At 41.0% G+C, this 119087-nt stretch overlaps 6 protein-coding genes and 1 pseudogene across 6 annotated transcripts; 2 read left to right on the top strand and 5 right to left on the bottom strand.

The window, feature by feature from the left end:
• Positions 1-8663: 8663 nt before the first annotated feature.
• LOC124281349 (solute carrier family 49 member 4 homolog) lies at positions 8664-13944 on the top strand. The gene is made up of 5 exons (XM_046717383.1): positions 8664-8887; positions 11388-11551; positions 12705-12768; positions 13324-13418; positions 13811-13944. Exons 1-5 carry the CDS (start codon positions 8664-8666, stop codon positions 13942-13944), a joined length of 681 nt encoding a protein of 226 aa, XP_046573339.1.
• A 685-nt stretch (positions 13945-14629) lies between these two features.
• On the top strand, positions 14630-18827 carry LOC124281391 (solute carrier family 49 member 4-like). The gene is made up of 5 exons (XM_046717426.1): positions 14630-14731; positions 14861-14928; positions 15498-15616; positions 17304-17486; positions 17890-18827. Exons 1-5 carry the CDS (start codon positions 14678-14680, stop codon positions 18060-18062), a joined length of 597 nt encoding a protein of 198 aa, XP_046573382.1. The 5' UTR covers positions 14630-14677; the 3' UTR covers positions 18063-18827.
• Positions 18828-21654: 2827 nt separating this feature from the next.
• LOC124281361 (solute carrier family 49 member 4 homolog) lies at positions 21655-30264 on the bottom strand. The gene is made up of 11 exons (XM_046717397.1): positions 29593-30264; positions 27059-27149; positions 26346-26509; positions 25601-25664; positions 25409-25500; positions 24696-24825; positions 24050-24158; positions 23549-23616; positions 23066-23184; positions 22561-22743; positions 21655-22273 (listed from the first exon to the last, which is right to left on the bottom strand). The coding sequence occupies exons 1-11, from the start codon at positions 29993-29995 to the stop codon at positions 22101-22103; spliced, it is 1596 nt and encodes a 531-aa protein (XP_046573353.1). The 5' UTR covers positions 29996-30264; the 3' UTR covers positions 21655-22100.
• Positions 30265-37082: 6818 nt separating this feature from the next.
• Positions 37083-52743, bottom strand: LOC124281348 (annotated as a pseudogene).
• A 2166-nt stretch (positions 52744-54909) lies between these two features.
• LOC124281347 (solute carrier family 49 member 4 homolog) lies at positions 54910-70150 on the bottom strand. Its single transcript, XM_046717382.1, has 11 exons — positions 69477-70150; positions 67013-67103; positions 66083-66246; positions 64878-64941; positions 64687-64778; positions 63943-64072; positions 63437-63545; positions 62495-62562; positions 58787-58905; positions 56023-56205; positions 54910-55733 (listed from the first exon to the last, which is right to left on the bottom strand). Exons 1-11 carry the CDS (start codon positions 69874-69876, stop codon positions 55558-55560), a joined length of 1596 nt encoding a protein of 531 aa, XP_046573338.1. The 5' UTR covers positions 69877-70150; the 3' UTR covers positions 54910-55557.
• Positions 70151-71563: 1413 nt separating this feature from the next.
• Positions 71564-81952, bottom strand: LOC124281390 (solute carrier family 49 member 4 homolog). The gene is made up of 11 exons (XM_046717425.1): positions 81583-81952; positions 78500-78590; positions 77393-77556; positions 76678-76741; positions 76481-76575; positions 75534-75663; positions 74466-74574; positions 74249-74316; positions 73845-73963; positions 73338-73520; positions 71564-72664 (listed from the first exon to the last, which is right to left on the bottom strand). The coding sequence occupies exons 1-11, from the start codon at positions 81929-81931 to the stop codon at positions 72501-72503; spliced, it is 1536 nt and encodes a 511-aa protein (XP_046573381.1). The 5' UTR covers positions 81932-81952; the 3' UTR covers positions 71564-72500.
• Positions 81953-84895: 2943 nt separating this feature from the next.
• LOC124281389 (solute carrier family 49 member 4-like) lies at positions 84896-94053 on the bottom strand. The gene is made up of 7 exons (XM_046717424.1): positions 93983-94053; positions 93234-93363; positions 92211-92319; positions 87875-87942; positions 87607-87725; positions 86945-87127; positions 84896-86299 (listed from the first exon to the last, which is right to left on the bottom strand). Exons 1-7 carry the CDS (start codon positions 93999-94001, stop codon positions 86127-86129), a joined length of 801 nt encoding a protein of 266 aa, XP_046573380.1. The 5' UTR covers positions 94002-94053; the 3' UTR covers positions 84896-86126.
• Positions 94054-119087: the final 25034 nt, after the last annotated feature.

Genomic DNA, 119087 nt, shown 5'->3' with positions numbered 1-119087 from the left:
GAGAAGAGACATATTATTGAATTTCTAGTACGTCATTAAGTTTGCATCTCTTATCTTAGTCTTATCTTATTAGATACGAAACAAAATTATTCCATGATTTTTCAAATACTTGAACATGGGGTGTGAGATTTCCAGGTTTTCCAGATCTTGTGGTAACCCTGAATGAGACATACATACACACACAGAGAGAGAGAGAGAGAGAGAGAGAGAGAGAGAGAGACAGCACGCACGCACGCATACACATACATACATACATACATACATACAGGACAGGAAACCCACTAACAGAAGGGTCGGGGTCACAGGCTATAGGTGCAATAATGTACTGAATCCATTGACCTTCCTCTAATGTTTGTCGTATGTTTGCTAAATCCTCATGTTTGACGTTCATGTCATGACTCTCGTCGAAACAAAATGCAAAGCAATAAATATTTTAATGTATAATATCTATTTTGTCATGACTCCCCCAATATTATGTCTGTTATCTTGGTGACACTGACAGCACCCCACCCCTAACCCCTACCACCACCATTTAAGCGTTCGAAAGACATATCTATAGGTGTATAGACCCAACCCTACTACTTCATTTAAGGAAAGTCTTTATATATCAAAGGAAAGTCCTTTTATATAGTAATAGGGTTGGGTTTAGACACCTATGTCTTTCTAACGCTGTTTCTAAGCGACACACGCCCCTAAGTATGTCATCTTATATAGCGTGCAGTGTACGACACTGACTCGCGTGGTATGATTACAGTGTAGCCGTCTGGGAACTGAAGATAGATAGATCAGTAAAATGTTTGCTACATACGTGACAATCCAGCAAATGAACACAAATACAGTCCCCGCATAACTCCTGTTTGGCCCAGAGTAACGTAAAACGCATTCCATTCAAACGCTTTCCTAGAAACACATTTATCAGTTTTACCAGGAACTGATCCATGTTTATTCTTAGAAAATACATTATTCCGAGAACTGCACCCCATATATGTCGACCAAGTCGCCATATTTAAACATGACGTAGTGCTGACAGTACCATCTCTTTGATATTAATGACTATTGTCACAACGTAGTCGGTAGCTAGTCAATAACATGATTATGGATTAAATACAATCACACGATCCTCTACCGATCAAAGTATCCACATAGTACGTGTTAGGTTATTTATAGACAAGCGTTTCGCTCCTTGCGCAACTCTTGGGGCTGGTCCGGGTTGTCTTCGTGGCGTTGGGTCTGGGCGTCTCTCCTTGGGCGCTTGGGTCGGAGCGAGGCCTTACTTCCTTTCAAGCGCAATCACATTTTCCTAGTACCAGGTGTGTTCGATTAGATGAACTAATCGTGTTCAGTCTGGCCTGTGATAAACTGGTCGATGATACGGAGTGCCATGTAAAATCTCGTCCTTTGCTGACGAGAGCTAGGACTAGTAGTGTTTCGCTTCCAAACGAGGGCGCACTGGTATCATGCGATTTTGCGTGTTTTCTTATCGTAGTGCTTGTAACATTCCACCTATATAACAGGAATATGTAGATAGTTTAGTTTAGTTTAGTTTTTTTAGTTTCGATCTATGCATCTGGGACATGCAGCAATCAAGTCTTGACTTGTCTGACCACCAGATCCCGAATTTGATAATGAAGCATAAAAACGTCATGTTTAGAGCGACCTTAGGGAGCAGATTTTCAGTCCGTTACCTAACTAAATCCACTTGTCGCTACGGGACCGTTCATAATTTAGGGCTGGGTTCAGGTGGGTGATGAATACCACCGGTGGCTGAATGGTCTAGGAGGCTGATTTTGTGTGCTGGCGATTAGGTGCCTGACTCTCAGGGTGTGGGTTTGAATCCCGGATGGGACTCAACCCAACCCTTGTACTAGAATTTGTACTTTACTAAAAGTGTAATCCCAACTATTACATATATCCCCCTAGTACGTGTGTACAAAATTGATGACCCAGAACAAAATGGGTGTTTGTCTCTCTTTTTAGTAAGTCCGTGGTGTCATATTCCTGAAATATTTCGATTAATACTTTTCCTTCCCTTTATCAACAATTGATGTGTTCACAATTGGACATAATTACCTGTTAAAGAATGTTGTTTGGGGATATGATTCATTTAACTTTAAGAAAAACAACAACAATTGCACCCGGTTTTTTTTTTCAAACAGAGATAGGTAATGTTATGTTTGCTCTGATATCTTGAGACATTGAGGACGCGACGATTGTTTATGTTAACCACTCGAACACACACTTAACGGCGTATGTTTAATCCACTCGAACACACACTGAACGGCCTATCCGATTAAACACACTGCGCAAGTCTGGGTAATTCAAATAGTCTGGCAACTTTAAACGTTGTTGAGTGGCAGTAACGGCAAGATGCCTCAAAGAAGAATTCTATTAGCACATATTTGGTATGATGACGGATAAAAGATTTAGGGACCGTTCATAATTTATGGCTTGGAGGGGGGTGATGATGATTTTCATGGAGAAGCAGGAACAATGTGAATGAACACACACACCCCTCCTCCCCCCTAAAATTATGTACAAAGTAAGTCACCCCGCCATGCATGTCTTGTACAAAATCAAATACCCCCCCTTCCCATAATTTTTTAAGCGTATTTATTTATTATTTCTATGTACAAAATTGATGACCCCCATGCCTCCCCAGAACAAAATGGGTGACTCCCCCACCTCCCTTAAAATCATCATCATCACCCCCCTAGCCATAAATTACGAACGGTCCCTAAGTCGCTTTTCTGATTTCGCCAGGGTTGTTGGAAGGGTCGATTACATGCACATACAGGTGAGCCGAGGTGAAATAGAGCTTCACGTCACGTTAAAGATTAAAGATCGTATCTAGTGACGTGTAGGTATGTGTGTATAAATGAGTGTATTTTTGTCTGTGTGTCTCTCTGATGCACATGCATGCGTGCGTGCGTGCGTGCGTGCGTGCGTGCGTGCGTGTGTGTGCTCATTGTATTTATCCATGTCACAGTTTGCCATGGATCCAGATCCTGATTTCTTCCTTTTCTGCTAAGCGGTTGCTGGGATGGTAGGGATACATCTCATAATGTGTTTTGGGGTCCAACAACGGTCCTTCCACTCTATGGGTCCTCCCCACACCACGGAGGTTGTCGCTCGTTTTCTCCCCATCCAATATATATGAATCTTGATTTTATTTTACTGTACAGATGAACTCCATACGGCGCAAACGTGTGCATTAGCTGCCGAAAACATATTCGACGTGCATCACGAAACAGTGGCTCAGAAAGTATAATGACAATAACATTTAGTTCTGCTCTATAATAATATTCTTACAGTAATATCTTCTATAAAAAATGGGATACCGTTTCTTTTCGCTAAAGTTATAATTTTCCTCGAGTCACGCTTAGTCGTGAAAGATGAAATAGGAAACGGAATCATTACATTGTCAATATTCTACATCCGTCCATGTGATTTGTTTCTACTAATTTCATTGTTTCGGTTTAAATTTCCTGGTGAACTGTGTAAGTACAGTTACGTGATTGCACCAACGTTGGGTTACGCCCCCGTCAACGACATTACAGCTGTACATGTATTAGGGTCGCCTGTAATTGATGATCTAGGCAGTGGTTCACAGCATGAGCATGTACACACATTGTCAGGGTACGAGAATTCACTGCAAACTGTGCCATCACATCGACTGGTCCTCATTTTCGTTGCCTCTTTATGTCAAAGGGGGCGAGGGGTAACCCCTCAATTTCTTTTTATACATTTCAGATCACTATTTAAACTAACTGGTTCCAGATCAATATTTTTCCAAATAAGAATCAGATCACTATACATTAAAACGAATTCAGATCACTATTTATACCAATCGGATTCAGATCACTATTATAAAAATTGAATTCAGATTATTATTAGTACTAAATGGATTCTGACCCCTGTTTATACAAATCGGGTTCAGATTACTATTTATCCAAATATGATGCATGTATCTATTCATATTAATAATAAACGAATCGGGCCGAGATCGATATTTATCCAATCAGTTTTCAGGTCAATACTCATATAAATCGGATTCTGATCCCTATTTGTACAAATGGGATTCTGATCACTATTCATACAATTCGGATTCAGATCACTATTTGTACAAATCGGATTCTCTGCACTGTATATTCATGTTGGATTCAGGTCACTATTTATACAAATCTGATTCAGGTCACTAATATAAAATGGATTCAGATCAGTATTCATACGAATCTGATTCAGATTAGTACTGATACAAATCAAATTCAGATAACCATTTAGACGAATCGGATTCCAATCAATTATTCATACGAATCGGATTCAGACAAATTATACAATATATACACAAATCGGATTTAGATCACTATTCATACAAATAGGATTCAGATCACTATTTGTGCAAATCGGATTCTGATCTCTATTTATACAAGTCAAGATTCACATCACTATTTGTACAAATCGGATTCAATGAGTTTTCCTTAAGTCGTGATCTCCATAACGTATATGTGATTCGTTTGCTTGGGTCAAGACTGAGAACGTGTTTTGCCAATGCTGCAGATTAAATTGATCTTTTACAAGCGCTTCACGAAGACACCGATCACTGTCATCAAATCGTTCGGTAAAGACGCGCAAAGCTGTTTGTTAAACACGCACCATCAGTTGACGCTAAATCGAGGTATTATTTGAAATAATGATGAACTGTATATTTAATTATTGTTCATCATTGCTCTAATGGTGAAAGTTGGCGAATAATAGGCATGGTCAATGCAAGAATGTCTAACAAAGCTCTTGCATTGGTCGCATTTCCGCTAAGAAGACATTGGCACAGGTACATCTGCAAACTAACACGGTCAAGGACCATCTGAACGGCATCGTGTGACTGCAGTACGTAAAAGACCATGGAGCAGTATTTCCCAAAGTTGCTTACCTTAGCAAATGAACGTTTTATCCGGCGGCCATATGAACAACGTTTGGCGTTTTCACGTTTCATACCGAGGGGTGACAAACGGCTGCGGGAACAGCGCCGGCCGTATCCTGGCTTGTAGGGGGCTGTGCTGAGTTGCACCTGAAGTGCGTGCCGGCGCTGTTCCACAAGCCGTTTGTCACCCCTCGGTATGAATCGAGAAAATAAAACAATGTTACATGATAGTTTCTTAAACAAATTTTTCTGTGATTGATCATAAAACGTCAGATTTCAGATCCTGTTGGGTAGGGAGGTTTCAGGGCCATGTGTCTTATTTATGTTCTGTGCACTTATCCCTATTTCGAGTCCCTATTTTAATCATTCATCGTTCTCATTTGTACCTAAACGGACTGCACGTATCATCTTGCTGTCAGATTTACACAGGTTCAAAGGGGTGCAAAAATAATATACATTCATCTCTGCATTTACATGTGTTTCACAGGTCTGTGAATCTAACCATTGTTTTCATGTGTTTTCTAGCACGCGTAACAAACATAAAAGCTGTGAATGAAGGACATGGATTTCAATCGATACCCTTGAAATCTCGTATGACTAGGGTTAGTTTGATATATATTGCATACTCGCGTAAATATGTGGTAATGGGTAGCTAATGGCACACTAGTTTAACACGTATTTCAATGGTTCGATAATATAGCTGTCACATCGGGTTCGTCAGCGTGTCCGACCACGGCATAATGTACTGAGATAATTAGAACACATGTCGAAGTGATACCCACGACTGAGCACCTACTATTTAAAGCCGTGCTATTAACGTGTTTGCATCCTGGCGTTTCGGCGGTTCTTTGTTTAGTTTCTATACGTCAACAACGGTAGACTGCTCTGTGTCAAGTTTTCTTGTGACTTTACTTCGGCATCTTCTCATCCCGTGAAGATAGAAATAGAACTACCACATGCCATTGCCTTGTCAGAGGAGACTTGACACCGCTTGAAGTAGCATGTCGGAGTGACAGATTTAAAGCATGGCATTCTCATCATGGCGATGGGCGCGTGACAACGGCATAATGATGTACACCGTAACAACGCTTTAATGAAAGAAGTTGTTACCATACGTTATGTCCAATTTGTTATCCTTCAACTTCCAGGCGCTTTCGGCATCACTGCTGTGAAGGAAATATTGCAACACCTTATATACTTCTTGTCAGGTCCATTTTTCTCATCAAAATGTGAATCAACAAGTGTTTGCCACTGATATGGCAATGTCCCCCGCCACTAAAGAATGGAATATCTATATTTACTACTTTTAATTTTTTGGTCACATACAAGATGCCTGAAATGACTGGTGTCTGCATAATCACCAAATGTAGGCTGTCAACATAATTGAAAACATTGGGTGCAATGTTTTATGAGATATCGCGTTTAAATAAGTTTGAAAAGCAGTCAAAGTGTCATGGTGACCTTGAAGATAAGGTCAAGGTCACCCAAATACAGGTGTCTGCGTAATCCTCCAATGTAGGCTGTCACCAAATTTGAAGACATTGGGTACAACAGTCCTTTAGATGTCGCGTTAACAAGAGTTCGAAAAGAGTTCTAAGGGTCATGGTGACCTTGAAGATAAGGTCAAGGTCACCCCAATCGACTGGTGTCTGCGTAAACCCCCAATGTAGGCTGTCACCAAATTTGAAGACATTAGGTACAACAATGCATGAGCTATCGCATGCAAGAATCGGGACGTACGGACGGACGGACGGACGTACGGACGGACGTACGGACGGACGCCGCTGAATACATAGACAATAAGAATGTCTCTTTCAATAAAATGTATAACAGCACACATTTTCTTTTTTGGACGTGTCTTGAGCTTAAGAAGGATGGCTAACGTCATAACAACAGACAGGTTCATATAAACGTTTTGCATTGTTCTAAATTAAATAAGAACCGACAATGAGACGAAATGGAATAGAAACCACTGCTAGAGGGTGTGTAACAGATGGAGTCATCTCACCTCTTACAAGTCGTGGTGTTAGCCAGATCATATTTCAAACGTATAGTGCTGGTAAATACTTTGGCTGCCTAGACTCATCATATTGACACAGTAATGTTGGGCATGTGACTTCGCTATTGTTGACAATAACAAACCTCGTCAGTTAATCAAATACCTGGGTTTGATTTTCCACATGGGTGCTATGCATGACGTCTTTTTCTGGTGCCCCCCGCCGTGATATGGCTGGAATACTGCACTCACTCACTCACTCATATTCAAATGCAGACACATATATCAAGTGCAGCCTCCTACCACTTTGGGTTACAACTTCCATTTCATCATGAATATTGTCCCAGCATATACTAAAAGTGATCCAAGTGAGGAAAAGAACCCGCTGAATGTCCTTTGCATTGTGTTGGGTCAGTGCACGATGTTGTTACTGGGCGAATGCATGGAACGAGATGGAGGAAACAATTGGAGTAAATCAGTTTTGTCTTAGCCAGCTATCGTCCGAAGTCTCTCTGCCCCACATGAAGATATACAGTTTGTAGCTGTTCCCACAGTCAGCCTCCAATAACATCGATATGATATGTCAGCACATTACATTACATCTTGCATCAAGAGGGAGTGAGTTTAGTTTTACGCCGCTTTTAGCAATATTCCAGCAATATCACGGCGGTTGCATCAGGAAACTGTAATATAAGTAAAATATGATGCTATAATAACGTCGTTTTAGATATCTGAGAAAGAAATCTAGCAAAACCAAGCATTAGTACCAGCGACGAATCGTATACATATTTCTTGATCCATGGGGCATATATTATAAGTTGTTCACTGGTCTCGAGGGGGACGTGGACTGATGTACCCTCGATGTTTGTTTATGTTCCCTGAGCCCTCGAAACATCGAGGTTACATCAACCCATGGGCCCCGAGGGACCATTGAACAACGTATTTATCTTACCGGACACTTCAATGGTAAGTCTGAACTGTTTGAAGCACTCGCATCGGATCATAGTGTGGAGTACCAGACGACAAAACCACAAGAAAAACAGATTTAGAGTTATCTCCCTTCCATCGATTTGCATTCGCAAAACATTCCGTACATCATACGTGATGCAATGTTATTCGAGATAAAGACTTACTACCACGAGTACCAAATGAGTTCGGCATTCTCAGCGGGGTTCATGGAAAATGTTACTCGCTTGTAAGCGTGGTACATTGAAAATAATAGAAGAGCGCTCAGCCAATCAGAAAACGACATTTATGTGTGAGGCAAGATAATACAACATGTAGTGGCCATGGCCTAGAGACAATTCTTCGAAAATGAAAGCAAAATTAATGCAATCTGAAACACTTTGTAAAATGTTGAATTTCCTTATTTATCTACGTAAAATAAGAGAGTAAGACATTCAGGGAGGATGTTTGGATTGATGCATAATATATATATATTATAGATATATGGGTGTTTGTGCCTACACATTCGGCACACTGCAGTGTTACAAGGCACCATGAGGAGTAAGACGTATAGATAGGTGTTCATCAGCTGCCTGTCTGGAAAGATGAGTATGAATTTCAACGCCATGCGTCACTGCTTCTTGAAGTTTAATTAATATATAGGAGGCAGCTGGTACGTTACCCTGTATGGCGTTAACGTTTGCATAAGTATATGTTGTTTGTGTACACTGATTCACTTCTCCAGCATAGCGTAATGGCAGGATGGAAAACGTTAGTAAATCAGAACCTGTTCTGAATTACAAGATGGACGAGGCTGAAGAACATTTACCTCCATCAGAGGGAAACGGAGTGCTTAATTGGCCTAAACACTCCACTGCATCTTCTAAGGTATCACATGAAAACTCACCCTTGCTGGACTCCCTAGGAAACATCCAGTGCTACAAGCGACGGTGGTATGTCTTGGTGGTGTTCTCCTACGCTGCGCTTCTTCAGACAGCCACGTGGAACACATTCGGACCTATTGCTCAGTCAGTTAAGGCCGTGTTCGGGTGGTCGGATGCCAATATAGGCATGTTGAACAACTGGGGAATATTGTGTACGTTGTGTCTATGTTTCCAGTCGCCTGGTTGATGGATGTCAAAGGTAGGGTATTTTCTTTGTCCGCCTTCATGAAATTAAAAGTTTCAGTAGGAGTGAGTGAGTGAGTGAGTTTGGTTTTACGCCGCTTTTAGCACAATTCCAGCAATATCACGGCGGGGACACCAGAAATGGGCTTCACACATTGTACCCATGTGCGGAATCGAACCTACCGCCCAATTTCAGTAGGAACGCAGTACTTTAGTACTTTCAGTGGTTCATACTGACACTTTTAATTTCATGTGTCTCATATCTGTGTCGACTGGTATGCAGAGCCTATGCCAATGGTTCATATTCAATATGACACACACAGTCTCACTCACACACACACACACACACACACACACACACACATTCACTCAACGACACAGACACAGGCAGACAGACATATACACACTCTCACACACAAAGACACCTCGTCTGGAGGATGACAGCTCTTTATTGAATGCAGTAATTGCTATTTGTTGCTCTTGTATTGGCCATTAAACTACTTGATCCAAATGTCGTTTTGGATTTGGATTTGGGAAAATGTAAGACGATGTACATCTATATATTTAAGGCCTATTTATCGTACTCTAGGACTGAGGACATCCATGTTGTTGTGCGCTGTGACGATGGTGTTGATGACGGCCATACGATGCATCACGAGTGAACCCGTATCAGCGACATGGTCAGTACCAGATGGGGTGACAATAACTGTAGCACAAACATCGTTGTGCCGAATGTTGGTTTGTTGACCACACGGATGTCTCGAAGTAAACGAATGGTCCATGCATAGTCACGGGCCTCCTTTCACAAATCACTAAGATGATCGTAAGTCACTAAGGTAACCTTAGTGCAATGTTTAAGAATGGGAGCTAAGGTTACCCCTAGTAAAGGTTGCTGCGTGAAAGGAGCCCCTGATTTATGTGGTTTGGTTTGTTTAGTTGTTATTTAACGCCGCACTCAGCAATATTCCAGCTATAGGGCAGCGGTTTGTAAGTATTCGAGTCTGGACCAGACAATCCTGTGATCAACAGCATGAGCATCTATCTACGCAAATGGTATACGATGACATGTGCCAACCGTGTCAGCGAGCCTGACCACCCGATCCCGTTAGTGGCCTCTTACAAGCATGGGTTGCTAAAGACGAATTCTAACCAGGATTTTCACGGGTTTCCTAACTTAGTAGCCAGTATTAAGGTTGTAGAGAACCTCGTGTTTATTTACGTAGGTCCACACAACTATATTTGACTGTAATATGACGTGATAATCCAGTCTATAGTATATGCGGCGCCCAGTGTACCTCATACAAACCCTTTTTATGAGACACTTTTTGACAGTGCAATGTGCATGTTATATGACGTTCTAGTGGATCATACAGGAAACGGCCTTATGTTTATTCATGGTGATGCCCGAATAAGTAGTACATGTATTCTCCAGTGTGCTGAGTTAACAAATACTTAAACCAGATTCGTTTTACTTTAGCTGAAACAGGGATATGTAAAATGTTTAAAATGTCATATATATATATATGCTGAAATACAGGAACAGTATATGTAAAATGTTTAAAATGTCATATATATATATATATATATATATATATGATGAGAATACCGAGCGAACAGTAGTACATATATAAGAAGAAGTTTATCACTTTTATCTTCAGGGAGAAGTGATTACAGTTAAACGGATTATGTTATGACCTTATATATATATATATATATTTATTTATGTTGGCGTTAATTAATGTTTGCCTTATACACACTCGGTAATCAAGAGTAACGAACCAACATTTTGATATGGAATTGCAAATAAACCAATTGAGAAGGTACATCACGATGTATTGTGTTTATAAATACTATGAAATGAGGAAATTTGGTCTTCCATAATCATTTTCGTTGCACAGTTTGCAGAAACCAATGTCTATTTCAATGGTAAAACAACTCACCTACGCTACGCTTTATGGTAGGATCAATATCAAGACTTCGAAACAAATGGCCCTATCACCAGATTTCACTCTAATGATCTCAGAAGAAGTCTAGTATTTCACGCATACATTTTTCAGTTAACTTGAGATAACATTTGTTTTCATGTTTTATAATTTGTCCTGAACCTTAGAACTTATCTATGTTCAGTCTGTGCCTGTTTAATCCGAAAGCGATACTCACTAGAACCAGCAACGTATCTATCCATGGATGTTAGACTGGGCTTTAAAACTCAGTACAATGATGGACTGGACGTTTCCGGTTTTAGAGTCAATCCAAAAGTTAATAGTAGTGATAGTTTCGGTAGATTTGTTTGATTCATTAGTTCGGTAACATAGTTTTTTATTAAATCATCACAAACTCGTCGTTTCTGAAATTCTACGAGGTTTGTCTTGTGATCATATCGTGTGGATGTTACTGTCAGGCTGATGAACATCGCAGCGATAATGAATGGTTTGGCTAGCACGGTACCATTCGCCGGTCCTGCCCTCGTCTCAGCCACGTGGTTTCCCCCCAAACAGAGGGCCACTGCAACAGCCATGTCGGCTATCTTCAGCTTCATCGGCATATCAGTGGGCTTCATCATTGGTAAGGTTACGTAAGACAAAGTGCAAAAAAAAGAAGAAGAAATATACATGTGTCTACAGCTTGTTCAGCTTGACCTGATACTAATGTATTGCGTGACCGTGTCACAGCTGGTTGGGTCTATTATTGTGAAGGGGTGTACCTATGTCAGTTGATTGTCAACATGTCCGAACAGCGGAGACCAGGTCGCCGTTTGACAACTCAGTGTCGAGAAATCGTCAGCAATGTCCTAACTACTGGGACAGAAATATTGCAGTTGAACATGAAATAGAAAAAGTGATAATTTAAATGGGTGTAGAGAGTGATAAGAGTGAATCGGATTGTGAAAGTAATTGACGTCTGTACTTTGTAAAGTAAGCAAACCAAAATAGATAGCATATATCTGTATAAACAATTCAATTAAAACATGAAATGATTGTTTTTTCGGAAGTGTTGTTTTCTGGGACAGGTTCTGTAACGAATCCATTCGCACGAATGCAACATTAATAACATTCTCTGCTCACCTATTTAATGAAGTTAACTCGTCCTGCCGTTTGTGCCATTTGACCTCCCGGGTCATGCATATGTAGAGTGCCTCGGGTCAAGCTGAACAAGCTGTAGTCACTTACCATACGGTTATGTATATTGTGATAAAATGTCTAATGGTTGAATGTGGCAGCAAATTCATCGATTTGCTCGTATGATCCGAGATGTGTTGGTTACCTTTGTTTGATTTAGAGTGTCCTCCCTTGCTTTTGTATGGTTCAGACTCAAATCTGCCTCATTGAAGGAGACACCGTTAACCTCGCGGTTTAGAGGTGGAAGGATTTGTCGAACGACTTGTTCACAGACTTGGTTGACACATGTCATCGTATCCCATTTGCGCAGATCGATGCTCAAGCTGATGATCACTGGATTGTCTGGTTCAGACTCGATTATTTACAGACCGCCGCCATATAGCTGGAATATTGCTGAGTGCGGCGTAAAACTAAACTCACTCACTCCCGTGTTTGTAGATGAATAGTGGCACTATAAGTTCACCGTATAACGAATACTTAGTGTCATTACTAATCATTATTCATAGACACATGCGGATGGTTTAAATCGGAATAGATGAAAGACACCCTGCTTTCATTTTTATGGTTGTGCAAATTGTTTAGTCGCCTTGTGTCTACAGGGCCGCTGTTTGTGCCGCAACCTGACAAACCATCCCTGAACATGACCGACGTCCTATCTATAAGGTAAGAAGGAGAACACTGTCTGCCTGTCCATATAGATTAGTCATTTGTTGAATGTAAGCAGGTCCCCACCCACTATACCCACACTTCTATTGAGCCCTCATCTCTAATAATGGCGGTGGGGTAGCCTAGTGGTTAAAGCGTTCGCTCGTCACGCCGAAGGCCCGGGTTCCATTCCCCACATGGGTACAACTTGTGAAGCCCATTTCTGGTGTCCCCCGCGTGATATTGCTGGAATATTGCTAAAAACGGCGTACAACCATACTCAGCCAGTCTAATAAGTACTCTTCACTGCTCTATGGGGATGGGGTGGAAGAAGTTACGGACAACATCCATTCAGAAATTCCGATTTCTGTTTCCATATCTCAGATCTCTGCCCCCTAATACTTTTATCAACATTCATTTCTGTTTATGAAATGTGCTTTCACGTCTGCACCCCAACTCGTCCTTTTCAAAATGTCCTCCGATCCTCATCCCCCCTTTCCACATGCTCTGTTACCACGTTCACCTCCTCTGTCATTATCATATTGGTGCAATGGTCGATGTCCCTTGTTGCAGTTCGCCACGTCGAATCAACTCCACTGGTTTTACTCCGACACCTGCCGGTAACATAGCCGAGGTGAGAAGCGGCATCATGAGACTCATGTATACAGGTGATCAACGTTTCCTCTGAATCAAACTGTTTACATGTATATATATACAACAGTGACAGCATGCTTGATTGGCCACATTCATTCACCTTCCCTTGTCAGTATCCTTTCCGGTGATACATAAGTGTCTCCTCATTCCTTCGCTGTGGTAGCCGCGTGGTTAAAGTATTCTCTCATGGTATCATTGACTTCGATTTCCGCAGAGATCAAATTTGTAAAGCCCATTCCACGTGTCTGTCTCACGTATTGTTTAGATGTTGCTGTCACATGTCCTTACATCAGCGAAATCAGGCCTATTCGTAGGATATTTTAATCTACTCATGACAATGTTATCAGTAATAGTACTACTGTATTATTAAAAATTTATTATTATCTTTTTACTGTGTTGTATACAGAATGTGCGGCGTGTGTGCTGCTGCTGCTCCTGGTGGTGGTGTACTTCCCCGCCAAGCCCCCGTCTCCCCCAAGTCTCACAGCGTCCATAGAGAGGATAAGCCACCTGCAAGGGATCAAAGGGCTATTCACGTAAGACGTGATAGAGAATCGATCTTGGCAAATACACTTACGACCCCAGTGACGCCGCTTCTATTTTTGACACATTTCATTGTATCCCAGCTGCGTAGATCGATGCTCATGCTGTTGATCACTGGATTGTCGGGTCCAGGCTGGAGTATTTACAGACCGCCACCATATAGCTGGAATATTGCTGAGTGTGGTTTTAGACAACAAACCAGCCAACCAAACATTTCTGTAGTTGATTGAATCTGTACTCAAAGAGAAGTCTTGATGCAGATTAACATAAATCTGTTTGCTCCGTGGGTCATCAGAAAGGTAGAAGTGCGCTGTAAACCATCCCTGAGAATCTGTAGAAGTGACCTGTAGGTGTTGTGATGAAGATTAGTTGTTTGGGTAGGTTCGTTGTGACCCTCCCCTCTGGTTCCTAACTTTGCGAAGTTAAAAACAACTTATATCTTCACTGTAATAGATCATCCCGATAATAATCAATTCTATCACGGGGAAAACAAGTGTATTCATTTTGCTTAATACTAGATATATGTTATCAACCTTTCGTGATATTCATTGTAGCTATGACAGCAAGGTAACAAATCTGGACTGGTGAGCAAATAGTAGACAACAGTGAACGCAGCTCGATCAGCTTCAGACTGTATCATTCAATTGTCTGTACTATAGTTTAAATTTTGTGCAGCCATAAAGGCTTCTGGTTGATAACACTGGCCTTTAGTGTACCAACAGGAGTCTACATGGCGTTTGGGTCAGTACTGGACGTGGTTCTGAACGGTGTCGATGTAACACAGGTAAAAAACGATAACTACATTTCATGTGTCTTCATTAACATTATTGGATTATTACTAAAAGCACCTTAACTCTCTATCCACAATCAATAAGTAGCACTTGTGGAATCTTCAACATGTATTGTCTTTCAGGACCATGCTGGTTGGATTGGCTTTTATGCCACGATGGGCGGTTGTGTAGCGGCCCTGCTCTTGTCCAGGTAGGTACAAGTGTGTCAGGATGGACTGTGAGACAGAACATGCGACAGAAGATCAATGTATTTACAATGTGTTTAATATCTGACACATTGGTTGTTACAATTCGGTATAACATCGGGACCATGTCTCATGCCATGGTTACCATAGGCCCCCACTGCGAGTCAGAACATCGATAAACTAGGCCCCGCTTTAGTTTCCACACCCTACTATATAATATGTAAAGGTTCATGACAGAAATACGGTGACATACTTCCGGCACAGCAACTCGGTCTTTTGCGATTTAATAAAAACCATCAAATGCATCCCCAGGGAAAGCGCATGCATATGCCTCCTACACACATCAGAGATATGGACAAAAGCTTTTGATACTTGTGAGACCTTTAAAATACGATATATTCATTGTCCGGTTTTCGATCATGTCACCGTATTTCTGTTATAAACCTTTACATATTACATATAGTAGGAGGTGTGGATACTAAACCGGGGCCTAGTTTATCGATATTCTGACCCGCAGTGGGGGCCTATGATGTTTACCGCTGTTGTTGCTGAATGCTGTGTTCTTTACTTCAAGGGTCGCTGACATATTTCTGCGTCACATGAAGACGATGTTGTTGGTCCTATTTGTCTTAGCAACAGCTGCTACACTCTGGTTTGTCCTGATCCGTCTGTCCGTCATCCCCTTTAGTATGGGTGAGTGCATCTGTGAATATTGTATGTAAGTAGACAAATAAGTGGAGATCTGGAATGACATCTGGAAATGCACGTCAGAGATGCTTTGGAAGATTGACATGTTTTCGTTTTCTTTATACAAGCACCGCTGCTTATCACATATCCAAAACTCACATAGTGACCAGCTGTCCGGGGAGAAATATCTTGTATTTCTAGAGGTTCTAGTTCATGGTTCAAACGAAACAAGATCACATCACAACATCCTTGCATGCGATGAAGAGGGAAGCCTAAATCTAACGTCCTTCTATCTGAAATTGCGTGAAGCCATTTATCATGTTTTTATCGTTCCTATTAATTACTCGCATTTTATTGCATAGTCTGCAAAAAGAAGGTTCATGTTGACTTTAGAGGCAGAGTAAATATTGTCAATAAATACATCAGAAAGTCGTGACTTGACTTGTTTACATTGCACAACATGTGCATGTGTGGCAGCTGGTGCAAATAGAGCGTGTTCAGAAACGACAAGATGTACGAAGTAGTCAAATCGCAGTATCGGCTATGTCCTCCACGACCTTTCTTAACAATGCGTTCAATGGAAACCTGTTGTGTGTATTGAACTGTCGTCGATCGGGCGCATCCAAATTCACGAATAAGTTTGGTGGTCGAGATGGCCATGGCAGCTTCCACTATGAAACGTCCACCACCGACGTTCATGTATGATACTACTCGATGCCGTACCCACTGACTGCTCTACAACATGGACCAATGCGGAGCCAAAGAGCTGGTGCGCACTTTCTTGAAGGCGGGGCGGCGGGGTAACCTAATGGTTAAAGCGTTCGCTCGTCACGACGAAGATCCAAGTTCGATTCTCCACATGGGCACAATGGTGTCATCCACACCCATATTAATGGAATATTGCTAAAAGCGGTGTAAAGCCAAACTTAGTCAACCACTCAATTACTCCTGCAAAAGTATGGACCCATTAAACACACTTCGGGGCATTGGTACGAGTATGTCCGATAGGCCATCCGTATTTCTGAGTGTTTTTCAAGTCCAACCGCTTCAAGCAAGTGAGGGGTCGCTCGGAAAATGACTTTATTGGTTATCTTTTGAATGAATATTTGGATTGGAACCAGAGAAAGAGTGTGTTAAAATGGTTTGAAAACGCAGGCAATCAGTTGTTCTTCGAATTGCACGAAGAGTGACATATTCGAAGAAAATGGCCAACAATGTTAACTTTTAAAGGCCAGACAATCAGACGCTTATCATTTCAACTTAGTGCAGTCTTAAGAAGTGCAAAAGTAAAAACACCTTTTTCATCGTTCTTGAAGGATTTTGATATTCCACGCCTCGGGGAAAATAACAGAGGGGGAGCTATAGTTATGCTTCATTCAGGTACCTCTTAGTATGATGTTCTTTAAATCACCGTCCTTAGAAACATCATGTGTTACTTAGTGCGACAGTTTCAGCAAAACATTAAATTTAAAGACCATCCTCGTGGTGGCCTCAGTAACGACCTCTCGTTTAGACCGATGATGGATTCGAAACACTCATCTTTGATACAGGCTCGTATACTTGTCACGTAATATATATAATACCGAAAGATTCGAGACAGAATGTCCACTGACTGATTCTAACTGGATCATTCATTCATATTAGTGTGTGCCAGTTTCTATATAGCTTGATCGATTTGATTCCCCTCCACCAGTGTCGCTGTACCTATCCACCATCTTGATGGGAGTTTTCATCAATGCTTCTATACCTCTGTTCTACGAGCTTGGGTGTGAGGCGTCATATCCAATTGCTGAGGGAGTGACGGTCGGTGTTCTCACCATGGCCAACAACCTGACTGGTGTCGTCTTTCTATCTGTGATGCAGATCCCGAGAATAGGTATACCTCCATCATTTCAACCCAGGCATTATAAGTTCAGGCGTTCACAAATGTTATGAAACGCACGCTGATGAAACGCTAAGAGACCAAGGCTCATAAACCAGGATCAAGTTTTGATTCCTTGAATACTTGCATGGCTACTTGTATCGTAAAACTGCTTACTGGACATACACTGACATACTCAGTTTATATATGATTAAATCCACCTTTTTATTAACCATTACAATGGGGAGGAAATATGAAGCGTTATTAAGACAGCGGGGAGACACATGAAGAACATTACAAAAGACACATGTTTTGACGTTTCGATTAACATATCTAAATTGTTGTCTGCCTCTGAACACCACTGTGGATACAGGTGGAAGAAGCCAGCTTCAAATATTGACATCTGAATCTCTTGCAGGTGTTGGGTGGATGAACTGGGCCACCCTGGGCTCTGTAGCGGTTGCAGTACCCCTACTTCTGTTGTTCACAGAGAACTACACCCGGACCGACATCGACACACAGGAGAGCATTGTTCCAGAGCCTCATAAATGTGCTGCAGCGTCGATTAATGCCAACACTAAAGTTGATTGATAGGAAACGTAACTCGTTCTGGGAGTGAATTTTAATACACTTTGAGCTGCTAGTGATTGGTGAATCGATGGCTTACAATTTCACAATGTACACCTATTGTGCTGGTATTACTGTGGATGTGGTTAAAGAGGATTATCAGTACCTAGTAATAGAGAAATATTCTGACACTAAAAATGATTTCAAATTTCTTCTGCGCGAACTGGACTGAAGAGTCCCTTCAACCTCATTTCATCGCACACCAGAGCACCATATCTAGTTTATTCATCACATTATTAACCGCCAGAGGGAGTTGGTTCAAAGGCGCAACACCACCCACAGCTCTTGTCACTGTTGACTTCAAATCAGTGTCTTGCCATGGCCTTCAGTATTTCCGGATTTCCAGAGCACCTGTAGGATGGGCTAGATGGAAGTACATTTCACTTTCAAAATACGCCACAGACACTTTCTAGACAAATGGAGAATTCAACAGGACAAAATCCGTAGACCTATTCGGCAAGTGCCAAGAAGGTGTAACGCAGTGATACCAGCCAGTGGTGTTTACTCTTGGCAGTGACGGGACGACCCCTCGTGGACGAACGTGTGATGGGACAATCAGTATTGCCATTATATTTCCAGAGCATGTGACTGTCACCATGCTAGGTTTTATCCTCAAATTAAATTAAATATGCACATTTTATTTTATCTTATCTCACGCATAAATGTCGCTTTCTAATTGGCTGAGCGCTCTTCTATTATTTCCAATGTACCCCGCTTACAAGCGAGTAACATTTCAATGTGCCCCGCTGTCAAATGGCAACTCATTTGGTACTTCGTGCTAGTAATTCTTTATCTCGAATAACATTGAATCACGTATGATGTACGGAAATTAACGATGTTTTGCGAAGGCAAATTGGTTGAAGGGAGATAACTCTAAATCTGTTTTTCTCTCAGCAAAATCGTGTACCCGTGCTTCAAACAATTCAAAATTAACATTAAGGTGTTCGGTAAGATAAAAACGTTGTTCACTGGTCCCTCGGGGCCCATGGGTTGATGTACCCTCGATGTTTGCACTTCGGGCTCAGGGAACATAAACAAACATCGAGGGTACATCAACCCATGCCCCACTGGTGACTAGTGAACAACTTATAATGTAACACAAATAAAATTCTAAATTGGTTTGTATGTTTCTCTTTTTCGAGTGTATCTGCTAACTGAGATACATTTACCTGTTGGTTTTGGTTGTTCGATAGCCTATTTGTTAATGACAAAGCATCTGCTCATTGCATGTCGTGGTGCTTTGATCAGAACAATTACCACACATCGGGTCTTGGCGCTGACATAGATATCTGCCTTGTCTTTTGTCGTGGATACATGCGCATTATGTATCTATGTCTGTCACCAGACGTATTTCCTACATCAATATCAGTAAGCTCAACACACACATGACAGGATGCTCGTAACATTTGACCTGAGTGTTCATCAAATGACATACTAGTGTAGTGGGTACAACAACCTGTCAAAATTGTATATGGATTTAAGGATTATTTCACCTGGTGTGAGTGAGATTAGTTTTACACCGCCTTTAGCAATATTCCAGCAGTATGACGGTATTTGATAGCAGAAATGGGCTTAAAACACTGTACCCATGTGGAGAATCGAACACGGGCCTTCGGCGTGATGTGCGAACGCTTTAACCACTAGGCTACGACACTGCCCATTTCACCTCCACGATCATTGCTGAAAAGAAAAGACCTGACCGTGTTTTTCGAGTATTGCAATGTAGCGTTAGGCAACATACAAACATCTTAATTTCGTTTACATTGTGTGAGCGTCGGGTGCTATAGGTAAGACATGCTTACTCTTTCGCGAACACCTGATGGCATCATTGAAGAGTTTCAATGATCTATTCACTTTTATTACTGTTCTTTAGCCTTTTATGCCCAATGGATTCTGCTTCTTTGGATCTTCGACACTTGAAGTTTTATGTTTACTAACATTCACAACTGTTTAATATATCGTATCTGGGTGTGAACTTTACAGAGTTGTATATGTTAAGCATGTTTTACATATAATTCCTTGGTATGGTCGATGGCAAACTGGCGTTGTTCATGATGAAATGTGTGTTGCTGGTATTTCAATTATTGTTTGGCCATGCTGACTAGTAATGAAATAATATTATGAATCTGATTTCACAACCAAGGTATACAAACTGAGCACTTTGTTGAGGACATTAGGTATTTATATGTAACTTTGTTGTGTTGCTTTCAGAACATAGTAACGGATTTCCATACAGTAAAGAAATGAATAATGTATATTCAAATAATGGTCGAAACAAACTGAATCCAAACCTGGGCATTAGAAAATAAAGTAAGTTGTTATTGCATAGGTACTGTATTCCTGTATTGGAATATGCACCATTTTCAGCCAGTTCTGAACATTAAGCGTGTGTCACCAACAGCGATAAAACTAAGTGACAGAAACTGGCAATTATCAATCAACAAATTTCCTTAACCGACATCACGGGTCACTTCGTGACATGATTGTGCCAGCGTGGGTTCATTACACTGAGCTGTGAATAGTGGCCTGGAAGTCATGGCGATGTATAATGTCACCACTCTCAAGAGTGTTGATGCCATTTAATCGTCACTCGGCACAGATAGGGGAACAGTTTCACTGATATATTTGACTGTTGATATTGAATCAAAACCTTCGTTTATACATTAAATCATTCTTGAACATTTCGTGCTGACATAACAATCTTTGATGTGCCAGCATTGAGGTCTGCAAGGATACCAATATCACCCTGAGCACAGAGCAAGTCATACATGCCACTCAACAAATCTAAGTCCTTGTGCGTACATATCAAGATGTTTGTTGAAAGAATGCGACAACATGTACCATACATATCATTTGCATGAGGATGGTATTTGGTGACACCAAGACGAGCTAGGTAGACACTGTGCCTTCAACCTGGAGAAGGACAGCACAAAACAGAGCCAAATGCCACGTGCAGACTGTGAAAATCATTCTATCTGTAAGCAGTACTGTTGGTCAGCCAGTGCTTCTGTTTACCTGTAACTGGTATTGTAGAGTTGATCTTCCCATTTCGATGCAGAACACCACCCACTGTGCTCGTGAACACGTCCAACAATATCATCAGCTTCATAAGCGCCCATATAAATGGCAATATATTCATTGTTCGTTTAGTACTCATTAGTGCCATTATTAACAATGCATACATCATCTCTAATAGACACGTTATCACATGTTTCAAAATATTTGTTTGATTCGTTACAACTGTATCTGACCTTGAACTCACGTGTGTTGCAATTGAAAAAATTACCGGACATCACTGATCGGTGACTCAACTGTCTCATGGATTGTTTAAATGTAAGATTAATCTGCTCTGCCCTTTCCTTGTAACTCGTGACATTCTGTCTCCATTGCTTTCCCAGCTTTAAAGCACCCGTGAAAATAACTGTAAATCTAAACAAGGAATCTCATGTAATTTTCTAATGGTTTAGGGATGCATTTCTACCTTAATATAGAGTTAATAGTATACATTTCAAAGGAACATACTTCACACACCAATTGAACAACAACAACAACAACAAAAAGACAATATAGTTTTATAACAACGTTGTAAATAGTTATGAACAATTGCCCCTTGGTCTTTTTCCCAGACATGTTATTTTTCATCTCTTTTTAAGATAGATAATGTGCAGGAGCAAGTGTTTGCACCCAACCAACATGTAACTGTCTTAACAATCTTGGTAACACACACACGTTCATAAATAGTGAAACAGTCATATATAACGTGGATTACATTTTGCTTGAAAGTCTATATGCGTGACTGTGAGTATCAGAGTTTTCCTTCATGAAAACAATATCGATATATCTCCTTAAGAGAACGGACAAAACCTGTCCACATCCATGAGAAACACATGTACAATCATATCAGTCCAATCGGGCCACAGTATGAAACTTAAACCCACACATTCATCAATAAGGAGGAAAGGAGTATTTGATTACACTGTTTGGATGTTTGATGTTTTCCTATCATCTAACTTTAATGTCGGTATTGATCGATACAGCACCACCCTCATCAGGTTCTGGAACAATGATCACCTGTGTGTCGATGTCAGTCCTGGTGTAATTCTCTGTGAACAACAGAAGTAGAGGAACGGCAACTCCTACGGAGCCCAGCATGGCCCAGTTCATCCACACAGTACCTGCAAAATGTACAGCAGTATATGTAACTATTTGATATTGATTATTACGTCATTACTGACTTGTTTTGTGTTTAGATGTAGAAACCAACTTTACATAATCAAAACGGACCAAAATGTGCCTTCCCAATTACATTCCTTATGAGCGTTGAAGTTGGGTGCATACAATTAAAGTATATCGACGTTTGTGTTCATATGTCATGAAGCTCAGTGCTCTATTCCTGCAATGCTCAAACATCTATTCAAGGAATGCACAACTGGTTATGATCTTTAGGAAAACAGAGGTTTACCTATTTTCGGGATCTGCAGCACAGAAAGGAAGATGACACCAGTCAGGTTGTTGGCGATGGTGAGGACACCGACCGTCACTCCCTCAGCAATAGGATAAGACGCCTCACACCCAAGCTCGTAGAACAGAGGTATAGAAGCATTGATGAAGACTCCCATCAAGATGGTGGACAGGTACAGCGACACTGACAGAGGAGAGTCAATTCGATCAAGCTTAACCAAGTCCGCATGTCACACTCAGTTTCTACTTTTTCCTGTATGAATCTACCATCTATATGAATCTCAGCAAAAAGGTGCATATATGGACTTTTACGTCAAACAGATGCACAGAATCTTTAGGTAGAATGTCTGCCATTCCACAAGGCATTTCATGTACCTTTTAGGTATATGGACACACATGTTACTACATTTTACAAAAGCCATGATTACCGTAGCGATATCTCTGTTACATCGTCACATATATGCATCCACATATTGCCTATAAGCATACAATATTAACTTCCTCACCTAAACTGAAGGGGATGTAGGACAGGCGAAGTAAAACAAACCAGGCTGTGGCGCCTGTTGCTAAGACGAACAGCAGTAAGAGCATCATCTTCATGTGGCGTAGAAACAGATCTGCAATCCTTGAAATGAAGAACACAATATTAATCGATAATCTTAGAACTTGAAATCATTGAATTGAACATCGTTGTTAACGGTCGATGAGTCAAGTGTTGAGTTTGTTTGTTCTTTAACGATACCAGCTATATGGAGGCGCCCTGTAAATAATAGTGTCTTGGTCAGACAATCCATTGATCCAACATCGACAATTGGGATACGATGACATGTGTCAACCAGGTCAACGAGCCTGACCACCCGATTTCGTTAGCCGCCTCTTACGACAAGCATGGGGTGCTGAAGACCAATTCTAACCCGGACCTACACGGACCAAGTGCTAATTAAAGTTTATATCACATGAATGTTCGATCTTGGTCAGAATGGTCATACCTGGACATCAGTAGTGCTGCTACACAACCACCTGTCGTTCCATAAAATCCCATCCAACCTGCATGGTACTGAAAAGCAACAGTAGAATGTTTTCTAGTTTTTCTTGAAGAGTTGTTTTCGTTCTCAGTTTAAGTATTCTTTCAGGATTGAGGTGAATGAGTCATAAACATTGTCCAGTAACATGGAGACTGATCACATACGAATAAGGCTCCATTGTATAGAATATCGTGTCATTAATCATGTTTTAACTGTTGGGAGTAGTTTCTGCACATTAATTTTAACTTGAAGAAATGCCAAAGGATACATGGTCTTGTTATATCATTGATGCACACACGAAACAGGAAATAACATACTACCCATCCAGCTTTCAACAAACCAGTCTGCCTGACAATGTGGAGCTTGAAACAACCGATCTGGATTGTCCATATATGTTCAATTTATGTCTGCCATGTAATAATCTTTTGAAATATCACAGAACAACATAAAAGAAATACTTATTACCTGTGATATACCGACACCATGCAGGACGACATCCAACACAGCTCCAAACGCGCTGTAAACTCCCGATGGTATACTGATGGCCGTCATTATCATCCAGAAGCGTCTGTGCCTGCAAAAATAGACACATGGATGACACAAGATAGTCGCGCCGACCCGAAGACCATCATGCGTTGATTGGTGGGGGCAAGTGTTTATGTGTATTCGCGTATGTGCGTGTGCGTGTGTACCTGCGTCTTTTCTCCCGAGGGTATTAGCTCATAAGTCTCACCTAATTGTTGACAGGTTTTCATATCCACTAAAAATACGTGTGCAGTTTTAAAATACATAAAATACTTGTCTTTCTAGAGCTGGAACATTTTACTGATTATGGCTGTAAGAGCTATCTCATATAAATTGTCATAGTTTTAAAAACACCCACAAAGGTGATTATCACAGAGACCTTCCGAAACCATAAATGAAACTATAGCTTCCAACAACATTTTCACTATGTCAGTAGGTGCTACAGATTGACCTGAAGGAGTGAGGGATTGAGTGTGTGAGTGAGTTTAGTTTTACTTCGCAATCAGCAATATTCAAGCTATATGGTGGCGGTCTGGAAATAATCTAGTCTGGGCCAGACTAGGGGTTAGACAGCTCACAATCTTACGTGAATAATCTTTTGATCCCCTGTAGGTAGCTTATCCTCTCTATGGACGCTGTGAGACTTGGGGGAGACGGAGGCTTGGCAGGGAAGTACACCACCACCAGGAGCAGCAGCAACACACACGCCGCACATTCTGTTACCACAACAACTAAGTTACAACAACTTAGTGGTGCTATTACCGAGATATCATCCTCAGGAGAAGCATTAACAGAACACACGAAGATACCTACTATACTAGTTCTAGACTGACTGACCTGAGTTTGATTTTACGCCGCTTTTAGCAATATTCCAGCAACATCACGGTGGGGGGACACCAGAAATGGGCTTCACACAATGTACCCATGTGGGGATTCGAACCCGGGTCTTCGGCGTGACGAGCCAACGCTTTAACCACTGGGCTACCCCACCGACCCTACTAGTTCTAGAAGTAATTGTCGCCAGAGTATACATGTTATTCCCAAGAGAAGGATATGCAATGTTAATTCAATACGCAATACATGTGAGACACATCTGGACTCGACTTCACAAATTGCATCCATGGAAAAACCGAACAGAGCTATGTGATAAAGAAACACGTCATCCTCCTGGACCAACCAAACGGGCTCGTGAGGAGGAGTGTGAAAACGGGAAAAAAAAAGATTATGAGTAAAATGGTATCCTATCGTTATGATATTTACAAACAGTTTGATTTAGTGCGTTGAGGAAACGTTGATCACCTGTATACATGAGTCTCATGATACCGCTTCTCACCTCGGATATGTTAGCGGCTGGCGTCAGACTGAACCCACTGGAGTTGATGCGACTTGAACTGCAACAAGGAACGACCAATGCAGATACTGACATAGGTGGGTTCATGTAGAAACACAGAAGATAAGGGTTGGGGTGAGTGAATTTGTGGTTCTTCTTACTTTAAAAGTAGTATGTGCGTCATGTTCAAGGATGGTTCATCTGGCTGTGGCACCAAGAGCGGCCCTGAAAATTGTGTGACACAGCTTTGAATTTGAATGTTTAATTGGTCGTCAGAAGAGAAAGAATTCGTTAGAGGAGATCCAGCGTCATTTTGATTTCATCACTTGACGAATCTCGACTGATTGGGAATACAATTTGATGAGGGGCTATTGACGAGTAACTGATTGCCCTGAAATTCGTACAATCATCTTTTTACTAATCGTGGGCCATGACCCATTATTAATCTTAGTCATCGCAAAAGTTCACATGTTGACCACACAGCCCTGTCGTCTTCGCAGTTCTTTACCCCCTTATGATACAGCGTGTCCTGTTATTTGTTGCATCCTACCCGTCGGTTTTCTTAGCTATCAATTACCATCCCTCTTCGTATCTATTTAATCATCACTTGAGTCTAATTTTCAAGTTCAGTTAACCAGTCCTATATTGTATGAAGGTATTTGATCCTTTTGAGGCAAAATAGTGTCATTTTGTAATCCCCACTGATACCTATATGTGCATCTGAAAAGTGCTTTGAAATATTGTACAATACCTATATATGATTATTTCTATTTTAAAGTTTCAGATCTTACGTCAAGATTTCGAAGGAAAGTTTGAAACAACTGATTCAAAAGATTTCGAACTAGATGCCTGTATATTTTATCCTTGTAGTATTTTAAGTCCTGCTCTTTGTTTTACTTTACTCACCTATGATGAAGCTCACGGATATGCCGACGTAGGTAAAGATAGTTGACACGGCTGTTGCTGTGGCCCTCTGATTGGGGGGAAACCATGTGGCGGAGAGGAGGGCGGGGCCGGCGAATGGCACAGTTGCAGCCAAACCAAGTGTTATAGCTGCGGTGTTCATCAACCTGAAGGCAGGAGATCTGTCATAATATCCCAAGATATACCTCACAGATGGTAGGCAATATATTCACGTATCTGTGTATCTGTTTATGAATGCCTTGATCTAAATGCTGCATTACGAAAGGACGTAAGTTAACTGTTCAATACTCGATAATGCTAGCACACACTGTTGACATTCTGTGGTTTCAAAGGGAACCATTTACGTAAATGCTCCAGTGGTGCCAACAGTGCATATAAACAAGTTTTTTCACTGAAACAGTTCGTCTGATCAAAATGTGTCAAGTGAAACATACCACAAGATTAGAACATACTGCATAGGTTAGAAAACACGTCACATATGATAATACACCTCATGGCCACATATAATATACACTGCAATAATAATTAGGCTGTTCACTTGAGTTTCTTAAACAAATGCAGTCTGGAGTCAAATAGAATTCACTGAAGCGTCACATTTAATATACACTGGATTATGTTTCATTTTTAATACCAAATCATATTTGCCAGGGTGTCACAAGTATTATGGATCATGGATTCACTACAGCGATACTGACCATGTGGCTGGTACTGGGTCACTGGTGATGCATCGTATGGCAGTCGTAAACACCAGCACCACAGAGCACAACAGCATTGATACCCGTAGTCCTGAAGGGAGAGGGTGGGGCAATACGCCTTAAAGCTCAGTTAGTTAAACATTTCTAGCTGATCATCATAATCTTTAACATGCATGATTATGAAAGGATGATTTAGATCCTAACCGAAACTGCTACTTCTTTGTTACAATGGGTTTCTATGTACAATCTTGAGTTGACAGTTTTGCACATGTATTTTAAACGCTAGACTTTCGGAATTTCTAGAAATGAACAATTTAATTACCCTTGCGCAAGCGGGTTTCAAAAAGAATTTTAAAACCATAGATAACATCTTTGTTTTACATAACCTTGCTAATATAATGTCGACTCAAAAAGAAAAACTCTTCTGCGCGTTTATTGATTTCACGAAAGCATTTGTTTGAAGAATCGGTCTCTGGACGAAGATACGGAAGATTGAAATTGACGGTAAATTCTTTACGCTCATCACAAACATATGTGATAACATTAAATCAATTGTAAAAGTCAACAATGACACCTGGTGTTATGTTCCTTGTTGAAATGGTGTTCGTCAGAGAGAAAATTTGTCCCCGCTCTTATTCTCAGTCTTTTTAAACGATCCAGAAAACCACCGACTCGCTTGACTCATTTTATGATTATTGCGGAAATTGGAAATAAAACGTCAATTTATCAAAAATAAAAGTCATAGTTTCGGTGCTGGGCCGGCTAAAACATCAAGATTAGAATTTAAATATGGAAACAAAAGTTAGATATCTTTGATAGCTATGTTTATCTAGGAATAGAATTTCATAGAAATAAAAGAATGGTTACCAGTATTGAAAGAGTAGTAGGAAATGCCACAAAGGCGATGTACTGTCGATTAAAGAAAGCACGAAATCTAAATCTACCACTTGATGGTCTCATGTCAACTTTTGATGTTATGATATGATAAATCCTTACAAACCGATCCGAAACTTCGGGGTATGAGAAAGTAGAACTTATTGAATGTGTTCATTTAAAGTTTCTAAAAATGGCCGCCGGTCTCAGAAAATCCACCCCAAACTTTATGGTTTATGGCGAATTTGGTAGAGCCCCATTAAATATCAGAATCTATGTTCGTATGTTGTCATAAACTCGCATCTACTGAGACGACCAAACTGTCTCATGTTATATACCAATATATAAGTCATGATTATGAACAACACCCTACGGCATACCCTTGGTTATATTCCATAAAACAATTATTAGACAGAATCGGTTTATCTGAAATATTTGAAAATCCATCGGCATATTCTACAAAGTCTCTAGTTTCAAAAGCAAAGCAAATTCTAACAGATCAGTTTAATCAAAAATAATCAAGAACATAAACGTTCCAGTTCTAAGGGACTTTATTATCAAAAGTTTAAAAAAACACTGGCTTTTGAAAAATATCCTTTATTTCAATATATATATATATCCCAATTTTGAAATTTTGAACTTCAAATCTAACTCTTCCGATTGAAACGGGCAGATTGCAGAACAACAACCGAGAGAAGAAAGACTATGTAAACTATGTAACTGTTATTTAGTTGGTAACGAATTCCATTATCTTTTTGAATGTTCATCACTTAATTCTTTGAGAAAATCATTCATCCCCCCAAAATGTCACAATAGGTCAGGAGCTTCTCGATGAATTTGTTATGTGAAATATTGATCAGACGAATGACCAAATATTGTGTCATCAATAAACAACTTCGATCACTGACTACAGGCAATTTGAACTTAACACCTATCAGGCTATAATCCATAAACAAAACGCATTGATGTATGGCCCGAGTTCGGTCTCTGTCACATTATGTAATTACACAGACAGGCAGGTGTGATACTTGTACACATGACATGTTATGATGTCTGTTGATTGCAAAATGTTATACAAAAAATGAGCATGTATTTACAAAACCCAACATCTCTATATTCAGTGAAAAACTAACAAACAATATTGAAATGTTGTACGATTGACATTATATCAAATTAACAAGTTATTACATAACACAGCAATGTTCGTCCAACGACAGTATGGATTAAAGTGGAAGTATAACATTCATTGGCAGAATACAATAGCAGTGAAGATAGCAATAATGTCAGTAAATTCGTTCAGCTTCGAAAGTAGGCCATCGTTGGATATCAAAGGTGAAAAGATTATCATACACTTTGCTGGTTTTTGTTGTCAGGTGATATGACAGAGACATGTGCGTGCCCTTGACATAGTGTTAAACACATTCAATACTGTGTCGATTTAATCTTAACGGTTCTGTCATCTTCCATTATTGTTGACTTCCAGGCTAATGTAACTAACATAGCACTGCTATCTACAGGAAGAATACCAGTAACAAATTTATACATGATGCTTATAAAATGAATTCTTATAATGAACATCATAAAGGTACATTCTTATAATGTACATGACAATGAACCGTAACTGTAATCTTTTGAAAGACACATCGAGTACAGACCATTACCTTTAACATCCATCAACCAGGCCACTGGAAACATGAACACGATGTACACAATATTTCCCCAGTTGTTCAACATGCCTATATTGGCATCCGACCACCCGAACACAGCCTTAGCTGACTGAGCAATAGGTCCGAAAGTGTTCCACACGGCTGCCTGAAGAAGAGCAGCAAACGAGAACACCATCAGAACATACCACCTTCGCTTGTAAGACTGAATGTTTCCCGTTGAGTCTAACAGGGCCGAGTCTTCACCTGATACCCTCGGAGATGCCATGGCGACTTTACGTTCGCTGGGTACCTTGTTATCTTTATCTGAGTTGGATAACGAAGGTAGCTGCTCATCAACATGCTCCCCATCCTCCATTTCGTTGTTCTGAGTTGGATCTGTTGTAGTGGCGGTTTCCATCTTGTCATGAGGCTTGAATCAGCTGTTGAATGACCGAGTTACTGACTGCATACTTAAGGTATCTCTAACGTTATCACATCCAAGGTGACATATCTCTAAGTGCCCAGCAGATAATTCACCTTGACATGAGGACGCCATTTACACCACGGCCTACCTTCAACAGCTTTTAATTCTCCATTAACGGAGTCGCGTTAATGATGCAGCATCCATCTTGTTTTGTGCACAGGTTTTCTTGATTTGAAGAGCGGCTTTAATAAAACCAACAGAACTGTCGGACAACGGTGTACATGCATACATGAACTGCACGTACTTTTCGAACCCGTGAAGCATTCTTGTTTTGGTCTGATACCAGTATTAATTGGGCGTTTTGAAACGCGTGATAATTAGATTACCACAACTATACTTGATACTGTCACGTGCTGGAGACAATTAGGACACATGTTAAATGTATGACGCAGCTAACAAGGATATGCCCCCATCTTCTCAAGGTGGGGTGAATCAGCTAGAGCCTGTTTCACCGCAAACATATGTTAAAACCAAACAATGATAAGAAAAGCAAGATTTATGGATGTCAACACTTCTTTATTGTGAATAACACGACGTTTCGGAGTGTATGCTTGCTCCTTCATCAGGTGAATGGTAGGGAGTATAAGGGAGAATATATACATACGTGAGGCACTTACAAAGTGAGTGAGTTAGAATTTAACGTCATCTCGGCAATATTTCAGCCATATAGTGACGAGAAATGTTTTACATAAACAATAAATTAAAATTGCTAAATAATCAGTCATCGAAGGACTGTAAAATAACTAGAGTATAACAGATGGAGTCTAAAACTAGCATGAACATGTAAAACTATTTTATTTACGAAGACAATATAATATAAAAACGGGCTATAGATCGCGCACTTACAAAGAAAACATGTTTAACAAGTTAACAATGATGAGGAAAGAATATGTAATAAAAATATGAGGGCAGTGATACACTAAAACAATGATTAAAAACAACGATAAACAAAATACAAATACGATTGCGTTCCTTGAGAGCACTAATTTATAGGACAGATGTTTAAACCCCAAATCGAATGAAGAAACTGTTAACTTGTTTTAAAAGCATGCACTTGAAAGGAAAACTGATCTCGATGAACTGATCTGGTAATGAACAGAATACTGATGACACAAGGCTAATCCCAAGATCAGTCCACCTCCATCAGGATTCACATACGAGATAGAAATACCTTATGGGCGATCGGAAAAGAGTGAACACATTTCAAATTGTTTCCAACATTGGTTAAACCAAACAGAATCAATACCTATGCATTGCATGTTGAATTTGATGCAAAAGAAAATACGTCATTTGTAATTTCAAATATTGGTCGAACAAACCTGAATTACAAATTTAGCATGTTTGTGGTTATCCAGTCATGTATAACTTTGTAAAAAATCTCGTTGGTGATGACATTGGATTTTTCAATTAAATGTCCATGTGTTACTTACAAAACATGGTAATCGATTTCAGTACTGTGCAGAAAACATAATAAAAAATATCAGGCATTAATCTTATTTCTTATTAATGGTTGTTTTCAAATATGATATTTATATGAATTATGTGGTGGATTGGTATTTTCACGCCACAAGATCAGTCCACCTCCATCAGGAGTCATATAAGAGCAAATAGTTCCAACTTTACAGACGAACAGAAAAGAGTGAAGACATTTCAAATCATTTCAAATATTGGGCGAACCAAACTGAATCCATACCATGGCATTGCATGCTGAAATAGTATTGATTTGTGTAAATGCAGCAATTTGCTAGCGCATATGTACACCTCTTTGGAATTGGAACAAGCGCTATTTTTAGCCACATCTTAACATTCAGCGTGTGTCACCAATAGCGAATAAACTAAGACAAGTGACAGAAACTGTTTCTGTATCAGCAAACTGGCAATCATCAATCGACAAATTTCCTAAACCGACATCAAGGGATCTCTTCGCGACATGATCGTGCCAGTATCGCCCTCAAGCCTGTTGATGTCATTTTATCGTCACTCAGCAGAGACTGGGGTGCAGTTTCCCTGATAAATTTGACTATTTGATATTAAATCAAACTTTGATTTATGCAATAAATCCTTCTTGAACATTTTGTAATGACATAACAACCTTGATATGTCACCGTAGAGCTCTACAAGGATAACAATATGACCTTGAGGTTAGAGTGAGTCATACATACCACATAACTAATCTAAGTCCTTGTGTGTACATATCAAGATATTTGTTGAAAGAATGAGGCCACATGTACCATATATAAGGATGATGTACTCTTACACCTATAACACAGTTAAACAATGTGCATTGAACTGGAGGTGTTATTTTGTGGCAAGACAATACCTGACCAACATATAATGGACAACACCTAAACCACGTGTTATTATCTCGCTCATGGGCGAAATATTTATGTTACTGTAATCAAATGAAAGTATGTCTGTGAGTAACATGACACAAAGAGTAACTTACTTGACTAATTTAGTGTTTTATTTAAATATCTGGCCCATGGTCAGAATATTTCCATTTGCTCAAAGCTGACGTTTCACCTCAAGTGAAGCTGATGATTCGCGGTCATATTAATAAAGAAACAGGTCGGGTAGTACATGTGTACTGTCCATATACTGCTTGAACGAACTACAAGACCATAGATTCTTTGATAGTGGGGAACATTCCTGGAGTTGTGCCCCCTTGCCCGCTTGGAGCGCTGCGGTAGTTACGGTCCAACAGCAGCTGTCACTGATACTGGCATATAGGCCTGCCTATCGGCCAAGCCTAAACATAAATCGACATTAAACCTACTTTTAACTCTGTGGTTCTTATATTACGAATATTACGGAATCTGGAAGTTGTCCCGACTGACGACTGTTGTCAAAGCACGAAGAACTAGCGTGTCTGGGCGAAAAATAATGCTAATAGAACGGCACTGCAGTTATTGTAATATTGCCGTTTCTCGGGGAATTTTTTATTGAGTAGTTGCTTTGTAAATTCGTCAAACCATTTACTCCCCATTATGTCACATTACACAGAGCATTAATGGCGTCGTAATAGTTGTTAGAACATAGGATTAGTGTACACTGAAATTAGCGTTACACAAATAACGTTAGCACTGACCTGATTACGTGCACAACATAAGTGCTTCAGTTTTCGTTCACGTGTACAACCTATTTTCATAGCCTATAACGCTTTGGGATGCAATGGAAAGAGGAAATGCTATGGCAACGGATCGTTTTCGAAAGGATTTGAAACATAAATCATTTTCATCGAATTAACGACTCGCTGACAGTGTGTTCAACAAAATATATTACACCCATTCATACGATAAATAAGCTCATAACTTCCGGTTTATAGTTTCTACATACATATTTAAGGACCGTTCATAATTAATGGGGTGGGTTTTGGTGATGATTTTTATGGAGAAGCATGTACAATGTGAATGACCTCCCTACAATTCATGCACAAAGTAAGTGACACCCCATTTGCATATGTCATATTCGAAATCAATTTCCCCCCCCCCCTAATTTTAAGCATAATCTTTTTATGTACAAATTTGCTCCCCCCTTCATTACATGTGTACAAAATTGATGACCTCTATCTTTCCAGAACAAAATAGGTGATCCCCCTTAAATTCATCATCACCTCACATCCCCAAAATATATTTAGGCCATTATTCAATCCCCAAAATGTACAGTAAATTGGCATATTGCTTGCACAATATATTTCTAAGTATCATTTGGGACCCCATCCCAATCTGTACCATTTTAAAGGCTTCCTCTTCAACACAAATAACCAGTATCTAAATGATAGATCACATTTTGAAAACACAAAAATATTATTTGAAATTGTGTTTTAGGTGTTGTCAAATAATGTAACTAAGCATGAGTGAATTACTGAAATATTATAAACACATTGAACCATTACTAGAGGTCTGAACTATCTGATGCTAGAAGCAAGGGGGTATCGGGTTCATTGTCTTTTAAGGTGGGAGCCTTTTAAATTTGATTACAAATATTTCACATTTATTATTCCAGCATGTGTGGAGGGTTTGCAAATTACATCAAGGCTCATCACAATTATAATGGACTCACAGTGTCAGTGAACACAGTGTGTATTTGGAATACTGAGCAAGGAATAATTTAGCTTTTGAATGGTAGTCTAACTGGTACAATTGAGATTCTACAATACTTACGATTATTCTCATGTGTCAATTATCATCGAACAAAAATCAAGTCTGGGTTGTCATTTCAGTTTTTATTGTTCTACATATTATATTCTGCATGTATGGACATTCATAAATATAGACATACATACAGTAAAAATGATGGTCTCCTTTGAAAAACCTTGATTAACACTTACATCAGATGCATGTAGATGTTTACCACACTGATAATCATACTGTCAATATTGCTGTACAGATAATTTAGGTGACATGCATAAACACCAAAATTGGAAGTACAACAGTGATGTCTGAATATTTTTACAGTCCTGTGTAAATGAAAATTGCTGCAGCACTCATCATAATAGTTAGTACTGGAAGCACTGCATGTTTGTCTCTGTGTTGATATACAGGTACTTTCATATTTGGCCTGTGCCCAGTCTGGAGAGAAAATGTTTGGCTCAATATTCTTGCCATCAGCGACCTCACTGGTGTTACATTCAACATCACAAGTATCCACCAGCATTAAGTGGGTCAGCTGATACAGTCCAGGGAAAGAATTGGTCATACAACATCTGTTTCTCTCTGTTGCCTCAGACGTGTTCATCCTGGAAAACATCAGTGGAGTATTACTATCCAAACTGATACAGGGTAATATTATCTCATGACTGCCAGTTATGAGAAAATGTATCATTATCAGATTTAAGTTACTATTGTAGAGAAAGACATGTCACATAATGAACATATTCATTCCGATAGGCCAAAGGTGGAAAACGTTATTCTTAACAAATGTTTCAACTATGGAGAAGCATAATTTAAATATGCTGACATTTTTTCCTTTTCTGTGTGGCATTTAGAAGTTGGTGTGATGAACAACAAGGAGAGTTGTATGGATATACAACCTCTTTAATATAATATGAGCGACATTGTGGTGTAGCTACTAACACCATTATCAATCAAGTAACTCTCCTCGTAAAAAACATTTCAGATACAAAGAAGTGTGTTCAACAAGTACACCAGACATTATTCAGACAAATTCATACCAGAGGTAAACAAGCACTAACCTGTAGCATGTGTATTCTGGAATCACCTGGGCCTCATCTTTGTGGACAACAGGAACCTGTAGGGAGATGTAATATGATGCATTAAAGGGAAAAAGTCAATTGTGTATTTGCATTCTTGGTAAACTTTAATTCAACAATGAAGGGAGCAAAGGTGTTATTGTCAAACATAAGCAACTTTGCAAACATGTATATAATGATGTTAACTTGCTTTTTGAAAAGCAAGAAGCAAATGAAAGTTAACCCACGGGTTCAAATGAAAATTTACTTGTGAAATGCCAATTACCTTAATACATTGAAAATAATAAATTGGGGTCTGATCCAATTTACCTGCCTACTCTACCTGTCATCAGGAGATATAAGCATATGTGAAAATATCACATACATTAGAATTTTAAGTAAATTACTCAATGTAACTCAGTGTCAAACTGACAACTGTATTTAAGATGCATGACCAGGTGTTGTATAAGAGAAGACAAGCAGGTAAAATCAACAGGCCATATCAAGTGATGAATGCTTTGCTAAGATATAATTGAATATACATGTAGTTGAAAATAAATTCAATAGATTAACCTGAAATTAGAATGCAATAGCTGTATTCAAGTACGGTGGAACATTTTGAAACAATGTTCACAATTAATAAAGCCTAACTACTACAGAAACTGTTTTATCAATCTTCACTGGGGTGCCGATTTCAGACGATAACATCAGTGGCATTCTACAGATGATGACTCCTTGGGCTGAACCCTTTGTAAAGCGAAAAGATTGTGTACTGTACGTTTAGATGATTACTACAGTGAGAGGCCCCTAATGTTTCGCGTGAAAAGTTTCGTACAGCATGTGTCCCTCTTAAGCAACACATTTTTTTCCCTGAATCGATTCAAAACCCCTGCTCGTAATTTCGGTTGGCATGCATGTTAACTAAATTTGGCAAGGAGAATAACAATAACAACGTTTTCTTCAAACTGTAAAAGATACAAAATACGTTGTACTTACCATAATTAGTTACAGTAACGAAATCGCTCTGTAAGAAGTGGAAACGGCACACAACACTGAGAGTGAGACCAGCGAGAGCTGACGGCTACCTCGTCGTGCTTTTGTTTCATTCGTCGCTACTTCGAATGATAGTCAACCACCACTTCAGCAAGTTTTGACCTCTCGGACACGTCGAACCTCTATTGCATCATCCCGAGGCACGGCAGCACGTTTCAGGCATCGTAATATTTCTGCGCATTTGAAATCGACCATGCAACAAACTTTGAACGCCATCATTATGCCGGAAGTATACTTAGGACCGTAGTGATTGGCGCCATCTACTGGCGAAGCTGTAAAGGGAGATAACTGAGGAATGTTCCCGTTGCACAAGGTGTGAGTATTTCCCTTGGGTCAGAGCATGGTGAAGATAGCAATAAATCGTTTGAATCAAACGACAAAAAATACAACAAAAATACAATATAGTCTCATAAAAACGTTGTACATAGTCATCAACAATTGCCATTTGGTTTTCTCCCCGACATGTTATTCTAGGTGTACATGTGCCCATTTTTAAGAAAGAGGAGCAAGAAGCAAGTGTTTGCACCTAGCCAACAGGTACATGTCTTCTCAGTCTTGTTAACACACAGTTTTCGTAAATAGTCAATATTACGTGGATTACATTTTGCTCGTGATTACTAGTATATCCCTGGATTTTCAAAGTACATGTGAGTGTCATAGCTTTCCTTCATGGCAACATGTTTGTAAATCTCCATGACGGAAGCGTCAAAACCTTTCCATATCCATGAGTAACACATGTACAATCACACCAGTGCCACAGATTCACCAATCAGCTGCGAGTTTGATATGTGTTTATTTCGTAAAGGGGCCGCAGGCCCATGATACAGATATTGTGGTACAGATATTTGTTGTATAGAGAGCTTGAAATGATGGCTAAATCTATTGATACATTGGCTTTTACAAAATAAATGGATTTGAAATGTCTATCTAAGAGGGACATCTGAGAACATTTGTCTTTTCTTGGCTACTAAAAAAAGAAATTTACAGAGATTTACACCTTTTGAGAAAAATAATACTGGCCTCTTGTCCGAAGTTGGATATTCCCAGTAATATTTTGGAAGAAGAATATATCTTAAGTTATGATAAAATGGACATTTTAAACAAAAACGGTACTCCGATTCAATGTTTGGGACAATACAGAATGGATATAATCTTTCTGATCTTGGAATATTCCACCTCCTGTCCAATTCAATTAATAACTCATGATTTGAACTACAAAATCCGATGCAATTGTAACATAAACTTTACCTGTTACAGTTTCGAGTATATTTTAGCAACTAAACTGATTATTAAGAGTTCTGTAGAAATCCAACTTCGTGAAAGCCTCTAAATCTGCACTCCAGCATTGATGCTTAATATCATTACAACTTTCCTTAAAAATGGGAGATAAATAAAACATTATTTCCTATACCTTGTTGGAGCCAAACTTCACCAAAACCATAACTGAATAATAATGATTTACCGTTTAAAGCCCAACAAGACTTGCCATGTTCAGCTATCAGCTCCGAGTCAAAGGAGTATTTGATTACACTATCAGAATGTTTGATGCTTTCTTGTCAACTAGCTTTAATGTCGGTATTGATCGACACAGCACCACCCTCATCAGGTTCTCCAACGATGATCTCTTGTGTGTCGATGTCAGTCCGGGTGTAATTCTCTTTGAACAACAGAAGTAGAGGAACGGCAACTGCTATGGAGCCCAGCATGGTCCAGTTCATCCACTCAACACCTGCAAAGGGTCAGCAATATAATTAACTTTTTGCTCATTATTTTTGAGTCATTTTCTACCTCAGTGAACTTTCATATTTTGTGTAGTTTGGCGTAATCAAAATGTGTCTCAACATTATTAGCGTTGAAGGTGATTGTATAAAATGTTGGTATATCATTGCTTGTGTTTGAGGTTTACCTATTTTCGGGATCTGCAGCACAGAAAGGAAGATGACACCAGTCAGGTTGTTGGCGATGGTGAGGACACCGACCGTCACTCCCTCAGCAATTGGATATGACGCCTCACACCCAAGCTCGAAGAACAGAGGTATAGAAGCATTGATGAAAACTCCCATCAAGATGGTGGACAGGTACAGCGACACTGACAAAAGAGAGATTCAACCAAGCTTTAACTAGTTGGTATGTCACGCTCAATTTCTACTTGTTCATCAATAAGAATGCCAGGAAAAGGTTATACAGATGGACTGGCGACACTGGCGACCCCCACCAAGATGAAGGTGCAGCGACACTGGTAGAGGAGGATGGACTCAACGTTCAGGTCAACATCAAACAGAGGCACGGAATCTTTAGGAAGAATGGTCTGCCATTTCACAAGGCGTTTCAGGTACCTTTTGGGTATAGGACACACATGTTCCTAGATTTAAATAATATCATGATTACCATAGCGATATCTCTGTTACACAGTTAAGTATATACATCAATATTTTGCCTATTGACATACAATATTCAAAGATTTCCTTACCTAAACTGAAGGGAATGTAGGACAGGCAAAGTAAGACAAACCAGGCTGTGGCGCCTGTAGCTAAGACGAATAGCAGCAAGAGCATCATCTTCATGTGACGTAGAAACAGATCAGAAATCCTTGAAATAAAGTACAATGCATTAAGCGAATATCTTGATGGTTGCAATCATTGAATTAAACATCGTTGTTAACGGCCAAAGAGTCAAGTGTTGAGTTTGTTTGTTCTTTAACGCCGCAATCAGCAATATTCCAGCTACATGGCGGCGCTCGTTAGATACTCGTGTCTTGGTAAAAAAATCAAGTGATCAACAGCATGAGAATGACCTGAGTCAACCAAGTCAGCGAACCTGACCACCTGATTATGTCAGTCGCCTCTTACGACCAGCATCGGTTAAGACCCGGATCTTCACAGGTCAAGTGTTAATTAAGGTTCATATCACATGAATGTTCGATCATTGTCACCAAAGCCTTTCTGCCAGACTGGTCATACCTGGACATCAGTAGTGCTGCTACACAGCCGCCGATCGTGCCATAAAACCCCATCCAACCGGCATGGTACTGCAAGGTAAAAAATTAACAGTTTAAATGATAATTTCATAACAGACTAGGATCCTCAGAAGTACTGTCCGCCTATCTCGACTTGCCTCTTTAAAGGATAGAATTACTATACATCCATGTGCCCAACATTCAGTACAGTCTTGGAACAAGGCTAGGGTGAGATGAGGTCATAAACATAGTCTAGTAACGTAGGGACGGAGCACATGTGAAATAGGCTCCATTATGTAAAATGTCATTAGTCATGTTTTAACTGTTGAGAGTAGTTAATGCATGTTAATTTTAACTTAAAGATATGCCAAAGGATTCATTGTCTTGTGATATTTTGATGTAAACACGGTGAGGAAAAAGCATACTACCCTACCCATCCTGCTTACAACAAGTCAGTCTCTGACAATGTGTAGTTTGAGACAACAGATCAAGATTGTGTGCCAGTCTCTCTTGCAATTCACTGTATGTTCTATAGACGTTCAATTTATGTACAAGTCTGCCATGTAATACTCTTTTGAAATATCATAGAACGACATAAATAGGAATACTTATTACCTGTGATATACCAACACTATTCAGGACGACATCCAATATAGCTCCAAACGCGAGGTAAACTCCCGTTGGTATACTGAAGGCCGCCATTATCACCCAGAAGCGTCTGTGCCTGCAAAAATAGACACATGAATGACACAAGTTAGTCGCGCCGACCCGAAGATCATCGGAGGGGGCTACAGTGTGTTTGTGTTTGTTTGTTTTTTTGTTTTTTTTTTTTTTTGGTTTGTTTTGTTGTTGTTTTGGGGAGGGGTTTGGGGATTTCGATTTTCTTTATTTTCTTTTTTCTTTTTTTTAATTGTTGACAAGCTTTGTTTTAAAATCTATTTTTGGGGGGTAAACGGATTATTATATAAAAATGATATTATATGAAAAAACAAGCACAAATTTTGATGGATGGGTCGACATAGAAGATAATAAGCTTGGATTGTGAACAGAGGGAATCCTCCCAACCGTCCTGGAGGGCGAAAATGGATTGGATAGAATGACAAGCTGGTCATATGGGTTGCTGGTGCACATGCGCGGGCAGAGGCCCATTTGGGGTGAGCTATTTTTAATTGTTCTTGGGAACATAGGACAGAGGTTTCCACCAGGACTGCATGGTATTACCGGTGTACGGCTATATCGCAATACGCCTTTCAAACGATACGCATTGCAATGTATTTTCTCAGAACCGGAACATTGGGAAATAAAATATATGTGATGTTTTGTGATTATCCCTTTGGTTTAAGTTTGAATCTACACAGACTTTCATTCACATTGACGTTTTCAATTGTAATTAATTGACAAAGCAGCATACTTTATATATAAAAAAAGAAAAATACAATGCCTCAAAGTCAAATCTAACTTCGTCATTTCTGTAATCACAACCATTAAGTTTATTTTTAGGGCTTTAGTATGTAGAAAATAGGCTCTGCATATACAATCAATGTCATTCACTGTCAAACACTACAAAAATAGTGTAATGGAGATAAGCAATTAGAATGAGTCATAATAAAGAAAAATCATATTTTTATAATTTTGTACTTTACTAAGGGTTTAGGCACAAGTGCTCCACTTTTGGTCACCTTCTCCCTAACAAGCTTTAATATCCACATAAAATTATTAACTGTCATGAAAATTATACTCTGAGTGAAAGCCATTGCCGTGCTTACGTAAATAATCCTTTGATCCCCTGTAGGTAGCGTGTCCTCTCTATGGACGCTGTGAGACTTGGGGGAGACGGAGGCTTGGCAGGGAAGTACACCACCACCAGGAGCAGCAGCAGTACACACGCCGCACATTCTGTATACAACACAGTTAGTAAATTATAACAATTTAGTCATGCTATTACTGAGATATCTTCCTATGGGGAAGCCTTAAATGAACACACAAACATGTCTATACTAGTTTTAGAAGCAATTGTCATAAGAGTATAACTGAGTCCAAATAGCATGATTTGCGATATTAATGCAATATCTACGCAATATATGAGAGACATCTGGAATGGGCTTCACAAATTGCATCCATGCGGAAAGCGAACAGAGCGATGTGATAGGGGAACACTTCAACCCGCTGGACCAACCAAACAAGCTGGTGAGGAGACGTGTGAAAACAGGCATATTGACAGATTATGAGTAAAATGGCATCCTATCGTTATGATATTTATAAAGAGTTTACTTCAGTGAATGGAGGAAACGTTGATCACCTGTATACATGAGTCTCATGATACCGCTTCTCACTTCGGACAAATTAGCGGTTGGCGTCAGACTGAACTCACTGGAGTTGAATCGACTTGAACTGCAACAAGGAACGACCAATGCAGATAATGACATAGGTGGTTCATGAAAAAACACAGAAGATAACAGGAAGTGTGATAGAGTGTGTTCCGTTTCTTACTTTAAAGGTCGTATGTCTGTCAAGTTAAAGGATGGTTCATCTGGCTGTGGCACCAAGAGCGGACCTGTAAACACAGTGAAAGTGGGAATGGATATGACACAACTTTCGATTAGTTGGATTAAATAACAGCGACAAAACATCGCGGGTGACGTTTGCTCTCATTTTGGACAAAATAGCGATTTTGAGCTTCACTGATCAAACAGTGAAGTTCAGTTCAGTTTGATGTATGAATATAGGTGCCCGTGGGTGGCAGACGTTTACCTCCTGGGTAACACATTAAAGAGATATTGCGAATTCGAACCTGAGATCAGCTGGTCCTGATGGATAAGGTAGGCAACTCTATATACAGAGTACTGTCTCCTTGCACTGCTTAGTCAACTCTCTACATCCTCATCCGAAATATACAACCCTGGGAGTATGTACTCTTCACAAACATGTAGTGTTGAGGTTGGGACGGAGGGAAGGGGGTCTTGAAATTAAATGATTAATTGGTCGTCAGAAGAAAGAATTCTCTGGAGGAGATCCAGCGAAAGAGCCGTTTCAGAATCATATCAAAGCCCGCCGTCATTTTGAATTCGACTGTGCTCTTTATGATCAAATTGGGAATAATGTGTCGTCAACAACGTGATGAAGAGCTATTGGCTTGAGGTAGCCTCTCTTTTCAATCTGTCTTGGTGTGTAATTTGAAGACTTTGGAACAGCTTCAAATGTTTATGCAAGGGTCTGCGTTAACCCACTCAGAACATTCTTAATAGACGTTGTAGGAAGACTCTTGACGAGCGTCATGCGAACGTCAACATAAAGCAACATGCCAGTCTAAAATTCTTCAAAACAATTTTACCAATCGTGGAAGCACAACTGATTATGATCGCAAAAGTTTACATTTTGACTGCACAATCCTGTCGTTTTTTCTGGTGTCCCAGCTGTGATATTGCTGGAATATTGCTAAAAGCGGCGTAAAACCCAACTCACTCACTCCTGTCGTCTTTCCTTTTTTACACCTTATAGTTCAGTGCCAGAGTGTTCGGTTATTTGTCAAGTAACATCTTACCCTTCCGTTTTCATTTCGATCACTTACCATCACTAGATACTTTTTCAACTTTATTTAATTATCTCGTATTTTCAAAGCCTTTGAGGAATCCAAGAGTCGAAAGAGTTTTGTAATTTTGTTATTCTCCTCTATCCTATATGTTTATTGTACAATACCTGTATACAATTACAGCAATTTTTCATTCAGACTTATGCAGCGATTTTGAAACTGCTGGTTTCTACTCACCAATGATAAAGCCCACTGATATGCCAATGTAGCTAAAGATAGTTGACACGGCTGTTGCAGTGGCCCTCTGATTTGGGGGAAACCACGTGGCGGAGAAAAGGGCGGGGCCGGCATTAGGTACAGTACCAGCCACGCCTGCTACTAATGCTGCCGTGTTCATCAACCTGGGACCAGAAGAACTATCATAATATCACAAGATATACCTCACAGATTTTAGCAAATACACACTAATCCGTATGAAATATTAATTGTCTTTTTCAGGATGCAGCATTACGAACAAACAGAAGTAAATGTTCAGAGGTCTTGTTTATTCTTGTACACGTGTTTACTTTTTTCTTTATTTCTTGTTGTTATAATCATGATCATACACCGCAGTGTTGCTTCTTATGCTTGGTGTTGTCTTCGTCGTTGTGAGCCGTGAAGATCCGGGGTAGAATAGGTCTTCAGCAACCCATGCCTGCCACAAAAGGCGACTATGCTTGTTGTAAGAGGCGACTAACAAAATCGGGTGGTCAGGCTCGCTGACTTGGTTGACACATTTCATCGGTTCCCATTTGCGCAGATCGATGCTCATGTTGTTGATCACTGGATTGTCTGGTCCAGACTCGATTATTAACATATTGCTGGCCATATAGCTGGAATATTGCTGAGTGCGGCGTAAAACCAAACTCACTCACTCAGAAAGGTTTTCTACTAATTTCACAGTATTAACCACCAAGAAATATTCCCCAGGTTACTGAATGAATGTTACCCAGAAAAATAAAGTATCCTCGGATTACGTTTTTGGATGAAATACATTTACTTTTGCTTTAGTTGTCGCAAACAAACATTACAAATACTTGTGTAATATCACAGTTTAAGTTGGACAAAATTGATTAATAAGTTCATGACAGGTTCTTAATTGTTTCTGCAAGAATAGCAAAAGAAAAGAACAAAAATTCCTACTCATCGTCCTACTCGAACATAAGGATACTGTTCACAAATAACAGTCAAACAAAACAATGTGTTCAGGCTAAACCACGTGAGTACTTTATGTAACTGCACATTAAGGCTTAATTTAACAGGTTTAAGTATATTCTGTAACTGTAAAATATTAATATGTTTCTCACTACATGTATTTATAGTTTCAAAAAATGTCTACTACCTTCCATGCCATTTCACATTCACGGCAGTGAAGCACATAGAAACCGCTGCTCACACCTTTGGGGTTACCTCCCTTCCCCACTGGGAGTAAAAAATGTGGATCGGAATCCGAAACAAAGACTCTGTCAGTTACACTGTTGACATTCTGTTGTATCAAAGGGAATTGATGTAATTGAACAGGTTAAGGACACCCCTTTAAACAAAGTTAATGGGTCATTCCCTTGATTTCGATTAAAATGCAGTAAATTCCCGGTTTCTTTGTAAAATTTGATATTAAAGTTCACGCACATGGTGCCAGTTTAAGAGCGAACCGCGAGCGAGCAAAACGCACGTTGTTATACCCAAAATGGGAGAGTTCACTTCCTATTAGTAGGGATAATCAGAATGGAATGACCCATTATCTTTGTTTATAGGGGTGCCCTGAACCTTTTGAATGTTCCAGTAGAGCAGCCAGTGTATATCAGTAAGTAGTTAAATAGAAACGTATATTCAATTACTGTTACATACCACAGAATATCAAAAGTATTGACTAGATAACATGAATCATCTTTGGCGTCATACATTGTGGTGTCACCTATAACACATTATATTCACACATATTCATGTATATATAGCATGGCCGATATATACACTGGATTATAATATTCTTCATGGTCACGATATTTTCATATTCTCATGAAACTGAGCAACCATTACCATTAATGTGGAACGTTGAACGATCAACGTTGAATTTTGGTTGTTTGGTTGATCAACCTTTCATCCAAACGTTGATCAACGTTGAATCAACGTTTATCATGCGACCAAATGAAAGTTAGTCGAGATTCGTTTAGTTGTCAACGTTGTTTCAACGTAAGGAACCAACAAAAATGTCAACTAATTGTTTCCTTGGCAAATTTGATACATAATTCATATTGGTAATAGGTATCCAACTTAGCAACTATCATTTCGGAACATTATTTTCATAAAAGATCAAGATCGAGCTAGTGACAGATATAATCCTATATTTTATTTGATTGTGCATCGATCAACGGACGGAAAAAATTACGTAAATCGCAGTTTTAGGTATAAAGTCATCAGTTATCCAAATTGCATTACATTTGATATTTTCCCACAAAACTGTGAAAATTGTATAATTCCCGACAATTTGCTTTCAAACACAAGCCAGATGTTGACCTTTCGATCGCCTCGTTTGGCCATATCCGGACATGCGCACAATTATCGCGCGCGCAAAGGCAGCTGATCGTTGTCAGTTCACTTTGGCGAAGTTCAACGCAATATCGTTTTATTTTCACCATCTTCACGGCATGCTGGTGTTTATTTGGTAAGTATGTCCTTCATGTATAATGAAAACGTAGGAATGCCGTTTAAATCTAGCAGTAGCAAGAAACTCCGAATTAGGGCTCATGTTTTATCTCACAAGGTTACCGGTATGTCACAGTACATGTTTCTCAAAATTTAGTGGAAGCCCGTGTTTTCCATGAACTTGTTTTGTTATTTTTCAATATATTTGCATGCATATATTTGGCATTTTACTATATAATCGAATAAGATTTCCTTTCGTACCCATCAACTCATTTGAATTTTGCAAATATACATTTTCAAATAATCAATGAAGTACATCAATATAAGGAACCGTTCATAATTAAATATATGGCTGCGGGTGGGGGTGTTGATTGTAAGGGTTGGAGTGGGGTGTCACCCATTTTGTTCAGGGGAGCTAAGGGGTCAGCATTTTTGTACACACGCACTATGTTTAGAAATTATGGGAAGGGGAGAGGGCGTCATAGATAATGTACATGACATGCAGGGTGGGCCGTCTCTTATTCTGTACATACTCATACACTTTAGGGTGTGTGTGTGTGTGTGTAATTCACATTGTACATAAAAATCAACATCACCCCCAAGCCATACATTATGAACGGTCCCTAAGGGCAGCTATACAAAATCGGATAGGATTAATAAACATTTTATATTGCATCCCATTATTGTGAACATTTGTTCGTTTGATTAGATCTATCAGTTAATGATGCATTGAGCACGCCCTGAACCCTGTCAACATATGTATATTATTGGGGGGAGGGGGTGGTGGAGAATGGCGTAAGGAAATGCAACGAAAATTTTCACTTTAAAATGTCTTGTGAAAGTCTTTGTTAAGGATGAAATTGTATATAATTTATTTGAACTTTTATTTATTTACAAAAAGTGTAACTTCACTAATGATTCTTTGATGGGACAATTAACAAAACTGCACCCACAGACTTTCATTCTTACACTTGTTTGGGAGGGATATGATAATTCATGTCTCTTAAAGGTTAAAATCTTACATGCAACAGAAGTAATTTTAATGTAAGGAACATTTAATTATGAAATAAGATTATTTTAATGGAATTTGCAGAAATCTCATCTTCGAAGACTGGGTGGCAGCAATTTTGTGGATCACATAAAAGGAGCAAGGCTAAGGTAACACGTTTTTAACATTTCACTTGTTTCCAGTATATCCACCACAAAGTTTAAGAGAAAGATGATAATGCTCTTTCATTACCACCTGTTTTGAATATTTGTGATAATGTTTGTTCTTTTTTGGTTATAATAGTTGGTCTTTATTTTCATTTATATATTAATGATTTCTCCCGGAGATGTTTAGTTTAATGAGCACTCCCTTGCTTGGCGCCATATTGTTTTTCGCCGTAAACAGCTGGATGCAAGATAGCACGCGAGAGGACAGAAGTCATACATTTATACATATATAGAGATGTTTATTGCTGGGAAACACACTCTTCAGGTATTTGGTCAGCTGTAGAATTTGAATATGATGTTTTTTATTATTGTCAAAGGGTAGGTTTTTCATTATTTGCAATCTAATATGTGTGCAGTGAAACATACTGAGATTTTGAAGAGTCCATTATTTAAAGTACAGGTGTTGTTAGATAACAGCATTTTATGTACATGTTCCCTTGTTAAGATCATCTATCGAGTATATTAGAGAGAAGGTGTATATTTGTAGTGTTTTAAATCAGAGTTATTTTCAGTGTATGACCTACATTTCAATATGCTTTGGCCACCTGTCACCCCTTTGGTCAAATAGAGTAGGACTTCCATTTCTTGGAATTGAGAGTCAGAGATGCACTGTTTCCAAGAATTTGCGTGTGCCAGCGATGTTTGTTTACGAGTACATTTAAGTCTTTTTTGAGTGTAGATTGGAGTTGTAAGAGATGTTATTCAATGTCTTATTATTCATGGTATGATAGATTATTTCTGGCAATGTAGAGTTTAATCTCATTATTTTATTGTTCATGATTCAGAGAAGCATAGTTATGACGTCGCAGATAATACGCACACATAATTCATTATATGAGAGATTTTCTAAGCGTTCCTATAAGAGATTAAGTGTAAACATTTATGAATTATAAAAAAGTTATTTATCTGAGTTTTATGAGTGTACAATGACAAAGAGAGAGAGAGTAGATAATAGAGAATATATTGTATACTTATGAGAGCTCATTATTGTTTTCAGAACTCCATGATCCATACTTCCTTGTGTTTGGGAACAAATAGTGTTGGGAGACCTCCCACAATAGACTTGTTCTTTGACCTGTGAACCACCACCCATTTTGTTTTCTTATCATTTAATGTAAAATGGCTTTTGTTACAATTTATGACTCCTGGTAGCAAAATTGCTACATCAGTTCAACTCCTATTAATTTGAAATAATCATTTCCGAGAATCTCTAAAGAAAACTAAATCTGACAGAATAACAACAATCTTCCATTGTTTTGCAGGACAATGTCAAACAATTTGATGTCAAGAATGAATGTTGAATACAAGGTTGTATTCAATCATCTCTGGTAAGTTAATTACCAAGTGCAGCATTTTCATCATGACCATAGCAAATAATATATGACAGTAAACCATCGTCTAATTCATCCTACCGGTATTTCATAGTCTAATTAAATAATCAACTTGCAATTGAGGATTTTCTTTGAAAATGTTTAAGAAAACTTCCATTCCTTCGGTTGAAAATATAAATTGTTTACACTCTTCGTCATATTTTGTATTGATGCTGTTCATATGTTCACATGCCAAGTTACAGCAGTGTAATGAACCTTTCAAGTGATTGATTAAACAAATACTTGAATCATTTAAGACAATATATCTTCCATATAACTTACTCATGTATTTGAATATAAAATTTCAGAATGTGTCCTATCTCAAGGGAATGAGATGGGAATGCATCCGAAGCAAATTTCAAGAAAGAGTTAGGAACGTTTCTGAAGTATCCACATGACCGCCAGGCAGGGAGTGGCAGAAAGAAGAGGAGCTGATAATTGTGTTTTTGGAGTTGTAATTGTGTTGAAAAATCTGAACTGTGGTATTGAAATTGGTGGCGTAAATGTCACTTTGATGCTATATGCAGATGATATTGTGTTATTAGCACAACAGAGATCACCTACAGACTATGTCATGTTTGATGTTTTACATTATGCATTAAACCATGTTTTCTGTGTGCGTGTGTGTTCATAAAGATTTCATGAAAAGTGACTTGTTTTAAGTGCTGTCTTCAGGTATAGTTCCTGGTCATCTTGGATCCCTTTCATGGTGAAAGTAATTGCATTGTGTTTATTCAGGGGTCTGTCTAAGAGCTGAAATTCAGACAAAATGTCTTCTCGGGACAATTTTCACCTTTTCAAGGTAACAATACAACAGTAAATAGTTTTTCTTAATTTGGAATACTCTTTTCTTCTTACTGGAATTATACGTCCAACTGACATAAAACTTAAATGAACATTATATTGAATGTGGAATTTTGACCAAGTATTTTATCAGGTAAATATTTTTACTGCAATTTTATGTTTGAACACTGTTTATTGCAGGTAGCTTTTTGGGTATTTTAGCTGGATGCAGGAATTTGGTGCTACTTTATTGTAGTTTAAATATGAAGTGCGAGTCTATTTACAGGAAAGCGTAATACCTCCCAGACACAACCACGGAACAACCCATTTTCAACGTTAATAAATATGTCAGACTTCAACATTGATTCCACGTCGGATATCTACGTAAAAAAAACTTTCATATACAACCTATTTTCAACGTTGAGGATCAACCTATTCTCAACGTTGAGGATCGGTCAAACTTCAACGTTGATTCCACGTCGGATATCTACGTCAAAAAAACTTTCATATACAACCTATTTTCAATCTATTTTCAACGTTGAGGATCAACCTTTTTTCAACGTTGATAATCGGTCAAACTTCAACGTTGATTCCACGTCGGATATCTACGTCAAAAAAACTTTCATATACAACCTATTTTCAATCTATTTTCAACGTTGAGGTTCAACCTATTCTCAACGTTGAAACAACGTTGATGTGCCTGCTGGGGAGTGTCTCTCAGTCTAAAAATGTTCTTTGTCATTTTCAGACAACAAATCACATGAAACATGTTAATAGCGTGCATATCCACCTTGTGCACGGATGAATGCTTGACCCTCCTCATGCTTATCGTGAGTCTCCGTATTCGCTCCAGAGGCAGCTGCTGACACTCCAGGCGCAAAGCTGCTTCAAAACATGCCAGATCTTGTACAGGTGGATCAAGAGCTTGCACTCGGCATCCAAGAATCCACAGACAGGCTCCAATGGGTTCAGAACCGGGCTCATAGCAGGCCATGGAGGTTTGGTTACAGCGTTGTTGGAGAAAAGCTGTCCGGAACGATGTGGTGGGGGCGTTGTCATCCATCAATACGGGGCGAGTGGCTAATGGGTGGTTATTAAAATGTGGCACAAGAACAGGATCCAGAATGTCCCGGATGTCGTCATCGCCATTGTGATTTCCACGAACAGTTACCAAGTCCAGTTTACAGTCATGGGAGAGACAACCCCAGACCATGACAAATCCACGATCGTAAGGAACTGATTCTCTGATGTTCTTGGGCTCTTAGTCCTCCAGACTCGCTGGCGCCCCTCTGTGACGTGCAATAAAAAGTGATTCTCATCCGACCAAAGCACCTTCCTCCTTGACGTCAAATGCCGATGAAGTTGGGGTAAACACCACTCCAAATGAGATCTCTTGTAAAGATTAGTCAAGGCTGGACGCTTGATCACCCTTCTTGTCCTCATCCCATGTGCCTTTATGCGGTTTCTTATAGTCCTATTGCAAAGACGTCATTTGCAGTGAAAGGCTGACGTCTCATTAGGCTTGCTAAATCCCGATCTTCAACTTGAGACGTCTTTCGGGGTTGACCTAGCCTAGTCAGTCCTAGTCAAAGAAGTTAGTCAGTCCTTGTTGGTTTGGCGGTGTTTTTGAACAAGTCGACTAATGGCCTTGTGGTGAATGTCAAGCTGTCACTCAAAAGCCCGGCATGATATCCCGGTGTCGTGCATTCCAATAATTTGCCATCTTCTTGCTTCTGGTAATCTCCTTCGTGCCATTGTAACAGATACTGGTAAAATCATTAAAACATTTTGGCGTTTTATACAGTTAGCCGCATTGAGTTAATAGTGCTTTTTTAGACAATCGTGGGTAGTGTGCTTCAACTGTATATTGTGATGTGTTTTGACGATTGATTTAGCAAGACCCTTAAACAATATTGAAAGGGAATACAGTTCAAATAAAAGTCATCGTTACAATTCAAGATTTATCATTAGGTAAGTCAGTAATTTAAAATATGTTATGGGGTGCTTAATATAGTTCCATGTGTATATTTTCAAACATGTACATACATGTATACTATGACCGGTAATATACATTGGATTTGTTTATCTAAACATGTTATAAACACTGTCCCGCCACCTACGATAATATATATATACACTGGATTTTGTTTATGTTTTTTTATATCTCAAATCATAGTTGCCAGGGTGTCACATGTATTATGGATTCTGGATTCACTACAGCGGTACTGACCATGTGGCTGGTACTGGGTCACTGGTGATGCATCGTATGGCGGTCGTAAACACCAGCAGCACTGAGCACAACAGCATTGATACCCGTAGTCCTGGAGCGAGAGGGTGGGGAAATACGCCTTAAAGCTGATCACTATAACCTTTAACATGCATGATCATGAAAGGATGATTTCGAGTATAACAAACTGCTTGTAAAAGCTGAGCAACATCGCAACTGCTGCAACCAACAGAGCATCGCATGCTATTTCGTACAAGTTACTTTAACTTTAATAGTGTGCATGTGTGTGTGTGCGTGCGTGCGAGTATTTTCGAGCCCCATACAGTAAGGCACCAAATCCCTATCACAAAGTCATCGGTTTAGACCACTCAGACAGCGAGTCTTCCGGGAAAGAGTCATTTTTAGAAAGTGGTCAGAACCGCTGAGAGTGTGGGTTTGTATTTGTATTTTACTAAGAAAGTCTCATACAAGATATAACACTTGTTTGACTACTTTTTAAAATGCATTGTGTATTACTAAGTAACAAGTTACAGAAGAGTACACGAAGTCAGTTATCTGGACTACCAGTTCTCCAACTTCCTATTTTAGGAAACCGCGGTTGATGAGTGGGTGCTGGTGATTTCAGATTGTTTTCCCAACACCAGATGGGACTCAAGCCCAAAAGTATCCTAAATTTTTCTTTACTAACAAAGCGTAACCCCAAATAAATGTATGCATCAATTGTTAGATACCAGTCTAACCTATGTTAGCATTTAAAAGTTTGTATGATTAAAGAGAGGCGTAATTCTATGGATATGGATATATGGATATTTCTTTGTTACAATGGAATTCTATGGACAGACAAACGTTTGCGGTGTTATTATCAAAACACTAACTTCGCGCTCGTTGTAAGAAATAGGTTGTACATCCATAGATTATCTCCCTTGAATATCAATTATCTTATCTGTATGGCTATGAATCAGATGCAAGCCATCCTAATCAAATCCGACAGATAAAGTTCAGAGTGACAACCGAATCCAATAGTTCCCGTCCTAAAAGCAGTTCGTGTATTGTTAAGCGAAGATTTCCAAATCGAAACAACAACAACGACCTGGAAATCTCAGGAATTCATTGTGAAACAAACAAACATAACGTTAAGAGTTCAAAGAAACATGTCATACTATGTTGAACCGTAACTGCAATCTTTTGAAAGATTCATCGAGAACAGATCCTTACCTTTGACATCCATCAACCAGGCGACTGGAAACATGAACACAACGTACACAATATTCCCCCCAGTTGTTCAACATGCCTATATTGGCATCCGACCACCCGAACACAGCCTTAGCTGACTGAGCAATAGGTCCGAAAGTGTTCCACACGGCTGTCTGAAGTAGAGCAGCATAGGCGAACACCACCAAAACATACCACCTTCGTTTGTAACACGTAATGTTCCTTGAGGGGTCTAACAGTTGAGAATTTTCATCTGATACCCTGGCTGCCATGGAGACTTTACGTTCGCTGGGTACCTTGTTTTCTTTATCTGAGTTGGATAACGTAGGTAGCTGCTCATCAACATGCTCCCCATCCCCCATTTCGTCGTTCAGAGTTGGATTTGTTGTAGTGGCGGTTTCCATCTTGTCATAAGTCTTGACTGACCTAGTTATTCACTGTGCCCATACACATCTAAGGTATCTCTAACGTTATCACCATCCGAGGTAACTGAGATATCTCAGTGGTCAACAGATAGTTCAACTTTGAATGATGACGCCGTTAAACCACTGCCTACCTTCAACAACTTTCGCCGTTATACTAGTGATGCAGCACCGACCTATTTTGTACACAAGTTGACGGTTGAAGAGTGGCTTTCATGATTGTCATGCTACAGTAAAAACAACCGAATAGTCGGACAACGGTGGACATGTGTGCATGAACTGCTCGTGCTTTTCGACCTCCTAAGTCTTAAGCATGCATGTTTAGGGCTGATACTAGTTTCGATTGGGCCATCTTCAATGCACGATAATTAGATCACCAAAACTAAAGGGGTATTGTTACATACTGGTCATGACTGAGGGCACATGTCAAAGGATTCACGCAGCTAACAAGCATATGCCGCAAACTTGTCAAGGTAGGATGAATCAGCTAATCTCATATGTTAAACAATGATAAAGAAATTTCATTTACGCTCGAGTACCTTGAAAGAACTTATTTATAGGACTGATTGACTCGTATGCGATTTTAAACCCAAATTCGAATGAAGAAACTGTTAAATTGTGTTGAAAGCATGTACTTGAAAGGAAAACTGATCTCGATGAACTGATCTGGTAATGAACAGAATACTGATGACACAAGATGAATAACAAGATCAGTCCACCTCCATCAGGATTCTATATATATCTTATAGACAAACGAAAAACAGTGAGGACATTTTAAATGATTTCAACACGGGGTTGGACCAAACTTAAACCATTGCTATGTGTTGCATGGTGAATTTGATGTTTAAGAAAAAAGGCATTTGTTATTTAAAGTATAGTTCGAACAAAACTGAATTACAAATTTAGCATGTTTGTTGTTATCCAGTCATGCATAACTTTAAAGAAATCTCGTGGTTGATGACATTGGATTTTCCAATTAAAGTCGATGTATTACTTACAGAACATGGTAATGGATTTCAATACCGTACAGAAAAAGTAACGATAGAAAGTAAAATGTTAGTGTTTAAAAACAACAACACATATTGTTCATATACATGAAAGAATGTCAGCAACACCTGTTAGTATACACGCATGCATCCATATCAGAATGCCACACTGATTGATAGTAGCATGGAGTATGGTGTTTGTAACCAATATCTGTTGTTACAAGGCAAACAATCCAAAAAATGTCAGTCATTAAAATCATTGCTAATTAATAGTTCTTTTTAAGTATATATCATCGAATGGCGTGGACTGATATTTTCACGCGACAAGATCAGTCCACCTCATATAAGAGAACATAGTTCTAACTTTACAGACGAACAGAAAGGAATGAAGACATTTCAACATTTCAAACTGAATCCATATCCACGCTGAAATAGTATTGATTATTTGTAAATGCAGTAATTTGCTAGCGCATATGTACACCTCTATTGAAATTGAAGCGCCACCTCTCAACATTCAGCGTGCGTCACAAGACAAGTGACACAAAATGTTTCTGTACCAGAAAGGTGGTCATTATCAATCGACAAATTTCCTTAACCGACATCAAGGGCTTTCTTTGCGACATGATTGTTCTAGTATCGCTTCATTACATTGAGCCGTGAATAGTGGACTGGAACGATGCATGATACACCAGTATCGAGCCTGTTAATGTCATTTGATCGTTACTCTGCAGAGACTGAGGACCGGTTTCACTAATATATTTGACCATTTGGTATTACATCAAACTTTCATTTATGCATTAAATCCTTCTTGAGCATTTCATGATGAACATAACAACCTTTGATCATATCAGCATTGAGGTTTGCAAGGAGAACAATATCGCCCTGAGCACAGAGTGTCAAGCATACCACACAACTAATCTAAGGCCTTGTCGTACGTACATATCAAGAGGTTAGTTGAAAGAATGCGATAGCACGTACCATACATATCACTTGAATGATTGTGATGTATTCTTATACCGATAGCACACGAAGACACTTAGTTAAACACTGTGCATTGAACCTGGAGGTGTTATTCTGTGGCAAGACAATACCTAACCAACGTATAATTGACAACACCTGACCCACGTGTTAATATCTCGCCCATGGGCGAAAATATTTACATTGTTGTAAACAAATGAAAGTATAGCTGTGAGTATCATGACACAAAAGGTAACTTAATTCGGCTAATTTAGTGCTTTATTCAAAGATCTAATCCCAGAGTTAGAATATTTTAATTTGCTCAAAGCTGAAGTTTCACCTCAGGCGAAGGAACAGATCAGGTAGTACACGTGTACTATCCATGTACTGCTTGTACTACTACAAAACCAAAGATTCATTAATGGTTTTACAAAGTGCGAGTATTTCCCTTGGATCAGAGCGTAGTCAACATCGTTTGCAAACGACAAACGACGACAACAACAACAACAACGAAAATAGAATATTATCTCATACAAACGTTGTAATTAGTCATCAACAATTGACATTTTGTCTTCTCCCCAGGCATGTTATTCTTGGTGTACATGTGTCTTTTTTATGAAAAAGGAGCAAAAAGCAAATGTTTGCACCCAACAGGTGGATTACATTTTGCTGGTGATTATATCCCTGGATTGAAAGTCTTCACGTGATTGTGAGTGTCATAGCTTTCCTCCATGGAAACATGTTTGTAAATCTCCATGACGGAAGCGCCAAACTTTTCCACATCCATGGGAATCACATGTTCAATCACACCAGTGCAATAGAGCCACAGTATGAAACTGCAAGCCACAGGTTCACCAATCAGCTCCGAGTCAAAGGAGTGTTTGATTACACTGTCAAAATGTTTGATGTTTTCCTATGAGCCAACGTTTATGCTGCTATTGATCGACGCAGCACCACCCTCATCAGGCTCTGGAACAATGATCTCTTGTGTGTCGATGTCAGTCCGGGTGTAATTCTCTTTGAACAACAGAAGTAGAGGAACGGCAACTGCTATGGAGCCCAGCATGGTCCAGTTCATCCACTCAACACCTGCGAAAGGTACAGCAGCAAAATTAACTATTTGCTTTTTATTTTTAAGACATTTTCCACTTTAGGAAACTTTAATATGCGTATTTTTGCATAATCAAAATGTATCAAAATGTGTCTCTCCCATTATAATCATTATTACCGTTAATTGTAAGTTACAAATTAAAAGTTAATTGTATAGAGTTTGGTATATCATTGTTTGTGCACCCAAACAGTTTTATGTTGCTCCAAGGTATATTCGGGGAATCCATAACTGACCGAAGTTTTGATCTTTTGGGAACACAAAGGTTACCTATTTTCGGGATCTGCAGCACAGAAAGGAAGATGACACCAGTCAGGTTGTTGGCGATGGTGAGGACACCGACCGTCACTCCCTCAGCAATAGGATAAGACGCCTCACACCCAAGCTCGTAGAACAGAGGTATAGAAGCATTGATGAAGACTCCCATCAAGATGCAGGACAGGTACAGCGACACTGACAGAAGAGAGTCAATTCAACCATGACACACTTCCTACTTGTTCATCAATAAGAATGTCAGCAAAATGTTATACAGATGGTCTTGACGAGTGAGACATAGACGACCCCCATCAAGAGGAAGGTGCAGCGACACTGGTAGAGGAGGATGGACTTGACGTTCAGGTCAACATCTAACAGAGGCACAGAATCTTTAGAAGGATGGTTAACCACACCTCAAGGCGTATCAGGTGCCTTTAGGTATATGGACACACATGTTACTAGATTTTACGAATGCCATGATTATCATAGCGATATCTCTGTGCAGTGTTACACAGTCACATTTATCACCTAATACAGTAATAATTTCCCCGTATATGCAATTTTTTGCTACCTAGATATTGGTGAAATCGTAGATAACACATATATTCCCTGCTCCGAGCGGGGAAGATAACCGATATCTGACCCCTCTATTTTGCGAGCGACGTCATGGAACGTAACACAATACAATGACGTCATGTGTTATCCATGACGTCATGAATGACGTCAGATTTAGTTGCGGCAACCTTAAGCTGGTTCTCGGTTCCCTTTGCGCGCGCTAACTTGATCTTGCGAGACGGGGCCCAGTTTACGGCAACCTTTGATGAAATAGGAAGGTGATCGGATGCCAGCGTCGCTTTCCAATAGATTGATGGAACTACATGAATACTAAGTGGAGCGGGATTAAATTCCTTCTGATGAATCTATTGAGACACGGAAGTATACTCAGCAGCAAAAAACCCGTCAGTACGAATTCAAAATTAGATAGGCACTATAATCAAGTCATTACAGAAATGGACATAATAAGCGGATCAAAAACATTTTTTGTGTACAATATCTTGACACATCAATGAATAACTTAGCACAATTCCAAGACATTACGTGAACGTTTGCAGTCCATTCAGACCCTTGACTTCAGTATCTAGTGTGACCACCACGAGCGGCAATAACTGCAGCACAGCGTCTATGCATGGAGTGCACCAATCGATTGATGAAGGCCATTAGCACCTGGAACCAAACTCTGAGAAAGGCCTGGCGCAATATATCGGCTGTGTTCGGCCTTGGTATGACATTATTCAGTCGCCTCTGAATTTCATGCCAAAGATGTTCAATTGGGTTTAAATCAAGTCTAAGGGCTGGCCACTGCATAATGTCGACACCGTTCTGCTGTAGGAAGTCCCGTGTAGCTCTGGCAGTATGGGCTCAGGCGTTATCATGCTGGAAAATGTTGTTCCGGTGACGTGCGAAATGTGGTTTGACGTGGGGTCTGAGAGCTTGGTCGATGTAGCGCACCGCTGTGATGCCGCCTCCTCTGGTGAAGGCCTATTCCACCCCATACCATGATGCTTTCACCTCCCCATGAGTCTCTTTCCATAACACATTGGTCTGAGTAACGCTGGTCACGTCGTCGCCATATTCTTGTTCTGCTATCTGCAGTTGATACGCAGTACCGACTCTCATCTGAGAACAGAACAATTATCCATTGCCTGTATCGCCCGTTTGGTGTTGTAGGGCAAACTGTAGACGTTCACGCCGATGACGAGGATTGAGGATAGGTCCACAGTAAGGACTACGGTAATGGAGGTTTCCGCTGTTAAGACGCCGGCGTACTGTATCAGTACTGATTGGTCTTCCGTGTGTTCCCACTGTCTGGCGTGCTGTTTCGGATGCCTGCATGAAGGGATTCTGCACATGCTTTCGCACAACATGGCGGTCTTGTCGTCTTGTGGTCACCCTTGGTCTGCCAGTACGGTGGCGATCAATTGTGGTGTTGGTGGCCTGGAAACGTTGCTGCAGCCTGTAGATGGTCCGAACGTTGACCTGGAAGTGATTAGCAACGGTACAGTGTGGCCAGCTTCAGGTCTTCCTAGCGCCTGGTTCCTCTGAGCTGTCTTGAGAAGGGGCATCCTGCTGACGTTGTAATGTGAATGTTTCAACCAGGTTTGGAGTGCATTTTATAGGACTGGTCCTTGTGAACAGCACGTGCAGCATAAGTTGCATGAAACACATGGAGAACACCATACCATCTCCGAGATTAGTTTGCGTTTTTGAGCCAATTTCCTGGGTTCCATTCTGAGTTTGTGATGGAATGCCTTTGCTCACGTCAAGTTGGAGATGTTGTCAAAAATATACAATCAAAACATTAAATGAGTTTACAGTTATCCGTTTCTGCGAAGGCAAAATTCCAAACTGACGTTTCTTTTGCTGCTTAGTATATGTTGAAAATATGAAAAACGAAAACACAAGAAGAAAAATTACATTTACAGTTGTTAAATTAATGTTGAATAAAATTTGGTCGAGGCATCTTTTTGAGTGTTTTTAAAATGAGAGATTCTTACATGGTTACTAATAGTATTCAGTGATAAAAATATTATGACCTTCCCCTTTCCATATCTTGCCCCGGATCATCCCTCGAATCATATCTGACCTCGGCCTAACGGCCTCAGTCAGATATGGGCTTCTCTGGATGATACGGGGCAAGATATGGAATAGGGAGGGTGATATCTCTACATATCCATCAATATTTTGCCTATTTACAAACAATATTCACAGATTCCCTCACCCAAACTGAAAGGAATGTAGGACAGCCAAAGTAAGACAAACCAGGCTGTGGCGCCTGTTGCTAAGACGAATAGCAGCAAGAGCATCATCTTCATGTGACGTAGAAACAGGTCAGCAATCCTTGAAATAAAGAACAGAGCATTGATAGATAATCGGAGAGTTTGCAATTATTGAACTGGACATCGTTGTTCAATCGGGTGTTTTGGTTTTTTTAATCACTATTTTATTGCTGAATTCCTGTTACAGGTGGGGACAGGCAGCCAGGGAATTCCTTCCACACACATGCATACCTGAAGCACACACTGTAGAAACATGCAATACAAACGATTTACTATACATGAATAGTGATGATAAGCTGCTGGTGTCAATACACACGTGCATATCAAGTAAAGCTTGGATAGATTTTTTTCACAACTTTCATTCACATATTCACAATTGACCACAACATATTAGGGCAAATATACCAACCGTTATGATATAGTATTATAAAATATGGACATGCTGGACTTTTGTAGTGAAAACAAGCATTGTCACTAAGGTGGCATAATCCTCCGCCGCAAATTATCAAATCAAACTTAAAAGTAATGAAAGTTTAAGATGAAGTTAAATGTCAACAAAAACATGACCAGTCAACCTCTCTTGATATCTTGCTCTTTAGTTGTTCAAACACACAAATATTTTCAAGACTGGTTTTGACCTTGACTTGAATGTCATATTGTATGAAATATGCAAAAGTGGTACTAAAGAAATTGCTTATTGAAAAACATTCAACGGAAGTCTTGAAAGTCTATGAAGAAAATCCAGTGAATTCAGGTTAACATGCTGAAATCTTCAAAGTGTCACAGTGACCTTGAAAATTGAATGAAGGTCACCAAAATTGACTGGGCCCTGCGCCTTCATTAGATGAAGCTTGTTTTTAAATATGAAAAAGATCCAGTAAATGGTTTTTGCGATATCTTGCTGACTATCGTAACATGCAATTTAACATGCTGAAATTTTCAAAGTGTCTTTGTGACCTTGAAAATTAAGTGAAGGTCACCAAAATCGACTGGACCCCGTGCCTTTCCTAGATAAAGCTTGATGTCAAATATGAAGAAAATCCAGTGAATGGCTTTTGAGGTATCTCGCTGACAAGCATAACATGCAGGTTAATATGCTGAAATGTGCCTTGCGCCTTCTATAGATAGAGCTTGGTGTTGAATATAAAGAAAATCTAGTGAACGGTTCTTGAGATATCTCGCTGACAAGAGTAAAACGTTAAAGTCCCCCTGTGACCTTGAAATGAAGGTCAAGGTCACCAAACCTGACTGGGACCTTTCTTATACCGTGATGAACCTAGGTACCAAATATGAAAAGAATCTAGTCAACGGATCTTAAGATATTCCAATTCGTACGGACGGACGGACAGACGGAGCCTAATACTATATCACCGCTTCGCGCTAAACGCGCGGCGGGGGAGAATAAAATGAGATTCTGTAATCTAAAATCAGTTAACTGGGTCTTGCAACAAAGAGTGGTAGGACATCCACTGTGAATAAAATTTATTGTGTTCACATTTATCAGTAAAGATTTGTTTTTCTATTGTATAGCTATTTTTTCATTCATGTTGGAAATTCTTGAGAGATAGGTTCATCTTTTTTAATGTACATATATAAATAAAAAACTTTGAAAGAATTGGTTACACAATGCCATATAGAAAGTGGTTAGATGTAACATATGTTATATTTGGGATTAAAGATTCTAGTACTTTTGTTGGGTTGAGTCCCATCCGGGATTCGAACCCACACCCTCAGAATCAGGCAGCTAATCGCCAGCACACAAAGTCAGCCGCCTTACCCGCTCAGCCACCGCTATCCTAGAATCTGTACTTTACTAAGAAAGTGTAATCCCAAATATTACATATGTTACATTTGAAAGAATTTAAATTTAAAATCAAGTCACTTATTACATTTTCCTTTATGCCAAATAAAATGAGTTCTGCACTTAAATTCATGTACATATACCTTATTCAGAATTTCAGAAAAAGGAACAAAGAACTCTAACATTACCAATTTTAAATAGATATGCATTTGTTGCAATTACTCTGTGCAGCAGTCTATATTGATACCGTCGTAATTTTGTCTTGTGTAGACTTGAAAGGTTTTCGATAAATGTTTGGTTAATCAAAAGTTTGGAATATGACAGTGTCATCTTGCCATTTAAGCTGTGATTTAATGAAACTCTTGGAAGAAAGGAACATAAAGTAAAATCTTTTGGAATCTTTACCACAAATTGTTACTTATTGTTGTTGCAAGGACAAAAAAGGAACATACTGGAAATTTAATTATTCATTGCTTAGAGACTGTCATTACATTCATGAAATAAAGCAAGTTATTTCTGAAGTCGCTAAAAAGTATTCAAAACCTACCAGTATCAATGACTCGGACTCAGCGCCAGCTGATTTCACTATAAGTAATCAACTTTTCTTTGAAACTGTATTAATGGAGATAAGAGGGACAACTATTTCTTATTCATCTGGGTGTCTTGATGGAGTCCACACTGATTATGGACTGTCATATTCAAGAGCTATGTCAAAAAGGCCATTTTCATTTAAGAAACATCGGCAAAGTAAGGCATCTTATTTCCCAGGAAGCTGCCGCTGCATTAGTTCGAACACTGATATTCTCACGCCTGGACTATTGCAATAGCCTACTGTGTGGTGTGTCAGAAGAATCTGTTTCAAAGCTACAAAAAATACAAAATACTGCAGCCCAAATTTTGCGTCTTGCTCCAAAGTTTGCACATATACAGCCACTTCTACGACCCCTACACTGGCTGCCCATCTCAGCTAGAATTGAGTTTAAAGTTCTTGTATTCGCATACCAGTACCTTAACGGTATCGCGCCATCCTATTTGTGTGAACTTGTAAGCCAGTATAATCCAGCCAGAACTCTCAGATCCAAGTCCCAAATTCTGTGCACAGTGCCTAGATACAGACTAAAACGATTTGGATTCAGATCATTTGCCTATCAATCAGGTGTTCTATGGAATTATCTGCCCGAAGATCTCAAAACAGCCAAAAGCCTGCTCTCCTTCAAAACTCTCCTCAAAACGTTTCTATTTAAGAAGTACTTTGTCTAGACTCTCACCCAAATAACTTTACTTGTAGCGCCATGAGCATACCAGCTGGCGTGGACTTTGGCGCGTTACAAATTCACTCATTATTATGTTTTACAGATTAAAGACAGTATGCAGCAGAGAGGGTTCGGGTGATCCTGGCACAGTCAGGCTGGTAAGGCTCATCATCAGCTCAGGGCCCTTGCCCCCTCTACACGCAGCCCAGACAGCGAATGGGACTTCTCCCAGGAAACGCTGCCTAGTCGAACCCACCAAGAACTTTCCGGAGAATATGAAGGCTCCCCAACACTGCAGCCTTCTGCATTCGCTCTTGCACACTCTAGTAGTGTGGTTTTCAGATGGTTTGACCAAGATAGTCTTGATCGGGTGCTGTGCCTTCCCCTGGGGCAAGTCCCATCTCCAGTAAGGTTGGTTTGACTACCGGAGGAAGGCTGACTGGGCTGCGGAGTTGTTGTTAATATTATTATTAGTATTAGTATTATTAGTATTATTATTATTATTATTATTATCATATAACATTAAGGTAAGTCAATTTACATAACGTGAATGTTGGATCTTTGTCACCAACGCAATTCCACCAGACCGGTCATACCTGGACATCAGCAGTGCCGCTACACAGCCACCCACCGTAGCATAAAAACCAATCCAACCGGCATGGTCCTGAAAGGCAACAGTAGAATGCTTTATTACTGATTTCAAGTCTTCTTGAAGAGTTGTTTTCGTACTCAATTTAAGTATCCGCTCTGGAATGAGGTGAAGGGGCATGCATCATAAATATAGTCTCGTAACCTACGGACGGAGGACATATGAAATAGGATCAACGTATTATTCTCATCTGAATCTAATATTATCTTCACTCTCTTATCATACGAGCATACGTTGATATATATTAATTACATACAAGAATTATACATTAGTAGCATCCTTTGATATCTATACATAGGAAGGGGATAAAGATAAAGGGAGAAACGTTTGTTGAATAGCATTAACCTTAACATTGAAACTTATAAATCATTCACGCATATGTCCATTCCTAAAGATGTTATATCATCACCCATCTCTTCTCCAAGTTCTATCCTTGATACCTGCGCTTTGAGCAACCGCAACGGATGGAAAATAGCGCAATATAAATGCACTTATTATTATTATTATCAGGAAAACATCACTAGCAACGAAAATTAAGTTAATTTTAACATCACAAAAGTGAAAATAGACAGTCAAGGGAAAACTTTGTTTTACCTGGGCTGCCTACCGGTAGTTTGGATAGGAGTATGTGTATGTGAGTATAGTGTTACGCCGCACTCAGCAATATCACAGCTATATGTCTGTAAATAATCGAGTCTGGACCAGACAAACCAGTCATCAACAGCATGACAATCGATCTACGCAATTGGGATACGATGACATGTGTCAACCAAGTCAGCGAGCCTGACCACCCGATCCCATTCGTCGCCTCTTACGCCAAGCATTGCTTACTGAAGACCAATTCTAACCTGGATCTTTACGGGTGAAAATTAATAGAAATACTTATTACCTGTGATATACCAACACCATTCAGGACGACATCCAGCACAGCTCCAAACACGAGGTAAACTCCCGTTGGTATACTGAAGGCCGTCATTATCACCCAGAAGCGTCTATGCCTGCATCAGACACGAATAGACACTTGGAGGACACCGAATAGTCGTGCTGAGCTCATGAAGACCGTCATACGTTGATCGGTGGAGCCTAGAGTGTGTTTGCGTTTGTTTGTTTTGGGTGTGGGGGTGGGGGTGGATGTGTGTGTGTGTGCGCGCGTGCGTGCGTGCGTGCGTGCGTGCGTGCGCGCGGCTTGAGTTCACGTGTGTTCACGTGTGTGTTCACGTGTGTGCGTGTTTTCTCTCGACTGTATAAACAATAAAGACGTCTTACCAAATTGTGGACAAGCTTACATTTCCCCCAAAGCGATATATAGAGAACATATGTATGCTATAATGATTGTACTCTAAGTAAAGATTCAGTCTGGAAATGAAAATCGGTAGCTGTAACTTAATATCTTACGTGAATAATCCTCTGATCCCCTGTAGGTAGCTTATCCTCCCTATGGACGCTGTGAGACTTGGGGGAGACGGAGGCTTGGCGGGGAAGTACACCACCACCAGGAGCAGCAGCAACACACACATGGCACATTCTGTATCCACCACAATAAATAAGTAATAGCAATTCAGTCGTGCTATTACTGAGACACCATCCTCAGGAGAAGCATTAAATAAACACACAAACATGTGTACACTAGGTTCAAAAGTAATTGTCATAAGAGTATATGATATATGTGGTGAGTGAGTGAGTGAGTGAGTGAGTGAGTTTGGTTTTACGCCGCTTTTAGCAATATTCCAGCAATATGACGGCGGGGGACACTAGAAATGAGCTTCACACATTGTACCCATGTGGGGAATCGAACCCGGGTCTTCGGCGTGACGAACGAACGCTTTCACCATGAGGCTACCCCACCGCCCCATATGTGGTGTGTGTGTGTGTGTGTGTGTGTGTGTGTGCGTGCGCGTGCGTGTGCGCGAAAGAGAGAGAGAGAGAGATCTGGAATTGGCTTCAGAAATTGCATTCAAGCAGAAACCGAACAGAACGATGTGATAAGGGAATACTTGAACCCGCTGGGGCAACCCAAACGAGCTAGTGAGGAGACGTGTGAAAGTAGGCAATTAGACAGATTATGAGTAAAATGGAATCCTATCTTTATGATATTTATATTAAGAGTTTAATTCAGTGCATGGAGGAAGCGTTGATCACCTGTATACATGAGTCTCATGATACCGCTTCTCACCTCGGATATGTTAGCGGCTGGCGTCAGTTTGAATCCACTGGAGTTGAATCGACTTGAACTGCAACAAGGAACGACCAATGCAGATAATGACATAGGTGGTTCATGTAGAAACACAGAAGATAACAGGAAGGGTGATAGAATGTGTTCCGTTTCTTACTTTAAAGGTCGTATGTCGGTCATGTTCAAGGATGGTTCATCTGGCTGTGGCACCAAGAGCGGACCTGTAAACACAGTGAATGTGGGAAGTGGGTAATCTTTGGATAAGTTGGATTAAATAACAGCGACAAAATCGTGGATGACATTTGCTCTCATTTTGGACAAATTGGCCATGTTGAGCTCCACTGATAAAACAATGAAGTTTTGTTCAATTTAATGTGTGGAATATAAGCGTCCGTCGGTAGACGTTTACCTCCTGCGTAACGCATTACTGGAGATATTGCGAATTCGAACCTGAGATCAGCTGGTCCTGATGGTTAAGGAAGGCAACTCTATTTACAGAGTACCGTCCCCTTGCACTGCTTAGTCACCCGTGCTCCCTTTGGGCAACACTCTACGTCCTTCTCCGAAATATGCAACACTGGGGATATGTACACTTCACAAACAAGTAGTGTTGATACTGGGGTGAAGGTTAGGGGGTCTTGAAATTAAATGTTTAATTGGTCGTCAGGAAAGAGAATTCTTTTGAGGAGATCCAGAGATAGAGCCGTTTCGGAATCATGACCTTACACCGGCGTCATTTTGACTTCATCTGTGGTATTTGTGATCGGATTGGGAATAATGTGTCGTCCACAATGTGATGAAGGACTATTGGCGTGAGGTAGCCAATCGTTCCAATCTGTCTGATTGTGTAATCTGGAGACTTTGGAACAGCTTCAAATATTTATCCGCTCAGAACATTCTTGATAGGAGTTGTCCGGAGGAGTCCTGGTGAACGTCAGCACAAAGCAACATAACTGTTTCAGATTCTTGTAAACAATTGTTACCAATCGTGATCGCTCAACTCATTATCATCGCCAACCTTTACATTTGGACTGCACAATCCTGTAGTCTTTCCTGGGGTTTTCACACCCTTATAGTACAGCGCCAGTGCGTTCGTTTATTTGTCACACAACATCTTACAATTTCGTCTCCTTTTCGAACAATTACCATCACTTCGATGCCTCTTCGACTGTTTTTATAATTATCTCCTATTTTCGAAGCCTCTCAATAGTCCAAGACTCCAATGAGTTTTGTAATTGTGTAATTCCCCCTCGATCTCTATATGTGTATTTTACAATACCTGTATAATCATTATATCTATTTTTCATTCAGAACTTAAGACACGATTTCGAAGGAAAGTTCATAACAACTGCGGATACTCACCAATAATAAAGCCCACTGATATGCCAATGTAGCTAAAGATAGTTGACACGGCTGTTGCAGTGGCCCTCTGATTGGGGGGAAACCACGTGGCGGAGAAAAGGGCGGGGCCGGCCATAGGTACAGTACCAGCCATGCCAACTACTAAAGCTGCGGTGTTCATCAACCTGGGAGCAGAAGAACTGTCATAGTATCACAAGATATACGTCACAGATTTTAGGCAATACATTCACTGATCTGTGTAGCTGTCTATTAGTGCCTTGACCTGAATGCTGCATTACGAAAGAACATAAGTTAAATGTTCCTTGTACGATTATGCTAGCAAGCACACACTGTTGACATTCTGTGGTTTTAAGGGGAATTCATTTACTTAAACATTCCAGTGGAGCAACCAGTGCATATAAATAGTTGTTTTACTGAAACAGTTCGTGTAAACAACATACATTAAATGTGTTACATACCACTGAACATCAATACCTGACTGGCTGAGTTTGGTTTTACGCCGCTTTTAGCAATATTCCAGCAACATCACGGCGGGGGACACCAGAAATGGGCTTCACACATTGAACCCAAGTGGGGATTCGAACCCGGGTCTTCATTGAACATCAATAGCATAGACTAGATAACATGTACCAACTTGGGCGTCACACATTGTGGTGTCACCTATAACACATTATATTCACATATATTCATGTATATATAGCATGGCCGATATATACACTGGATTATAATATTCTTCATGGTCACATATAAAATATAAACCGCAGTTCCAAATATGCTGTTCACTTGAGTTTGTTTCAAAATGCAGAAGGGAATCGTTATATTCAATATACACTGGAATCGGCTGGATTATGTTCCATTTTTTTAATCACAAATCATATTTGCTAGGGTGACACAAATGTTATTGATTCTGGATTCACTAGATTCACTGACCATGTGGCTGGTACTGGGTCACTGGTGATGCATCGTATGGCGGTCGTAAACACCAGCAGCACAGAGCACAACAGCATTGATACCCGTAGTCCTGGAGCGAGAGGATGGGGAAGTACGCCTTATAGCTAAGTTAGTTAAACATTTGTAGCTGACCATCATAATCTTTAACATGCATGATTATGAAAGGATGATCATAACAGAAAGTGCTAGTAAAATCTGAGCGACATCAAACTGAAGTTTTAATAACTGTTTGTCCTCATAAACCAGTATAACATTTACATTCTCAAATGCTGCATGCAGTAGAGCATGAGGTGTTCTTTTAAAGTTACTTTATCTTAAATAGTGTGCTTGTGAGTGTGCAAGTGAGAGTATGTTTATTTTCGAGACCCATACAGCAAGGCAGCAAATCGCTAGCTCACAAGGTCAGCAGATTAGAGTGAGTGAGTGAGTGAGTTGAGTTTTACGCCGCACTCAGCAATATTCCAGCTATATGACGGTGGTCTGTAAATAACCGATTCTGGACCAGACAATCCAGTGATCAACAGCATGAGCATCGATCTGCGCAATTGGGAACCGATGAAATGTGTCAACCAAGTCAGAGAGCCTGACCAACCGATCCCGTTAGTCGCCTCTTACGACAAGCAGTCGCCTTTTATGACAAGAATGGGTTGCTGAAGACCTATTCTACCCCGGATCTTCACGGGTCTAAGCAGATTAGACCTCTCAGAGGAAAGGAAGTCAATTTTAGAAAGTGGTCAGAACCTCTGAGAATGTGGGTTTGTATTTGTATTTTACTAAGAAAATCTCATACAAAATATTACACTTGTTACATTTTACTACTTTTGGTGTTGTGTATTCGTAGTTTCGGTATAGGGGGCCTACTAAGTAACACGTTACAGAAGAGTACACAAAGTCCTGTAACTGAACTACAAACTTCCATTGTTTAGGAGTGAGTCAGTGAGTGAGTTTAGTTTTACGCCGCTCTCAGCAATATTCCAGCTGGCGACGGTCTGTAGATAATCGTTTTTCCAAAATCCAGAATCAACAGCGTGAGCATCGATCTCCATTGTTTATCCGCAGTGGCTGAATGGGTGCTGGTGACATAAAATCCGACGTATCCGCAGTTGTACTTTTAGAACCAAAAGACGTTAAAATATGGTACTTGTTGGTCCCTTCCTGGCGCTCGGCATTAGTGGGTACAAGAAGGACTGGTCGGCTCGGAGTCAGTATAATGTGTCTGAGTGGGGTATTCATGCTTCACTGCGGCATGGTATCTCAGTGAGCTAGCACTATAAAACCAGCTTAAGTCTGGGCTAGTACAAGCAGCCGCACATACACATACACACGCATGCACGTCGTCATATGAGCGAAATATTCTCAAGCACGACGTAAAACCCAATTTCACCCCACCTCACCTCACTTTTTACAAAGCGTAATTCCAAATTAATGCATGCAATTAATCATTTGTTAGATACCAGTCTAACCTATATAAATTAGAAGTTCGTATGATTAACGAGAGACATTATTCTGTGGATACAATGGAATTCTATGGAGAGACAAACGTTTGCTTAATATTGCAGTTATTATCGAGACACTAACGTCCCGCTCGTTGTAAGAAATAGGTTGTACATCAATAGATCTATCTCCGTTGAATATCAACTTATCTTATCTGTATGACAATGAATCAGTTGCAAGCCATCCTAATCAGATAAAGGTCAGAGAGACAACCGAACCCAATAGTTCCTGTCCTAAGAGCAGTTCATGCATATATTATTCAGCGAAGAATTCCAAATCGAAACAATAACTTGACCTGGAAACCTCAGGGATTCATTTTGAAACTAACGAACAGTAAAGAAATGTTATACGATTAAAAAGTGTATTATAAAATTTACATATTATTTGATTAATCTAATTACTGCAATGTTCGAACAATGGCAGTACACAATAGAGTTGCCGTACAAAATCCACTGGCAGTATAAAATATTAGTAGTAATAGCAACAGTGTCAGTAATAATAGAATATTCACTTAGTTTCGAAAATAGGTGAGTGAGAGAGTTTAGTTTTACGCCGCACTCAGCAATATTCCAGCTATATATGGCGGCGGTCTGTAAATAATCGTACCTAGACCAGACATATCAGTGATCAATAGCATGAGCAGCGATCTACGCAATTGGGATACGATGACATGTGTCAACCAAGTCAGCGAGCCTGACCCCCCGATCCCGTTAGTCGCCTCTTACGACAAGCATGGATCAGTGAAGATCAATTCTAACCCGGATCTTCACGGGTGCACCTTCAGGATAAATACTAGAAACAATGTAATACGATTACACACGCTGGTTTCCAGTGAATTACTCTGTAATATGCATTATGCTTGTAAAGCGCATTTTGTGTATATTCAATGAACATGATAATGAACCGTAACTGTAATCTTTGGAAAGATTCATCGAGGACAGATCCTTACCTTTGACATCCATCAGCCAGGCGACTGGAAACATAGACACAACGTACACAATATTCCCCCAGTTGTTCAACATGCCTATATTGGCATCCGACCACCCGAACACAGCCTCAGCTGACTGAGCAATAGGTCCGAATGTGTTCCACACGGCTGTCTGAAGAAGCGCAGCATAGGAGAACACCACCAAAACATACCACCTTCGCTTGTAACACGTAATGTTCCTTGAGGGATCTAACAGAGGAGAATTTTCATCTAATACCCTAGATGCCATGGAGGCTTTACGTTCACTGGGTTTCTTGTTTTCTTTATCTGAGCTGGATAACGAAGGTTGCGGGACATCAACACGTTCCCCGTCCTCCATTTCGCTGTTCTGAACTGAATCTGTTTTACTGACGCTTTCCATCTTGTCCTGAGGCTTGAATCAGCTGTGGACTGACCGAGGTATTGACTGCGCCCATACACATGGATGGTATCTCTAACGTTATCACCATCCGAGGTAACTGAGATATCTCAGTGGTCAACAGATAGTTCAACTTTGAATGATGACGCCGTTAATCCACTGCCTACCTTCAACAACTTTCACTCCACCCCCATTAACGCCGTAATACCAGTGATGCAGCACCGACCTATTTTTGTGCACAGGTTGACGGTTGAAGAGTGGCTTTCATGATTGTCATGCTACAGTAAAACCAACTGAATTGTCGGACAACGGCGCACATGTGTGCATGAGTCGCACGTGCTTTTCGACCCTTGAACGCTTAAGCATGCATGTTTAGGGCTGATACTAGTTTCAATTGTGCCATTTGAAATGCATGGTAAAGAGATTACCACGCTCGAAACGGACATTGCTACCGTGCTGGTCGCCGCTTTACTGAGTGCACATAAAATATTGTGATCGTTTCATTGTGTTCGGCATATGCCTGCCTTCAGTGTCCTTTGAGGAAAGTTTTGAAAAAAATAACTTTCTGGTTCGTCTGTGAAGGTAAATTTGGAGCATGTTCCATGTTGTACTTGAATCTTAGTGGAGGTGGATTGCTCGTGGATCGTAACATTTTTACTCGTGTAATCTGTTCGGGGTGTATCAACAGAAACATGTTCAGTAAAATCAAAATGTTTACCTTGGTCTTTCAATGTTACAACTAAATGTAACCGAAATTCCCAATGTCATCAACCCGTGAAGGTCCGGGTTAGAATGAACTTTCAGCAACCCATGCTTGTCGTAAGAGGCGACTAACGGGATCGGGTGGTCAGGCTCGCTGACTTGGTTGACACATGTCATCGGTTCCCAATTGCGCAGATCGCTGCTCATGCTGTTGATCACAGGATTGTCTGATCCAGACTCGATTATTTACAGACCGCCGCCATATAGCTGGAATATTGCTGAGTGCGGCGTAAAACTAAACTCACTCACTCACCCCCAATGTCATCATAGTGCTTTGTTTCACTTCACACAACAATACTCGACAAAATATAATAACGACGAAAATGGTTAGCTCGCTTTTCTTGGTCATCAGTTTAGTATCAAAATATCTATGAATTATTACTCATGATCACAGAATTTGTATAAAGGCAACAGTAATTAGCAGCACCAATATCCATTCCGTCATGAATAACGCTTGAAGGAAGAATCACATCAGTTTATGATTTTGTGGTACATTTGCTCCACCCTGCATTATATCCATCTCTTCAAAGACTTTGCTTCAGCTTTTGAGTCCAGTACAAAACATGAATGGTCCTAAGTTTAAGAGTATTGTCATGTGCTGTAAATACTATCCCCTTTTGTGTAACAAATAAGACGCCGCCATATAGCTGGAATATTGCCGAGTGCGGCTTTAAACAACAACCAAATCAAACCAAACATATAAAACTACACAGTCCCTAAAAGGCTATTTCGTGCTTAGTTAATTGTTAATGATTTCCGTTCATGTAACATTTGTCTCCCTCATGCTCAATCTCATTTTGTCAGCCTGTAACCTCGTTCAGAGAAGTGCCTTTCGGGTCGTTTTCATCCAACGTTTCCCTTGGATGTGCATTATGCATGCACATACATGTGAAACAGAACCGTTACTACAGATGACATGAAAAGTGACACAACTTAATGATGAGTTTATTCTGACAGCTTCGGGAGCTGTTTCTGTGAATGCTTGATGAGCAACATCAGTATTTCTCTAAATCGTTAACGTCATTCTAGTGAGTGAGTGAGTTTAGTTTTACGCCACTTATAGTAATATTCCAGCAATATCACGGCGAGGGATACCAGAATGGGCTTCACACATCGAGCCCATTTGGAGAATCGAACCCGGGTCTTCGGATTAACGAGTGAATGCTTTAACCACTAGGCTACCCCACCGCCCCTAACGTCATTTTATACATGGTTTGTATTAATTGTTCACAAATCCATGAGTGTGGTTTAAGTCAACAACCTACGAGGACATACATGTACCAGACAGAAGCAAACCAGAACAATGACACTGAACGTATGTAGGCAATCAATGTGATGACATGTAAAAGACAAGGCAAGATACATTTACTACATTGTCCATAGTTGCAATTTCATAACTAACCGTATTTATATATCGTGTTATTTGCATCATGTTGATAAATATAAAAGAACTTAGTTAAGCACCCCTGACAAATCTCACGATTGAATGAGCCCCGATCTTAACCCTTTGGAGCATAGCTGGGACGTGATTGGTCGTCGTGTGCAACAAAGGGATCCTCCTGTACTGAACCTGGCCCAATTTGAAGCTACTTTACACGAGGAATGGCGTATACTGCTCCTTAGAGGATCAGGAGGCTGACAGGGGGTATGAGGAGGAGTGTGCTGGCTGTCACATGGAAGTTACACTCGGTATTGACCTTGAATCGTGTAAAACACGAAAAATGACATTTTGAATATTGGTCAGTTAGATAGCAAGCTGAACTCCTCATAGCCATGTACAGTAATACAAGCACCAATGTCCACTGATCCCTCTTTACCAATCTTCGGCCTGTCAAAGATGTATCCATTATGCTATCAGCTAACTTTCATGTTTGTATTTGTCGATGCGACGCACCACCCTGATCAGACTCAGGAACGATGACTTTGTGTGTGTCAATATCAGTCCGGGTGTAGTTTTCTTTGAAAAACAGAAGTAGAGGAACGGCTACTGCTGCGGAGCCCAGCATGGCCCAGTTCATCCACTCAACACCTGCAAGAAATATGGGGACTTCAAATGTCATGTGAGTGAGCGAGTATGGTTCTTTTCCGCTTTTAGAAATATTCCAGCAATATCACGGCCGGCTTCACACATTGTACCCGTGATCCGTGCATACTGCACCAACGTTATTATTAATCATATTATTACTATAAACGTCAAAACATGTATTTTAAAACGATCATAATTCATCTCTCCATCATAAACGTTAACACAACATGCAGATATGTAAGATCTGAAGGTGTCAGTACACTACGGGATAAAGTGGTTCAATGGTCTGTTTGAACGAACCTGATTATAAACCTTGGCCGGTGAACGTTTTATCAGTTAAATACTTCTTCTACCTGCGTTACCATTGGCTGTAGTCCCACATGTATTTGGCACGATGCCGAACACGTTGTTCAGTTAGGTCTTAAACACAACTTACTCGATTCCAAATAACACCATTTCTTGAGTTTACTTGAGAGTGAGTGAGTGAGTGAGTATACTTTTACGCCGTGTTTAGCAATATTCAAGCAATATCACGGCGGGCGACAACAGAAATGAGCTTCACACATTGTACCCATGTTTGGAATCGAACCTGGGTCTTCGGCATGACGAGCGAACGCTATAACCACTAGGCTACCCCATCGACCCGTTTACTTGAAACGTGAACATGGCGGTGTACCTATTTTCGGGATTTGCAGCACAGACAGGAACAAGACTCCAGTCAGGTTGTTGGCGAGGGTTAGAACACCGGTTGTCGTACCCTCGGAGATGGGATAAGACGCTTCACATCCCATCTCGTAGAACAGGGGAACAGAGCTATTGATGAAGATCCCCATCAAGATGAAAGACAGGTACAGCGACGCTGTAAGAGAGTGAGTGAGGTTAGGTTTACACCACTTTTAGCAATATTCAAGCAATATCACGGCGGGGGACACCAGAAGTGGTCTTCACACTGTGTACCTATGAGGGGAATCGAACCCGGATCTTCGGCGTGACGAGCGAAGCCTTTAACCACCAGGCCACCGCCCCCACTGAAAGACATCATTAGGTACAAGGAGACATTCCCTTGTTCGTTTGTCGCACACTGAAACCGATTCCACATGTTAAAGTGTTTGCATCTTTACCATCGAGGTTCACATGTCATATCTGGACCTGATTGCTTACATATATGCCCTGACCGACTCACCTATACTGAAGGAGATGACAGACAGACGGATCAGGACAAACCAGAGTGTAGCGACTGTAGCTGCGACGAATAGGACTAGCAGCATCATCTTCATGTGACGTTGAAACAGATCAGCAATCCTTCAAGGCAAGAATGCATACGATGATCAAATGTGTCAGGTGACTAACTGAATGAATAGGTTTTACGCCACCTTTAGCAATATTCACAGCGGGGAACAACTGAATGGGCTTTACACATTGTTCCCATACGAGGAAACTTGGGCCTTCCTTGTGACAAACTAACACTTTCCCCACTGACCTATCCAACCGCCCCTTAATATGTCAAGTATAGAGCACGATGGGCGTAAGTTGAATCATCGGACTTTGCCGTACATTCTGTCTCATACTTCATCCTGGCATACACACCTAGACATCAACAGAGCCGCTACACAGCCACCAACTGTGGCATAAAAGCCCATCCAACCAGCTTGGTTCTAAAAGAAAAAGGAAATACCAAAAGAGCTGATTCATAAAGTTGCACATTAAACAAGCCTGCGCCATTTCAATATGGCCAGGCAAAATACATTGCCTGTACTGCGTTATGAAAATACATTCTGCGACGGCAATGATGCGCCATCAGTACCTGTGTTATTCCGACACCGTTCAACACCAGATCCAGAAAAGCTCCGAACACGCCAAATACACCCGTCGGAACACTATAGGCCACCAGGATTATCAGGAAGCGTTTTTGCCTGCACAAGGAAAAATATCAAATTTGAAAATAATTCGTTTAACAGCCAAATTCTTCTCTGGGCATCAAATAGTCCCTCATTACTTCATCAATCGCAAGGAAAAATATTTCGCTATACAGAGTTGCTCCCCTTGAGCGTGCTGGAAATATGTAGTCAGTTCGATGCCCAGATTGGCAGATAATGGTTCAAGGTTTATCAGCATCATTTCTTTGTCCGTATATTTCAATAGTAATATATGGTCTAGACCTATATTACTTTCAAGTTTGTTTTTCCTTTTTTTATGGCACAGGCACACCATGGTGTAAATTATATACTGCATTAAACAGGCTGCAGGGCATATCTTAGACAAGGTATGTTATCAGCTGTTCAGCACACGGAACTATCTTTCAGGAACGTCTTTGAGTACATTTTGTATGATTTACAACTGATGTCACTACTACATATTGAATCATCCAAATGGTAATTTGAATAAGGATAAAGACAATAAAAGGTAAACCAGTCGCACTTTGTAGGGTCGTCTTTTGTCGGTCCAACTGTTTTTGCAATGTATTATGTATTATGTTCAGCCGATTGCATATGTATGAATGCGTTGTAAACCGTAAATAGAATATCGGTGCTAGTTGAACCGAAAACCATCAACACTGAAGATTAAGCTGAGTTTCAATGAGATGGGTTGGGAATATAGTACCACTATTAAAATAGTAATCTGAATAAGGATAAAGACAATAAAAGGTAAACCAGTCGCACTTTGTAGGGTCGTATTTTGTCGTTCCAACTGTTTTTGCAATGTATTATGTTCAGCAGATTGCATATGTATGAATGCGTTGTAAACCGTAAATAGAATATTGGTGCTAGTTGAACCGAAAACCATCAACACTGAAGATTAAGCCGAGTTTCAGTGAGATGGGTTGGGAATATAGTACCACTATTAAAATAGATCACAACCACAACCATCTTACGTGAATAGTCCCTTAAGCCCCTTGAGGTAACTCGTCCTCCCCAGGGATGCTGTGAGACTGGGGGGAGACGGGGGTTTGGCGGGGAAGTACACCACCACCAGGAGCAGAAGCAGCACACACGCCGCACATTCTGTATAGTATAATGAAGCAGTTAACACGAGGAATAGAGGGAGATAATATTGTCACAAGAAGCATGGCATGACAGGCAGAATAATACTGATTTTAGATGTCTTAGTTAAACGTGTTATTCTCAAACGCAGGGAAGTAACATTAATAAAATATACCTTGTAAAAGACACCAAAATGACTTCACAAAATATACCCATATGTGCAAAGTGAACCAGGAAATGTGACATGGCGACGAAATCACATATAGCAATCGAGGACTAAATGTGTTTCATGTTTAACATCGTCTTTACTAGGGCTGCGACGGGTAGGAAAAAATGGAATCGAGTACCCGCATGTGCTTACCCGAATCGGAATCGAGTACCCGGAAATGTAAGGAATACAGTGCTTCTGTCAATTGTCTGAATATTCAATCACGAGTTCACAGAGAATATTATAGAAACTTGAAAGGATGGCAATAAGACATTAAAACAGATCTTAGGCTATTTAGTTTAACATAAAGAGTAACAGCATTACTTACATTCCTCGTTAAAACACAGAACCTTTAGTTCCCGCCGCTCATGCGTAGATAAATTACAGTCGTTAATAATAACCTTCATTAATCGGACAATACCTATGATGTAAATGTGTGTTACGTCAATTATGAAAAAGACAAGTTATTATCTGCCCTATCTGAGTTCTCTCCCTTTCCGGGTACTCGATTCCTACAAATAGGACTCGATTCCAGGTGTACCCGACCCTGATTCGAGTACCCGAGTACCCGTCCCAGCCCTAGTCTTTACTATACAGTTTAATTCAGTGCATGGAGGAAACGTTGATCACCTGTATACATGAGTCTCATTATGCCGCTTCTCACCTCGGATATGTTAGCGGCTGGCGTCAGATTGAACGCAGTGGAGTTTATTTCATCTGACGAACTGCAACAAAGAACGACCTCCTGGGGTTAGAGGTAGTCGTAACAAAATGGTTAAGTTTTGAAACGAAGGTTTTGTTTGTCGCAACAGTGAAGCGTTCCTTACTTTATAGAAAGTATGTCAGTCATGTTCAAGGATGGTTCCTCCGGCTGTGGCACCAAGAGCGGCCCTGCAAGTAAAAAAGTGTATTTATCACGTAAAGTTGTAGGTGTCATTTTGGTCAGATAAAGGATACATTCTAACACATATCGCTTCTCTGCAGTTGCATCTCAATACTTTACAGATCATTGTGACGTCATCGGTTACCATAACGCCACGTTCAAATGGCGTCTTAAGTATCTCTGCCACTGAAGCGGCTTGGTGAAGCCACTCGGGTTCATACTCGTTCATTATACTGCAAAGATCTCACACACAGTGATCGGTAATTGTAAAATGAAACAGTGCAACCTGCAGGGTGTAAAGAATATCGATACGGACACTGTCACAAGCAGTCAAGGAAATTACGTATAGACCATGAAATCTGTTTCCGCGGATATCCGAGATTGGTTATTCTCTGGCCTTTACGTTGTGTGACTATCTGGCAATTCGAACAATTGTTTTGTGAATCAGTAGAATATATGGAATCACCAACTAGTCTATGTGGATAATTCTGTCCCCTTTTCTTCTTAAAAGGCATTATAAAAGGCATCTATGTGCATGTTATCTCCAAATCTGTTCCTGTCCATCTGGAGCTGAACTATTCAGCACCTGTATTGGGTTTCGGAGGGCCTTATTTGAAACAATTGCTGATATGCCGATAATGTACAAACGGTCTACTCACCAATGATGAAGCTAACAGACAGGCCGAGGTAGGTGAAAATAGCTGACACAGCTGTAGCAGTGGCCCTCTGTTTGGGGGGAAACCACGTGGCTGAGAGGAGGGCGGGACCGGCGAATGGCAGAGTACCAGCTACACCATTCACAACAGCTGCGATGTTCATCAGCCTGAGAAAAAGGTCACACACAGATCATAGGAGTTTTCATAAAATCATGAGTAAATTAGATAAAATGAGTGATGCCTATATTTATAACAAAGGATGGATACGATGCATCAATAAATCAAGCAAACCATGTTATGTAGAGGGACGTGTTACATCACTATTGTGACTTAGTTGAACTGTCTCTCATGTCACTTACTTGCCTCACATACTACACGGACCATTGGTTAGTGATTGGGTTTAATTTTACGCCGCACCCAGCATGATTCCAGGTATATATGGCGGCGGTCTGTAAATAATCGTGTCTGGACCAGACAATCCAGTGATCAACAGAATGACAATCGATCTACGCAATTGGGATACGATGACATGTGTCAGCCAAGTCATCGCATGATGTTGTTCGTGTTGTAATGTGTGTGTAATGGATATATGTATTTATTGTAATTCCAGCGTCCATAACGCAAGACACATTCCCTTCTTGGGCAATAAAGTATTATTATTATTATTATTATTATTATTATTATTATTATTATTATTATTATTATTATTATTAAGTCAGCAAGCACGACCTCCCTATCCTATTAATCGCCTCCAACGACAAGCATGGGTTATTGAAGATCAATTCTAACCAGGGTACTCACAGGTCGTACCAATGGGGCTGACTGCAAGTGTTAATAGTGCTGGTCGACAAGGGTCAGTCAGTGTAGTAATACCTTTTCTGTTTATGTCTTAACGGTTCTTTTTAAGGGCTTGATCGCTAACTCCTCATTTCACAAGCCATTTGAACCTACAAGACCTGATCGCCTTCTCGCCAATGATTCCAACAATCCTCTACTTTCTTTGTACAATATATAAAGTGACATTTAGAGGGTCACATGTAGCATTACATATACCCTGCACTGAGATGTTAGTTATATAATACATTCAGTGTATAGTTTTGAGGTACTGACCATGTCGCCGGTACTGGCTCACTAGTGATGCATCTTATGCCCGATAAAAACACCATCAGCCCAGAGCAAAACAGCATTGCTATCCGTAGTCCTGGAGAGAGAGAGGTAAATATGTCTTAAAGCTCAATGAAACCTTTGATAAGGAGTTGAGGAGAAGAAGTGGAGGGTCAGTTCACAAAAAATCAATGTGATTTATAATAAATCTTATACTTCTGTGTATAATGGATGGGTTCAACATAAGCAGTTGATAACATATCCTTTTACGTTACCCGGAGAGCGGAAGGTTGCGGGTTCGATCCCCGACCGCGTCAAACCAAAAGACGTTAAAATATGGTAATTGTTGGTCCCTTCCTGGCGCTCGGCATTAATGGGTACAACAAGGACTGGTCGGCTCGGAGTCAGTATAATGTGTCTGAGTTGAGTATTCATGCTTCACTGCGGCATGGTATCTCAGTGAGCTGGCACTATAAAACCAGCTTCAGTCTGGGCTAGTACAAGCAGCCGCACATACACATACACACGCATGCACGTCGTCATATGAGCGAAATATTCTCAAACACGCCGTTAAACCCAATTTCACCTCACCTCACCTCCTTTTACGTTAATGGTCAAGTCGAAGCTTAATGTAGTCATGATAAAAAGAAAACCAATGTGCTTACTCCTGTTACCTGCATCATTTCCTTCCGTTACTTGAGTTAAAATAGTGACGTACCATTTCAACTGTTAACGCATTGGATCCAATCAATCTTTTCCTCAATGTAGGCAAAACAAAAGATGGATTTAAATGAACAGCTTCTAACTATTGAGGGGGGCGGCTGGCTCGTCACCAAAGGCGTCGAATGTCGTAATGCAAAGTTCCGTCTTACGGTAGAATATTTTGATCGAAGCTTCGAATGACGGTCGGCGACTTATGTTTCGATTTTGTTCAACAACGTACTGGTAAACATGGGTTACTACAAAGGGGTAAACGTCTAAGACGTGCACCACTTTAAACGTTTCATCACGAATAGAGAAGAAACGCTCGAAATAAATGGAATACTGTTCGAAGAGACGTTAAATCAGTTTATTCGGTCACTAGCTTAGTTTTGTGAAGTCAGTATTTAGGACATAAACGTACTGTGTTTGAAAATTAGATTAATGTTACGCTGAATTAATAATCTCTTAATTTCATCTGAAAAAGGACGGATACCTTTGCCGCAAGTTTGAAATTTGAAGTGAGTGGAAGAAGATACTGGACTGACTGACGAATCTGAGTGGGTGACTCAGTTTGGTTGTACGGTTTTTTTGGTTTTAGCAATATTCCCGCAATATCACGACGGGGCACAACAGGAATGGGCTTCACACATTGTGCCAATGTGGGGAATCGAACCCGGGTCTTCGGCGTGACGAACGAACGCTTTATCCACTAGACTACCCCACAGCCCATGTCTGAATCTGCAGAATAGTACCCTTTCTGATCGACTGACGAGTCAGTGTTGTAACTCATCAAAGACTGTTGATTTTAATGACAAGGTGAGTTTGATGATTTAACGTGCCTCTATCCCGGCATACGACAAAAGAGTAGCAATGGTGGCCCTATCCAAATGATTTGTGTAAATGCGATAACTTAGGAGTCCTTGGAAAATGTTTTCGTCATCTGGAATTGTGGCCAAGCTGTTGTGTACCGACATGGATCACCAGCAGTCACAGTGTTTCGGGGAAGCTGGTAAAGAGTTGGATACTGGTGGTTCAATTTTGACATGTACTTGTTGAACGATGCAATGGGGAATGAAAGTGAATGAGTTTCATACATTATGGGTTTCGCCTGACCCTTATCTTGCAAAGTTCCGCACAAAAGTTTCCAAGGTCTGACTACAGTTATTCTTTAGGATGTGCTTGAAACCTACAGGATACATCATGCTGTGTAAACCATTCTAAACGGAAATAGATATACTGTTTACTATGTAGGCAAATGTTTTACTAACATTTTTGCTATTAATTTTGTATAAAAAGGATGTGTTTTTACAAGGTTTTTGATAAGTTAAATATGGTTTGTTTATTGTTGTGCCTATACATCGTAACTGAATTTGAATATTCTTATAAGAAAGGCTAATATGATAAGGAGGTTCTCCAATAAACGTGGAGGAAAAAAATCATATATTTGTAATTTCCAGACACAGTTCTAATAAATGTTTTATTAATAATATTTCCGTCACGTCTGTTGTGTTGATATCAGCCATGTTGGTGGCCAAGCGGAAGTAGTGCGGCAGTGGTGCACACGTGCGCAGTGAAGCGGTCATATAATCAGACTTATTTTTCAAACCAAATTGATTGTGTCTAATTTAATTGACTGTCCAATTAAATGCAAATGTTTCACTTAGTCATTGAAGAATGTCTATTGTCGATCTAGCTAATAATAACAAAATGTTTGACAAATCTTCCACGTGTTCCAGTCGAACAACATCAGCTTATCTTATCTACAGTACTTTGATCCAGCCTTACCAAGTCATGCAAGTATAGGTCAGACTAACCTGTCTTACAGACCCTAAACCATTATCATGTATATCTTCCTTTCCGCCAAGCTCTGTAACTCTACAGATCTAAATGAAGCATGTCAATATTTTCCAGAGGTTCCAAGGGGTGGGTTGGGTACACAGACATCCCACGCAGTATTTACCCAACAATTTTCTATGGGAGACATTTGCTTTTAAGCAGACTGCATATGTAATGAGACTACACATATCAGTTGTTTGTTTATGATGTAGCTTTAAACGCACATGTAACAGCGCAGTCTATGGTCATATTTATATATATATCCATATTAACTTTTCGTATACAACACATGAGAGACAGCAAACATATTTTCATGCATGGTATATATATATATATATATATATATGTGTGTGTGTGTGTGTGTAGGTTTGTAAATACATATGTTTTCTAAATTTAATCTTTCATATATTTCTTATCAGAATAGTATTGTTATCTTCAGAATCTATAGCAGCTGGTTTCTAATAAAGACGTACTCAATGCATATGGTAATAATGTAATATAGATCAGGTATATGAGCATGCACATACGTTTTGTCAAGGACAGACCCCTACCTTTTACATCCATCAACCAGGCCATCGGAAACATGGATACCATATACACAATGTTTGCCCAGTTGGTCATCATGCCAACATTGGCATCCGACCACCCGAACACAGCCTTAGCTGACTGAGCAATGGGTCCGAATGTGTTCCACATCACGGTGTGAAGAAGAGCAGAATAGGAGAACACCATCAGAACATACCACCGGCTCTTGTAGGACTTAATGTTCCTCCTGGAGTCCAACAAGGGTGAGAGTTCATCTGATTCTGTCGGGAACTCATTGGAGGTTACATGTCCGTTACCTACACTGTTTCTCCATGAAGGAGGTAGATGGTCTTCAACACCATGCTTGTCCTCCATGTTGTTATTCAGAAGTGGCTGTGATTACCATCGGCTTCCAACGTGAAATGAGGCTCGACTTTGTATCCCCAGCTGACTGTACAAGTCATTCAGTACACACATGCAGCTTGTCTCAATCGTTATCGTCTGATAACTCACCGTCACATTGGGATGCTGTCCGAGCTTAGATACACGGGGCCCAATCTCACTATCTCTTGCACAGCTGGGTAATGAAAACGTGTGACGTCCATCGTCATAACACCTTGAACACCTGGTGTCATGCCTGATTTTCATTGATCCATTCATATATTTTCACCGCTATTTTCTCCTTTACAGCAAAGGGAATTGGTTTCTGGGGACAGTTAAGACTGGATACATTATATGGCCTAAATATATTGATATGTATTTTAATGATCTACCGTTTTCTTGTTATGTTCTTTTTGACAGTATGGGTTGAGACGAGTTTAGGTGGTATGGGTTTGGTGGACGAGGGAAGGGATAGACGAAAGTGGTTGACGTCGTTTTGAAGATTACTCCACGTTCAATCTTGCAAAGGTTTTGGTCAGAGCCACCAATATTCCGCTCTCTGTGGAGACGCTCTATCCACTTGACCACTGAGGCGAACATGTTTGAGAAAAGAAGACGAAGCATAATCCATTTTAATGCTGTTTCGTCTGAATGTTAATACTTTTAATGTGCCCAGCTATTTGCAAGACATATATGTAATTATGTTTGTAATTGTAACTCTTTGTTTCCAAATGGCTCGATTGGTGGATACAGATTGGTGTACTTATTGTTTGGCACCGGAGAGGCACTGCAAATGACAGCCTCTGAACATATTTTTGTTTTCTTAGCGACAATGAGATTCACAGGCCGGAAAATCTAGAATTGTTTCATTTAGGGCTTCCCATATAATTGGAGTAGGGCGGAAGGGAAAACAATGTGGTTCAGAGACTGTGATACAGGACATATAAGGGCGTTTATATTGTGTGGTATATTTCATCTCAGAAAGTGCTTCACTAACTGCATTGCTACTCCACGTGGATGGTTGTCACCGTAATGTATTCTGTAAAGGGCACCAATGTTACACTGCGTTCTACTATCCTCTCTTGCCCACAGTCAACTGACAGTAAAGCCTTGTTAATGTGATTGTTAAAGATTCATAAAAGAACCTTTACTACCAAACTGAAACATGAGACATCGCATGACCTGTTGATGGCACATTTTTAAAACATTTGGAGTTTCCTCGATGAATACTTAGTAAGGAATATCTGACGTTATTTCAGACTGTTCATAATTGTTTCTGCTCAGTAAACACAATCCTGTTTGCACAACAACAGTGAGAAAATTCCTAGTTTTTGTTAGGCTGATGGTAGACGTGGAACTTTTTTGCGTAGAGCACTAATGGCATATAATACAGTTCCATAGAATGAGCTGATACATGGGGTTTTCTATTCAATCAGATCTTGTGTTGTGAGAACACTGACGTTGAAATAAGAATGGAAGGGGTCTTGTATTCTTTTTCTTGACCCTGATACAGCTACAATAAAGTACTGACAATAAAACATCCACCTGCCGAAGTTCCATACACTTGTCACATAACGCAGATAACGGAGTTATAAATCTCGACAGAAAGGCAAGAAAACGTTACGAATAGCTCTGGGAATTCCGTGGAAAGTCCCATATCTTCACTTGAGAAGTACTTGAGGACGATGAGAGCTTTTGACTTGAATTCGTTTATATCAGGTTGGACGTTCCAAAGAGGTCGACCGTCCTTGCATAGCATCGGTTACTAAGTGATATAGTTCTGGTTTGAGCACAAACAGGAGCTTACTGGTACCACACATGAGTGATCTTACTTGTCGATTTTGCTGTACCAGTTCACAGATGGTAATATCTTCTTATTTTCTATGACCGATTCTATACGGATATTCGTTTGATCAAAGAGTAAAGTCAAATCCATGAATATGATGTTAAAGAGATACAAGAGATATCATAGAAAATCCTGACATGGTAGACTGATCTTATAGTTCTTTCTACCGTTTTGTAGAACACGGACAAAGGTGCTCAGATTTTCAATGCAACAGACCTTCTGGGGGGGCAAATCAATGTGATGACAGCAAAACAGCCAGACCACACAGTACATTCTAACGGAGTAACGAGACATGTATTATATCTGTATGTATTCCACTCATCGTAAACCTGTACTCGAGAGTTCTATCCCATGTATTTTATCATCTTTTGCTAGCGGACATTTGCAGTTATGTAATCCTCCATTGCACACACACCCTTGTGGTACTTACTATTTATTACCCACGTGGTCAACGTATGGGTAGTTGCATACTAATATCGTACGTCACACGAGTGTCGTATCGCGTTGACCTGTGTCGTAACGACTTGACCTGAGATTCTAACGATTTGATTGGATAACCGATGACCTCTCAGTTATGTCACGTTGTGACGGAACTACTTGTCCATTCATAACAAACACGTGAATTCATTAATTTTACAAATTATATGCATTGTGGGAGCCGTATCACTGTTTAATTGTGACTCGAACTGAGACAATATATCCGTCGAAAAACATAAACGCAATGGTTCCACCGGTGATGTTAGCCGAGTGAAGCAACTGCAAACCAAGTAAATGGTGCTATGGAGTAGTTTACTGTAGACGGCTGTACGAGGCGATGACAACTGACATGCATCGTGACGTCGGTTAAGAAGGTGACAGACGAGAATGGCTTAGTGACGTCAATACAGTGTGACGTCATGCAAAAGTGACTACAGAACAAAATTCTTCCGCAATCGATTTATGAAACCGGTTTCGGTTTGAAACCATAACAATAACAAAAATACGCCATTTTGTCAATTTAATGCGTGTAAGACGCGGGTAATAAATAAAATACCATACTCGGTCTCATTACATACGAATTATACGAAACTCGTGACCTTAGTATGGTTTCTGACCTCGCTTTCGCTCGGTCAGATACCATAGGAAGGACACTCGTTTCGTATAATTCGTATATAATGAGACCTCGTGTAGTATTCTGTATATATCGTATTCTCAAGGTCACTAGCTAATTACCTTCACGTAGTACATGTTTTAATATTTTTCATATATGTAGCACAGTGAACGTATGAAAACATTGAATAATTTTCTGTTTACTCTTTCTGTTAGTGTGCAATTCATATGTAGGCTCGGATGGTCTATGAACTCTACACATGCATATGACCGGATGTACCGTTACTGAATACCGTTCAAAGAAACAATAAACCAAAACTGTGATTTATTAACATACATCAAGGACACAATAACATTGCCAAACGCTAATTTAAACACCAAGAAGAGGCTTCCGGAAGGGAATACCTGTTTTCACCAACACGGCTTAAAGAGCTAACGAGTACACCATTGAAATGTCATTCTCCGTCTTGTTTCAATGGTTGAATAAACAGGCAAAACATTCAGGCATCTCTTCATGTCGTATATGTGCGTTACACATTTCTAAGTCACCATTACACCAAAGACAGTGTGTTGTAAAATCACGTACATCACGCAACTAACTCTTGTATGGAAGTTAACCCTACGAGCTCACAAGACCTGTGTTCGATAACATATCTACGTGCAACGGTTTTATCTACATTGGGACCACAGTGGGAACAAGGTCGAGTGAAACGTGACAAGTGAGTGACGTCAAATCAATCATTATGGCAGTGTATGAAATAAGGCCCGTCCGACCGCCCCAGACGGCCTAGATTTCATACGGACGGTCTGAAATTACAGCTAGCCGGCCCGATGGTCTGTTAAAATTTTTAGACGTTCCATACATGTGAGGAAATTTACCATATTAACCATTGGTGTCTGGTCAGGTTAAATCCATTTGGGGCTGGTAACATTTTTAAGTTACTAGCCCTGATGTCTTTCTGGGTTTTTTTTGGCTAATTTCATACACGGATTATTGTGCCATGATATTGGCCCCGCCAACAAACTGACAACTGGCTAGACAGCTAGGTCGTTTACCAGCAAACACCATCTCATTTCTGGTGTCCACCGCCGTGATATTACTGGAATATTGCTCAAACGCGGCGTAAAACTAAATTCACTCACTCACACTCCTTTTATCCACGTCAAGTATTAGTAAAGAGATCCACGTCTAGACTAAGCACCTGTTCGCCAATCATCTGCCTTTACACTGTCAGTATGTGTGATGTTTTCCTGTCAACCAACTTTAGTGTTGGTATTGATCGACGTAGCACGATATGGATCAGGTTCCGGAACAATTATCCTTTGTGTGTCTATGTCAGTCCGGGTGTAGTTCTCTTTGAACAACAGAAGTAGGGGTATTCCAACCGCTGCAGAGCCCAGGGTTGCCCAAGGCATCCACACAACGCCTGCAAGAGATTCAGCGATATATTGGAATATACTAGTATTGGTTGAATACGCAGTCACATTTACATGGGACTATTTGTAACCATAAAGCTGAAATACATACATGTGAAATTTCTATTTACTCATTGACAAAATATATCATTTGTGAAGTTCATACTTAAGTGACACATGTGAGAGACACATTTAGTATTTTTTATACGTGTAAGGGTGCTTGATCTTGTTAGTTTGGACGTGCACAGACACACAGGTAACGAACTGTGCAACAATTTAACTCATTAGAGTGGCTACCATATCCAGGTCTGCGTTACAGAGATCCGTTAGATGATGTTCTTTGAAAAGTTGTTTCGTTTTGTTCAATGGCAGAACTCTGTTTTTGTGCAATTCGTTTATGCACTTTGGTATAAAATGCATTTTGGAAATGTTTCTTAAAGCTGGTAATTTTGTTTTAGGCGCAGAAAAAATATTAACATATCTGTAAAATGTGCATTGGTATACGGGTGGTTCGGATGTTTCAGGATACGTTTATGGATACGGTTTCAGGAAAAGGGTCATCCATAATTGATCGGATTATGCAAAAAACCTCTGGACTAACGCAAACTACTTGAAGCAGCCATGACCTTGCAGAAGATGTAACGATGCGGGGTTACCTATTTTCGGGATCTGCATGACAGACAGGAAGATGACACCAGTCACGTTGTTGGCGATGGTGAGGACACCGACCGTCACACCCTCAGCAATAGGATAAGACGCCTCACACCCAAGCTCGAAGAACAGAGGTATAGAAGCATAGATGAAGACTCCCATCAAGATGTTGGATAGGTACAGTGACCCTGTTGGAGGAGAATAAAATCGACTAAGCTTTACCTAGTTCGAATGCCACACTCAGTTTCTACTTGCTCCTCGGGCATATGATATTTTATTGATATTAGCAAAACAACAAAGAAACAAATCAATGCTTGTGATCTTCACGGGTACAGAAGCATTGATGAGGACCCTCATCACAATACAGATAAAGCAACAATGGGAGAGTAGGACGCGAGAGGCGAGCAGACAATTATCAGCTTGTCAACAAAATAGCATACGCATATTGCATCTCGACATGATCGCTCATTTAAATACCCGTGAAGATCCGGGTTCAAATTGATCTTCAGTAACCCATGGGAGGCTCATGATGTTGATCACTGGATTGTCTGGTCCAGACTCGATTATTTACAGCCATTTAGCTGGAATATTGCTATGTGCGGCGTAAACCTAAATTCATTCACTCACTTACTCGCTCATGTAAATGGCACAATATACTCTAACTCACATAGATTTACGGGGATATAGGACATACGCAGCAGAACAAGCCAGAGACAGGCGGCTGTTCCTGAGACGAATAGGAACAGGAGCATCATCTTCATGTGACGTAGAAATTGATCAGCAATCCTTGAAATAGAGAACACAGAGTTCGAGCATTATCTGAGCTTCGATGTAGTCATCTCTAGCACGTCCAGAACATATTTTCTATAAGATGAATGATAGATCTTTGCCGTATTCTTGTATCTCATTCTTTATCCAGACATACGTGTACATACCTGGACATCAGTAGTGCCGCTGCACAACCACCGACCGTGGCATAAAAACCAATCCAACCAGCTTGGTACTGAATGAAAATAGTAGCGAGGTTACGATTCAAACAGAACTGATAAGATCTCATGAAACTGCACATCAAACATTTTCCCAAATCCAACATACCGAATGCGCAGCTCAGTCGTACGTTGATTTATACTGGGAAGAAGTCAGTAATGTTGCACGTCTCTGTCAGTAATATTCCATCAAAAACAAAGCAGGCAACACCATTAAAGGGGTCAATACAATTTTTCTATGTGTTCACTCAATCTGTATGTGTGTCACATATGTGTCACCTAAAGTATAAACTTTACAGATGATTAATTTGGAGTAAAAATATTTTTCATATGTATGTATGTATGTATGTATGTATGTATGTATGTATGTATGTATGTATGTATGTATGTATGTATGTATGTATGTATGTATGTATGTATGTATGTATGTATGTATGTATGTATGTATGTATGTATGTATGTATGTATGTATGTGTATGTATGTATGTATGTATGTATGTATGTATGTATGTATGTATGTATGTATGTATGTATGTATGTATGTATGTATGTATGTATGTATGTATGTATGTATGTAATAAGATGGGTTTTGATAGATGTTTTGAAGGCAGAACAGGTTTGACATTGGCGGACATCAAGGGAAGATTGTTCCAGGCAGTGGCTGCAGGATGCGAACGATTTCTTCCCATAACTAGAGAGTTTCACTCTTGGAACAGTAAACAGATGTTTGGATTTCAGACCGAAGGGTTCTGCTGGGACAGTACAATGGAAGTAAGTCACAGAGGTACTGTGGGGCTGTTTGAGAGTAGCATTGGAATGCCAGATAAAGGAGCTTAGAGTCGATCCGTTGTTTTACCGGAAGCCAGTGGAGTTCTTGGAGGATGGGTGTGACGTGGTTCGACATGGGTGACAGAGAGACAAGCCGAGCAGCTTTATTTTGAATCTTTTGGAGTCTGTTTAGGTTGATATTTGGAGAGTTGGCGAGAAGACTATTACAATAGTCAAGGCGAGAAATGATAAGAGAGAGAGTCAGCATTTTCGTAGCTTCTTTAGTGAGAGAGGGTCTGATTATGCTGATGTTCCTTAATTGTAGGTTGCAGACTTTAGAGAGGTGACTGATTTGCTTGTCCAGACTAACATTAGAATCGATGACAACCTCGAGGTCTTTTACATGGGATGGCAGAGGTATGGTAGAATTGTTCACTCTCATCGAGTGAATTTGGCATTTCTGACGTCTCTGTGATGGACCAATGAGAATTGCTTCAGATTTCTCGGCGTTGAGTTGTAGCTTATTGTTGGTCATCCAAAGTTTGATTTCTTCACAACAATCAGATGTTCGGGATATGGCCTAGGCAGCAGCAGAAGGACTTGGTGTGAAAAGATTACACAGCTGAGTGTCATGAGCATACAAATGGTGTAGTAGATCATGTTTGCTGCTGATGTTGACAAGAGGTCTGGTTTAAAGACTGAACAGTGTGGGTCCCAAAACCGAACAGGACTAGATGAGATTCCATTGATGACTACTTTCTGTGTTCTATCTGTCAAGTAGGATTGAATCCACTTCAGTGCCGATCCCCTAATTCCGAATTCTGAGTCAAGACGTGTCAAAAGGTTGTTTTGATCAATTGTGTCAAAAGCTGCACTTAGATCAAGAAGAATTAGAAGAGCAACGTCACCATTGTCCACACCACACCGTATGTCATTCAGAACTTTCAACAAGGCAGTTTCAGTGCTATGGCGAGGTCTATAAGCCAACTGAGGGGGTTCATGGAGATTGTGCTTGCTAAGATGTTCAGACAGACGACAGCTCACAGCCTTCTCAACACGTTTTGATACAAAAGACAGATTGGAGACTGGTCTATAGTTCTTCAGATTTTCTATGTCGAGTCCAGATTCTTCAATAAGGGCTTGACTATAGCTGTCTTGAAGTCTTGCGGCATAGAACCGGAAGTTATCGATAGATTGACGATTTTGGAGATGGGAGGCAGCAGAATACTGCTTGTAGGGAAGTAATGCATAACTTCCTCGTAACTGTCTAACTCTGATCGGATAGTCTGGATTTTGTTGATGAAATAAGATGGGAAATCTTCTGATATTTCGAGATCACTTCCCCTGGATGGTAGAGACGAGGTATTGGTTTTCCCCATCATAGTGAAGAGGAGTCGATATAGAGCCCTTGAATCTTTCGTATTTTCTTTGACTTTGTTGTTGAGATAGCGACGCTTGCATTGGCGGATTATCAACGTCAGTTCATTCCAATCTGGATTTTCTCCAAAGTCTCTCTGCTCTCCGTCTCTTACGTTTTGCAGCTGCAACTTCTGTTGCGAAATCACATGTTGATTCATGACGATCAGGAATCTTCTTGATCTTTACCGGGGCATGCTTGTCAAAGTAGCTTTGTCAAAACACGGTTGTACTGAGCAACAAAATCTTCATAGTTACCTGGAGGATTCAATATCAATTCAGAGTTTGTTAAGTCTTGTCTAAACGCATCTCTATCCATATTGCGAACTTACAGACTTCAGAGGACGAGGAGGGTGTGATGAGTCCAGATTCATGAAAATACAGGAATGATCTTACAGCTGATAGTCCACTATACTGACGTCACGGACACATGCCTAAGTGACCCGTGTCAGCACCCAGTCGAGGATATGTCCGGACTTATGTGTGGGGACAGTCGTATGCTGGACACAGTCATGAATCTCAAACAGCTTATTCATTTTCTTCCCTTTCTCTGATATGCATGTTCAAGCAAAGACTGAAACTCATCATGGAACAAAGAAGTACTCAGTCTGTTCTTTGCTGATGGGGGAGGGCGATACAGACTGATAATCCGAGTGGCTGTTTTGCTGTGTGTGATGAGAATCTCAAGTGATTCGTAGCAGTGAGCAGCCGGGAGAGCAGAAGAAGGTACCATGATGTTCAGATGTCCCTGTGGTTGATTGCCTTTTGTTTTCGACGGCCACCCCGGCGGCAAAAAGACTTAACTCACTCACTCATATTATATTTATGTATCTGCCAAGACAGTCCAGACCAAATAGACCCTGTTCTTATATTTTAATATACTAATTGAATGGAACGTTCGGGTACACTGATACGATACAGTTGTCATAAATCCGAATACAGTGTACCATTCAAATGAAAGTATCGTTGTTATAACAGTAGAAAGATTTCAGATGTGTGCACATGACATCACCCGATATTACTCGACGTCATATGATTAGCAATAATGGTTACTATAATGCTGAGAATCTGGTATGTACAAAAATAACTTATCTTGCCTCACACATAAATGTCGTTTCTGATTGGCTGAGCGCTCTCCTATAATTTTCAATGTAGCCCTCTTACAAGCGAGTAACATTTACTATGTACCCCGCTGGGAATGCCGAACCCATTTGGTACTTCGTAGTAGTAATTCTTATCTCGAATAACATTGAATCACGTATGATGTACGGAAATTGACGATGTTTTGCGAATGCAAATCGATGGAAGGGACTTAACTCTAATTTTGTTTTTATTGTCGTCTGGTACTCCATACTGTGGTCCGATACCCGTGCTTCAAACAGTTTGAAATTACCATTGAGGTGTTCGGTAAGATAAATACATTGTTCACTGGTCCCTCGGGGCCCATGGGTTGATGTACCCTCGAGACCAGTGAACAACTTATAATATTCCTTGTTATTAACATTTTAATAAGGAACCTAAGTACATGTGAAGCATGTGTTTGAATTCGAAATGGTACACACAAACAGTCTGATGTACACATTTTAGGAAATATTATAGGAATAGGAACGAACTGTAACTGTCAGTGATAGGCTAATTCACAAAAGTACATTTTGGTAACAGCATAATGCTGGCTGGTGAAGTGGACTTCCAAATCAATGTTAGCTACATAACACGAAGTCTTGGATCAGAACATCAGCATTTGATTACAGCTCCAAACACAAAGTTCAATACCCGAGCCCGGAGTGAGTAAGTTTAGTTTTACACCGCACTCAGCAATATTCCAGTTATAGGGCGGCTGTCTGTAAATAATCGATTCGGGACTCGACAATCCAGTGATCAACAGCATGAGCATCGATCTACGCAATTGGCATACGATGACGTGTGTCAACCAAATCAGCGAGCCTGACCACCCGTTCCCTTAGTCGCCTCTCACGACAAGCATGGGTCAATTTTAGCCTGGATCTTCAAGGGTATCCCGAGCCCACAGATCACTTGTTTACACAACGTAATGTTTATGCTGCCATGTTACCATTATTGCCGTCATCATCACCATAATTACCTGTGATACTCCGACACCATCCAGGACCATATCCAGTGCAGCCCCAAGGCCGCCAAACACCCCCGTCGGGACACTGTAGGCGACCAGTATCACCAAGAAGCGTTTATGTCTGCACAAGGAGAAATAACACTTAAAGATAATTCATGTGACAGTTCAATAACACACATGGGACTAATTGCGGCTACATTAACACCTCGCCAGTTCAGCGATCACAAGGCGACACATTTCGTTTCGATCCTGGGTTCGAATCCTACAATCGCTTCAGATTTGTTAACTTCCTTGTTTGAGGCTCTCGCTGGCGATAAACAATAAAGAACCGTATTATTTCGTCCTGTCACATGACGTTGAGACTTTAAAAATACTGTTCAAGAAGTGAAAAGATTCAATCACTCGTTCATCAGGTCTTTGTTTGTTATAAGTACTTCTGAGTTATGCTCATATATCATCGAAAGGGTAATTGAGTGAATATAAATTGAAAATCAAAACAGCGAGCCTGACCACCCGTTCCCTTAGTCGCCTCTTACGACAAGCATGGGTCAATTTTAGCCCAGATCTTCAAGGGTATCCCGAGCCCACAGATCACCGGGTCGCCATCTTCTGGTCCAAAATGGTATGCCTTGCTTCATTTGGTATACAAAGTACACTTTTTATGTGATTTGCCGCCGTATATGTGGAAACGAGTAGTACATCTTAGAGTGCATATTGATGGTCCCTTCTGTCCAGTAAATCCGCAGCAATCAGCACTAATAGTAAACCCAGTCAGGATACTGACAGTTAGGAATGTTGAAAATGGTTTTACGCCGCTTTTAGCAATATTCCAGCAATATCTCGGCGGGGACACCAGAAATGGGCTTCACACATTGTATCCATGTGGGGAATCGAACCCGGGTCATTGGTGTGACGAGCGAACAGTTTAACCACTAGGCTACCGCAGCCTCCCACCCATACCTCCACTCCCTGACAGAAAGGCAATCAGTGCCTCATGTGAGTAGCACTTTTAAAGAAGATCAACAACAATCTTACTTGAAAAGTCCTTTGATCCCATGCAGGTAGTTTGTCCTTTCCATGGACGCTGTGAGACTGGGGGGAGACGGAGGCTTGGCGGGGAAGTACACCACCACCAGGAGCAGCAACAGCACACACGCCGCACATTCTGTATACATCGAAGACGCGGAGTACAGCGACATAATCTTCAATCTTCACACACATTCATATACACTCATATGCAGATACTACTGAGAGATAGTATCGACGTTAGAAGAGTAAAACATTACACACACACACACACACACACACACACACACACACACACACACACACACACACACACACACACACACACACACACACACACACACACACACACCTACTCAGAAAGATAATCATTGCAAGCCTTAATCAGGACACAGAGATACACTTATTTACACAGGTAGATAATATAGGCATGAGAAGCATTATTCAAGGGAAACTCACGTACACTCATCTATTCAGCTGTATACACCCATTTAGATGATACAGACTTAACAATAAAATCAAGATGCAATATTTGAGGATTATCCACTTAATCTCTTCAAAGGACACCACAAATTGTCTTCATAAATTGTATCCATGTAGGAACACAACCCGGATGTTTACATATGAAGACGATACACATTTAACACAAGACAAAATACCTGCCTACATTACGAGGCAGACAAATACTAACTACGATTTATGATGACAAAGGTATTTCTTAACAGTTTAGGTCAGCGTACGGAGGAAACGTTGATCACCTGTATACATGAGTCTCATGATGCCGCTTCTCACCTCGGATATGTTAGCGGCTGGCGTCAGACTGAATGCGGTCGAATTCATCTCATTTGACACACTGTAACAAGAGACATGCCACTTGTGTATCTGTATTCCGTAGCTGGTGAATCAATGTGCATAAAACGAATACAGTCGAGCAGTAATCACGTACCTTTACACTTTATGTGTTCAGGTGTATGTGTGTTGGGGCGTGTTGGCGGGATGAGGGTGTCTGTGTGGGGTGTGTGTGTGTGTGGGGGGGTGTATGTGGGGTGGGGGGCGGTGTGTGATATGAGGTATTGAAAAACAAAAGTAGAGGGATGTAAAAAAGCTGGTACATGCCTATCAGTTTGTAGGCAACAATTCATCATAAACATTAAATAAATAGAACGGTATACAAAATAATATACTCTAGATCAATAACCTTTGATTTTGGTTTTCAGAGTGAGACCATCGGCACTCAAATAATATCACGTCACTAGATTGCAAAACATATAGCGGTTCATAAGTAAAATACTTAAAGAAGCTGAAATCTATAACGCACTCCTGTCTTCGTCGATGAAAAAATGACAATATCGTTTTAACTTACTTCATATTAGTAAGCTTTAACATTAATGATATACAATGCTTCAGTTCGTTACCACGGCAGATATTAAACGTTTTTTCAGAGTTGTGCAAACAGTTTTCAGCAAAGAAAACGAAACAGTTCTGGTATATAGAAAATGTCTGTGAAATGTTTACATTTAATACTAACGGGAGCCAGGAACTACAGTTCATGTTGTGTAGTTATATCTATTGCACATTTTGAGGAATAGAATGGATGCGTTTCTTACTTTAACGAAAGCATATCCGTCATGTTCAGGGATGATTCTTCTGGTTGTGGCACCATGAGCGGCCCTGCAGATACACATTGTACCCATCATTATAAAATTGTCTTCCATAATAGATATAGGACGAATTAGGACCGAACCCAAGTAAAAACAGTATGATTAAGTCAAGGTAATTAAAAGAACCATTCTTATTTTGTTTGAATGTGTAATCCCCTGAAACGCCCTAGTACCGTCCTTCCATTATACATGTAGTTGGTAAAATATTCTTGTATAATAGGGGCGGTGGAGTAGCCTAGTGGTTAAAGCGTTCGCTCGTCACGCCGAAGACACGGGTTCGATTCCCCACATGGGTACAATGTGTGAAGCCCATTTCCGGTGTCCCCCGCCGTGATATTGCTGGAATATTGCTACTCACTCACTCACTCTTGTATAATTTGTTGATTATATTTATGTTTAAAATTGTATGCAGGTTCTTCAGGACAATATTTATCAATTATATTTGCATCATATCTCCAAGTATGTATATGCCCATCAGCAGCTGAAATATTCAGAACCGGAACTGCGATTTCGAAGCACCGTATTTTTAACAATTGCTGATGTAACGGTGAATTGTAAACGCTCTACTCACCAATGATGAAGCTGACTGCCATGCCAGTCATGCTGGAGACGGTTGACACGGCTGTTGCAGTGGCCCTCTGTTTGGGGGGAAACCACGTAGCGGAAAGGAGGGCGGGGCCGGCCACTGGTACAGTGCTAGTCACTCCATTCACAATAGCTGCAATGTTTATCAACCTGAGAAGAAGATGTAAATCACAGAGCATACGAACATTCATAATGTCCTAAGGTAACATAAGGTAAATGTTGGTTGATATTGTTTATATGAAATATGTACCGACTTCTAAACCAAACAAATCACTTATGGTAAAAATATGTATGTGCTGGAGTGAGTGAGTATGATTTCATGCCGCCTTTAGCAATAATCCAGCAACTTCACGGCGGGGGACACAGGAAATGGGCCTAACACTTGTTCCTATGTGGGGAATCGAACCCGGAGATTAGGCGTGACGAGCGAACACTATAACCACTAAGCTACCCCACCGTCCTTTATGTGTTGGAAATATAAGTATATGAACTTATGACATATATAATGGCGATGTACTGACCATGTCGCTGGTACTGGGTCACTCGTGATACATCGTACGGCCGTCATAAACACCATCGTCACAGCGCACAACATCATTGATTTCCGTAGACCTAGAGTGATGGAGGGAGGTAAACATATCCAAAGCTCATTGAAGGCATACAATATTTTACTCTGTCAGCAGGCACAGGCATTTATCCAATAATATAATATCTGAAATATGGGGGCGCATTTATGTTTAATACTAATTTAAAATAATTTGAATAACAAATATACAGAACTTCATTTTGTATACAACGTTTTTTTTCAATGTATTTCATCTGTGTTCAAGAGATTTTATGGTACCCTTCTCGAATGATCTACTGTTTTGCTGTTACTCCACTGTCATATTTGATATCTATGAATCCAGATACATTCATGAAACCAATAATGACGCATATAGTTGTGAAAAATATATCAGGGGTTTACTAGAACTATCTCGCATCCTATTGATAGTGATGATATATACTGATAGCAATTCAACAGTCGGTATAAAGAGCTACTGTTTGTCAAAAGACTGCCTCGTAATTCATGTCGTTATTATGTACAAGTGGGATATTAATATTCTCAAGCGATGATGAGTGAGTGAGTACGCCGCACTCAGCAATATTCCAGCTATATGACGTCGGTCTGGAAATAATCGAGTCTGGACCAGACAATCGAGGGATCAACAGCAGTAACATCGATCTACGCAATTTGGATACGATGACATGTGTCAACCCAGTCAGCGAGCCTGACCACCCGATCCCGTGAGTCGCCTCTCACGACAAGCAGGGGTTACTGAAGATCAATTCTAACCCGGACCTTCAGGGGTCAAGCGATGATGATGACATAACGAGTCTTCACCATAGAACGTCAGTGAGAAAGAATACCCGGTCCTGACTGTCCTGAGGATCCAATTCCGTAAAGTGAAAATATCTGTGAAAATTATATGAATGGATCGCTGAAAATCAGAGATGACACCAGGTGTTCGCGAAAAGGGTAAGCATCTCCTGCCCTACCCGCCATTCACAAAATTTGCTAAAGAATGGACGTTTGTTGTGCCTGACGCCACACAGTAGTGTTGCCATGCGGCAACTTCCTGTTTACAAACCAGACAATAAGGTGACCGATGGACCGGGAACAACTGTTTGATAAACAATTGTTTGGGTGAGTTGGCTTGGTATAATACTACTTTAACAGCTCAGTGGTTTTTAAGAAGTCATGAAGTAATTTGATTTTAGAGGAGTGACATTTTGATTAAACATGATGATAACTGGTTTTCACCTATTTGCTGAATTGACAACGATACTAACTGGGCGAGACTTTTTGGGGGTCATATCCGATATTTCAGTCTTAGAACTTGGGACATAATGTGCAGCAGCACATGTATGATGTATTTGGTAGCTGTGAATAGCTTGGGCTGACAAGTTATCTAACAAGTCGAAGGGTGATTCTGTACTCAGATATTGACACTGCCTTCTATTATCTACGTAACTTATGAAACATTGGTATTATCTATCCTACTCAACCTATGCAAGTATAGGTCCAGGTTACATCTGACTTGCCATGAGCAGGCTTAGTGTAGGGACGCCCCTTGAAATCAACAACTGAATATGCACAGCACACTTGAGTGAAATAAATATATATAATTTTATACAAGAGTGCACTGCATATCCAGCTGATGAAAATATATATAAAATATATACATATATATATATATATACATACACACAATTCTAGTATTTTAAACAGAAATTAAAATATTAATATACATAAAAATCATTTTAATCAAGTTGTGGTCTGCATATCCAGTTATAGATGTCCTGAGAAGTCAGGCATATGACATTTTATTGTATATCATCTGTGATGCTGGATGCCAGTTGTTATGATCTCAGTAGTTTCCACACTGGTCTACATGGTATGTACGCTCAGTTCATTGTTGCTTGGCTGTTTTGTTGTTTAACGCTGCACACAGCAACATTCCAGCTATATGGCGTCGGTCTGTGAATAATCGAGTCTGAACCAGACAACCCAGTGATCAACAGCATGAGCATCGATCTACGCAATTAGGATACGATGACATGTGCAACCAAGTCAGTGAGCCTGACCACCCGGTCCCGTTTGTCGCCTCTTACGACAAGCATTGGTTACGGAAGGCCAATTCTAACTCGGATCTTCACGGGTCAGTTCATTGTAAGGCTTATTAGCATTTAATGTGTCTCGTGTATTGAATTAAGTTATTTCAATATTTAGTATTGGATACAGGCAGTACAACTGAGCGTATAAGATATAACCTTTTCAAACACATGTCACATAACGGAGAGATACTTACCTTTCACATCCATCAACCAGGCAACTGGAAACATGCACAGAATGTACACAATATTCCCCCAGTTGTTCAGCATACCTAAATTGGCATTCGACCACCCGAACACAGCCTTAGCTGACTGAGCAATAGGTCCGAAAGTGTTCCACACCCCTGACTGAAGAAACCCAGCATACGAGAACACAGCGAGAACATACCACCGGCGTTTGTAGGACTTAATGTTCCTCGTGGAGTCCAACAAGGGAGAGTCTTCCTCTGATACCTTCTGGGATGAGTTGGAGCTATGTGCTTTTCGTAGTCTGTTTCCACCAACCACAGGAAGGTGATCTTCAATACAGTCCTTGTCCTCCATTTTGCTATTCCGAACTGGTTGTGACGGAGGGCGGGATAGCAGGTCTCCTCTCTTTAAAACCACTGACCGAGCTAATTCCAAGGGGTCAAACGGTCATCGTCTCGCGCTACGTATACCGCAGCATGATTGCGTCACAATGGAGGAGGCGTATCGGATAACCGTATTACTCAGCACATGGCGTAAACATTTCGAGAATGTAACTACCGAGATATAGCATTGTTAACACACTGGTCTACATATTCACACAGTGTGAGCATATCAGTCTATATTACAGTACGAATCAAAAGTAAGTAACCCGCTATTCATTCGCCTGTACAGCTTACTCAGGTGTGAAGGATGGCGTTCTTCTTGGGTGACCGACGTCAAATCAAGATGAGTCACATAAAGCGTTACGGTGCTGGGCAGGCTTCCTGAAAGGTAAACCGACAACGTACATTGTGACTCCGATACAGGTCAATATACTCTTCCTTAAGAAAACGTATTTCGCCTTTGCACACATTTGTGGGATGTTTGGTTTCAAATGTCCGACTGAAGGATTCAACATCTCAGGCTAGAGAACGCGTGACATAGTCTGTGGGCAGGCGCTCTATCCACTGAACCATGGAGGATTTCATGACACAAAGAAGCAGCGAAAGCATTTGAAAGGGGATCAAACAGTCGTTACCACGGACCAGTTACAAAAGTCGTAACGCATGGTGACAATCACTGGATTGTCTGGTCCAGACTCGATTTGTAATACTGCTGAAACAAATATATACTCATGCTATAGTCCCAATTGTACAATTGACTCAGTCTGCTTTTAGCAAAGATTTCTTCTGGATGTGGAAAGGGTTTTGTCGCTTCTATTTACATAATCTGTTTCCAAATAACTGAATATTAAGTATTTCATTTTGTGCTTAGAAACAGATGGCGTTTCGTTAGAATATTAATATTTTGTTATAAAATGCCTTCTGTGTATGCCAAAAACTGCTCTTTTCAAAACTTATGTAAGATGTTTCAGTTTCTTGGCACTGTAAGTGCTGATGTATTGGTTATTACTAGCCCAGGGTTGCATCATGCTCAACACGGCGCTCTATGTCCTATGTATACCAGGGTGTGTTGAGGATCACTGATCATTGTTGAGTAGACAACAAAGGCTTTATCAGCTGGTCTATTGCTCGACAGAAAGTTGAGTGAGTGAGTTTAGTTTAACACTGCACTCAGCAATATTCAGCTATATGGCAGCAGTCTGTAAATAATCGAATCTGCACCAGACAATCCAGAGATCAACAGCATGAGCTTCGATCTACGCAATTGGCATACGATGCTATGTGTCAACGGTGTCAGCGAGCCTGACCACCCGACAAAATGACTGTATTACCCAAATTTACTAACGTCAGGAAATACTCGTTTCATCCGGTGGCCATATGAACAACGTTTGAAATCTACGTATCATCTGGCCGTCAGATTTACACACGTTTAAAGGGGTGTTAAAATGAACGAACATTCACATGCATTTACATGTATTTAACAAGTGTGTAAATCTGGCCATTGTTTTCATGTGTTTCCTAACTTGTGTAACATATGTAAATGCTGTGATTGTAGGATATGCATTTCAATACCCTTGAAATCTCGTATGATCAGGGTTAGGTTTGTCATATATTTAGTACATGCGTAAATGGTTTGAAATGGGTAAATATAGTGTTACAAGATTAGCACTACTTTAACATGTATTTCAATGGTTCTGTAATGTAACTGTCACATAGGGTTCGTTAGCGCGTCCGACCACGCCATAATGTACTGAGATAATTAGAAACACATGGTGAAGTGATACCCATGACTAAGCACCACTAATAACGTGCGTGTCTTTCTTGACATACACATGGTGTCTGTTTAAAAGGTTCAAATATCGGGTCTATGGGCCAGAGCGATATGTATGTTAGGGAGTGTGTGTGTATGTTAGGGTGTGTGTGTGTGTGTGTGTGTGTGTGTGTGCGAGGGAGAGGGTGTGTGTGTGCGAGGGAGAGGGTGTGGCATGGGGTAGGCCGAGGATGGGGTGGTGGCGGTGGGTCGGTGTTGGGGTACTGATAAGTCTTTCTGACCAGTAGGTAATATCGTTTATACTTTTTGTAATGGAAATTACATAACAGTTTAAATAACTGACCTTAGGTACACTTCTTATATATGCTATACAACGAGACACTGCTAATTACAATAAAACACAGACAGATATGTTCACACAGACATGAACCGGTAAGTCCCTAATTTTAGTGCTCATTTGTATGAGCTATCCGACTGATCATAACTGAACAAATTTCATTATCTATACTTTCATAAAAGATGATTACAATGTATTAATGATTCCCGGTGTAAATTACTGTTGTAAATGTGTGAACATGCACATACTTGGTATGACCTCTTTTTGATTCGGAAACAGGTATTACCCCATACGGACGTTTTCTCAAATTTCAGTTACCCGACGGAATATACTGTAGACATATTTTGTTTCCATCTCTTGGGTAGACTATAGAAAATTGTAGTGATTGCAATTAGCTCTTAACTAAGCAGTTTCGATAATTATTGAAAGCTTACTACCTGACAGCATTATGTTGCTCATGCGTTTTCTTTTTTGCTTTTGCCTTTTGCTGTCTAATTTGTTATACATTATATAATTATGTTAATCATTTTGGTATCTCAATATCATGGAATATAATGTGCACTCATTAATCTATCAATGTACCGAAACGTATTATCTGTATGCTTTACTGTTATTGGGTGAAACTGTTAAAAGTACCTTCGTACAGAATTTCCAGGAAATAGAAACTGAAAATTACTAGATAAATGGAAAACTAAATTGGATAAAGATCGCAAACAATCATTATTTATATTCCTCTTTTTAAATAAGCAGTCTGCAGATCATGTCACTAACATAAAACCTGAAGGATATATGGTGACAAAACTGGGTTTAATCTTGAATGTATAATAAATGTACCAATGTATATTCTTTAACAGTATCAAGGAATGATGGGGTACGCTCGTGGTTAAAGCGTTCGCCTGTCAGGTCGAAAACCGGTGTTTGATTCCCGACATAGGCACATTAAGACTGAAAATATATTATTTTGATAAAAGGCAAAGATCTTAATTTCAATTGAAAAAAAGAGACGAAGTAATTTGGAAGATTCACAGACTAACAACATCTATATTGGGGCTACAGGTGCAGGGAGCATCTTCAATTATAAAATCACATTCCACAAACATCAGATAAAGGTTTAAATGACAAGCATATTTATTGGTATCTTGCCAAGCTCTGTCCTCTCCCAATGCAGTATAACCAGAGTGCTGTGGTCACTACCTCAGGTGGCCAAATGCAGCCATCACATTACTTTACAATATTTTCTTACAGACATATATATGGAAAATTAACTTTAACGGGTATGGAAAGAGTGGGGGGAAACGTGCAAAGTATTAGTCAGCTGAGATTATCCTCCAAAAACATCATTTGTACAACAATCATTTATCATTATGTGCAACCAAAGCATTACAAAAAGGCCACAATTCCAGACAGCTTAACATCACCTTTGGCCGGAGTTCCAAATAATTTGACACCGAAAGCCTGTCAGTTAACGCAAAGGAAATAACCCTTGTGTTTTAAAATGATGCCTTAATCATAGTCACAATGAAGTGTAGGTTGCCATGCATTTTCTAGTCTCACAGTCCCTGAACCACATTATTTTCCTTACTGCTTAGTCTGTCTCACAGTCCCTGAACCACATTATTTCCCCTACTGCCAAGCCCTCTCTGCAATGCTAAAGCCTTAAATAAAGCAAGTCTAGATCTCCTCAGGTCCAGGGTCTGTTAACATCTGCAAAAAACCTAACTCACTTTGGAGGTCGGGCTACAAAGTAAACATATCTAACTGCCATGGCTAGCCGGACTGAATCTCGTGTCTCCCTGGGGCTCCTTTTCAATTTAAATGGGTTTGTTTGTTACTATCAAAAGTATATATATTCAGACACTAAGCGTTAGTCTATGTATTTTCCAATATGATGGAAATACTAATATTTACCAAATAAAATTCTAAAGGAGCCTTTCTTCAAGCAGTGACTTAACGCCATACATAGCTAGACTTGCTTAGATGATAGACTTCATATAAGGCATCATAGATATTTCACAAACATGGTACAGGACCCTTAGCCTCATTAGCTTATTGCCTCACCACTTGCGAATTAAGCGTTGGCAGATGTAAATGTTACTGGAGATGTTGGTCCCGCAAGTTGTGGGTGTTTTGAATGGCACTCCATAACCCGAACCCTGCAGTGAGTTTTCCTTGAGACGGAAGGGGAAAAAATATCGTTCTGTGACTGTGATACAGACTGGGACAAGATATGGAAAACCAAAAATTTGGACAACAAACCATTGTTTGGGTCTTTTAATTGTAAATATGATTCAAATAGCTTAACCTAGATTACGATATCCTCCGAATGTACATTTGGTGGAAAATATACATTTATCCCGAGACAAGGACGAATGTTTATATATAATTAAAAAAATGTAACAGCACTAGTATCCATTTTGTCTTTTGTCTTCTACCCTTCAGAACTAGATTAACAACTAGTCTCTGATATGAACATATTTTACAGAAAAAAAGTTCATAGTAAGAAAAAATAATAATATAATGAAAAGGAGCCCTGATACTTTCTCCTGAAGCTGTGGAAATCTAGACTTGCCACATTTTGTAGACTTGCGTGGGCTTGGATAAATTTGCTTCAGGGTCTGTATGACAGACGACGTCCCAACACACGCTCAGTCACATGTGTCTCCAGGTCACGGAGAATCAGTGGTTAGAGGCCCGTATTGCAATTCTCGTGCGTTTGCCAGGCGCGTAGCAAGCCAATTGTTTTCGTGTAAGCCCTATGGGCTGCAAAGCCTTATATTAGGTGGTATTGAGGGCTTGCCCAACTTTCATTTTCTATGAGACCTGAAGAGTTATCGTTTGACGTTTGATGATTTCAGTAGCTTCAAAATATTGTGGAAAAACTTCTGCCTGTATCCCCCCTTAAATTTCATTCTAGACAAATCATATCACCTCAATATATATTCCTCATCTGATAAGGATGAGTTTTAACGTGTTTTGTTAATTGTATCTGAACATACTGAAAGACATATTCTACTTCTAAAAATGGCACTCAAAGAAAGTCTTCCTCATTGTTAAAATTTAGGGGGTGGGGGTGGGGGTACGGACGGAAGTCTTACCACCCTGGAAATTGAAATGTGATTTCCTCATATACAAATATGTTTGGACATAGTTTACACATGTCTGCTGCATTGATACATGCCATACATCGAGTATTTGGTGTTTTTTCTAAAATAAATGATAAACAAATGAAAAATAAACAACTGTATTTCAGTGATGATTCACATATAATCATGACTGTAACAAAACATCCTCATACATGTCGATGGAAAAACAATCATCACTGAAAGTTATGATATGAAGAATAACCTGTTTACTGTACATGGTAATGCTATAATCAAAGAATATTGTGGTCAGTATGATTCATAGAGGGATTTCCACTTTTTAAATGGAACGTGTTTGTAGGTATTTTTGGCAAGAATTAGAAGAAAAATTATTTTTTAGCAAAGATCATGTGTAAGCTCGAGCTGTTTTTCATAATGGTAGCTACGCCCCTGTTTGCATGTGTTCTTGACGCGGCATGGACGCCTTGTAACATCACTATTTGATTATGATTCACAAACACATGCCCATGATATGGTCGGAATCGTGGCAAGGATTAGCAGATATTTATCATGAAAGCAGGTTTTCTTGTAGGTGGCTTGAAACTCGCTTTTACAAAGGCCTATAGGTTCGATCACAATACATTTCGTTTTACAGCTTTTCGTTTCTTAACATGCTCACGTCAAAACTGATTTCAAATTGTAATCGCAGATTAAAAATAACACAATAAATAGTATGCCAAATTATCGTTACGATGACAACCCTGTGATATTTCACCTTATGTAAGAGAGTAATGCAGATGATACTGTCGGCCGTAAATTTTGATATGTTGCTTCATCGCTATCAATAAACACTGGATATCTATACAATCATATGTGTGATCAAAGGCCATATGATAGATTATGTGGTCTCTGGTGTGATGGAGGAGAACTTGCGTCACTAGTTTTCTCGATAATCTGAACACATGTATGTAGCGTGAAACCGGCAGACATTTAGAAGAAAGAGTTTGCCCTACCTGTAACAACGATGTCCCGTGTCTATAAAAGGGATATAATGTGGGGATGAATGACATGTAGATTGAGGGTACCTTTTAAACATAACCGGTATTTCTAGTGTTGTATTTATAAAGCTCTTCGAACGTTCTCCATATACATCCGTCAGATACATCGCGCACTACCCTTTTCTCTTTTGATCTTCTCAAACGACTGTTACAAGTTCGAAGAATCCTGGTCAAAGTAGAAAGTCTTAAGACTTTTCCCTACAATTCTGTAACTTACACATTGTACCCTAAATGGGTAGAGCTTTCGTTCGGGGGAATATCAGAAGGACAACAATACAGTTATTTCCAATGTTGTAGAACGCTCTCCACTTACTTAGGAAAACACTGAGATATTGTATTCATGTCGGAATGATATTTTCAGCCCCTGTCAGATCTGAACTTGAACATGCGAGGTCTGCGTCTGTGAGTAAAGGCCTACAAGATGTTTAGCAACACTGGGGCGTTATAGCCATAGATCTTCTCCAAACAAGGGAATATATATCTTGTGAGAATGACTTCTCCGACAGGGAAATTTACAGCAATGCGACATCACAATTACATACGTGATATTTACTCGCAATCTGAGTTATGGATCGTCAATTTAAACAGGACAATATAGACGAATTGCACAAAAGGCACGGATATCCAACATGCCTATGATATACTCAGAGAACGCACCCGCCTGTGCTATCCGGTCATAATCGCTACACGATAAAAACAATTTTTCATTTCATGTCTCACAGAATATATAATTTGATATGGCATTGTTTGTTATCGTATACTTTTGCGTTAGTGAAACAAATGTGGACAACTTTAAAGTTTATGTATGGCGTTATTACAGCAAAGGCTGAGCGAATGGAGAAATAACATTGTTCAGGCACTGTGAGACTATTAAGGAAGGTCACATGCAGTGCAATAATATTCCAATTATGTACTGCCACAAAATATTTTACAGTAGTGATGCGCGAGCTGAACAGACTTAAGAAATTACGAGTTGGTTCGTGTAGCATATTTGGCTGTGCTCCAAGAGAGACAAAGTGCTATTCTATTGGGACAGCTAGGGACACTTGCGAGGACAAAGGGGCAACGCATCGCCCTTTGTTCACCACTGAACCTTTTAATCCCTCGAAACATGCACCTCACAAGATTTGCCAACACCACAGACAAGGCGTAACTGATACTGGTAGCAAGAGCGAGTGGAGCTTGATAAGGCGTGTTAGCTTGCGTAATACTGCTTTCTTTGTCAGGCTCTTTTGGTGATAAGAATATTGAGGTCATGTGAACGTTGATTTCAAACGTACTAAATGTGTGAAAATGAAATTACATGAACCAAGTAATTCACATGATGGAAACATATGATCATCTTGCTTGAGTACAGGTAACATGAAGGTGTATGAACCGTTTATATACATACACCTGAAATCCGGTATGATACATAAATATCTAAGGTGTGTAAATATTTGAAAATTTGAAATTTACTTGTGTTTTTCAACCTAAGTAAATTCACATGTTTCCAACCCGAGTAAACATAGAACGAAATCGGAAATTTCAGCACCCATTGCAATTCAAAGGAATGCATTGGAAATACTGTATGATCAGATACCGGGGTATCTGTTTTCCAATTCATGTTTGGAAATCCCTGACAATCCGGTCAGGGCATACATGAACGAGGTGCTTGTGCATACGAAAATGTACGGTGAGCATATGTTTCAAAGGTATAGATTAATATGAAACATATGCCCGAAGTTAGGAAATATCTGAAAACATACGTAAATCCGGTCATGGCATTTATTTCCTACTGTATTTACGTTTATTTCAATGGTTTACTATCCGGCTTTTGGTCCTGTGCATCTCTTCATGTCGTATATGTGAGTTACACATTTCTAAGTCACCATTACACCAAAGACAGTGTGTTGTAAAGTACATCAAGCAACTGACTCTTGTATGGAATTTAACCCTACGAGCTCACAAGACCTGTGTTCGATAACATATCTACGTGCAACGGTTTTATCTACAATGGGACCACAGTGTGAACAAGGTCGAGTGAAACGTGACAAGCGAGTGACGTCAAATCAAACATTACTGCAGTGTATTACGGACGGTCTGAAATTACAGCTAGCCGGGCCCGATGGTCTGTTAAAATGTTTAGACGTTCCATACATCTGAGTAAATTAACCATATTAACCATTGGTGTCTGGTCAGGTTGAATCCATTTTGGGCTGGTAACATTTTGAAGTTACTAGCCCTGATGTCTGGCTGGTTTTTTTTGGCTTATTTCATACACTGATTCTTGTGCCATAATATTCGCATTGGCCCCGCCAACAAACTGACCACTGGCTAGACAGCTAGGTCTTTTTACCAGCAAACACCATCTCATTTCTGGTGTCCACCGCCGTGATATTACTGGAATATTGCTCAAACGCGGCGTAAAACTAAATTCACTCACTCACACTCCTTTTATCCACGTAGAGTATTAGTAAGGAGATACAATCATCTGCCTTTACACTGTCAGTATGTGTGATGTGTTCCTGTCAACCAACTTTAGTGTTAGTATTGATCCACGCAACACCATATGGATCAGGTTCTGGAACAATTATCCTTTGTGTGTCTATGTCGGTCCGGGTGTAGTTCTCTTTGAATAACAGAAGCAGGGGTACTGCAATTGCTGCAGAGCCCAGGGTGGCCCAGGGCATCCACACAACGCCTGCAAGAGATTCAGCCATATATTGGAATATACTAGTATTGGTTGATAACGCAGTCACATTTACACGGGACTATTTGGAACCATTAAGCTTAAATACATGCATGTGAAAACTCATTTTACTCATTGACAAAATAAATCATTTGTGAAGTTCATACTTAAGTGACACATGTGAGAGACACATTTAATTTTTCTGATACTTGTAAGGGTGCTTGATCTTGTTAGTTTGGACGTGCACAGACACACAGGTAACGAACTGTGCAATAATTTAACTCATTAGACTGGCTACCATATCCAGGTCTACGTTACCGATATCCGTTAGATGATGTTCTTTGAAAAGTTGTTTCGTTTTGTTCAATGGCAGAACTCTGTTTTTGTGCAATTCGTTTATGCACTTTTGTATAAAATGCATTTTGGAAATGTTTCTTAAAGCTGATAATTTTGTATTAGGCGCAGAAAAAATATTAACATATCTGTAAAACGTCAACGCATGCGTTTTTACAGAAATGTTTCATCATCACATACAATAGTCAAACGTTGGAATCACATTATGAAACTTGAACATGTCAATGTGCACTGCTATACGGGCGGTTCGGACGTTTCAGGATACGTTTAAGGATACGGTTTCAGGAAAAGGGTCATCCATAATTGATCGGATTATGCAAATAACCTCTGGACTAACGCAAACTACTTGAAGCAGCCATGACCTTGCAAAAGATGTAACGATGCGGGTTTACCTATTTTCGGGATCTGCATGACAGACAGGAAGATGACACCAGTCAGGTTGTTGGCGATGGTGAGGACACCGACCGTCACTCCCTCAGCAATAGGATAAGACGCCTCACACCCAAGCTCGAAGAACAGAGGTATTGAAGCATTGATGAAGACTCCAATCAAGATGGTGGACAGGTACAGTGACCCTGTTGGAGGAGAATAAAATCGACTAAGATTTACCTAGTTCGAATGCCACACTCAGTTTCTACTTGCTCCGCGGGCATATGATATTTTATTGATATTAGCAAAACAACAAAGAAACAAATCAATGCTTGTGATCTTCACGGGTACAGAAGCATTGATGAGGACCCCCATCACGATACAGATACAGCAACAATGGGAGAGTAGGACGCGAGAGGCGAACAGACCATTATCAGCTTGTCAACAAAATAACATACACATATTGCATCTCGACATGATCACTCATTTAAATACCCGTGAAGATCCGGGTTCAAATTGATCTTCAGTAACCCAGTAACCCATGGGAGGCGACTAACAGAACAGAATCGGGTGATCAGGCTCGCTGACTTGTCATGGATTCCCAATTGCTTAGATCGATGCTCATGATGTTGATCACTGGATTGTCTGGTCCAGACTCGATTCTTTACAGACCGCTGGAATATTGCTGTAAACCTAAACTCATTCACTCACTTACTCGATCATGTAAATGGCACAATATACTCTAACTCACATAGATTTACGGGGATATAGGACATACGCAGCAGAACAAGCCAGAGACAGGCGGCTGTTCCTGAGACGAATAGGAACAGGAGCATCATCTTCATGTGACGTAGAAATTGATCAGCAATCCTTGAAATAGAGAACACAGAGTTCGAGCATTACCTGAGCTTCGCTGCAGTCAAGTCTAGCACGTCCAGAACATATTTTCTATAAGATGAATGATAGATCTTTGCCGTATTCTTGTATCTCATTCGTTATCCAGACATACATGTACATACCTGGACATCAGTAGTGCCGCTGCACAACCACCGACCGTGGCATAAAAACCAATCCAACCAGCTTGGTACTGAATGAAAATAGTGGCGAGGTTACGATTCAAACAGAACTGATAAGACTTCATGAAACTGCACATCAAACATTTTCCCAAATCCAACATACCGAATGTGCAGCTCAGTTGTACGTTGATTTATACTGGGAAGAAGTAAGTAATGTTTCACGTCTCTGTCAGTAATATTCCATCAAAAACAAAGCGGGTAACACCATTAAAGGGGTCAATACAATTTTTCTATGTGTTCACCCAATCTGTATGTGTGTCACAAGTAGTGTGCAACAGTACCCTAGCGCCTTTTTCAAGATGGCGGCACATCCGGTCCCCATGGGCGCGGCCATCTTGGATCCGGCCACTTCCGGTCAGGGGAGATCACTCGGGTTCCGGTTCCGGTGCTTCCGGTTCCGGTGGGTGCGCACGCATCGCGATGACGTCACGACCGGTTCCGGTGGGTGCGCGCACATGACGATGACGTCACCTCCGGGCCAAGATGGCGGACGCGTTTCAAGATGGCGACCCATCCGGTGGGATCGGGTGAGATCTCGCGAGATCGCGTGGACTCTCGCGGGATCTCGCGAGCGTAGACGCCTTTCAAGATGGCGGAACGGACGAGCGGCGGACGGGACGGGACGGAGAGGGAAGGAGAGGGAAGGGAGGGAGAGAGGGGGTGAGGCGGACACGATGGCGTGGCTAGACAAGTGTTAGTGTGTGTGTGTGTGTGTGTGTGGTGTGGTTAAAACAACATTGGATGGAGCATTCTTTCGAGCCAGGTGGGTGGCCCTGAAAAGGGCCGTTGGTATGAATGGGTGAGAGATCACCGAGGTATCTATGGTGGTGATGGTGGTGCACTGGAGGCACTGCTACTGGAATCGTCCATGGGTTCGACAAACTCCAAGATGCGTTGAAGTAGAGAGTACATGGTGTCTATGCGATCTTGAACGAGGAGAACCTTGTCATGGAGTAGAGCCAGTAAATGATGGCTTTCACGTTTACTCACTTTCTTTGGCGGTTCACTTGGCTGGTAGGTGGGAGGAGCCGGACGTTTCTGGCCCTTGTTAGAGCAGTACATACTCTTATGGTCCTCTTGACCACAGTGACGACAGGGATGTGGACAGGCGTAACTGAGATGACCTTCGTTTCTTCCACAGTTGTAGCAGGTGTTGTTATCGTGCTTGTTGTTGTCCTTGGTCTTCTTGGGACATACGTAATAGCGATGACCTTGAGCACCACACTCGGTACAGGTCACCTTGGGACAGTGTAGATAACTGTGGTCATCTGTTTCGCACAGGCGGCAACGGAAGGAGGCGGAGGCGGAGGCGGGAGACGACTGCATGCTTCCAGTTTCAGTGAGCAACTGATGAGGAGTGCTGGAAAACCTCGAATTTATATAGCTGGGGGTTGATGACGTCACTTTGTCGCCTCTGGTTCGCACCGGTTGCATCCGGTTCGCACCACTCTCCTCCTGACTCAACAGGTTAGTGTGACGTCATGGGGTATGACATCATTCCTATAAATAACACATGAGCTCATGGTGCGCACTGGCACGACCTATTGTGACGTCATAGGGTGACGTGATGTATATAAACCAGGCTCAGCGTGGCTCTGACCAGTTCTCACCATGTCGTCACCACGAATGAACGAAGATGAACTTGAAGAGGAGCCTGTGCCCTACGAGTTGGAGCGGACGACTCAAAAAACAACCAAGAAATTCCGGACTGGTACCCAGCGTTACCACCTGAAGTTCAATCCAGCTTGGCTGCAGCGTCAACAGCCTGAAGACCTTCCCGTCGTTTTCAGAGAACAGTTTGATGCCGTGTTAGCAGATCTGAGAGACGATGTGGGTGGCCAGGATGGTGATCGCGTGGGATTGGCCCTGGAACACCCCGCCCTGGATACAGACATCCGAATCACGTTTCGGCGGATGGGTGACCTCCAGGGGGAACACATCATGGGCGAAGTGGAAAAAGTACAACAAAGCAACCACGACTTACATATCGATGACACCATGGACATTTTCTTACTGCATGTAGAGGATCCTGATCGTATCGGTGAAGGACACGGACGGACAAGACACCTCGTTGGCTTAAACGCCTTCCTGGAAAGAAACAGCATCATCGTTCAAATCAAGAATGAGGATCAGCTCTGCTTTGCCCGTGCCCTGGTCGTGGCCAGTCACCACGAACACCAACCCGATCCTGTGACCAAAGAATGGACGAAGGAATGGAAATACCTGTGTGACCATCGTAAACCAGCGCAACTGAAGGCTGCCAAGGGCTTGTTTCGCCAACTCAAGATCCCCGAAGGTCCTTGTACAGGACGTGCCACGTGGGAGTTGTTCAGTCAACGTTTGGCCCCTTACTATCAGCTCAAAGTCTACTCCCAAGAGGTGATGAATCGCCTCCTGTACAAGAGTGAAGTGCCTCAACCCACCAAGATCCTTCACTTGTATCATCACCATCAGCATTACGATGTCATTACCTCCATGACTGCCTTCACAGGGTATAATTACTATTGTGAAACGTGTGACCAAGGCTACGACCACGCTGAAGATCATCGTTGCACCCGAGAATTTCGTTGCTACTGGTGTCAATGTCTTGGATACTGTGGCGACGTGGTCAGGGGAGGGCTCTCCTGTCTCCAATGTGGCGGATGGTTCCGAAACCCTACTTGCTTTGAACGCCATCGGACGGCCTCCGCCAACCATCCCAGCACCTGCTCCACCATCCATACGTGTCATCGTTGCTATGCCAAAGTCAACGTGAGAAAAAAATCCAGGGCATGGCCAACCACCAGTGTGGCACGAATTGGGACTGTAAGATCTGCAAAGAACCCTTGAAACCCAACCACCAGTGTTACATGTCCGTCATCGAACCACCGAAACTAAATGAAGACGGTGAAAAAATGGATGAAGACAAAGAACGGCAACAGCGTCAGTTCATCTTCTATGACTTTGAATGTACTCAAGATCAAGGAACTCATGTTCCCAACTTGTGTGTGGTGCATCTGGGATGTGGAAAATGTATTTCCGAGGCTTCGGATCAGCTGTGTGACAAGTGTCCCTGGCGTAAAGAAGGAGAAGGGCCTAGCCGCATCAAAGTGTTTCGAGGATCGACGACCTTGAAGGACATGGGCGACTGGCTGATGCGTCTGGCGGAAAAGAAAGAGAAGCAGAAGAAGAAACGTAAGGCATCCCAGCAGCAGCAGCCGTCAGGCCGTGCCTCGAACAACCCAAACTGGTATCACCAGAACCCGATGATGATGATGATGAACAACAACACAACGACGACAAAGAACAAGACGATGAAGACGACATTTCCCCTACCATTGATGATGACGACGTGTTGGTCATTGCTCACAACTACCGAGGGTATGATGGACACTTGCTCCAACAGTACTTCCATCAACATCTCGTGAAAGCACCCCAGGTCACACTACGTGGGAATCACATCTTGCAGATGACCGTGGGACGTCTTGTTTTCAAGGATTCACTCAACTTCCTCACGATGGCTCTGAAGCAGTTTCCAAAAACGTTTGCATTGACGGAACTCAAGAAAGGCTACTTCCCTCACTTCTTCAACACCGAAGCTCACCAAGGCTATGTGGGTCCCTATCCTCCCGTGTCTACCTACGATCCTGACAGCATGTTTTCTGCCGAACGTAAAGCTTTCTTGGCCTGGTACAATGCACGGGTGGCTGAAGGGACTGTGTTTAATCTGGATGAAGAATTGTTGACCTACTGTCAGAGTGATGTGGACATTTTGCGTCGAGGCTGTGCTGCATTCCGCAACATATTCATTCAACAGAACAACGTGGACCCTTTCTATGAAGCAGTGACTCTACCCATGGCTTGCATGCTCACCTTCCGAAAACAGTTTTTGGAACCCCGTACCATCGCCATCCTACCTACTCAAGGTTATCGTCCCCAGCGTCGCTACTCGCTTCAGTGTCTCCACTGGCTCAACTGGGTCATGCATCAACACCCTGGGGTCCACATCCAACATGCTCGGAATGGTGGAGAAGTAGGCTTTGACTGTGCTGACGGAAGTCGTTACATGGCAGATGGCTACGACGCCAAGACACGTACCGTGTATGAATACTTGGGCTGTTTCTGGCATGGCTGTACCCGCTGTTACAAGACGGACCGATGTGAACGCCATACTAGCTTGGGTACCACCCCTTGGGAACGATACCATCATACCATGTACCGCCTGGGTGTGTTACGTCAACATCCCGACATTGACCAAGTGGTGACCCTCTGGGAATGCGATTTTCTGAAACAACAGAAAGACAACGGTGATCTGAGAGCCTTCCTGACTACCCTGCAAGGACCCCATGCCTACATGCCTGATCCGTTGAATCCTAGAGATGCTTTCTTTGGAGGTCGTACCAACGCCACCAAACTGTACTACGAAGCCAAAGAAGATGAAGAAATCAAATATGTGGACGTTTGCTCGCTGTACCCTTACATCTGCAAGTATGGTACTTTTCCCCGTGGGACACCCCGAGATCAAAGATCATCCTCCCGTGTCTGACTTGTTTGAGCTCCACGGCCTGATCCAGTGCCGAGTCTTGCCACCCACCGACCTCTATCATCCTGTTCTTCCTTACAAGTGTCAAGGCAAACTGCTCTTTCCGCTGTGCCGTACGTGTGCTGAAGAGCAGTTGGATGCTCCCTGCCCCCACGGGGATGAAGACCGGGCATGGATCGGTACCTACGTCAGCAAAGAGCTTCAGTTTGCTGTTGAAAAGTGCGGCTATCAAGTGCTTCACATCTTTGAGGCTTGGCACTTTGACACGCTTGCCACCTACGACCCTGACAACCAAGAGGGAGGACTGTTTGCCAAGTATGTCAACAATTTCTTCAAAATCAAGCAAGAGGCCAGTGGCTACCCCGAAGGTTGTCCAGACCCGAGCGCCTACATCCACGAGATACAGCAGAAAGAGGGAGTCACCTTGGATCCTGCTCGCATTCACAAAAACCCAGGACTACGTGCCTTAGCCAAGGCCTGTCTGAACAATCACTGGGGCAAGTTTGGTCAACGCGTTGGGTTTGCCAAGACGGAATATATCAGTTCCCCTGAGAGGTACTTTGCCCTCCTCCGGGATGAGCGCCGTGTGGTGAAAGACATTAACATCATCAATGAAGACCTCATCTGTGTCACTCACGAACCTCAGCCAGACTTTCACGACCCTCATCCAGCCCACAATGTGGCCATTGCAGCCTGGGTGACAGCACAAGCCCGTCTCAAGTTGTATTCTTATTTGCAACCGTTGGATCGACGTGTCCTCTATTTTGATACGGACAGTATCATTTACATTCACCGTCCACGAAGTTACAACCCGCCACTGGGAGATACCTTGGGGGAGCTGACTGATGAACTGGGAGGGGGCAACAGCATTCAAACCTTTGTCTCGGCAGGACCCAAGAATTATGGCTACAAGCTACGTCATCCTCAATCTGACGGCAGTGTGGGCATCAGCAAGGTCCGAGGATTTACTTTAAATCACAGGGCGAGCCAACATGTCCACTTTGACAGCATGAAGAACCTCGTCTGTCAGAGGGATCAAGCCAACATCACGGTCCCGTACCCACACCGCATCATTCGCGGAGGACTTCGTCAGGGCAACGTGTTGCTGTCCAAGGACACCACCAAAACCTATCGCTTGGTCTACACCAAACGCCGAGTGCAGTACGACCCCCAAGGCGTCCCCAGGGAAACTCTCCCCTATGGCTACAAAGAGTGAACCCATCCCTCCCATGGACTTTTGATGCAGACATGCTCTGATCGATTGATGTTTAACCCATAAAATGTGATTGCCTTGTTCATTTGTTGTTGTTCTATCATTCAATAAATTGTGATTGTATTGTACTCTTGTGTTATGTCGTCTCTCTCTCTCTCAGGGCCAGACCTGGTGGAGTCCATGGTCACCCTCAATCCTGTTGTACCCTGTTCTTAGACTCAGACCTGGTGGAGACCACGGTCACGTTGACGTCACACACCCTATGACGTCATCACGACCCTGTGTGTCTATATAAAGAGACGTTTCTGTCAGAGTCATTACAGATTCTGTTGTCTAAGAAAAGAGAAGGATGGAATCCGTTCACCGCGATAGGCTTAGGGAGAATCGTTGTGGTCTCGTGCTCGCTATCAAGCAGGTCGAAGCCGTGGTCGACAAACTGATGACGTTTAAAGTCCTGACCATCCTCATGAAGGCAGAGATTATCGAAAAACCTCGGACCTCCTTTGACCGTGTCAGAGAATTGTTAGACATGCTTCCCCGACGTGGGCCCCAAGCTTACTCCCTCTTCTGCAAAGCTTTGGAGGAATGTGGAGAAACAGAAGCCATGACCTTGCTGGGTCTCAAGACTCCCACGGACAAGGCACAGTCACAAGTGACACTCCCCCTGGCTATTCTTCTATGGAATCCAGTCACCGTTCAGCAACTTTCATCCAGCTGTGTTTACCTTGGATGGTGTTACATTTAATTGTGTTGAACAGTGTTACATGTACTCTAAAGCCATGTACTTTGTAGATTACGACAGTGCGACGCGTATTCTGCACGAGGCTGTTCCAGCAAAGCAAAAACGTCTGGGGCGATGTGTGAAAGGCTTCACTCAAACAGTGTGGGACACGGTCAGTCTGGAAGTGATGACCAAGGCGATCACGGCTAAATTTTCCCAGAACAAGGACTTGAAACAGAGATTGATTCAATCCTACCCAAAGTCGTTAGCTGAAGCTAGCCCCTACGATCAACGATGGGGAATAGGAATGGGTGTATCTCATCCGAATATTGACAAGCCCTGGACATGGTCGGGGAAAAACATGTTGGGAAAAGCGCTCATGCATCTTCGTGACACGCTGTTGTTGTTGTGAGTGACGTCATCCATGCACGAGCCACGTGACGTCATCCTGTGTATCTCTATAAAAAAGACTCTGACCCCATCGTGATTCGTCATCATGCTGTTCACGCTGCTCTTTGTGCTTGCCACCTATCTCGAAGAGAGACACTTTATAGAACAGTTCAGAAAAGCAGTGCAAGAGGCCATCCAGAAACAACACGATCGTGACGCCATTTGAAGTGACGTCATTTGAAGTGACGTCATAGCTCGCGCTGTTGGTGTTGCCTATAAAAACGCAGGATCGATCGAGCGGGTCATCAGTTGCATCAGTTCAGTCGTTGCAGATGGCATCTCCAGGCAACCTCCCTTCTTCCTTCGTCAACTTGGCTTCGCAGGCAAAGGACCTCGCTTCTGACATGGCCCATCTCCACAACACCATGATGACTCAAAGCCAGTTATACAAGACCAACTACATGGATCTCCAGGACCGGCTGCGTGTGATGGAACAAAAGTTGCCGTCGATCATCCGCAAGCTGGCAGATATTCAGCCGAAAAGAGAAACACTGTATGGCATGATGGGTCGCTTCTGTGAGTTGACTGAGGAAGACTATTACTGGATGGCGTATCACCAAGACCACTTGCGTATCCTCTCCGACAGCGCCAACAACTCTGTTCGCTTGATCCTCATCGGTATCAACGATGCACATGCCAAGGAAAATGCAGGGGAGACCTTCCTCAACAAGCTGTTCCACATCGTGTTCAAGTTGAGGAATGGACGTCCTATGACCTATGACCATGGTGTGCTGTACAGCAAGCTGTTGGCCAAACTCCAGGTGAAACTCTGGCCTCACCCACCCAGCTATGATCTTCGATATGCCACCTGCACTCTACCTTTGTTCTCCAATGATCCAGAGGTCACCGACATGACGCCCAAGCCCGTGCCTCGAAAAAGAATACCTCCCAAGACCACGCCTGCCAAGACTTCTCCAAAGAAGAAGAAGAAGAAGGTCTCCACCCGCGCCTTCCCAAGGCCCCACCAAGATGACGTCACCTCCCCAGGGGACCCTGGCCACGACTTCTCCAAAGAAACAGAAGAAGAAGGAGGAGGCCCCACCAAGACAGTCACCAAGAAGACGTCCCCTCCCAAGACACTCACCAAGAAGGCACCCCCAAGCCTAAGAGTCTCAAAGCACCCCAGACTCCAAAGAAACAGTTGGAGATGACTGACTTGTGGGAGAGCGAGAAGGGTCAAGGGATCAGTCCTGGGGCTATCAGAGGGGGAGAGTTACCTCCAGATCTGCAAGACTTGTATGATCTACTCCCGATGGCTATCACCATGGAAGCAGAGCAGACAAGGGCAGAGCAGAGAGTGAGAGCAGAGAGGGCTCCAGAGACGACTTCAGTGACGGCTCCAGAGACGGATCTGGTGATGACTTCAGTGACGGCTCCAGAGACGGATCTGGTGATGACTTCAGTGACGGCTCCAGAGACGGATCTGGTGATGGCTTCAGTGACGGCTCCAGAGGAGGAGTCAGAGACTTTTGCCGACATTCCCATGTTTAACGATGAAAACCATTTTCATCCCGGTCAAATGGACTTTTTACGGTGTTCGACTTGCAATCCCAATGATCACCTGAACTGGTGGTGATCTGTGGATGACCTGTTGTTGTTGTTGATCTGTTAATGCATCATTATTATTGTTGATCTGTTTGCCATGTTGATGTTGTTCCTCAATAAATTGTGAATTCCATTTTCAAAGGGTTGTGTCTTCTATATCTTCAGGGATCTTAGCTCTTAGAGGTCATTTCGGTGCAACCCGCAAGGTGGTAAGACGTGTGTCAGTATGTCAGGGACACTATCAGGGACAGTGTTAGACTCAGACCTGGTGGAGGCCATGGTCACCCCACTCACGTTACGTCATCCCTTTACCATGTTAATTGCAGGCCCTACAGGGTCAGGTAAAACATCGTTTGTCAAAGCCTTCATGGAACATGTGTTTCAACCGGGGATCCTTGATCTTCCACCTCAGGGCATCGTGTGGGTGTACAGTGAATGGCAACCCATGCATGAGGACTTGGAAGTTCTGACTTCGAGGTTAGGGATACCCCTGACGTTTGTGCAAACCATGGGGGAAGCCAACACGCAGTTACCTGCAGGGTCTGGGGCTAAGACCGAGAAGGGTTTGCCTACGCCCCATTGGTTGATCATTGATGATTTACTGGGCGACAATACCAAAGAGGAAGAAGCCGAAGTTCTGCGATGGTTTACCAAGAAAAGTCATCATCGCAACACGTCCGTGTTGTACTTGACGCAAAACCTCTTTGCTTCATCGCCTCATCATCGCACCATTAGTTTAAATGCCCACTACATGGTGCTGTTTAAAAACCCGAGGGACGCCTCGCAAATGGATCACTTGGCCAGACAAATCTTTCCAGGACAGACGGCCTTCCTTCGAAGCCTATGAGGATGCCACTTTGGCTCCTTATTCCTATTTGTTTCTGGACTTGAAACCGACCACGGCCAAAGAGCACCGTGTAATGGTCCCATCTCTTTCGTAATCCCACCATCCTTTACATTCCCAAGTCGTGATAAATAGAGATGAGCGTCTACCCTACGGCCAGTTGACCCAGAGCTGCCATGGGAGACAGACGGAAACAGACCCAGCCCATAAACGTGCTGTTGCCACAGGGTTGTTTAAACCGATCCATAAAACACTCCTGACCACCTTGGGTCGTGATCCCACCGAACAACATCGGTCAGGTGTGCAACGACTGTACGAAAGTCTAAGTGCTCCTCCTCCCTCTGCTTCCTCCTCCTCCAAACAAAGACGTTCCTTAAAG

This window comes from Haliotis rubra, unplaced genomic scaffold (genome assembly GCF_003918875.1).
Source record: "Haliotis rubra isolate DU_JTF1 unplaced genomic scaffold, ASM391887v1 Scf283, whole genome shotgun sequence".
Taxonomy (NCBI): domain Eukaryota; kingdom Metazoa; phylum Mollusca; class Gastropoda; order Lepetellida; family Haliotidae; genus Haliotis; species Haliotis rubra.
This window is presented reverse-complemented; position numbering and strand designations above follow the sequence as displayed.

Coding starts and splice junctions, on each gene's coding strand:
- LOC124281391 (XM_046717426.1), top strand. CDS start 14,678: ATGGCGTTTGGGTCAGTACTGGACGTGGTTCTGAACGGTGTCGATGTA. Junction 14,929..15,497: donor GCGGCCCTGCTCTTGTCCAG/GTAGGTACAAGT, acceptor CTTTACTTCAAG/GGTCGCTGACATATTTCTGC. Junction 15,617..17,303: donor CGTCATCCCCTTTAGTATGG/GTGAGTGCATCT, acceptor CCCCTCCACCAG/TGTCGCTGTACCTATCCACC.
- LOC124281389 (XM_046717424.1), bottom strand. Junction 92,320..93,233: donor GGGATCAAAGGACTTTTCAA/GTAAGATTGTTG, acceptor CTCCTTGTGCAG/ACATAAACGCTTCTTGGTGA. Junction 87,128..87,606: donor CTATATCCCCGTAAATCTAT/GTGAGTTAGAGT, acceptor CTCCTCCAACAG/GGTCACTGTACCTATCCAAC.
- LOC124281349 (XM_046717383.1), top strand. CDS start 8,664: ATGGACGAGGCTGAAGAACATTTACCTCCATCAGAGGGAAACGGAGTG. Junction 8,888..11,387: donor ACATTCGGACCTATTGCTCA/GTCAGTTAAGGC, acceptor TGTTACTGTCAG/GCTGATGAACATCGCAGCGA. Junction 11,552..12,704: donor ATCAGTGGGCTTCATCATTG/GTAAGGTTACGT, acceptor TTGTGTCTACAG/GGCCGCTGTTTGTGCCGCAA.
- LOC124281347 (XM_046717382.1), bottom strand. CDS start 69,876: ATGGAAAGCGTCAGTAAAACAGATTCAGTTCAGAACAGCGAAATGGAG. Junction 63,546..63,942: donor GGGATCAGAGGATTATTCAC/GTAAGATATTAA, acceptor TGTCTGATGCAG/GCATAGACGCTTCTGGGTGA. Junction 62,563..63,436: donor ATGGTGTTGGTATATCACAG/GTAATAAGTATT, acceptor GTTGCCTTTCAG/GACCATGCCGGTTGGATTGG.
- LOC124281390 (XM_046717425.1), bottom strand. CDS start 81,931: ATGGAGGACAAGCATGGTGTTGAAGACCATCTACCTCCTTCATGGAGA. Junction 76,576..76,677: donor ACTGACATACTTTCTATAAA/GTAAGGAACGCT, acceptor TCTTTGTTGCAG/TTCGTCAGATGAAATAAACT. Junction 73,521..73,844: donor TGTCATCTCCTTCAGTATAG/GTGAGTCGGTCA, acceptor ACTCTCTTACAG/CGTCGCTGTACCTGTCTTTC.
- LOC124281361 (XM_046717397.1), bottom strand. CDS start 29,995: ATGGAAACCGCCACTACAACAGATCCAACTCAGAACAACGAAATGGAG. Junction 25,501..25,600: donor ACGCACATACTACTTTTAAA/GTAAGAAGAACC, acceptor TCCTTGTTGCAG/TTCAAGTCGCATCAACTCCA. Junction 23,617..24,049: donor ATGGTGTCGGTATATCACAG/GTAATAAGTATT, acceptor GTTGCTTTTCAG/TACCATGCAGGTTGGATGGG.